Source organism: Panthera tigris, chromosome X (genome assembly GCF_018350195.1).
Source record: "Panthera tigris isolate Pti1 chromosome X, P.tigris_Pti1_mat1.1, whole genome shotgun sequence".
Taxonomy (NCBI): domain Eukaryota; kingdom Metazoa; phylum Chordata; class Mammalia; order Carnivora; family Felidae; genus Panthera; species Panthera tigris.
This window is the reverse complement of record NC_056677.1, coordinates 47,575,215-47,719,393: the sequence shown is the minus strand read 5'-3', so window position 1 is coordinate 47,719,393 and position 144,179 is coordinate 47,575,215. Positions and strand designations below refer to the sequence as shown.

The 144,179-nt window shown below is 38.9% G+C and overlaps 1 protein-coding gene and 2 pseudogenes across 1 annotated transcript; all 3 read right to left on the bottom strand.

Annotated features, from left to right (window-relative positions):
- Positions 1–59,384: 59,384 nt before the first annotated feature.
- On the bottom strand, positions 59,385–88,650 carry LOC107179792 (annotated as a pseudogene).
- Positions 88,651–103,464: 14,814 nt separating this feature from the next.
- LOC102963761 lies at positions 103,465–104,532 on the bottom strand (annotated as a pseudogene).
- An 11,329-nt stretch (positions 104,533–115,861) lies between these two features.
- Positions 115,862–119,601, bottom strand: LOC122235403 (the record flags this gene model as incomplete). Its single annotated transcript, XM_042974696.1, is given in 7 exon segments — positions 115,862–115,890; positions 115,893–116,186; positions 116,189–116,705; positions 116,708–118,293; positions 118,296–118,761; positions 118,764–119,111; positions 119,113–119,601. Coding segments are annotated over 7 exon segments (3,729 nt in total), but the record flags the coding sequence as incomplete, so codon positions are not given.
- Positions 119,602–144,179: the final 24,578 nt, after the last annotated feature.

Here is a 144,179-nt window from a genome sequence, read left to right as displayed (position 1 = left end):
TGCAAAAGAGATCCTCTCTCTCTGCATCCTCACCAACAACATCTGTTGTTGCCTGAGTTGTTAATGTTAGCCATTCTGACAGGTATGAGGTGGTGCCTTAGTGTGGTTTTGATTTGTAGTTCCCTGATGATGAGTGATGAGCATTTTGTCATGTGTTGGTTGACCATCTGGATGTCCTCTTTGGAGAAGTGTCTATTCATGTCTTTTGCCCATTTCTTCACTGGATTATTTCTTTTTTGGGTGTTGAGTTTGATATGTTCTTTATAGATTTTTTATACTAACCCTTTATCTGTTATGTCATTTGCAGATATCTTCTCCCATTCCGTTGGTTGCCTTTCAGTTTTTCTGATTGTTTCCTTCGCTGTACAGAAGCTTTTTATTTTGTTGAGGGCCCGATAGTAAATCTTAAATTGTGCTCTTTTGCCTTAGTCTCCCTCTTTTTTTTTTTCTGCTTCATTATTCTCCATAAGTTGGTCCTCTATATCGCTTATTCTCTTCTCTGTCTCATCCATCCTTGCTGGCTTGGCATCCATGCAACTTTGCAGCTCAGTTATAGCATTTTTTATTTCATCCTGATTAGCTTTTACTTCTCTTATCTCCGCAGAAAGGGATTCTAATCTATTTTCGACCCCAGCTAGTATTCTTATTATCCTGATTCTAAATTCTGGTTCAGACATCTTGCTTGTATCTGTATTGGTTAAGTTCCTGGCTGTCGTTTCTTTCTGCTCTTTCATTTGGGGTGAATTCCTTCATTTCATCATTTTGAAGGAATAAAAGGAATTAGTGAGGTAAAAAAAATTAAAATTAAAAAAATTAAAATTAAAAAAATTAAAGCACACATAAAATCAAATAAATGATGCTAGATCATAGGTGTGTTTTGGTCTGGGTGTTGAAAGGGGCTTGATAGAGAAAAAAGGGGAAGAGGGGAAAAAAAGAAAAAAATGTTTGAAAATTTGAAAAAATGAATACAATGGAATAGAATAAAATGTAATGATGGAAGTAAATAGAATTTGCCGAATTTACAAAAAAATCCCCATCGAGGATGATATTAGGTGTAAGTCTTTTGTATATGATCTTTATGATGTTGAGGTGTGTTCCTTCTATCCTTACTTTCTTGAGGGTTTTTTCAACAAAGGATGCTGTATTTTGTCAAATGTTTTTTCTGCATCTGTTGATAGGATCATATGATTGTTATTCTTTCTTTTATCAATGCAGTGTATCACATTGATTGATTTACAAATATTAAACCACCCCTGAAGCCCAGGAATAAATCTCACTTGATCATGGTGAATAATTCTTCTAATGTAGTATTGAATTTGATATGCTAGTGTCTTGTTGAGAATGTTTACATTCAGGTTCATCAGGGATACTGGCCTGTGGTTTTCCTTTTCAGTTTGGTCTTTGTCTGGTTTTGGAATCAATGTAATGCCAGCTTCACAGAATGAGTTTGGAAGCTTTCCTTCCATATTTATTTGTTTGGAATAGTTTGAGAAGATTTAGTTATTAACTTTTCTTTTAATGTCTGGTAGAATTCCCCTGGGAAGCCATTTGGCCCACATCTCTTGCTTTTTGGGAGAATTTTTATAACTAATTCAATTTATTTGCTGATTGTGGGTTCATTCAAATTTTCTTTCTTCCTGATTCAGTTTTTGTACTGCATGAGTTTCTAGGAATTTATCCATTTTTCCAGATATCCCAGTTTATTGGCATATACTTTTCCATAGTATTCTCTTAGTAAAATATTTTTATATATACCAAAAATCATGTGAAGAGTTAAAAAAAAGGGGGGGGGGGGAAATGTATGCCAAAACCTTAATGATATTTGCCTTTGTGTGATTCCCTCAGAATGCCTGGCATGTAGTATTGCTATATCTGTGGACTTTTTCCTTGTTATTCTATTTCTTTATATTTTTATCTTCTCTATAATATTTTACTTTTATGATAAATAAAAAGTATAATGAAATAATAACATAAAATCATGGAAACAAACCAGCAGTTCATAAAACAAACTTTATAACTATGTTCTATACATCATCATTAATGTCTATTAAGAAGAAAGGGACAAAGTTGAACTCATCTTCTGAGCCACAGATATCTATTATATGAAATAAATTCCATTTTCACTCATGTTTTTCCGGGTATAAATAATATATTGGTACATTAAAGATTATAAACATGAACTTCCATCATATGTACTCCAATAAACTTTCCTATTATATATTGGTATATTTTCATGATGAACATGAAACTGCCTAATTTCCATACCTATCTGTTACTTCCATCAACACGTGGACTCCAGTTATGCTAAAGATGCTTTTAGAACTATCAATCTGTGATTTGAAAGGTGTGATGGATAAGATCCAATCCATGAAGATGCACATACTCTTATATCAGTCTCTACTCTTTCACTAAACGCTTTCACTCACTTTAACTTTGAACCTGTTTCTTTTCTTTTCTGAATCTCACTTTTCTTATCTGAAAAATTGAGCTAAAAATTCTTATTACAGGTTTGATGTGTCCCATGTGTAGTAGTTCTCAATTATCATTATTGTTATTATCCTCACTTAAACTTTAACTTAAGGAAAAGAATATATGTTACCCTAAATATTTTTTATTCAAGTATATTTAACATACAGTGTTATATTAGTTTTAGTTATACAAATATAATAATTCAACAATTCTATACATTTCTCAGTGATCCTCCAAATATTGATATCTGAGAGGGAAGGGTTTCAATATTTAAAATTGAGCTTGGTGATGTTTGAAAATTTTAAAAAGTCATTAAAGTTAACCCAATATATTATTATATGACATAGCTAAAGCCATAAACAAATCCAACTTCTACTTTTGCCTCATGGTTCCATTATTTAGCTGATGCTACTAAATTGCCTATTAAATATACCTACTAAGGATGACACCTTCCCTGGGGAGAGAGTGAGAGGCAAGTAAATGATGTGTAATTGTTTTCACCACCACCTTTCCCAATTTCTGAGAAAAGAGAAAAGGGGAATCCATTCACTCAGCAAATATGTACATGTATGACCTGCATTTATCAGATTCTCAGCATGCAGGCATTAGGAACACTCTGGGATAGTTACTGAAATGAATGTATGGACAAATGCATGTTCCCCTACTAATATTTAAAATTCCATGTGCCTAACACAGTGCCTAGAACATGACATGCTCACTCAGTAAATGTTGTCACCATAAACTGAACTGAAATTTAAGGGATGATATGGAGTATTCCATATGGAGTGTGATTGGCATTTTAGGCAAGATTAACAGCACAGAGGCAGAGATTTGGAATCTGAGAGGAAATGTATACACCCATAAAAAATAATCAAATCTTGCCATTTTCAATGACATGGATGGAGCGAGAGAGTATAATGCTAAGTGAAATAAGTGGGTCTGAGAAAGACAAATACTATATGATTTCATTCATAAGCAGAATTTAAGAACAAAACAAATGAGTAAGGGGGAAAAAGAGAGAGAGAGACAGACCAAGAAACAGACACTAACTATATAGAAGAAAGTGACAGCTCACAGAAGGGAGGTGGGTGGAGAGATGGGCTAGATAGATGATGGGGTTTAAGGGGTGCCTTTGTTGTAATGACTACTGGGCGATGTATGTAAGTATTGAATCACTATATGGTATGCCTGTAACTAGTATTAAACTGTATGTTAACTAACTGGAATATAAATTAAAAAAAAAAACCTTTTAAGTATGTGTAACTTAAAAAAATTAAAAACTGCCTTCTGTTCTTGGTTAATAAAAATGAAATAGAATGAGCAATCCTAAAATTTGCATGGAGCCACAAAAGAACCTTGGTAGTCAAAGCAATACCGAGAAAGAACAAAGCTGGAGACATCACATTTCATTATTTCAAACTATATTACAAAGCTATAATAAAACAATGTGGCATTGGCAAAACAAAAACAAAACAGCCACATATATCAATGAAACAGTATAGAGATCCCAGAAAGAAACCCACACATATATGGTCAATTGATTTACAATAAAGGAGCCAAGAATATACAATAGGGGAAGGAAAGTCTTTTCAATAAATAATCCTGGGATAACTGGAAAGTCACATGCAAAAGAATGAAACTGGATCACTATTTTATTCTATATACAAAAATAAACTCAAAATGAAATAACAACTTTAGTATAAGACCTGAAACCCTAAATGTCCTAGAAGAAAATATAGGGAGTTAGCTCCTTGACAGCAGTTTTGGTGGTGGTTTTTTGATTTGACAATAAAAGCAAAACTATCCAAGTAGGACTACATCAAACTAAAAAGCTTATATACAGCAAAGGAAACCATTAACAAAATGAAAAAAGCAGCCTCAGAGAATATTTTAAGATCACATATTTGGTAAGGGATTTATCCAAAATATATAAAGATCTCCTGAAACTCAATAGAAAAAAGCAATCACATTAAAAAGTGGGGGAAGGATCTGAAAAGACAATTTTCCAACTAAGACCTACAAATGGCCAATGGGTACATGAAAAGATGCTCAACATCACTAGTCATCAAGGAAATGAAAATTAAGTCCATGCTGAGATATCATCTCACACCTATTCGAATAACAATTATTAAAAAGACAAGAAATTAGTGAGGATATGGAGAAAAAGGAACCACTGTGTACTGTTGCTAGGGAATGTAAATTGGTACAGTTGATATCGAAAACAGTATAGAAGTTTTTCAAAAAAATTAAAATAGAACTACCATATGATCCAGCAATTTTACCTATGGGTATTTATCTGAAGGCAACAAAATCACTATATATAAAAAGATATCTGCACCCCCATGTACATTGCACCATTTTACACAATAGCCAAGACATGGAAACTACCTCAGTGTCCACTGGCACATTAGTTAATTAATTAAATGTGGTATGTAGATACAATAGAATATTATTCACCCATAAAAAATAAGGATCGGTATTAAGTCAGACAGAGAAAGACAAATACTGTGTGACCTCACTTATATGTGGACTTGATAGGAGGAGAAAGAGGGAGGGCAGGAAGAAGGAAAAAAAAAAGGAAGAAGAAAATATGAATGAATGAATGAATGAATGATACAGAGAATGGATTGTTGTTGCCAAAGTTGGGGAAGTTGGGGGAGAGGCAAATGGTAAGTGTGGTTAAAAGGTATAAACTTCCAGTTATAAGAAATAATTTCTATAGTTGTAGTATACAACATGGTGTATACCAGAAGAAGAAAAATTTGTGTATTAGTTTTTTATCCTGCAACGTTACTAAATTCATTGATTAGTTATAACAGTTTTTATTCTTTTGGTGGAATCTTTAGGATTTTTTGTATATAATACATCATCTGCAAATACAGTGTTTTATTTCTTCCTTTCTAACTTGGATGCCTTTCATATCTTCTCCTTGCCTGTTTGCTTTGGCTAGGACTTCTAGTATTATGTTGAATGAAAGTAATGAAAGTGGACTCCACATCTAATTCCTGATCTTGGAGGAAAAGCTTTCAGTTTTTCACCATTGAGTATAATGTTAGCAGTGGGCTTGTCATATATGGGCTTTATTTTGTTTAATGATGTTCTCTCTATAACCATGTTGTCAAAAAATGTTTATCATGAAGGGGTGTTATATTTTGTTAAATGTTTTTTATGCAACTATTGAAATGATTACATAATTTTAGTCCTTCATTTTGTTAATGTGGTGTATCACATTGATTGGTTTGAGAATGTTGAAACATCCTTGCATTCCTGGAATAAATCCCATATGATAATGGGCTATGATCCTCTTGAGGTATTGTTAAATTTAGTTTGCTAAAATTTTCTGAATGTTTTGTCACACTATAGTTTTGTAAGAGTAAATCGAGGGAATTATGTATAGATAAGATATACATGATAGACAAGATATATTATGTATACATAAGATACTTTTGAATTATTTCTTAGCATTGTATACTAATTTACAATTATTGCAAAATAAAAACTTAAAACTATGTATCTTTTATAATGTTGGACAATGAAGAGAGACAAGAGTGTTTCCAGTGTGCTAAGACGTGCTTAAAATAGTTTCTATTACCCTTTGTAGTCCTCTGCATCTTAGTTTTCATGCTATTAAACATACACAGGGAAATAATATCTAATATGTGTAACAAGCTATTATTTTAACACACTGAAAGTAAACTATTTTAATATACTGAGAACCTGACAAAATACAAAGATAAACATATAATAAACATTATAAATAGTAAGCTTTCTGGTATGTTAGTAATGACTCATGGTATGGGGGAAAAAAAAGAAAATATAAAATGACTACTGGGAATATGGGATGCTGTGGATGGATGAAAGGATCCAGAATTAAGTAGGACAATCAGAGTAGACATCACTGAGAAAGTGAAATTAAAGCAAAAACTTGGTGAGTTGTGGAACCTATCTTAAATAGTGGCATTCTAAGCAGGAGGGGGGAACTAGAATAAATAAGTATAGGTACTGGGGTGCCAAAGCGGCTCAGTCGGTTAAGTGGCCAACATCTGATTTCAGCTCAGGTCATGATCTCATGGTTCTTGAGATGGAGCCCTGCATGGGGCTCTGCACTGGGCATGGACTTGCTTAAGATTCTCTCTCTTTTCCTCTTCCTCTGCCCCTTCCCCACTCATGCTCTCCTTTAAAAAAAAAAAAAAAAAAAAAAAAAAAAAAAAAAAAAAGGCCCTATGGCAGGAATATGCCTGGGATGTTGGGACATTCCAGGGAGAAAAGAAGGAAACTGGTATGAAAGGAGCAGAAGGAAACAATAGATGTGGGTCAAGTGGTATGAGGAACACATCATGTAGGATTTCTTTCACCACGCATAAATTTTAGGATTTACTTTGAGTGAAATGGAGAGCTACCACATGGTTTTGCACAGAGATGAGTGACATAATTTCATTTTCTAAACATATTACTTTAGCTAAGTCACAATAATTCTGTGAAGGAGGTATCATATTTCCCATTTCACGTGCCATGAAACTGTTTTTTAGTTTTCTCAGGGTAACTGACAATTTTAGGAGTCCTACACTGGTCTTACAAGGATAATGAACATTTTATCACTTTATCATTTCACAGGTATCATTGAGACTTTGCCCAAAGCAATAGTTCTCTATGGAGAAAACACATTAGTCTACTAGGGTTGCTATAAAAAATACCACAGAAAATGTAACTGCAAATGCCTACTTTCTTACTATGTCCTCACATAGCCTTATACTCTGTGCAACTATACCCCTGTTATCTTTTCCTCTTGTAAAGATACCAGTACTATTGTATTAAGGCCCCATATTTATGATCTCATATAACATTAATTACCTATCTTATATTCAAATATAGTCACATTGGAAGTTAGGGATTCTACATATGAATTTTGGGGGACACAATTCAGCCCATATACAATATATACCTATTTTGTATACAAATATATACAATATTTTGCATATGATTTAGGGAAGCCCAAATCCACCTTGACATTTCAAGACCCAGCAAATGCAGAATTTCTTTAAGTTCTTTTTTTTAATCAAGGTAAATTTGGTATATTGCATTACATCAGTTTTAGGTGTAGAACATAATAATTTGTTATTTGTATACACTACAAAATGATCACTACACTAAGTCTAGTTACCATTCATCACCATGAAGTTAACCTCCTGTACACATTTTGTCTACCCACAACCCACCAACATTCTGGTAACTACCAATCTGTTCTCTGTATCTGAGAGTTTTGTTTTGTTTGTTCATTTGTTTTATTTTTTAGATTACACATATAAGTGTATTCATACAGTATTTGTCTTTCTCTGACTTATTTCACCTAGCATAACACTCTCTAGGTCCATCCATGTTGTCAAAAATGGCAAGATCTCACCCTTTATATGGCTGTGTAATATTGTATATATAGTATACACCAACCATACCCTCTTTATCTATCTATCGGTGGACTCTTAGGTTGCTTCTATATCTTGGCTATGGTAATTAATGCTGCAATAAACTTAAGGATGTATATATCTTTTCAAATAAATGTTTCATTTATTTTGGGTAAATATCTAGTAGTGGAATTATTGGAACATATGGTATTTCTAATTTTAATTTTTGAGGAATCTCCATATTGTTGTTCATAGTGGCTGTACAAATTTACATTCCCACCAACAGTGTATAAGGGTTCCTTTTTTTCCCCACATCCTCACCAGCACTTGTTATTTCCTGCCTTTTTTAGCTTAGCTTTTACGACAGGTGTAAGATGACATCTCATTGTGGTTTTGTTTTGCATTTCCCTGATCATTAGTGATGCTGAGCATCTTTTCATCTGTCTGTTGGCCATCTGCATGTCCTTTCTTGGGAAAATGTCTGCTCAGGTCCTTTGCCTATTTTTTAATTGCACTGTTTTTCTTTTTTATTTTTTTGGTATTGAGTTGTATAACTTTTTAAATATATTTTGTATTCCAACCCCTTATTGAATATATCACTTGCAAATATCTTCTCCCATTCTGTAGGTTGCATTTTCATTTTGTTTCTTGTTTCCTTTGCTATGCAAAAACTTCTTATTTTGGTGTACTCTGAATAGTTTATTTTTTTTAATTTTTATTTTTTTATCCCTTGCCTTGAGACATATCTAAAAAAATATTACTATGGCCAATGTCAAAGACATTACTGCCTATGTTTTCTTCTAGGATTTTTATGGTTTCAGGTCTCACATTTAGATCTTTAATCTAGTCTAAGTTTATATTTGTGTATGGTGTTAGAAGTATTGACTTTCCTTATCACAGAGGTAATCCTAAGGTTGGTAACAATTTCTACTCTCTGACCTTTGCCCAAATTGTCTACTTCTAGCTGTGCAAGACTATCACATTTCAGATTCCAAGTTTGAAAAATAGCCCAGCACCTGTTGATTGAGACTTTGATCAATGCACCTGGAGGAACTAAGGGAAATTGAAATTCAGCTCACACTAGATGATGTGCACATTGTTAATTTGGTTATTCCATTTTAAAATGCTTACTTGCCTATGGGTATCCTGTGCAAGGATCACTCTGCCTTCAGAAGTTCCCTAGCCTAGAAATTGTGTATTCAGCCTTAGTTGGAAGTAACTGAGGTGTGAACAGAAACAATTTGATTCATACACTTGGTTGTGCTCAACTGAGACATTAATCACAGTTATGGCTCCCAAAGTAGCATAGAGAAGTGAGGCTATTTTTACATAATAGGCCAACTATGTGCAATAGGCAAGGGAGGCTAGCACAGAGTCCCTTAATTTTTCCAATGACAATGATCCCTGTATGTTTTATGTAACCAATTCAAAATTTTATGCAGGGAAACCTTAAGCTGAAAACCTGAATCATGCATGCAACGAAACTGATACTGGCACCCAGGAGATTCTATGCCTGATGCCTGGTAAAAAAAAAAAAAAAAAAAAAAAAAAACAAACAAAAAAAACCCAGAACATTCAGGAGTCCTGTCTCCTGCTGAATTGCATCCCATCCCAGAATACATGACTGAATGAAATTGGAACATGACACACAGTCCCTAGTTAGAGACCACAGAGAAATTGGTAGACATGGCAGTTTACATTTGGTCCTTCCTTGGTTTCTATAAGGTAGCCTTGTAAGACAAAGACACATTCACTATTCTAGAAACTGGTAAAGGTGAGCTATACACACTAAAGTTTGTTTTCAGCAAATGCCTCAGGCCATTCTCACTTTTGACTGATCTGCTCTTACTCACACTACCCTCTCTCACTGATTCCAAACTCTTGGATCTCTCTGCATTAGAGACTTTGGGATTGCTCTAGCTCTTTGGATTTTACTCTGTTCAACAGGCTTTCTTGGTGTTTGCATATATAACTACTGTGGAACTACAATGTAGCTAACCACTCTGGCCCTCAGAACTTTTACTGCCTTGAGTAAGGGCTCCTGTTCTAGTTATTGTCCCCACCAAAACCAATAAAACTACCTACAAACATATACCTTAAATAATTTCAAATATATATTCTCACATGATTTACATTTATGTCTACTATATTATAAAAATGTCTTTAAATTATATAATGAATGTGTTCTTTCTTTCACATTACATTATTCAATTGTATATACATACTACTGTGCATGTTTTCATTAATTTTAAGTTTTTCTTTTGACCCCAGCTAGTTAACATATGGTGTTATATTGATTTCAGGTGTACAATATACTGATTCAACAACTCCATCATCACTCAGTATTCATCAGGACAAGTGCAATCCTTAATCCCCATCACCTATTTACCCCCCCACACCCACTGACCTCTCCACTGATAACCATCCATTTTTTCTATATAAATAAGAGTCTGTTTCTTGGTTTCTCTCCCTTTCTCTCTCTTTCATTTTCCCTTTGCTCATTTGATTATTAAATTCCACATATGAGTGAAATCATATGGCATCTGTATTTCTTTGACTGACATATTTCACATAGCATTATACACTCTAACTCCATCCATGTCCTTGCAAATGGCAAGACTCCATTATTTTCTATGGCTTAGTAATATTACATTGTGTATATATACCACTTCTTTTGTATCTATTCATTGATTGATGGATACTTAGACTGCCATCATAATTTGGCTATTGTAAATAATGCTGCTATAAAGATAGGGCTCATGTATCCCTTTGAATTAGTGTCTTTGTATTCTATAGGTATATACCCAGTAGTGCGATTCCAGAATCATAGGATAGTTTTATTTTTACTGTTTGAGGAACCCCCATACTGTTTCCATAGTGGCTGCACCAATTTGCATTCCCACTAACAGTGCATGAGTGTTCCTTTTCTATTCGAACCCTGGGGTCATCACCTGTGGTTACTTTTGTTGACTTCAGCCATTTTGACAACTGCGAGGTGATATCCTACTGTAGGAAAATTTTTTTTTTTTGCTCTGTGAAAAGTGATGTTGATATTTTGATAAGGATTGCATTAAATGTGTAAATTCCTTTGGATGGTATACACATTTTAATAACATTTGTTCTTTTGATCCATGAGCATGGAATGCCTTTCCATTTCTTTGTGTCATTTTCAATTTCTTTCATAAGTGTTTTATAGTTTTCAGAATAGAGAGACCCAAATAAAAAAATCATGAGCAGCAAAGAAATTGAATCAGCAATCAAAAATCTCCCCACAGACAAAAGTCCATGGCCAGAATGTTTCACAATCTAATTCTACAACACATTTAAAGAAGACTTAATACCTGTTTTTCTCAAGCTCTTCCAAAAACAGAAAGAAAGGAAAACTTTCACATTTATTCTAGCATGCCATGATTGCCCTGATACCAAAACAAGATAAAGACTGCATTAAAAAGAGAACTACAGGCCAATATCCCTCGTGAACATGTATGCAAAAATTCTCAATAAAATACTAGCAAACTACATCCAACAGCACATTAAAAGAATCATTCACCACAATCAAGTGGGATTGATTCTTGGGTTGCAAAGGTGGGTGAATATGCCACTAATAAAAGAAAGGATAAGAACCATATGACCCCTTTCAATAGATGCAGGGAAAGTAGTCATCAAAGTACAACATCCATTCATGATAAAAACCCTCAACAAAGTAGAGTTAGAGGGAACATATCTCAACATGGTAAAGGCCACCTATAAAAAACCCACAGCTAATATCCTCAGTGGAGAACAACTGAAAGCTTTTCTTCCATGATCAGGAACAAGACAGGAATGTCTGCTCTCGCCACTGTTATTTAGCACGCACTGGAAGTCCTAGCCACAGCAGTCAGACAACACAAAGAAATAAAATGGTATCCAAATTGTCAAGGAAGAAGTCAAACTTTCACTATTTGCAGACATGATACTCCATGTAGAAAACCCAAAAGACCCCACCAAAAAATTGTTAGAACTGATACACAAATTCAGAAAAGTTGTAGGATACAAAATGAACATACAGAAATCTGTTTCACTTCTGTACACCAATAATGAAACACCAGAAAGAGAAAGTAAGGAATCACTCCCATTTATAATTGCATAAAAACCCATAAGATACCTAGGCATAATCTTAACCAAAGAGGTGAAAGAACTGTATTTTGAAATCTATAAAACACTGATGAAAGAAATAGAGAATGACACAAAGAAATGGAAAGACATTCCATGCTCATGGATCAAAATAACAAATGTTGTTAAAATGTGTATGCTACCTAAAGCTATTTACACATTTAATGCAATCCTTATCAAAATATCAACATCATTTTTCACAGAGCTGGAACCAACAATCCTGAAGTATGTATGGAACCACAAAGATCCCAAAGAGTCAAAGCACCCTTGAAAATAGAAAGAAAACCTGGAGGTATCACAATTCTGAAATTCAAGGTATATTACAAAGATATAGTGACAAAACAGTATGTTACTGGAACAAAAATAGACACATAGTTAATGGAACAGCATAGAGAACACAGAAATGACCCCAGAAATGATAACTATTTGGTCAATTTTTGATAAACCATAAAACAATATCCAATGGGAGAAAAGTCAGTGTCTTCAACAAATGGTTTTGGGAAAACTGGACAGCAAAACGGAAAAAAAAAAACTTGGACCACTTTCTTACACTATACACAAAAATAAATTCAAAATGGTTGAAAGACCTAAATGTGAGACAGAAAACCATTAAAATCCTGGAGAATAACACAGGTAGTTAACGTTTTTTACATTGGCCATAGCAACTTCTTTCCAGAATATGTTTTCTGAGGCAAGAAAAGTAAAAGCAAAAATAAAGTATTGAGACTTCATCAAAATGAGAAACTTATGCACAGTGAAGGAAACAATCAACAGAACTAAAAGTCAACATGAAATGGGAGAAGGAAAATGACATATCTTATAAGGGGTTAGTATCCAAAATATATAAAAAACTTATACAACTCAACACCCAAAAAATGAATAATCCAATTAAAACTTGGAAAGAAGATATGAATAAACATATCTCCAAAGAAGACATACCGATGACCAAGAGAAACATGAAAAGATGCTCAACATCACTGATTGTTGGGGAAATACAAATAAAAAGTACAATGAAATATCACCTCACACCTGTCAGAATGGCTAAAATCAACAACAGAAGAAACAGCAGATGTTGGCAAGGATGTGGAGAAAGGAGTACCCTCTTGCACTGTTAGTGAGAATGCAACCTGGTGCAGCCACTTTGTAACAGAGTATGGAGGTTCCTCAAAAATTGAAAAATAGAACTAACTTACAATCCAGGAATTGCACTTCTAGATATTTACACAACGGATACAAAACACTAATTCAAAGGGGTAAATGCACCCTGATGTTTATAGCAGCCTTATAGGCAATCTATGGAAACAGCCCAAGTGTCCACTGACTGATGAATGGATAAAGAAGAAGTAATTATCAGCCATCATTTGCAAAGGTCTGGATGGAACTAGAAAGTATCATGATAAGCAAAGTAAGTCAGTCAGTGATAGACAAATACCACATGATTTCATTCATATGTTGAATTTAAGAAACAAACAAAGGGAAAAAGAGAGAGAGGCAATCCAAAACACAAGTCTTAACTGTAGACAACAAATTGATGGTTACCAGAGGGGAGGTGGGTGGGGGGATGGGTTAAATAAGTGATGGAGATTAAGGAGTGCACTTTTGGTGAACACTGGGTGTTGTATGGAAGTGCCGAATCACTATACTATACACCTGAAATTAATATTACACTGATTGTTAACTAGCTGGAATTTAAATAAAAACTTTTAAAAAGAGAGATAACACTCACATTGTTAAAATCAGAAATGAGAGAACTTTACTACTGTGTTTATAGAAGTAAAGGACTATAAATGGGTACTATGAACAATTTCATGCCAAAAAAATGAATGACCTAGATGAAATAGGCAAATATATAAAAACACACAACCTAGCAAGGCTGGATCAAGAAGAAATAGAAAATATCAATATACCTATAATAAATAGTAAGGAGATTGAATCATTAATTTAAAAATCACTCTAGTAAGACTAGACCTGGACCAGATGGCTTCACTGGAGAATTTCTACTAAACAGTTAAAGAAAAATTAACACCAATAATTCTCAAACTCTTCCAAAAAACTGAATGGAAAGGCACACTCCCTAACTCATTCTATGAGACCAGCATTAATCTGATATCAAACTCTTTCTAGTACACCTGAAGAAAATTCCCCAACCAGATCTTGGGTTTAACCACTCCAGAGCTGCTTTTTCCATAGAACCAGATTCAGACTGCCACTCCATTATTAACACCCAGTCCCCAGAGAAGCATACAACTCTCGTCATGCCCATCTTTTATCCTCTTTATTGCTGTAGTCAGGTTTCTTTTTTATTCCAACCCAATCTGTTTTTCAAACGGGCCCCTAATACTTCAGCCACTTTAGAATTCTGGTCATCAACATAATCAAACACCTCTGCCAGCTCCAACCACAACAATGTCCTTCTCATTATCATTACAGGCATGTCCTTGGACAGCCCCACCTACATTGAGTCTTTCTTATTCCCTTAGGCAACCTCTAGTTAGTCTCACCCACACCAAGGTTTCTTCTATTCTCTACTGGAAGGCTTCCAGTTATACCGTCTCAAACTAGGGTCCCTTTCTTCTGTATAAGCAGGCATCTGGGCAGTTCCACCTACACAAATGTTCTCCTCTATTGGTATACCTATACCAGGATCCTTTTCTACCAGCAGTTCTCTATTCATCTCAGTACTTTACCAGGGCCTTCCTTATTATGCAGACAGTCCTATGCTCGCTCTTTCTGACACCAGGGTCTTATTTTTCCACTGGGGGGCCTCTTGTCAGGCCTGCCCACAACAACGATGTTTCTCCTTTTTTATAGGCAGTGTATGGACAGCCTTCCCTACATAAGGGTCCTCTTCATCATGCAGGCAGGCTGCTGGGTAGTCTGTCTACCCTAGAGTCTGTCTTATTTCTATTGGCAGGCTTCCAGTTAGCCCTTCCCACATCATGATGTCTCTCTTTTCCATGGGTCAGTTTGCTCACGTCACATTCTTCATTGTACAGGAAAATGTATGGAGAGCTCCGCCTTAAGAATGTGTTTATTTTTTGCACTGGCAGATTTTCGAGTTAGTGCCGCCATAGTAAGTACTTCTTTTGTCAGTCTGATGATGAGCTTTGCCACATCAGGGTCCTCCTCATCACTACAGTTAGGCTTTTAGTCATCACTACCTACACTTGAGTTCTCTCCTCAATAAAGTCAGCCTTCTGTTTAAGAGTAGCTTACCATAACCTTACACAACTTAATTTCTTTCACCAAACAATTCTCGGTTGCATCTAGTTTTCTTAAAGATAACTTATTATTTGTAAAAGCTGCATGGTATTCCTTTTTTCCCCTACTGTGTTTAGTTCACTTATTTTCATATTGATAGACATTTAGCTATTTTTCAGCATTCCAAGCAGTATTATGAAGAGCACCCTTTTTACGTGTTTCCATAAGCACACTTACAACATTTTCTAGGATACACACGTAGAAGTAAAACTTGCTGAATCTTAACATAGATTCTACCTTTTAATAAACACTGACAAATTGCCTTTCAAAACAGCTGCACCAATTTACACTCCCAATAGTAATTGCTAGGCTTGAAAAAAGTATAGCGGACAACAGACAATCTATTGCTACAGAGATCAAGGGACTAAGAAACAAGAGGAGCTAAAAAATCCTTTAAATTAGCTGCAAAATAAAATGGAGGTGACCACAGCACAGAATGAAGAGGCAGAGGAGAGAATAGGTGACTTATAAGATAAAATTATGAAAAAAGAGGAAGCTGAGAAAGAGAGAGAAAAAAAATCCAGGAGTATGAGGGGAGAATTAGAGAATGAAGTGATATGATAAAACGCTATAACATATGCATAATTGGGAATACAGAGGAGGAAGAGAGAGAAAGGTGCAGAAGGTGTACTTGAAGAAATCATACCTGAAAACTTCCCTTATCTGGAGAAGGAAAAAGACATTGAAATCCAAGAGGCACAGAGAACTCCCTTCAGACGTCACTTGAATAGCTCTTCTGCATGTCATATCATAGTGAAACTGGAAAAATACAAGGATAAAGAGAAAATTCTGAAAGCAGCTAGGGAAAAACAGGCTCTAACATATAAAGGGAGACCGATAAGACTAGCAACGGATCTATCTACTGAAACTTGGCAGGCCAGAAAGGAATGACAGGAAATCTTCAATGTGATGAAAAGAAAAAATATGCACCCAAGAATCCTTTATCCAGTAAGTCTGTCTTTTAGAATAGAAGGAGAGATAAAGGTCTTCCCAAACAAACACAAACTGAAGGAATCCATCACCACTAAATGAGCCCTACAAGAGATCCTAAGGGGGATCCTGTGAGACAAAGTACCAGAGACATCACTACAAGCGTGAAACCTACAGATATCACAATGACTCTAAACCCATCTCTTTCTATAATAACACTGAATGTAAATGGACTAAATGTGCCAACCAAAAGACATAGGGTATCAGAATGGATAAAAACACAAGACCATCTATTTGCTGTCTACAAGGGACTCATTTTAGACCTGAGGACACCTTCAGATTGAAAGTGAGGGAATGGAGAACTATCTATCATGCTACTGGAAGTCAAAAGAAAGCTGGAGTATCCATACTAATATCAGAAAAACTAGAATTATTTTTTTTACATTTATTTATTTTTGATAGAGAGAGACAGAGCACAATGGGGGAGGGGCAGAGAGAGAAGGAGACACAGAATCCAAAGCAGGCTCCAGGCTCTGAGCTGTCGGCACACAGTCCAATGCAGGGCTTGAACTCACAAACTGGGAGATCATGACCTAAGATGAAGTCGGATGGTTAATCGACTGAGCCACCCAGGTGCTCCTGGACAAATCAGACTTTAAATTAAAGGCTGTAACAAGAGATGAAGAAGGGCATTATATAATAATTGCAGGGTGTATCCATCAGGAAGAGCTAAACAATTATAAATGTCTATGTGCTGAATACAGAAGCCCCAAATATAGAAAACAATTAATCACAAACATAAGCAACCTTATTGATAAGAATGTGGCAATTGCAGGGGACTTTAATACTCCACTTACAATAATGGATAGATCATTTAGACACAGGATCAATAAAGAAACATGGGCCCTGATTGATACATTGGATCAGATGGACTTGACAGATATATTTAGAATTCTGCATCCCAAAGCAAAAGAATATACTTTCTACTAAAGTGCACATGGAAAATTCTGCAAGATCGATCACATACTGGGTCACAAAATAGCCCTTCATAAGTATGAAAGAATTGAGATTATACCATGCACACTGTCAGACCACAATGATTTGAAATTTGAAATCAACCACAGGAAAAAGTCTGGAAAACCTCCAAAAGCATGGAGGTTAAAGAACACCCTGCTAAAGAATGAATGGGTCAACCAGCCAATTCGAGAAGAAATTTAAAAATATATGGAAACAAATGAAAATGAAAATACAACAATCCAAACACTTTGGAATGCAGCAAAGGCAGTCCTGAGAGGAAAATACATTGCAATCCAGGCCTATCTCAAGAAACAAGAAAAATCCCAAATACAAAATCTACCAGCACATATAAAGGAAATAGAAGCAGAAGAACAAAGACACCCCAAACCCAGCAGAAGAAGAGAAATAATAAAGAGCAGAGCAGAAATAAACAATATAGAATATAAAGAAACTGTAGAGCAGATCAATGAAACCTAGAGTTGGTTTTTTTGAAAAAGTAAACAAAATTGATAAACCTCTAGCCTGGCTTCTCAAAAAGGAAAGGGAGATGACCCACATAGATAAAATCATGAATGAAAATGGAATTATTACAAGCAATCCCTCAGAAATACAAGCAATTATCAGGGAATACTATGAAAAATTATCTGCCAAAAAACTGGACAACCTGGAAGAAATGGACAAATTCCTCAGCACCCACACACTCACCAAACTCAAACAGGAAGAAATAGAAAGCTTGAACAGACCCATAACCAGTGAAGAAATTGAATCAGTTATCAAAAATCTCCCAACAAATAAGAGTCCAGGACCAGATGGCTTCCCAGGGGAGTTCTACCAGACATTTAAAGCAGAGATAATACCTATCCTTCTCAAGCTATTCCAAAAAATAGAAAGGGAAGGAAAACTTCCAGACTCATTCTATGAAGCCAGCATTACTTTGATTCCCAAACCAGACAGAGACCCAGTAAAAAAAAGAGAACTACAGGCCAATATCCCTGATGAATATGGATGCAAAAATTCTCAATAAGATACTAGCAAATCAAATTCAGCAGCATAAAAAGAATTATCCCCCATGATCACGTGGGATTCATTCTTGGGATGCAGGGCTGGTTTAACACTTGCAAATCAATCAATGTGATACATCACATTAATAAAGGAAAAGATAAGAACCATATGATCCTGTCAATCAATGCAGAAAAAGCAGTTGACAAAACCCAGCATCCTTTCTTAATAAAATCCCTTGAGAAAGTCAGGATAGAAGGAACATGCTTAAACATCATAAAATCCATTTATGGAAGCCCACAGCTAATATCATCCTCAATGGGGAAAAACTGAGAGCTTTCTCCCTGAGATCAGGAACATGACAGCTATATCCACTCTCACCACTGTTGTTTAGCATACTGTTGGAAGTTCTAGCATCAGCAATCAGACGACAAAAGGAAATCAAAGGCATCAAAATTGGCAAAGATGAAGTCAAGCTTTCGCTTTTTGCAGATTACATGATATTATACATGGAAAATCCGATAGACTCCACCAAAAGTCTGCTAGAACTGATACATGAATTCAGCAAAGTAGCAGGATAAAAATCAAGGTACAGAAATCAGTTGCATTCTTATACACTAATAACGTAGCAACAGAAAGACAAATAAAGAAACTGATCCCATTCACAATTGCACCAAGAAGCATAAAAACCTAGGAATAAACCTAACCAAAGATGTAAAACGTCTGTGTACTGTAAACTCCAGAAAGCTTATGAAGGAAATTGAAGAAGATATAAAGAAATGGAAAAACATTCCATGCTCATGGATTGGAAAAATAAATATTGTTAAAATGTCAATACTACCCAGAGCTATCTACACATTCAATGCAATTCCTATCAAAATTGCACCAGCCTTCTTCTCGAAGCTAGAACTAGAAATCCTAAAATTTCTATGGAACCACAAAAGGCCCCGAATAGCCAAAGTAATTTTGAAGAAGAAGACCAAAGTGGGAAGCATCACAGTCCCAGACTTTAGCCTATACTACAAAGCTGTAATCAGCAAGACAGCATGGTATTGGCACAAAAACAGACACATAGACCAATGGAATAGAATAGAAACCCCAGAACTAGACCCACTAAAGTATGGCCAACTAATGTTTGACAAAGCAGGAAAGAATATCCAATGGAAAAAAGACAGTCTCTTTAACAAATGGTGCTGGGACAACTGGACAGCAACATGCAGAAGGATGAAACTAGACCACTTTCTTACACCATTCACAAAAATAAACTCAAAATGGTTAAAGGACCTGAATGTGAGACAGGAAACCATCAAAACCCTAGAGGAGAAAGCAGGAAAAGACCTCTCTGACCACAGCGGCAGCGATTTCTTACTTGACACATCCCCAAAGGCAAGGGAATTAAAAGCAAAAATGAACTATTGGGACCTCATGAAGATAAAAGCTTCTGCACAGCAAAGAAACAATCAACAAAACTAAAAGGCAACCAACGGAATGGGCAAAGATATTTGCAAATGACATATCAGACAAAGGGCTAGTATCCAAAATCTATAAAGAGCTCACCAAACTCCACACCCAAAAATCAAATAACCCAGTGAAGAAATGGGCAGAAAACATGAATAGACACTTCTCTAAAGAAGACATCCATGGGCACCTGGGTGGCTCAGTCGGTTAAGCGTCCGACTTCAGCTCAGGTCATGATCTTGCAGTTTGTGAGTTCGAGCCCCCCATCAGGCTCTTTGCTGACAGCTCAGAGCCTGGAGCCTGCTTCGGATTCTGTGTCTTCTTCTCTCTCTGCCCCTCCCCAACTTGTGCTCTGTCTCTCTATGTGTCTCAAAAAATAAATGAGTGTAATAAAAAATTTAAAAAAAAGAAGACATCCAGACGGCCAACAGGCACATGAAAAGATGCTCAATGTCGCTCTTCATCAGGGAAATACAAATCAAAACCACTCTCAGATATCACCTCACGCCAATCAGAGTAGCTAAAAAGAACAAATCAGGAGACCATAGATGCTGGCAAGGATGTGGAGAAATGGGAACCATCTTGCACTGTTGGTAGGAATGCAAACTGGTGCAGCCACTCTGGAAAACAGTGTGGAGGTTCCTCAAAAAATTAAAAATAGACCTACCCTATGACCCAGCAATAGCACTGCTAGGAATTTACCCAAGGGATACAGGAGTACTGATGCATAGGCGCACTTGTACCCCAATGTTTATAACAGCACTCTCAACAATAGGCAAATTATGGAAAGAGCCTAAATGTCCATCAACTGACGAATGGATAAAGCAATTGTGGTTTATATACCCAATGTAATACTACATGGCAATGAGAAAGAATGAAATATTGCCTTTTTTAGCAACGTGGATGGAACAGGCGAGTGTTATGCTAAGTGAAATAAGTCATACAGAGAAAGATAGATACCATATGTTTTCACTCTTATGTGGATTCTGAGAAACTTAACAAAGCCCATGGGGGAGGGGAAGAAAAAAAAAGAGGTTAGAGAGGGAGAGAGCCAAAGCATAAGAGTCTCTTAAAAACCTGAGAACAAACTGAGGGTTGATGGGGGGTGGGAGGGGGGGAGGTTGGGTGATGGGTATTGAGGAGGGCACATTTTGGGATGAGCACTGGGTGTTGTATGAAAACCAATTTGACAATAAATATCATATTCAAAAAACAACATAAACAAATAAATATATCTGTCAATTCCATCTGATCCAATGTATCATTCAGGGCCTTTGTTTCTTTATTGATCCTGTGTCCAATGATCTATCCATTGTTGCAACTGGAGAATTAAAGTCCCCTGCAATTACCACATTCTTATCAATAAGGTTGCTTATGTTTGTGATTAATTGTTTTATATATTTGGGGGCTCCAATACTTGGTGCATAGACATTTATATTTGTTAGCTCTTCTTGATGGATAGACCCTGTAATTATTATATAATGCCCTTCTTCATCTCTTGTTACAGCCTTTAATTGAAAGTCTGGTTTGTCTGATATAAGTATGGCTACTCCAGCTTTCTTTTGTCTTCCAGTAGCATGATAGATAGTTCTCCATCCCCTCACTTTCAATCTGAAGGTTTCCTCAGGTCTAAAATGAGTCTCTTATAGACAGCAAATAGATGGGTCTTGTTTTTTATTCATTCTGATACCTTATGTCTTTTGGTTGGAGTATTTAGTCCATTTATATTGAATGTTATTATAGGAACATACGGGTTTAGAGTCATTGTGATGTCTGTAGGTTTCCTGCTTGTAATGATGTCTCTGGTACTCGGTGGTCCTTGCGACATTTCACTCACAGAATCCCCCTTAAGATCTCTTGTAGGGCTGGTTTAGTGGTGATGAATTTGTATATTTTTTGTTTTTTTGGAAAACGTTTATCTCTCCTATTCTTTATTGCAGACTTGCTGGATAAAGGATTCTCGGCTGCATATTTTTTTTTTTGTTCATCACATTGAAGATTTCCTGCCATTCATTTCTGGCCTGCCAAGTTTCAGTAGATAGTTCTGCTACTATTCTTATGTGTCTACCTTTGTAAATTAGAGCCTGTTTATCCCTAGCTGCTTTCAGAATTTTCTCTTTATCCTTTTGTTTTGCCAGTTTCACTATGATATATTATGCCGAAGAGCAATTCAAGTGATGTCTGAAGGGAGTTCTCTGCGCCTCTTGGATTTCAATGCCTTTTTCCTTTCCCAGATAAGGGAAGTTCTCAGCTATGAGTTATTGAAATACCCCTTCAACCCCTTTCTCTCTCTTCTTCTGGAATTCCTATGATATGGATATTGTTCTGTTTGATTGCATCACTTCATTCTCTAATTCTCCCCTCATACTCCTGGATTTTTTTTCTCTCTTTTTCTCAGCTTCTTCTTTTTCCATAATTTTATCTTATAATTCACCTATTCTCTCCTCTGCCTTTTCAATCTGTGCTATGGCCACCTCCAGTATATTTTGCACCTCATTTATGGCATTGTTTATCTCCTCATGACTATTTCTTAGTCCCTTGATCTCTGTAGCAATAGATTCTCTGCTGTCCTCTATGCTTTTTTCAAGCCCTCGATTAATTTTATGACTATTATTCTAAATTGTTGTTCTGTTTTATTGCTTAAATCATTTTTGAACTGTTTGTTAGCTGTCACTATTTCCTGGAGTTTCTTTTGAGGAGAATTCTTCCGTTTCATCATTTTGGATAGCCCCTGTGGTATCTACAAACTGCAGGGCACTTCCCCTGTCCTCTCCGGAGTTAATTGTGTTGGTGGGCGTCGCCGCAGTCAGACCCAATGTCTACCCCCAGCCTAGCGCTTGGGCCACAGTCAGTCTGGTGTTTACCTTATATTCCCCTCTTGAGGGGCAGGACTCACTGTGGTTTGTTGTGGCTGCTGTCTGGGCTAGTTGCACAGTGCCATGCTTGTGGTGCTGCTTTGATGAGATCTGGCTAAGGGTGTATTAGCAGGGGTGGACCCACAAGGTGCCCAGGGGTTGGAGGGCCAGGCTTAGCTCGTTTTGCCATTGGGGGTTCCATGCAGTAGGGGCCCTGCATCCCCAGGAGGGAGGAAGGCCCATCAGAGAGATGGATCCACAGAAGCACAGCATTGGGCATTTGCGTGGTGCAAACAAGTTCAGTGACTGGAACTGGTTCCCTTTGGAATTTCGGCTGGGGGATGGGAGAGGGAGATGGGGCTTGCCAGCACCTTTGCTCCCCCACCAAGGTGAGCTCTGTCTTCCGGGGCTCAACAACTCTCTCTCCCAGTGTCCTCTCACACTCCCCGCTCCCCGAGAGCAGAGCTGTTGACTTTTAACATTCCAGATGTTAAGTCCCACTTGCTGTCAGAACTCATGGAGTCCAGCCCCTCCATTTTTTCAGGCCAGACTTTGGGGGCTCCACCTTGCTGGGTGGGCTGCCCGTCCACCACCCTGGCTCCCTCCCACCATTCCATGTAGCATGCACCGGCTCTCCGCCCTTCCTACCCTGTTCCGTGGGCCTCTTGTCTATGCTTGGCTCTGGAGAGTCCATTCTGCTAGTCTTCTGTAGGTTTTCTGGGTTATTTATGCAGATGTGAATCTAAGTGATCAGCAGGACGACGTGAGCCCAGTGTCCTCCTACACCGCCATCTTCTGTACCAGGCTGTATTCTAGGAGCTTGGAGTGCACCAGTGAACTAAGCAGAGTAAAGTGCTTTCCCTTGCTAAGTTTATATTCTAGTGGAGGAGATAGCAATAAAGAACTAATGTAAATAATTCAAATAATGCAGTGTAGTGAATGGCAATACATCCTATTGGAAAAACAGAGCAGGAAAGGGAGATTGGCAGATATGATTGGTGAGTACAGTTTTAAATGGTGTGTTGAGGGTCAGCCCCACTGCAAAAGTGACATAAAGCAGGTACTTGAAGATGGTTCAGTCATCTGGAGAAATAGTAAGAACAGGCAGCATAAACACGTGAGGTCTAAGTGTGCCTGGAGTCTGTGCCAGGACATGCAAACACTGCTTTAGACATGGAGAATAGTAACCTATTGGGGAAGACAGGTAAGTATGCAAGCAAATTCAACCAAGTGATAAATATTTTATATGATACAGGGAATGACCTTTGGCAGGATCAGGGAAACCTGGCCAGAGTAAGTGCCATGTGAGTTGAGACCTGAAGCATGAATAAGGTTTTACCAGATGTGTGTGTTAGAGGGTAGTGGTGATGGGGAGTCTTCAAAAAGGATGAGACAACATGTGTGATATCCTGGGATTCAAAGATAACGCAGATGGTTATTTTAAAACGTTTTTCTACAGGAGCCAGATGTCACTTCCCGGGTTTGGCCTGATAATTTGAAAGCACACTCAGTTTTAAAACCATACTATTCCATTGCTAATATGAAGCCTAATTTATCCAACCAAACCCTTTCTTGTAGCCTTTGTTTCCAGTTGTCCACTATTACCAGAACAAATGAATGAATGAATGTGCTAGGATAAATATCTTCGATCATAAATTGTTTTGTGCTTGCCCAGTTATTTCCTTATCATCAATTTTAGAAGCGAATTGCTACCACTCTTTAAAAAGCTATAGTGGGAGCACCTTGGTGGCTCAGTTGGCTAAGTGCTGACTTTTGATTTCAGCCCAGGTCATGGTCTCTGGGTAATGGGATCAAGCCCCACATCGGGCTCTGTTATGAGCGTGGAGCCTGCTTGGTCTCTCTCCCTCTCTCTACCACTTCCCTTCTCACTCTGTAAATAAGTAAACATTTTTTTAAAAGCTTTAATGGACAGGCCCTGTCCTAATCACTCATACACAACATACCTGGGAATGGTGGGTCTTATTATTCTTAATTTACACAGAGTAAACAGGTTCAGAGAAGCAGAGGGTATGGTGTGGTCCAGAGCCTCTTCTTCCTATGTTACAGTGTTCTCATCTTTTCTTCCATGCATTAATCTCTTCACCTGGATGCCAAGCTCCAACCTCCACCCCCACTATGTATCCATATCTAGGAATTATAAATATGTAAACCCTTATATTGTATGGATCAGTTAAGTTCATGCTCAGCTCCATTTCCAGAGAAATTGCAGCTACTTGCTGGACAGGGAATGTTCTAGGCCATGTAAAATGGTCTGTGCCTTTGTTGCTGCTCTTACCATGACATTTGATGTCTCCCATGACTTGACCCCCTCTATTCTCAGTCTAATTCCTCTCCCACATTTACAGTTTTCATTGACATTGGGTTTGGTGTAATATAGAAGAACCCACATGAATTCCAGTCCTGGCCCTGACACATAAGTCATCCTGCTATTAAGCCTCAGTTTTCTTATCTGCAAAACGACAATAACTTTACCCAATTGAAAGTTTTTAGATAGGACTAATCAGGAAATAAATGTTAAACATCTAACTCGCTGTGCCTGGCCCAGAGGTGACACTAATTAAATAAATGGTGATTGTTATCCGTCACATATCTCTGTATCTGCATCACCTGGTATGAAGGAGGTCATGTGATGGGCACTCAGTAAATATGCTTAGATTGGATTAGAGAGAAGTGCTACCAAATGTTGGAAGAGGAAAACATGAGGAATCACCTACCAAACTGAATCTGTGGCCAATTCTTTTCCCCTTAGGCTCCTTTCTCTCCTGTAAAGTTTTTTTTTTACATGTTTTAAAATGGGGCACGAGGGGGCACCTGGGTGGCTCAGTCGGTTAAGTGTCAGACTTCACCAAAGGTCATGATCTTGTGGTTCACAAGTTCAAGCCCCACATCAAAGCTCTCTGCTGCCAGTGCAGAGCTCGCTTCAAATCCTCTGCCCCTCCCCTGCTTGTGTGCACTCTCCCTCTCTTAAAAATAAATAAACATTTTAAAATAAATAAAAAAGATAAAATAGGGCGTGATTTGATGAAGGAAACCTGAGGTAGCAGGCAACTTAAACATATATTTATTGCTAGGAATCACAGGTGTTTTTCCATTGGGGTGAATGGCTGTAGCTGAGGAAAAGGGGTCATGAGGAGTTTAGAGGGGGAAATCACTCTTATTGTCTCTGTTCGTCCCATCCAAACAAGAGGCAATATAAACATGTCATTGTCCTTAATACCTTACCTTCTAGGACTGGGAGTAAACTTATTTGTGAGGCCTGAGAATCTCAAGGTGTCCATCAAGATAGGACTGCCTCATATTACATTACATGTAATTGAAGGGGTAAGAGTTAAAAACATTAAAGAGAAAGCTTTTTGTGAAGAAGTGCTTCAAAAGATATCAGTATTTGTACATTAAGAAAATGTGTTTATAGATAACAATACTGTACCATATACCTAAACATATGCTAATAGGGCTGGTGAGCACCAGGTGTTGTATGGAAGTGTTGAATCATATATTGCACACCTGAAATTAATATTGCACTCTGTTAAATGACTGAAATTTAAATAAACATCTTAAAGAATAAACAAGTGTTGGTGAGGATGCGGACAAAAAGGAACCCTCTTGCACTGTTGGTGGACTGCAAACTGGTGCAGCCACTGTGGAAAGCAGTATGGAGAACTAACCTATGATCCCCTAATTACACTACTGGCTATTCACCCAAAGAATACAACACTAATTTGAAGGGATATATACACCCATATGTTTATTGCAGCATTATTTACAATAGCAAAATTATAGAAATAACCCAATTGTCCATAAAGAAATAAATGGAAAGAAAAGATATCTATCTATCTATCTATCTATATATATATATGAAATCTTGCTATTTGCAACAACATGAATGAAGCTAGAAAGTATAATGCTAAGCAAAATAAGTCAGAGAAAGACAAATACCATATGTTTTCACCCATATGTGGAATTTAAGAAACAAAACAAATGAACAAAGGAAAAAAAAGTGACAAACCCGAAAATATACCCTTAACTATAGTGAACAAACAGATGGTTACAAGAGGGGAAATGGGTTGTGAAATGGGTGAAATCGGTGAGAAGGATTAAATGCACACTTGATGAGCACAAAGTCATATATACAATTGTTGAATCACTGTACTGTACACCTGAAACTAATACTGTATGTTGACTATACTGGAATTAAAATTTTAAAAATTAACTTAAATTCGCTAATCAGGTAGATCTTATTAAGTGTTCTTATCACAAGAGAAAATCAATGTAATTTACTAAATTAACAGAATAAAGGGGTAGAACCAAATGATCATCTCAAGAGGAAAAAACAATAATAAGAAAAAGAAAGAACCTATGATCTGTACTCTCCATTTGAATAAATGTGATCCTTGTGACATGTGTAATCCTGTAGGGAGAAAATAAAAACAATATTCTAGACTAAATATTTTCAGACTACATTGTTTGTTTATGTTGGTGGCCATCAAAAGAAATGACCAGACAAATAAATGAGAAATATAGATTTCAGTTGCTGAAGTTATCAGGAACTCTTTCCAAAGTGTGTGTATATGTGTTAGTAAGTGTTCTGGGAATGATATATAATGAGACATGTTTTAAATATACTCTGTGTGTTACTAATATATGTTGTTTGTTTGTTTGTTTTCCTTTGAGAGGATGGAAGAGCAGCAGTGGGAAAGTTTGAGGCTACCACAGGAAAAAAAAAAGTTAGTAGAACACAGCAGACAGAGATATGTCAAACCCATGGCACCTTATCAGGCTGATGGAAAAGTGAAAAACTCTTCATGTGATATAGATCAGAAGAGATTCAAATGTGAATGCCGCTACTGCCAAAGCTATATGAGGAACACTTCTGGGATCTCAATGGGGAGGAAAGCCACCTATCATTCTTCTTCCTGGGATAAACTAATACAAGAACTCAATAACTTGACACTCAACCCTGGTACCATCCAACCCCCTCTTCCACATGAAAGGGTGCAGGAAAGGAAGAAGTTCCAAAAACAGAGGCAGCAGAAAAGCAAAAGGAATTTTTAGAGACTTCTAACAGAATGGGCAGAATAAATTTAAGACTTTCATCCTCAGGTGAAGGAAGATCAAAATAGATGGGGTCATAAGAATCAACATTGACAACCCCTTGGGTGGAATCCTTTCGGGAACATGGCCAGGAGGAGTAACAACATCCTTATGCCTTATGACAAAGAATCTTATCAGCTGTCAATTCAATCCAGCTCAGAAACATAACGATCTTTACTCCAATAACTTTAGGGCCATCTTGAGGCACGCTGGGAGGCATTCCTCCATGACAAGGACAACTAAGTAACAGTGGAACCATGGAATTCTCCATAATACTGTTCCCATGGTGCAAGCCATCATTTTCCCTCCTTGGGTTTCAGCCTTCCCTTTCTTACCTTATAGCCAATAAGGCATAAAGCATCTATGTAGTGTTTCTGGCTTGTTTTTGAAATACTTTCATTTTATCTTATTGATTGAATCCCAGAAAAAGCACTATATCTTTGGAGTGTGTGCATGCCTGTGTGTGTGTGCATGTGAGTGCACGTGTGTGTATGTTGCCTCTTTGTTTTTGCTTTTTTGTATTTTTAGAATCATTATATATGCACAAAAAGTTGCAAAGATAGTACAAGAAAATCCCATGCACACTTCAGCCAGTCTCTCAAGAAAGTTACAATTCATATATCCCCAAAGATAGTAATATCTCAGATAACCTATAATACCATATCAGGACCAAAAAAATTGACATTAGTACACAGTGTGTGTACAGGTTTTTATGTGGATATATTTTCATTTCTCTGGGATAAGGATTCACGAGTGTGTTGGGTCATATGGTAAGTGTAGGTTTGTGTTTTGTTTTTAATGAAACTGCCAAACTAATTTTCAGAGTGGCTGTTCCATTTCACATACCCACCATCAATATATGAGGCATCACATTTCTCCACATCCTCTCCAGCATTTGGTTTTGTCATTTTTTGTTTTCAATTTATCTGTTCTTTTGGCTGAATATAATTTATTGTCAAACTGGCTAACATACAGTGTATAAAAGTGTACTCTTGGTTTTTGGGGTAGATTCTCATGGTTCATTGTATACATACAATACTCAGCTGTTATTTTCTAAAAATTTAATTATTTATTTTGAGAGAGAGAGAGAGAGAGAGAGAGAGAGAGTGCATGCAAGCAGGGGAGGAGCAGAAAGGGAGGGAGAGAAAGACTCCCAAGCAGTCTCATGCTGTCAACACAGAGCCCAATGCAGGGCTCTATCTCATGAACTGTGAGATCGTAACTTGAGCCAAAATCAAGAGATGCTTAACTGACTGAGCCACCCAAGTGCCCCTCAATTTAGCTGTTCTAATAGTTGTGTAATGATATAGCATCATGATCTTAATCTGCATTTCCCTAGACGCTAATGATGCTGAGTATCTTTTTATGTGTTTCTTAGCCATCTGTATGTGCTATTCTGTGAAATGTCTCTCTGTGGCTTTTTCCCATTTTCTAATGGGTATGTTTGTGTTTTTACATTTGAGTTTTGAGCCTTCTTTATATATTCTAGATATGGGTTCTTTGTCTGATACATGCTTTGCAAATGTTTTCTTCCAGCCTATTGTTGGTCTTTTCACCATCTTTACAGAGACTTTATCATGTTTTTTTTTTAAATAGATTGTTCTTTTGTTGTTGTATCTCATAAAAATTCAAGAGTGTCTTAATTTTGTGTTTTGCATTTACATCAATGATACACCTCCATTTAATTTTTTGTATAATGTATGTAATTTAGATGAAGGTTTTTTTCCTGGTTTTTGGGTTTTGCTTGATATGGTTTTCCAAATGGTTATCCAGTTACTCCAGCAACACTTGTTTGAAAGACTGTTTTCCTTCCACTGAATTCCTTTTGCACATTTTATTTCATTTTTTAAATTTCTTATTTAAATTCCAGTTAGTTAACATACAGTGTAATATTAGTTTCAGGTGTACAATTTAGTGATTCAATACTTCCATACAACACCCTGTGCTTGTCACAAGTGCACTCCTTAATCCCCATCACCTGCTTAACCCATCCCTTCACCCACCTCCATTCTGGAAATAATCAGTTTGTTCTCTAGAGTTAGGAGTCTGCTTCTTGATTTCCCTTCCCCTTTTCCCCCTTTTCTCATTTGTTTCTTAAATTCCACATATGAATGAGATCATATGGTATTTATCTTTCTTTGACTGACTTATTTTTGCTTAGCCTAACTCTCTAGCTATATCCATGTCCTTGCAAATGGCAAGATTTTATTCTTTTTCATGGCTGAGCAATATTTCATTGTGTACACACACACACACACACACACACACACACACTCACACACACCACATCTTCTTTACCTATTCATTAGTCGATGGACAGATGGGCTGTTTCCATGATTTGGCAATTGTAGATAATGCTGCTATAAAATACTTTGAACTAGTATTTTTGTATTCTTTGGATAAATACCTAGTAGTGCAATTGCTGGATCAGAGGGTAGTTCTATTTTTACTTTTTGAGGAAACTCCACACTGTTCTCCAGAGTGGTGGCACCAGTTTGCATTCCCTCCAATGGTACAGGAGGGCTCCCCTTTCTCCACATCCTCAACAACACCTGTTGTTTCTTCTGTTGTTGATTTTAGCCATTCTGACAGGTACAAGATGATATTGCATTGTATTTTTGATTTGTATTTCCCTGATGATCAGTTATGTTGAGCATCGTTTCATGTATCTGTTGGCTGTCTGTATGTCTTCTTTGGAACAATGTCTATTCATGTCTTCTGCCCATTTGTTAATTGGATTATTTGTTTTTTGGCTGTTGAGTTGCATAAGTTCTTTATAGATTTTGGATACTAGTCCTTTATCAGATATGTCATTTGGAAATATCTTCTCTCATTCTGTAGGTTTCCATTACTTTTGCTGATTGTTTTCTTTGCTGAGCAGAAGCTTTTTATTTTGATGAAGTCCTGATACTCTATTTTTGCTTTTGTTTCCCTTGCCTTGGGAGACATCTAGATAGATGGCCAATGTCAAAGAAGTTATTGCCTGTGTTCACTTCTAGTATTTTTATGGTTTCATGTCTCACATGTATATCTTTAATCCACCTTGAATTTATTTTTGTGTGTAGTGTAAGAAAGTGGTCCTGTCTCACTCTTTTGCATGTTGCTGTCCAGTTTTCCCAATACAGTTGTTGAAGAGACTGTCTTTTTTCCATTGTCTTTCCTGTTTTGTTGAATATTAATTGACCATACACTTGTGCGTTCATTTCAGGGTTTTTTTATTCCATTCCGTTGATATATATGTCTGTTTTTATGCCAATACAATACTGTCGTCATCACTAAAGCTTTGCATTATAACTTGAAACCTGGAATTGTGATGCCTCCAGGTTTGCTTTGCTTTTTCAAGATTGCTTGGCTATTTGACGTCTTTTGTAATTCCATACAAATTTTAGGATTGTTTTTTCTAGCTCTGTGAAAAATGCTGTTGGTATTCTGATAAGGATTACATTAAATGTGTAGATTTCTTTGGGTAATACAGACATTTTAACAATATTTGTTCTTCCAGTTGATGAGAATGGAATGTCTTTCCATTCTTTGTGTCCTCTTCAATTTCTTTCATCAGGGTTTTGTAGTTTTCAGAGTACTGGTCTTTCACCTCTTTGGTTAGCTTCACTCCTACATATCTTATGATTTTTGGTTCAATTATAAATGTGATTGATTCCTTAATTTCTCTTTCTGCTGCTTCATAATTGGTGTGTAGAAACGTAAGTGTTCTGTACATTGATTTTTTATCCTGTGACTTTATTGAATTCCTTTAGTTCTAGCATTTTTTTTGTGTGGAGTCTTTCAGGTTTTCTATATACAGAATCATGTCATCTACGAATCATGACAGCTTTACTTCTTCTTTGCCAACTTGGATGACTTTTATTTATTTTGTTGTCCAATTGCTATGGCTAGGACTTCCATTACTATGTTAAATAATAGTAGTGAGAATGGACATCACTGTCTTGTTCTTGACCATAGGGGAAAAACTCTGAGTTTTTCCTCCCATTGAGGATGATATTAGCTGTGAGTTTTTCATATATGGCTTTTATTATGTTAGTTATATTCCCTCTAAACCTACTTTGTTGAGGGGGTTTTAACATGAATGGATGTTGTACTTTGTCAAATGCTTTTTCTGCATCTGTTGAAGCAATCATATGGTTCTTATCCATTCTATTATTAATGGGTGTATCAGGTTGATTGATTTTTGGATACTGAAACACCCTTGCAAGCCAAGAATAAATCCCACTTGATCATGGTGAATGCTTTTTAATATAGTGTTGTATTAGGTTTGCTTGTGTTTTATTGAGAATTTTTGCATCCATATTCATCAAGAATATTGGCCTGTAATTCTCTCTCTCTCTCTCTCTCTCTGCAGAGTCTTTATCTAGTTTTGGTATCAGGGTAATGCTGAACGTATAGATTGAATTTGGAAGTTTTTCCTTCATTTTCTATTTTTTGTAATAGCTTGAGAAGAACAAGTGTCAACTCTTCTTTGAATGTTTGGTAGAACTCACCTGTGATGTCATCTGGTCCTGTATTTTTCTTTGTTGGGAGCTTTTTTTTAATGTTTATTTTTGAGAGAGAGCGAGAGCATGAGTGGGAAAGGGGCAGCGACTGAGGGAGACACAGAATCTGAAGCAGGCTCCAGGCTCTGAGCTGTAAGCACAGAGCCTGACGCAGGGCTTGAACTCACCAACTGTGAGATCATGACCTGAGCTGAAGTCAGACACTCGACCAACTGAGCCACCAAAGTGCCCCCCCTTTTTTTTAATTTGGGAGTTTTTTGATTATTGATGCAATTTCTTTGCTGGTTATTGGTCTGCTCAAGTTTTCTATTTCTTCCTGTGTCAGATTTAGTAGTTGATATGTTTCCAGGAATTTATCTATTTCTTCCATATTGTCGAATTTTTTGGCATATAGTTTTTCATAATATTCTCTTATAATTGTATTTCTGTGGTGTTAGTTATTTGTCCTCTCTCACTTGTCATTTTTATTTATTTGGGTCCATTCTCTTTTCTTTTTGATAACTCTGGCTAGAAGTCTATCAATTTTTTTTTTCAAAGAAGCACCTCTTGGTTTCATTGATGTTTTATTTTTTTAATTTTCTATATCATTTATTTATGTTCTAATCTTTATTATTTCCTGTCTTCTGTGGCTTTTGCATTCAACTTCATTTGTTGTTCTGTTCCTAGCTCCTTCAGGTGTAATGTTAGATTGTTTATTTGATGTTTTTCTTGCTTCTTGAGATAGCCCTGTATTGGTATATACTTCTGTCTTAAGACCACTTTTGCAGCATCCCAATGTTTTCAGAACACTATGTTTTCAATTTCCTTTGTTTCCATGTATTATTTTTATTTCTTCCTTGGTTTCCTGGTTGACTCATTCATTGTTTAGTAGCATAGTGTGTAACTTCTAAGTTATCTGTTTTTTCCAGATTTTTTTCTTGTGACTGACTTCTAGCTTCATAGCCTTGTGGTAAGTAAAGGTGCATGGCATGATTTCAGCTTTTTTGTACTTGTTGAGGTTTGTTTTGGGGGCTAATATGTGATCTATTCTGTAAAATGTTCCATGTGCATGTGGAAAGATTGTGTATTCTACTGTTTTAGGATGGAATGTTCTGAATTTATCTGTTAAATCCATCTGATCCAGTGTGTCATTCAAAGCCACATTTTCTTTTTTTTTTCTTGTTAAATAATCTGTCCATTGATGTTAGTGGGGTGTTAAAGTCCCCTACTATTATTGTGTTATTATAAATTAGTTCCTTTTTGTTTGTAATTAATTGTTTTATATATTTGGGTGCTTTCCTGTTGGGCGCATAAATATTTACAATTGTTAAATCTTTTTGTTGGATTGTGCTATTTATGATTATTATAGTGCCTTTCTTTGTCTCTTGTTACATTGTTTGCTTCAAAGTGTAGTTTGTCTGATAAATAATTGTTACCCCAGCTTTTTTTGACATCCATTTCCATGACAAATGTTTCTCCATCCCCTCATTTTCCATCTGCAGGTGTATTTAGGTCGAAAACGAGTCTCCTGTAGGCAGCATATAGATGTGACTTGTTTTCTATTTATTTACTTATTTATAATATTTTGATTATTTATTTTGAGAGAGAGAGAGAGAGAGAGAGAGCATGCCCACGAGTGGGGGAGGGGCAGACAGAGAGGGAGAAAGAGAATCCCAAGCAGGCTCTGTGTTGTCAGCACAGAGCCCAATGCAGGGCTCAAACCCACAAGCGTGAGATCATGACCTGAGCTTAACTGACTGAGCCACCCAAGTGCTGGGTCTTATTTTCTTTTATCCATTCTGACACATGTGTCTTTCACTGAAACAGTCAACTTACATTCAAATAAATACCTAAGTGAGAGGGTCAACATGGGGGAGAAGTAGGGGGATCTGTACTTCCCGTGTCTCTCAAACAAAGAAGTGCTGAAACCAAAGGACTTTGGTCCCCAAGAATCTGGGAAGAAAAGAGGCTGAGTCTAAAAGGGAGAAACTGGAACATCCTTGATGGGCTATAGGTGGGTGATTGTGAACGGGAGGAGATGAAACAGGCCACATGGGCATGGAGGGGAGGGAATCCCTTTTTGAGAAGAGACAAAGGGAAGAAAAAGAGCAGCTGGGAAAGTGTAGGAGTGTATCTGAACAAGATATAAACCTCAGACTTGGACTGAGAAAGATCCCATCTCTAACTGCAGGGCTTTCTTTGGACTGGGGCCAGCTGCCCCATTCGTGCACCTAGGGAGGAGGGGGGCCAGGCCAGGTTTGGTGGTAGGTCAGGGGTGCAGTCTTATGTAGCAGAAACTGGCACACTCCCTGGAGGGCTGTGCAATTGAACAAAGCCTGCTTGCATCTACAAACCCAGGGCTCAGTGGCTGGGTCAAGGGCGCAGTCTGCAGTAGAAGAAAATGGCATACTACCTGGAGTGCTATGGGAAAGGACAAAGCCTGACTGTGTCTGCCACCCCCACCCCCGGACTCGGCAGCGAGGTCAGCAGCACAGTCCACAGCAGGAAAACGCAGTCCTCCCTGAAGTGCTGCATCACAAAGTCAGCTGGGACCACATATTGGGCCACACAGGTGCTTCCCCAGTTCCAGAGTGCATGGAGTGGGACATTGAATCCTAGCCAAGCATAGGGTCAGAGGAGTTGGTGGAGGGAGACGGACCACTCCATCTGTGCCCACTGCACAGTGAGGACAACTTGAAAGGAGTCCGTTGGGTTGCAGAGAAGAGACTGGGGGATCGCCATTCCCCAACACCCCCACCACCAAGGTGGGGCCTCAGTGATTGGTACCAGGGCCCATAGTGGAGGTGGAACTAGCCTACACCAAACCATGGCCCTCCACACTTGGTAACTGCATATCTGCTGGAGCAGGATAGATGCTGTGCAACCAGATGGCTCCATCATCCAGACTAGTGCTGATGCATAGCCGGGATTAATTCCAGGACAATTCTTGTTATTTACATATATTTTCCCTTCTTATTTCTTCCCTCCTTTAGGCTGGTTACTCTGGTTGTTGGTTTGTTTAACCAGACATACTTAATCCATTCCCTTGATAGATGTTCTACACCTCCTCCTGTACTTTCTTTTCTCTCTGTCTGGAATAATCAAGTCTTATACCTTCTCTGTCTGGGTAACTTTATCTTCATTTTTTTTTTAATCCCCATCTCTTTATTTTACTTTCTCACTCTCTGCATTAAGCCATTTAGTCTCTCTTCCTGGTCAATGTTTATTTTCTCTTTGTCCCCGCCCCTGTCATTTCTCTCTTTGTATGTGCTATTCCATCAACACTGCCTCTACCTTGTTCTTTACTTGTAGCTGGTGTTTCTGGTTTTTTGATTTTGGGTTGTTTTTGTTTGTTTCTGTGTGTGTGTGTGTGTGTGTGTGTGTGTGTGTTTTGTCTGATTGTTTGTTTGTTTTATTTGTCTGTCTCCGTGTCTTTGTTTTCTGTTTGTTTGTTTTCCTTTCCAGGGCTACTTCATGGAACAAATCAAAGCACACCTCATGGAGGGTCCAAAACATCACTATGAGTAGGGAAATGAAATAACCAAAGTCACAACAACAGAGAGAAAGTAACACTCTCCAAAAAACATCTCCTGAAAGGCCAGGCCCTAGACAGTGTATAACCTCCTGTTAATATAGCAGTGCTCATAGGTTCAGAGCACATAACAAACTTTTAAAACTCATAAGGGACAGAAAACTAGCCAAAATGATGAAACAGAAGAATTCCCCTCAAAAGAAATTCCAGGAAGAAGTGACAGCTAAAGAACTGATGAAAACAGATGTAAGCAATAAAACTGGACAAGAATTTAAAATAATAGTCATAATATTAATGACTGAACTTGAAAACAACATAAAGGACAGCAGAGAATCTATTACTGCAGAGATCAAGGAACTAAAAAATAGTCATGATGCATTTAAAACTGCTATAAATGAGGTGCAAATTAAAATGGAGGCAGCCACAGCGCTGATTGTAGAGGCAGAGGGGAGAATAAGTGAATTAGAAGACAAATTTATGGAAAAAGAGGAAGCCGAGAAAAAGAGAGATAAAAAAAAAAAAAAATCCAGAATCGAGAGAGGAGAATTAGAGAACTAAGTGATGCAATCAAACGGAACAATATCCATACCATAGGAATTCTAGAAGAAGAGACAGAGAAAGGGGCTAAAGGTGTACTTGAACAAATCATAGCTGAGAACTTCCCCAATCTGAGGAAGGAAACACACATTGAAATCCAAGAGGCACAGAGACCTCCCTTCAGACATAACTTGAATCAATCATCTGCACAGCATATCATAGTGAAACTGGCAAAATACAAGGCTAAAGAGAGAAATCTGAAAGCATCTAGGGATAAACGGGCCTTAACATACAAGGGTAGAAACATAAGGGTAGTAGCAGACCTATCTACTACAACTTGGCAGGCCAGAAAAGAATGGCAGGAAATCTTCAATGTGATGAACAGGAAAAATATGCAGCCAAGAATCCTTTATCCGCAAGCCTGTCATTCAGAATAGAAGGAGAGATAAAGGTTTTCCCAAATAAATAAAAACTGAAGGAATTCATCAACACTAAACCAGCCCTACAAGAGATACTAAGGGGGACTCTGTGAGTGAAATTTGCAAGGACCACAAAGTACAAAGGACATCACTACAAGCATAAACCCTACAGATAACACAATTCATCTAAATCTATATCTTTCAATAATAAGATCAAATGTAAATAGACTAAATGCTCCAATCGAAAGACACAGGATATCAGAATGGATAAGAAAAAAAAACCATTTATTTGCTGTCTACACGAGACTCATTTCAGACCTGAGGACACTTTCTGATTGAAAGTGAGGGGATGGAGAAATATCTGTCATGCCACTGGAAGTCAAAATAAAGCTGGAGCAGACAACCTAGACTTTAAATTAAAGGTGTCACAAGAGATAAAAAAAAAAGGGTATTATATAATAATTACAGGAATAATTACATAATTACATAATTACATAATAATAATTACATCAGGAAGAGCTAACAATTATAAATGTCTATGCATCGAATTTGGGAGCACCCAAATATTAAAAACAATCAATCACAACATAAGCAATCTTATTGAAAAGAATGTGGTAATTGCAGGGGACTTTAATACTCCACTTACAACAATGGACAGATCATCTAGACACAGAATCAGTAAAGAAACAATGGCCCTGAATGATACATAGGACCAGATGGCCTTGACAAATACATTTAGAACTCGACATCCCAGAGCAGCAGAATACACGTCCTTCTTGAGTGCACATGGAACATTCTCCAAGATAGATCACATACTGGGTCACAGAACTGCCCTCAATAAATATAACAGAACTGAGATCATACCATGCAGACTTTCAGATCACAATGTTATGGAATTTAAATCAACCAAAGTAAAAAGTCTGGAAAATCTCCAAAAGCATGGAGGTTAAAGAACATCCTACTAAGGAATAAACGGGTCAACCAGGCAACTAGTGAAGAGATTAAAAGATATAGGGGCACCTGGGTGGCTCAGTCGGTTGAGCATCCGACTTTGGCTCAGGTCATGATCTCATGGTTCATGAGCTTTAGCCATGTGTTTGGCTCTATCATGACATTTCAGAGCCTGGAGACTGCTTCGGATTTGGTGTCTCCCACTCTCTCTGCCCCTCTCCCACTCATGCTCTGTCTCTATCTCTCAAAAATGAATAAATGTTATTTTTTTAAAAGATACATGGAAACAAATGAAAATGAAAATACAACAATCCAAACCATTTGGGATGCAGCAAAGGCACTACTAAGAAGAAAATACATTGCAACCCAGGCCTATTTCAAGAAACAAGAAAAATCCCAAATATAAAATCTAACAGCACACCTAAAGGAAATAGAAACAGAACAGCAAAGACACCCCAAACCCAGCAGAAGAAGAGAAATATTGAAGACCAAGGCAGAAATAAACTCTATAGAATCCACAAAACAGTAGAACAGATGAATGAAGCCAAGAGTTGGTTTTTTGAAAAAATAAAATTTATAAACCTCTAGCCAGGCTTCTCAAAAGGAAAAGAGAGAGGACCCAAATAGATACAATCACACATAAAAATGGATTTATTACAACAAATCCGTCAGAAATACAAGCAATTATCAGAAAAAACTATGAAAAATTATATGCCAACAAACTGGACAACCTGGAAGAAATGGACAAATTCCTAAGCACCCACACACTTCCAAAACTCAAACAGGAAGATAGAAAACTTGAACAGACTCATAACCAGTGAATAAATTGAATCAGATATCAAAAATCTCCAAACAAATAAGAGTCCAGGACAAGATGGCTTCCCAGGGGAATTCTACCAGATATTTAAAGCAGAATTAATACCTATCCTTCTCAAGCTGTTCCAAAAAATAGAAAGGGAAGGAAAACTTCCGAATTCATTCTATGAAGCCAGCATTAATTACTTTGATTCCTAAACCAGACAGAGACCCAGCAAGAAAAGAGAACTACACGCCAATATCCCTGATGAATATGGATGAAAAAATTCTCAATAAGATATTAGCAAATCGAATTCAACAGCTTATAAAAAGAATTTTCCAGAGTTCCGGAAGATGGCGGCGTAGGAGGACGCGGGGCTCACAGCGCGTCCTGCCGATCACTTAGATTCCACCTACACCTGCCTAAAGAACCCAGAAAACCGCCAGAGGATTAGCAGAAGGGAGTCTCCGGAGTCAAGCGCAGACTAGAGGCCCACGGAAGAGGGTAGGAAGGGCGGCGAGGCGGTGCGCGCTCCACGGACTGGCGGGAGGGAGACGGGGCGGAGGGGCGGCTCGCCGGCCAAGCAGAGCCCCCGAGTCTGGCTGGCAAAAGCGGAGGGGCCGGACAGACTGTGTTCCGACAGCAAGCGCGACTTAGCGTCTGGGAGGTCATAAGTTAACAGCTCTGCTCGGAAAGCGGGAAGGCTGGAGGACAAAGGGAGGGAGAGCTGCTGAGCCCCCGGACGGCAGAGCTCAGCTTGGCGGGGAACAAAGGCGCCAGCGCCATCTCCCCCGTCCATCCCCCAGCCAAAATCCCAAAGGGAACCAGTTCCTGCCAGGGAACTTGCTCGCTCCGCGCAAACACCCAACTCTGTGCTTCTGCGGAGCCAAACCTCCGGCAGCGGATCTGACTCCCTCCCGCTGCCACAGGGCTCCTCCTGAAGTGGATCACCTAAGGAGAAGCGAGCTAAGCCTGCCCCTCCAGCCCCCGTGCACCTTGCCTACCCACCCCAGCTAATACGCCAGATCCCCAGCAACACAAGCCTGGCAGTGTGCAAGTAGCCCAGACGGGACATGCCACCCCACAGTGAATCCCGCCCCTAGGAGAGGGGAAGAGAAGGCACACACCAGTCTGACTGTGGCCCCAGCAGTGGGCTGGGGGCAGACATCGGGTCGGACTGCGGCCCCGCCCACTAACTCCAGTTATACACCACAGCACAGGGGAAGTGCACTGCAGGTCCTCACCACACAAGGGACTCTCCAAAATGACGAAACGGAAGAATTCCCCTCAGAAGAATCTCCAGGAAATAACAACAGCTAATGAACTGATCAAAAAGGATTTAAATAATATAACAGAAAGTGAATTTAGAATAATAGTCATAAAATTAATCGCTGGGCTTGAAAACAGTATACAGGACAGCAGAGAATCTCTTGCCACAAAGATCAAGGGACTAAGGAACAGTCACGAGGAGTTGAAAAACGCTTTAAACGAAATGCAAAACAAAATGGAAACCACAATGGCTCGGCTTGAAGAGGCAGAGGAGAGAATAGGTGAACTAGAAGATAAAGTTATGGAGAAAGAGGAAGCTGAAAGAAAGAGAGATAAAAAAATCCAGGAGTATGAGGGGAAAATTAGAGAACTAAGTGATACACTAAAAAAAAATAATATACGCATAATTGGTATCCCAGAGGAGGAAGAGAGAGGGAAAGGTGCTGAAGGGGTACTTGAACAAATTATAGCTGAGAACTTCCCTGAACTGGGGAAGGAAAAAGGCATTGAAATCCAAGAGGCACAGAGAACTCCCTTCAGACGTAACTTGAATCGATCTTCTGCACGACATATCATAGTGAAACTGGCAAAATACAAGGATAAAGAGAAAATTCTGAAAGCAGCAAGGGATAAACGTGCCCTCACATATAAAGGGAGACCTATAAGACTCGTGACTGATCTCTCTTTTGAAACTTGGCAGGCCAGAAAGGCTTGGCACGATATCTACAGTGTGCTAAACAGAAAAAATATGCAGCCGAGAATCCTTTATCCAGCAAGTCTGTCATTTAGAATAGAAGGAGAGATAAAGGTCTTCCCAAACAAACAAAAACTGAAGGAATTTGTCACCAATAAACCAGCCCTACAAGAGATCCTAAGGGGGATCCTGTGAGACAAAGTACCAGAGACATCACTACAAGCATAAAACATACAGACATCACAATGACTCTAAACCCATACCTTTCTATAATAACACTGAATGTAAATGGATTAAATGCGCCAACTAAAAGACATAGGGTATCAGAATGGATCAAAAAACAAGACCCATCTATTTGCTGTCTACAAGAGACTCATCTTAGATCTGAGGACACCTTTAGATTGAGAGTGAGGGGATGGAGAACTATTTATCATGCTCCTGGAAGCCAAAAGAAAGCTGGAGTAGCCATACTTCTATCAGACAAACTAGACTTTAAATTAAAGGCTGTAACAAGAGATGAAGAAGGGCATTATATAATAATCACAGGGTCTATCCACCAGGAAGAGCTAACTATTATAAATGTCTATGCGCCGAATACCCGAGCCCCCAGATATATAAAACAATTACTCATAAACATAAGCAACCTTATTGATAAGAATGTGGTCATTGCAGGGGACTTTAACACCCCACTTACAGAAATGGATAGATCATCTAGACACACGGTCAATAAAGAAACAAGGGCCCTGAATGATACATTGGATCAGATGGACTTGACAGATATATTTAGAACTCTGCATCCCCAAGCAACAGAATATACTTTCTTCTCGAGTGCACATGGAACATTCTCCAAGATAGATCATATACTGGGTCACAAAACAGCCCTTCATAAGTTTACAAGAATTGAAATTATACCATGCATACTTTCAGACCACAATGCTATGAAGCTTGAAATCAACCACAGGAAAAAGTCTGGAAAACCTCCAAAAGCATGGAGGTTAAAGAACACCCTACTAACGAATGAGTGGGTCAACCAGGCAATTAGAGAAGAAATTAAAAAATATATGGAAACAAACGAAAATGAAAAGACAACAATCCAAACGCTTTGGGACGCAGCGAAGGCAGTCCTGAGAGGAAAATACATTGCAATCCAGGCCTATCTCAAGGAACAAGAAAAATCCCAAATACAAAATCTAACAGCACACCTAAAGGAAATAGAAGCAGAACAGCAAAGGCAGCCTAAACCCAGCAGAAGAAGAGAAATAATAAAGATCAGAGCAGAAATAAACAATATAGAATCTAAAAAAACGGTAGAGCAGATCAACGAAACCAAGAGTTGGTTTTTTGAAAAAATAAACAAAATTGACAAACCTCTAGCCAGGCTTCTCAAAAAGAAAAGGGAGATGACCCAAATAGATAAAATCATGAATGAAAATGGAATGATTACAACCAATCCCTCAGAGATACAAACAATTATCAGGGAATACTATGAAAAATTATATGCCAGCAAATTGGACAACCTGGAAGAAATGGACAAATTTCTAAACACCCACACTCTTCCAAAACTCAATCAGGAGGAAATAGAAAGCTTGAACAGACCCATAACCAGCGAAGAAATTGAATCGGTTATCAAAAATCTCCCAACAAATAAGAGTCCAGGACCAGATGGCTTCCCAGGGGAGTTCTACCAGACGTTTAAAGCAGAGATAATACCTATCCTTCTCAAGCTATTCCAAGAAATAGAAAGGGAAGGAAAACTTCCAGACTCATTCTATGAAGCCAGTATTACTTTGATTCCTAAACCAGACAGAGACCCAGTAAAAAAAGAGAACTACAGGCCAATATCCCTGATGAATATGGATGCAAAAATTCTTAATAAGATACTAGCAAATCGAATTCAACAGCATATAAAAAGAATGATTCACCATGATCAAGTGGGATTCATTCCTGGGATGCAGGGCTGGTTCAACATTCACAAATCGATCAACGTGATACATCACATTAACAAAAAAAAAGAGAAGAACCATATGATCCTGTCAATCGATGCAGAAAAGGCCTTTGACAAAATCCAGCACCCTTTCTTAATAAAAACCCTTGAGAAAGTCGGGATAGAAGGAACATACTTACACATCATAAAAGCCATTTATGAAAAGCCCACAGCTAACATCATCCTCAACGGGGAAAAACTGAGAGCTTTTCCCCTGAGATCAGGAACACGACAGGGATGCCCACTGTCACCGCTGTTGTTTAACATAGTGCTGGAAGTTCTAGCATCAACAATCAGACAACAAAAGGAAATCAAAGGCATCAAAATTGGCAAAGATGAAGTCAAGCTTTCGCTTTTTGCAGATGACATGATATTATACATGGAAAATCCAATAGACTCCACCAAAAGTCTGCTAGAACTGATACATGAATTCAGCAAAGTTGCAGGATACAAAATCAATGTGCAGAAATCAGTTGCATTCTTATACACTAACAATGAAGCAACAGAAAGACAAATGAAGAAACTGATCCCATTCACAATTGCACCAAGAAGCATAAAATATCTAGGAATAAATCTAACCAAAGATGTAAAAGATCTGTATGCTGAAAACTATAGAAACCTTATGCAGGTAATTGAAGAAGATATAAAGAAATGAAAAGACATTCCCTGCTCATGGATTGGAAGAATAAATATTGTCAAAATGTCAATACTACCCAAAGCTATCTACACATTCAATGCAATCCCAATCAAAATTGCACCAGCATTCTTCTCGAAGCTAGAACTAGAAATCCTAAAATTCATATGGAACCACAAAAGGCCCCGAATAGCCAAAGTAATTTTGAAGAAGAAGACCAAAGCAGGAGGCATCACAATCCCAGACTTTAGCTTCTTCTACAAAGCTGTCATCATCAAGACAGCATGGTATTGGCACAAAAACAGACACATAGACCAATGGAATAGAATAGAAACCCCAGAACTAGACCCACAAATGTATGGCCAGCTCATCTTTGACAAAGCAGGAAAGAACATCCGATGGAAAAAAGACATTCTCTTTAACAAATGGTGCTGGGAGAACTGGACAGCAACACGCAGAAGGTTGAAACTAGACCACTTTCTCACACCATTCACAAAAATAAACTCAAAATGGATAAAGGACCTGAATGTGAGACAGGAAACCTTCAAAACCCTAGGGGAGAAAGCAGGAAAAGACCTCTCTGACCTCAGCCATAGCAGTCTCTTACTCGACACATCCCCAAAGGCAAGGGAATTAAAAGCAAAAGTGAATTACTGGGACCTTATGAAGATAAAAAGCTTCTGCACAGCAAAGGAAACAACCAACAAAACTAAAAGGCAACCAACGGAATGGGAAAAGATATTTGCAAATGACACATCGGACAAAGGGCTAGTATCCAAAATCTATAAAGAGCTCATCAAACTCCACACCCGAAAAACAAATAACCCAGTGAAGAAATGGGCAGAAAACATGAATAGACACTTCTCTGAAGAAGACATCCGGATGGCCAACAGGCACATGAAAAGATGTTCAACGTCGCTCCTTATCAGGGAAATACAAATCAAAACCACACTCAGATACCACCTCACGCCAGTCAGAGTGGCCAAAATGAACAAATCAGGAGACTATAGATGCTGGAGAGGATGTGGAGAAACAGGAACCCTCTTGCACTGTTGGTGGGAATGCAAATTGGTGCAGCCGCTCTGGAAAACAGTGTGGAGGTTCCTCAGAAAATTAAAAATAGACCTACCCTATGACCCAGCAATAGCACTGCTAGGAATTTATCCAAGGGATACAGGAGTATTGATGCATAGGGGCACCTGTACCCCAATGTTTATAGCGGCACTCTCAACAATAGCCAAATTATGGAAAGAGCCTAAATGTCCATCAACTGATGAATGAATAAAGAAATTGTGGTTTATATACACAATGGAATACTACGTGGCAATGAGAAAAAATGAAATATGGCCTTTTGTAGCAACATGGATGGAACTGGAGAGTGTGATGCTAAGTGAAATAAGCCATACAGAGAAAGACAGATACCATATGGTTTCACTCTTATGTGGATCCTGAGAAACATAACAGAAACCCATGGGGGAGGGGAAGGGAAAAAAAAAAAAAAAAGAGGTTAGAGTGGGAGAGAGCCAAAGCATAAGAGACTGTTAAAAACTGAGAACAAACTGAGGGTTGATGGGGGGTGGGAGGGAGGGCAGGGTGGGTGATGGGTATTGAGGAGGGCACCTTTTGGGATGAGCACTGGGTGTTGTATGGAAACCAATTTGACAGTAAATTTCATATATTAAAAAATAAAAAATAAAAAAATAAATAAAATAAAAAATAAATAAAAAGAATTTTCCATCATGATCAAGTATGATTCATTCCTGGGCTGCAGGGCTGGTTCAACATTTGCAAATCAATCAATGTTATACATCACACTAATGAAAGAAAGGATAAGAACCATATGATCCTGTGAATCGATGCAAAAAGAGCATTTGACCAAATTCAGCATCCTCTCTTAATAAAATCCCTCTAGGATTTCGGGATAGAAGGAATATACTTAAACATCATAAAAGCCACTTATGAAAAGCCTGCAGCTAATATCCTCCATTGGGAAAAATTGAGAGCTTTTCCCCTGAGATCAGGAACATGACAGGGATGTCCATGCTCACCACTATTGTTTAACATAGTGTTGGAAGTTCTAGCATCAGCAATCAGACAACAAAAGAAAATCAAAGGCATCAAAATTGGCAAAGATGAAGTCAAGCTTTCACTTTTTGCAAATGACATGATATTATATATGGAAAACCCGATAGACCCCACCAAAAGTCTGCTAGAAATGATACATGAATTCAGCAAAGGCACAGCATACAAAATGAATGTACAGAAATCAGTTGGTTTTATACACCAAGAATGAAGCAACAGAAAGACAAATAAAGACACTGATCCCATTCACAATTGCACGAAGAATCATAAAATACCTAGAAATAAATCTAACCAAAGATGTGAAAGATCCATATGCTGAAAACTAGAGAAAGATTATGAAGGAAATTGAAGAAGATATAAAGAAATGGAAAAACATTCCGTGCTCATGGATTAGAAGAATAAATATTGTTAAAATGTCATTACTACCCAAAGCTATCTACACATTCAATGCAAAGCTATGAACACATTCAATGCAATCCCAATCAAACTTGCACTAGCATTCTTCTCGAAGCTAGAACAAACAATCCTAAAATTTGTATGGAACCACAAAAGGCCCCGAATAGCCAAAGTAATTTTGAAGACCAAAGCAGGAGGCATCACAATCCCAGACTTTAGCCTCTACTATAAAGCTGTAATCATCAAGACAGCATAGTATTGGCGCACAGACACATAGACCAGTGGAATAGAACAGAGACTCCAGAATTGGACCCACAAAGTACGGCCAACTAATCTTTGACAAAGCATGAAAGAATAGCCAATGGAAAAAAGACAGTCTCTTTAACAAGTGGTGCTGGGAGAACTGGACAGCAACATGCAGAAGACTGAAACTAGACCACTTTCTTACACCATTAACAAAAATAAACTCATAATGGATAAAGGACCTGAATGTGAGACAGGAAACCATCAAAACCCTAGAGGAGAAAGCAGGAAAATACTTCTCTGCTCTCAGCCACAGAAATTTCTTACTTGACACATCCCCAAAGGCAAGGGAATTAAAAGCAGAAATGAACAATTGGGACCTCATGAAGATCAAAAGCTTCTGCACTGCAGAGGAAACAATCAACAAAACTAAAAGGCAACCAACGGAATGGGCAAAGATATTTGCAAATGACATATCAGACAAAGGGCTAGTATCCAAAATCTATAAAGAGCTCACCAAGCTCCACACCTGAAAAGCAAATAATCCAGTGAAGAAATTGGCAGAAGACATTAATACACACTTCTCTAAAGAAGACATCCAGATGGCCAACAGGCACATGAAAAGATGCTCAACGTCACTCTTCATCAGGGAAATACAAATCAAAACCACACTGAGACACCACCTCACACCAGTCAGAGTGGCTCAAGTGAACAAATTAGGAGACCCTAGATGCTGGAGAGGATGTGCAGAAATGGGAACCGTCTTGCACTGTTGGTGGGAATGCAAACTGGTGCAGCTGCTGTGGAAAACAGTGTGGAGGTTCCTCAAAAAATTAAAAATAGATCTACCCTATGACCCAGCAATAGCACTGCTAGGAATTTACCCAAGGGATCCAGGAGTGCTGATGCATCGGGGCACTTGTACCCCAAAGTTTATAGCAGCACTTTCAACAATAACCCAATTATGGAAAGAGCCTAAATGTCCATCAACTGATGAATGGATAAAGAAATTGTGGTTATATACACAATGGAATACTACGTGGCAATGAGAAAGAATGAAATATGGCCTTTTGTAGCAACATGGATGGAACTGGAGAGTGTGATGCTAAGTGAAATAAACCATACAGAGAAAGACAGATACCATATGGTTTCACTCTTATGTGGATCCTGAGAAACATAACAGAAACCCATGGGGGAGGGGAAGGAAAAAAAAAAAAAAGAGGTTAGAGTGGGAGAGAGCCAAAGCATTAGAGACTGTTAAAAACTGAGAACAAACTGAGGGTTGATGGGGGGTGGGAGGGAGGGCAGGGTGGGAGGGAGGGCAGGGTGGGTGATGGGTATTGAGGAGGGCACCTTTTGGGATGAGCACTGGGTGTTGTATGGAAACCAATTTGACAGTAAATTTCATATATTAAAAAATAAAAAAAATAAAAAATAAATAAATAAATAAATAAAAGAAATTGTGGCTTATATATACAATGGAATACTACTTGGCAATGAAAAATAATGAAATCTGGCCATTTGTAGCAACGTAGATGGAAATGGAGTGTTATGCTAAGTGAAATAAGTCATACAGAGAAAGACAGATACCATATGTTTTCATTCATATGTGGATCCTGAGAAACTTGATAGAAGACCAGGGGGTAGGGGAAGGGGAAAAAAAGTTATAGAGAGGGAAGGAGGCAAACCATAAGAGACTCTACATACTGAGAACAAACTGAGGGTTGATGTGGGGGTGTGGGAGAGGGGAAAGTGGGTGATGGGCATTGAGGAGGTCACCTGTTGGGGTGAGCACTAGGTATTGTATGGAAACCAATTTAACAATAAATTATATATATAAAACAAGAGAAGTAGACAAATTGGGCCAGTGACATATTGTCTTTATTGAATTAAAATTATCCTATGTATTAAAAAAAGCATAAGATACCTAGGAATAGGGGCGCCTGGTTGGCTCAGTCAGTTGAGCATCCGACTTCTGCTCAAGTCATGATCTCACAGTTCGTGGGTTCGAGCCCTGGATCTGGATTTGTGTTGACAGCTCAGAGCCTGGAGCCTGTTTCAGATTCTGTGTCTCCCTCTCTCTCTCTGCCCCTCCCCTGCTCACATTCTATCTTTCTCTGCCTCAAAAATAAACATTTAAAAAAATTGTTTTAAAAAGATACCTAGGAATAAACCTAACTAAAGAGGGAAAAGATCTGTACTCCAAAAACTATAGAACAGTTATGAAATAAATTGAAGAGGACACAAAGAAATGGAGAAGTTTTCCATGTTTATGGATTGAAAGAACAAGCATTGTTAAAATTCCTATACTACCCACAGGAATCTACACATTTAATGCAATCCCTATAAAAATACTACCAGAATTTTTTGAAAAGCTAGAACAAACAATCCTAAAATATTTATGGAACCACAAAAGACCCAGAAGGTACAAAGCAAACTTGAAAAATAAAAGCAACTGGAGACATCACGATTCTGGATTTCAAGCTATATCACAAAGCTGTAGTCATTATGACAGTATGGTCCTGGCACAAAAACAGACACATAGATCAACAGAACATAATAGAAAACCCAGAAATGGACCCACAATTATATGGTCAACTCATCTTCAACAAAGCAAGAAAGAATATCCAATTGAAAGAAAGTCTCTTCAACAAATGGTGGAAAACTGGACAGTGACATCCACAAGAATGAAACTGGGCCATTTTCTTACACCACACACAAAAATAAATTCAAAATGGAGAAAAGACTTAAATTTGAGACAGGAAACCATCAAAATCCTAGAGAACACAGGCAGCAGCCTCTTTGACCTTGGCTGGAGTAACTTCATATACACGTCACCAAAGGCAAGGGAAACAAAAGCAAACATGAACTATTCAGACTTTGTCAAGATCAAAACTTCTGCACAGTGAAGGAAATAATCAACAAAACTAAAAGCAACTGAGGCAATGAGAGAAGATATTTGCAAATGACATATCGGATAAAAGGGTAGTATTCAAAATTTATGAAGAACTAATCAAACTCACACCCAAAAAACAAATAATACAGTCAAGAAATGGGCAGAAGACATGACTAGACACTTTTCCAAAGAAGACATCCAGATGGCTAACACGCACATGAAAAGATGCTCCACATCACTCATCATCAGGGAAATACAAATCAAAACTACGATGAGATATCACCTCACACCTGTCAGAATGGCTGAAATTAACAACATAAGAAACCTCAGGAGTTTGCAAAGATGTTGGGAAAGAATCCCTCTTGCACTGTTGGTGGGAATGCAAAGAGAGTAGTGTGCAGCCATTTTGGAGAACAGTATGGAGGTTACCCAAAGGATACAAAAATACAGATTTGCAAGGTTACATGCACCCCAATGTTTATAGCAGCATTATCAACAATAGGCAAACTATGGAGATAGCCCAACTATCCATCAACTAATGAATGGATAAAGAAGATGTGGTATACATGTAGAAAGTAATATTACTCAGCCATCAAAAAGGATGAAATCTTGCCATTTGCAATGACGTGGATGGAGCTAGACTGTATTATGCTAAGTGAGATAAGTCAATAAGAGAAGGACAAATGCCCTATGATTTCACTCATGTGGAATTTAAGAAACAAAACATGAACGAACATATGGGAAGGGGAGGGGAAGATGAGAGAGGGAAACAAACCACAAGGGACTCTTAGTGATAGAAATGTGCATGTTTTTGGATGAATCTTTCTCTTTCTGTCTTTTCTGTCTTGCTGTCTTTAAAAAAAAATAAGTTTATTTATTTATTTTGAGAGAGAAAGCACAAGCAGGAGAGGGGCAGAAAGAAGGAGACACAGAATCCCAAGCAGGCTCCTTGTCATCAGCGGAGAGCGCAAAGTGGGGCTCAAACTCACAAATTGTGAGATCATGACCTGAGTTGAGAGCAAGACTCACTTAACCGACTGGGCCACCCAGGCGTCCCTGTCTTACTGTCTTTCTATATTTCCGTGTTTCCTTCCTTCCTTCCTCCCTCCCTCCCTTCATCCCTTTTTTCCTTTTTATTTTTATCCCTTTCCTTCCTCCCTCCTTCTTTCCTTTCCTTTTCTTTCTTCTTTCTTCTTTCTTCTTTCTTTCTTTCTTTCTTTCTTTCTTTCTTCTTTCTTTCCTTTCATCTGTATCAATGTTCCTATAATTAAATATATTTTAAAAACCCTAATCTCTGAAGTCTAATGGCAAAATAATAGAGTGAATATATGGCAAATCTCCTCAGCGAGTTTAGTAAACTCCCATGCCCATTGGATAGAATCAAGGGAGCAATCGGTTTTCTCCATGGGCACAATGAAGTACGATTGCTGGAGGACAGACAAAACACGTGGATTTCATGCAAGTCTTCTGTGCAAACCTTAAATGACCTTTAGTGTGGAAATGGTAGAACAATTCTGTTAAGTGGAAGCTACCACTCTAATATAAGCCTCCAAGAATTTCTTCATTTGACAGTAAAATTATCTTTTACCTGCTCCAAACCTTCCAACTCTTAGCCCCTGCCATCTGTTCTGAAGTAGAGTTCTGTTTCTACAGCTGCCCATCTCTGCTTTTATAATGGAGTTTAAAACAATGTTCACATCTGGATAACATTCCAGAACTACTTAATCATAATCTCCAGTGATAGGTCCCCAGGGATTTCTCTCTTAGAATGCTCAATGGTTGAGGGAAAGGGATTATTAGAGCCCACTCCCAAGGACCTCTCAGCTACTCTAGGAAGAACCAGGTATCAGTAAAGGACCTAGTGAACATACAGAACACCTAAGGGGCCATGGTTGAGGCATATAGAACACCATAAATCCTGGTTTTTGAAAGTGAGCAATGAGGCTGTGATGAGTACTAAGTAAAGTAATTCACATAGAGCATTTAGCACAAGGCCCAGCCACTAGAACATGTCCACAGAATATCACCTATTATTTAATTAGCCATGGTTCCTCTCCCTTAAGGAACCAGCTAGTATAGAAGCCTGCACACAAATCAGACCCCAATTGGACTTGTAAGGAGTGACCTACAATGGTGGTATTTACAGAGCACTAACCAGACCCCAATGCCTCAAAATCTCCTCTCCAATCCCAGATGTTTCACCTCACAGGATGGGTGGCAATACATACCACTTGTTCTGAGGAAGACTGCTCCTACATGCAGGGCTGATATCACAAGTGAGGCACTCTGTCAAATTGAGTTTAGATAGGATCTTAGATAACTTCTAAGATAACTTAGCTTCTTTACATAGCACTCTGAGCAAAAATTGCCAAAACCCCTGAGGTGGCCTGGGAGTTCTACCACTTACCTCACCAAGTGACAGGTTCTTTCCCATTTCTTTCTCTTTTTTTAATTTTCTGATTTTGTCTCACAAATAAGTTTATAAGTCACTGCTTCTAATATATTTCCACTGGAATCTTTTTTGAGATAATTGTAGATTATCTCATACTCTATTATACATGCAGAGAAAATAGATTATGCAGAGATATCTCATGTACACTATATCCAGGCTCCACAAGGGCAACATTTTGAAAAGTTTAATACAACTAAGATACTAACATTAGTACCATCCACCAATCTTATTTACATTTCCCCAGTTTTACTTGTACTTGTCTGTGCATGTGTGTGGGGATGGGGTAGGCTATGTAATTTGATCATATATAGGTTCATGTATCCACCACCATGGTTAAGATACTGAACTGTTCCATCACCAGAAGGATTCATCCTGCTACCCTTTTACAATCACAACCATTTCCACCAACCACCCATTCCTAATACCTGGCAACCACTAATGTGTTTATCATTTTTATAATTTTCATTGTGAGACAGTTATATAAATGAAACCATAAAGTATGTAACCTTTTGGAATTGGCTGTTTTCACTCATCATCATTCCCTGGTAAGGCATCTAGATTGTTGTATCAATAAGCCATTCATTTTCACGACTGGGTCATGTTCCATGGTGGATGTTCCACAGTTTGTTTAATCATTCGCCCATTAAAGGGCATCAGAGATGTTTTTTTTTCTTTTTGCTATTACAAATAAAAGCACTATGAAAATTAGTGTAAAAAAAATCCATACATCCAAATAAATAAAATGTTCAATGGGAGGTTGTGATGTATAGCTGAAGTTGATAACCACAATAAGGTATCCCATGTTACCTCTCTTGATTGTATGTCACAATATTTCCTGTTTTATTTTTATTTATTTTTTAATATTTCCTATTGTAAATCAAGTTTATTATTATCTGCCTGCCTGGATGATCGCAGTATCTCAGTCTGCTTGATGTAAGAGGTAGATATGGAGGAACAAGGAAAGGATAAGTTGAGAATGTTAAGGTAGGTACCACACAACAAAAGTGATATTTATATATGGAGGATGGGGCAAATTCCATATCTTTTAACATTATGACACACCTTTTCTTTTTCATGAATTATTTTGATATTTACATTAAGTTTCAGCCCTAATTTTTAACAACCTTTATAGGAATGAACCCGGGCTGTATTAGCCTCACCTGAAAAAAAAAAACCCTATAGATGCTCTTTTAAAAATAACTGCAATATGACATCTCTGAGTCTTTGAGTCTTTGATGGTTTGAGGCAGGTCAGGTATTCAAAGCATGCTGAAACACAGCTTCTGCAATCCAGAAGAAGTTATTTCACAAGGTTGATTTTCCATTTAGCATACTTAAGGAAAAAGAAGGCATGGACAGCTCTCCTATTAGATAGATCATGCTGTAGAGACTTAAAATTTTTCAATCAGAGTAAACTGAACTCAAATGGCACCAACACTCCACCAAAGGTCTCAGCCTCCCTTCTTGGCTTGCTATAATATTGCTGCGTGGCCCCTGGAATTTCTTTAACCATTGTGTTAGGGTGTGACATTATGAACATCTCCAAACATCATTTAATCTGATCTATTATAATTTTTGGTCAATATACACTCTCAGAAATTAGCCCCAGTTCCCCTCATGAGGCTCAGAATTCTTCTCTCCAAATCTCCCTACAAGTCTCTCTGTCTCTCCCTCTCTCTCTGTCTCTCTCTGTCTCTCTCTCTCTCTCTCTCTCTCTCACACACACACACACACACACACACACACACACCATACACACACACCACAATGAAGCCATCTATTATAGGCCTGGATCTCTGGTCTATTTTCCCAATATCCTTGATCCATCAGTACCTGAGATTGGTTCCACAGTTCACCAGAGATGTTAACCTAAGTATAGGTGGGAATGAGGCCACTCAACAAGGGAGAGAACATGTCTAGTAAGAACTTCTTTCACAGGGATCCTGCAGCAATTCTGGGGCACTGATGAGCATAGTGATGGCAAATAAGATAATATTCCTACAGTGCCACAGCTTGGTGTTCTTGCTCTTTTGACATAGCTTTCCAGATTCAAGCCTAAGCATTTGATTGGAAAACTCCATTTGGAGAGAGAAGAGGTATCTCATGCAAGAAGTCCATTCCATATGGGAAGATTTGCCTTAGAACAAGGATGTAGAGTTGGAAATTACACCAGCAATCACACATCTTCCTAAGGACCCTACCTGTCAGGTCATCTTGCCAAAAACCTGCATGGAGGGCTCTAATAGGAGATCCCACTGGCCTTGATTGGCTCCTATACAGAAAAGTATCTTGGTGGGGCTTTTCATGTCTATCTCAGATGGAAAGAGTCCAAGGCATGGAACGTATATTCAGATACACCTAAGCATCAGCCACATGCCCAAGACTTCCACAGAACAGAAACAGGCCATCTTTCCTTCCAAAGAGGAAACACAGACCAAGATAGCCATGTTCCCTGTAACACTGGAACCTCGGGCTCCTTTGCATCAGATCCAGTGGGCTCTGCTTGTGAGCTACAGCTATATTACAGAACTTCCTAAGCTCCAGTCCCCAGTGGGTACTCAGCACAATCTTCATGAAAGGAAAATGGAGAGCCTCATTTTTGTAATGAAATTCATGACCTTGTGGATTAACTACACCCAACTGTATCAAACTGATGTGCTATGGGTCTATAACATGATCCAGACAAATGAGAAGGTAAGTGAGTGGGTACTGAGTAAATACCTACAAGTAAGTCATATAAAAGCATGGATGGAGATATGGTTTTACAACACAGGGGGAGAGTTAACTAATATATGAACATTTGACCTCAAAATAATGTACATCTTCAAATTGAACTGAACCACTCTGGGATGTATATGAGTTGGAAAGTACAACTGAAGATCCACTTATGAAGCGCTTTTAGGTCATTTGGGTATTTTTTAGTGTTTTGCTATTGGCCTTAAAAATACTTTCAGTGATTTAGCAGCTAGAAGGATACATATAAAAGCATGACTATGTCCAAATGTTTTTTTCCTATGAGCTGCTGCTAAACATGTCACAGAATTCCCAAAGGAGACAATCAGACCCAGAAAAGACAACAGGAAACCAGAGTTTTGAAATTGAGAAGATCCTTTCAGAGGATGCCTTTCCCTGCCTCACAGGATGATGCTGAAGCTTTTTGATGGGGTATGAGGTGTGATTCCATGTTTTTGCCTATAAAGGTTCTCAAAGCATTTCTTGGATACATAGAGGGATGGAATCATGATTTCATCCATGGATGGATGATGGATGGATGGGATGGATGGTGGACAGACGGACAGGCATGCACATGGACAGACAGATATATGGATGGACTGAGACAAGGTTGTGGAGTATCTATGAGGTCACAAATGCCTTTGCTGTACAAAAGTCTTTATGAAATTTTCACAATATAGAGAATCCTGAGATCTTTCAGTGCATGCTTTTTGATGGAGACAACCATTTCAGGGACCATAGATTCAGCTAGGATTCAGAGTCCTACATTCTGTCAGTGCTGATAGTGTTCTAGAGGCATCTACAACATGGTGGACATGCAGTACAGTTAAGTGGTCATACCTTTAGGCTTTGGAGTCAGTCAAACCTGGGTTTCACCATCTCTATTCCTCGGAATCACTGCTGTAAAGCAAAGATTATATTAGACCTACCACATTGTTTTGAGATTAAATGAATCAAGGTATTAGGGTTCCCAGCACATAGTAAGTACCCAGTAATGTTAGGTTTTCATTACTATTGGCTATGTTAATATTTATGTTGCCTTAGAAGACCAAGGGTTTGTATCTAGTAAAATGGGTAGGGGTTGCAGTGGTCACATTACCATATCCACTACATCTACAGAGATTAGCATTGTAGCATGGGGAAATGGCTGTTGGGAGACTCAGCTACAGGCTTAGGTCACCTTAAATGCTGGAGTTCTGTGTTGTTGAATGTGGTGCGCACTCTGGGAAAGTAACCAGGAGATGGAGCTGTCTCTCCCTTGGCAAATGTAGCCTTTCCCTCAGGAGAACACGCAGGTATACCAACAAAGAAGTGGAGGACTAGGAGTGGTGTGAGGAAGGGCAATCCCTTCAGTTACACTTGATGAATGTCACACTTACCGTCTCCATGTCCCACTCTCCACCCCACCCTGAGACCATGGTAAACTCTTCCACCTCCTTCTGCAATTCCTTCATGTCCACTTCATTCAACTCTAGTCCTTCTCACTCCTCTGAGCTCCTGGCAACCTGAGCCACTCAGGAGATCCATTGAGAGTCTTCTAACACATCCATGGGCATCAGATTTCTCCTTTGATTAAATGCCTATTTCCAAAGACACAGGCTGTCTCTGCCATTTCTCCTCATAGCTGACCACAAGATCCAGAGAAGCACAGTGTGGAAGGTGACAAAGGGGTGAGTATTAAGAGCTTTGTGATTGGCAAAATGATCAAGAGATGGTTGGACTCGTCTTCAGAGAACAACCCAGAGAGCCATTAGCTTTGGTGGAAACAGTCAGCTTAGAGATTTGAGTCTAATGTCCCCTATATTATTAACTGTATGGCCCTCTAGGGTTTTTAACCTCTCTGAAGCTCAGGTTTTATAATAAGAAGTGGGCATAATTATTTTTCCCCCGTAGCATCGAGAAGATTTGGGGGATAATGAAGGTGAAATATCACAGAATAAAGATTTTCATTGAATGTGATTTCTAGCAGCTGTCACACCCACAAATTGGACTCATTGTGATCACTTCACTCTCATCCACTCCATACACACAGATCCATGCAGATGTACATGTGTCTGTGCATACACACGTGTGTTAATAAAACCTAAGCCTTTGACTTCCTAAGGAAACCTTTCCGTCACACCTCTTGAATTAGGGGACAGTGCTTGCAAAGCCATTTCAAGTCTGGTTCTCTGATGAGGTCACAATGGCAAAACTCTAGTCACCTAAACTTATGTGTTCTGAATTCCTTTCAGGCCTCACAAGACTTAGCTGACTTTTGCTATAACATACACCTGCAGATATCATTGTACACAAACTGTCACAGAGCTGAACAAGTTTTCCCATCCAAAAAATGCTATCATCTGTGGTGGTAATCATTATAATTGACAATCTTAATAACTTTTTGCCCCATGACATATGAAGAAACCATGCCCACTCTAGGACAAATATTAAAATAATACAATGGCGCTCTGGTTTCCACAAAGCAAGAGTGAAGGAGCTCTTCACATGCACCACAATAAGGTCACCACAAAACAAGGAGAAGCACTTGGAACACTTAAGCCAGTGGTACCAGCACCAATACACAGGCTTTTCCCATTGCTTCCCTCATGGGGAAGAGGGCTCACTCTACCTGGACACTCTGACTGCTAGTCCCAGCAGCACCCCAGCTAGTGATCTGAGTCTGTATCCTCAATCTCATTCTTTTCTGCCTTGTTCCATATAAACAAAGTAAGGTACCTTTCAGAAATTACTAACTTTGACAGGACTCTAATACTGAGAAGTCTTCCTCCAACACTCTTTCCCCAGGGCTAGATTCTGTCTTCTCCAGAATCAGGTTGGCCATGTGGAAATTTTCTCCTGGACTTATCTATCGACAGGTACCTCTGGTAATCCCTGCATTCATTTATGTTGTGAAAATGTGCTTTTCTCTGGTTCATTGACTCTCATCTGGGTCCAGTAGTGCCAGAACAATATTATCAAATTATTAACATTATCCCCATTGAAAATCATTATGATGCAATGGGAAAATGTATAGCATCTACTTCAAAGGGATGTGAGAGGTACACATGAATGATTAAATCACAAAGGAAATACATTTAAATAGTATTTAAATACTATCTTTGCTACATAATAACATTTAAGAGATATAACATTTAAGAGATTTAACATTTAAGAGATAATTTGAGAACCTTGGGGAGTAATGGCTGTTAAAATGTAACAATAACAGTACTGTAGACATAAGATGATGAAATGTTCTTGTGAAGACTCACATTTGATGAGTTGGGGAAACACATTCTGGTGTCCACAGGACACAAAATGCAAAGAAGTTTGGAATACATTGTTATAAGGTCCTTTCACTACACATGAAGATGTATAATATTATTTGAATGTAGATTCCAATTAAAGTTGTGTATTGTAAACCCAAAGGCAATAACTAAGAGAAGGAACTAAAAGAGGTAAAAATGGTAAGTCAAATAGCTGTGACAAAATTAAAACATATAAAGTACTGAATTAATTTAGATAAAATTACACGTGGCTGCCTCTACCACAGACAGGACAACCAGATAAGAGAAGCAGGAGGTAAATGTGGGAGATTGGTGGAACCACTCAAGACATTTCATTCCAATCCCCATGACAGTGGACTCTACTGAGCTGTATGTCTTACTACCTAAGGGATGAAGGTTTTCACCAGATGATGTGGTAATGGGTCCACAGAACTGAAAGCTGAGCCTGTGCCACCTGGTCATTTTGGATTTCTCTAACCACTTAGGATAGCAGGCACAGAAGAGGTTCATGCTGGCAGTGCACAAGGCTCATCTGATTATCCAAGGATATAGAACTGCTGCCACATAGATTGGTGTTACTTGATGTTCCTCCTCCTAGTCAGTCTTTTTCTTTCCCATTAAAAAACTTTTCATTGTGCATTCAGAAAATAACAAAACATAATGAAGTGTACAAAGAGAAAAAAATCAGCGTTACAACCACCCGGGTAAAGAAATGAAGAGGAAGATCGGGCAGGTAGAGGAACAAAGTTTGTCACTGCAATTATAAAAGCAATGCATAGCTCTTATTTTTAAAAAAAATGAGGAATGATCCTAAAAGCACAGTGAAGGACAAAAGAAACATTGTAATCACTTGTGATAGAATTATGGTTAAAGATGGTGCACTCATCTCTTAATGGTAATTCTTTATATAGTGGATTTCATGGCTTACGTAAAAGTAATGCAAACTCAAGTGTTCAACAAACAAGTTATCTTTGGATTTGGTTGGAAATCATGGTGTGGCTATTTTACCTCTTAAACTCTCTGATGAGATCACAAGATAAAATCCCAGCCAGTATTAACTACATCAGAAAGCAGATAGACCCAGAAGGGAATGCATTTTCACATTTGAAGAGGGTTACTTTACATGGTCTGGTAAAATTAGAGGATTCAAGAGAGAAAACATGGAAATATTAAATCAGTTAAATGTCATAAAAAATAAAATCTGTATCTGAACCCCTGAAACAGTTTTCTAATCACACAAAGATGTTGGTCCCCTGTACAATAACCACATGAAGGGCATATGAGTATGGGGAGTAACATTGAAAAACCAGTCAGTGGCACCAGCACCAACACACAGGTACTCATATAGGTCTTCCATAGGCGACTCCCAAAGTCTTCCATAGGAGACTGTTTCCCATTGCCAAGCAGTAAGAGAGGATATTTATCCTGCTTGACTGCTTCAACAGCTTCTCCAATTATGACACCCCAGCAGTGACCCAAATGTGTTCCCAGGTCTCCTCCCTCCTCTCTTATTCAGAGTCTATACCTTTAGAATCCCTCTTGAGATATTTGATGAGCTGCTCTAGATTTAAATTCAATCAATTCATAACTGGAAGGACAAATAGAAGTAGACAATACCAGTAGACAAACCTGCGTTTTAATAATATGTTCCTTTGAAATGCACATATATTTGGTATTCGTGATTGAGGCAACACATGAGAAATTTCTTCAGGAGAATGTGATACTCCCTTGTTAAGAGTGAAACTTATTTACTTACATGTAGGTTATCTCAACTGAATGTTTAACCCAAAACAGTGCAATGTGTGGTTACTTCTCCCGTGCATCCTCTTGCTTCAAATTCTTGAAATTGGATCTCATCATTGACTTCCTTTCAATAATTCAACTCTACTACACACATACATTCTATCAAACCTAGCACTTCTTTGTGGAGGCAGTCAACAAAATGGGACAAAAGCACATAGAAATCAGAAAGTGATTCACAGGACATACACATTTTGTGTATTTTTGACACCAAGATATAGGGTAAAAACAAAGTGTCAAGGGAGGAAAGCAACAACTGGCATCATTTGAACCATATCATGGAGATTTAGGAATAATTGTTACCCAGCCATCCTTTCTATTGACTAGCACCACCAACTGTGCCCCAAAGGGATGTTAAAATTATAAGCAGGAAAGATTGGGACCTTCCTGGAATTGAATCAATTTTCATTATGATAAGATTTCCAATCATAACTCTGGTCTTGTTATTTCTCCGACCACTGCTTACTCTTTGGTCCCTAATAGGAATCTGTGCCCAGGGTCTGGCAACACCAGCATTTGTTCTTGAATCCATTCAAATCTCTGTCACGTGAGGATGAGAATTTCAGTTTACTTTTAACCACTGTTTTAGAAGCCTCTGAAACATTCTTTTGCTTTCCTGCTACATCTCTAGTTGGAGCTTCTCTCTCCCTTCTGCTGTTGAAGCACTCTTTCTGGCCGAAATCTAGGAAGATTGGTACCTGGGCTAAGTGCCAAGCCACTGAGGCCCTGCACAAACATTTCCCAGAAGGAAGGATGTAGGGTCACTTTCCTCTTTGCTGGCATCCTAGAGACATTCAGCCTATGTCCCTGGCAATATTGACATTGACATGCACATCTGAATCTATTCTGATCTCTATCACCTGAGGAAGAGATTCTGGTTTCCCTTTGAACCTGATAAGGTGCCATGTGATCTAAGTGTCCTCATTTCATATGCTCCAGAAACATTTTCTTCCTCTAAGGACACTCTGATATTTCCTACCGCCTCTCCTGGAGGGTTTTCTCATCTCTGTACCACTGCTGGAGCAGCCCTTCTCGTAGAAGGGCAAGGTATTTGGTGCCAGAATTGGGGCTCACATCAGTAGCAATTCTGAGAGGGAAGGAGAACAGGCTACTGTGACTTCCTAGCAAGTCTCTTTAGAAATCATTGAATAAGATTCAGAAATCAATGTTGAGCTTCCAGTTAAGGAATGACTAAGTCACAGGGATGAAAGGTACAGCATGGAGAATATAGTCAGTGGTACTCTAATAGCATTGTATGGTGACAGATGGTAGCCACACTTGTGAACACAACATAATGTATAGACTTGTTGAATCACTATGTCACACACCAGAAACTAATGTTACATTGTGTACTAACTCTACTTCAATTATAATCTATCAATCAATCAATAAATAAATACATTTTTATATGAAATTTATTGTCAAGTTGGTTTCCATACAACACCCAGTTCTCATCCCAACAGGTGCCCTCCTCAATGCCTATCACCCACTTTCCCCTCCCTCCCATCCCCCATCAACCCTCACTTTATACTCAGTTTTCAAGAGTCTCCTATGGTTTGCCTCCTTCCACCTCTGTAACTTTTATTCCCCTTCCCCTGCCCCATGGTCTTCTGTTAAGTTTCTCAGGATACACATAAGAGTGAAAACATATGGTATCTTTCTCTGTATGACTTATTTCACTTAGCATAACACTCTCCAGTTCCATCCACGTTTCTACAAAGGGCCATATTTCATTCTTTCTCATTGCCACGTAGTATTCCATTGTATATATAAACCACATCTTCTTTATCCATTCATCACTTCTTTAAAGAAGACATCCAGATGGCCAACAGGCACATGAAAAGATGCACAACATCACTCATAATCAGGGAAATACAAATAAAAACCACACAGAGATATCACTTCACGCCAGTCAGAGTGGCTAAAATGAACAAATCAGGAGACTCTAGATGCTGGAGAGGATGTGGAGAAAAGGGAACCCTCTTGAACTGTTGGTAGGAATGCAAACTGGTGCAGCCACTCTGGAAAACAGTGTTGGGGTTCCTTCAAAAAATTAAAAATAGATCCACCCTATGGCTCAGCAATAGCACTGTTAGGAATTTACTCAAGGGATACAGGAGTGCTGATGCATAGGGGCACTTGTACCCCAATGTTTATAGTAGTACTTTCAACAACAGCCAAATTATGAAAGAGCCTAAATGTCCACATAATCATTTTAGAAGATAGGTGTGGTAGCATAGTTTAATCTCAGCCTTTCTTTACCTTTAAACCAGGGCTACCATTTCCTGATGTCTCAATTTCCTCTATTACCCTTACAATACCTTTAAAATACCCTCCATCCCCTCTGCTGAAAGCTGGGTATTGGCAAAGTTATCATAATGTTACATAACAGAAGTACCAGGGAACTTGGAAGGGTTTCTGTGTTAAATAACTCCAGAGGTCACTTTTCACATAGAATCCTATGTGATTGGGACTTCCAAGAGCTATACAGCCCAGTGCAGCATCATTCTTGAGACATCATTTGTTCGCAGCAAATTTGTGTACACTAAGAGTGGTCTTCTGGATAAAGGAGACTTAGAAATTAATATCGATCCAGATCCTTGAGCTAAAAAAGAAAATAAGCCTCAGTCAGTTGTTACAGAATAATTCCACATCCACTACTAAAGAGTGGTTCCTCTGTTGTCTGCCAAAATCATGCCATCATTCTCAATGTGGGACAGTGGCATTCTGGTTGCTAGGATAAAATGCCACCAGGTACTCTTGACTTGATATTTCCTTGAAACAACTGACTGAGAATTCTTCTTTCTTTCAGGCTCTGGCCCAGAGAAGTTTAGGCTCCTTCTCCAGTAGCTCCACAGAGTTCCTGGTTTTACCCTTGAAGGTATTTGACACCAACGTCAGCAATTCCACTCCAAACAAACAGATTCAAATAAACAGATCAAGCATGTCTCTCTTCCTCTGGTTTGAGAGTATTGAAGCCTCTCAGAAGGCAAACCTTTTGATTTTTCCTGGGTCAGTGTGGCAAGCTTAGGTCCATTTGCCAGTTGTGGCTTCTCCATTGGCACTCAGCCTTCATTCTTATCAGCAGAGCTTCTCTTCAACCTTGTATTTTAATTTACCCAGTTACACTGGGTAACTTCCTGGCTTTCCTACCCTCTGATGATCCCTCTTGGTCCAAGGAGGTCCTTACCATGCATGCCAAAAACTCTGCCTTTCAATAGATTATAGGTCCTGGGACTGTGCTGGCGATGCTCTGGAATCACTCCTTGGCATGCATCAAGCACATTGTGTGTACTTAAGCAGAGCATCAGGGCATTGGAGAGCTTATGCAAGGGCAACAGGATGTCCACAGAAATATTGAATAGGACATAGGCCTTTTCATGTCCAGATACTGTTGCACACTGAGAGAACAGTGTTGTCATTAAGAAATATATTTGGGGTTTCTGGGGAAGCTCAGAAAACAACTGAAGATAAGAAAAAGGGAAAAACAGGGCCATTGGGAAACAGATGAAATTGTTTCTACTCAGGCTAAGTTACAGGAAGTTAAAAGACCTACTCCTAGGCCTAATGGGATACTGAGTCTGGATCATGGGGCTTGTTAAAGTGAGTGACATGTAAATTTATACCTTCCATGTTCGTCACATAGTCATTATTTTATCTTACTTTATTATATTGAAGTTCTTATTTGATACAGTTACTTGCATTTGTCAGGTAACACAGATATAAAATCATTTTTGTACATTTTAGATTTTAGAGACCAGTAGTTAAGATGGAAAAGCAGCATGGAGACTCTAAGATTATCTCATCCCTGAAGTGCAGCCAGATCAGCACCAAACAATTTTGGATACCTTGGAAATTGATCTAAGGATTAACACAAAAATCTGCATAACTTGATCCACATAACTTGGCAAGTACATAGTGCAGAGACGTGAACTGGGGAAGAGAAAAGCTACAGAGAGTAGGGAGCTGTTTTTGCAGAGAGAGCACAGAGAAAGGAAAAGGGGAGAGTGCAGTGCACCAGTCATGCAAGAAAAGCACTCCCCCAAAAGTAGCTGGAGAGAAAGAGAGAGAAAGAGTGGAAACACTCACAAGGGACTGGACAAGAAATCTGTTCCCCAAAACCATTGACAGGAGGAAAGGAGTGGGTTTAAATACAACCAGAATTCTATAAACAGTGGAGCACAGAGTCTGAAGTTTTGGAGCTCAGTGCCTGGTGGTGCACTGGTGAGGAAGTAGGATGAATCTCCAGTAGCAGGCAGCAGGATCTGAGGGGTCTGTGTGCCACACGGGGAGAAACCATTCCCCTGCTTGGAGTGCATTTGGTAGAGGCCATACAGCCTCCCCACAGGCAAAGGTCCCAGTGGACCCCCAGAGAGCAGCCATGCTTGCTGATACTGGGACAAAGACACCAGAGTTTGGTGAAACCTGGTGTTGGTATGTTGTGGATTGCCATAATCTCTGAACCTCTGCCACTGACCAATACCACAAATGTTTCCTGGGGCAAGTGGCACCTGGCCGTTACTCAGAGAAACCCTCCCTTAGAGAGTCAGCTTGGGTCCAAGCTGCAGGGGTCTCTGAAGCATGGGGCTTTGAAACACAGCCCCATCTGAGATAAAACTCTGAAGGGAGGTGCCACCTGGCAGGCAGACAACTTGGACATGGACAGGGTAGAGGTGGGGAGTGGACAGAGACCTGAGAAAAAGGAGGGGGGATTGGTCACGGATCGGTGAGAGTGTGAAATTCCTGTGCCAGAGACTAAGGAGCTGGGTGAAGACATTTCCACCACCCCAGAGCATGCACCCAGACATGCAAGCACACCAAACCGATCCACCTGAGTAAGCTAAGCAGTGCCACTTAGTGGAGAATGGAGCTGTTATAACAAGTCTGGCCGAACTGTGACCTCCAAGCACATCCTCTAGAAAACCAGCACAAGTCACTCCACCTGCTTAGTGTACGGACTATAGAAGGCTTCATTGTTTCAGTTCTAGGGGAAACTGGATGTAACTCCATTCGGGTTTCATTCTGTTCGCTTCTTCATTTATTTGCTCATTTTATTTGCTACTATTTTGCTTAAATTGTTTTCTTTTTTTTCATTTTCTTCCACATTCTTGGTATGAAAAGAGAAAATTTTATTTATTTGTAGTTCTTACTTTATTTTATTAATTTTTATTCTATTTCATTTTCTTTATTTCATTTTATTCTACTTTATTATATAATTTTTAAATTCTTTCATACTTTTGTTTCTTTATTTTCTTTCCCTTTTTTCTCTATTCTATCAAACTTCTTTCAACAAGCAGACCAAAATACACCTAGAGTCTAACTTCCTTTATTTGATTTTATGTTTGGTTTTTAATTTTTTAATTTTAATATTTGACTTTATTATTTTTTTTCTTCCTCCAAAATGACAAAACAAAAGAATTCACCCCAGAAGACAGACGAGGAATAAATGAAGCCAGGGGCTTAATCAACACATATATAAGCAAGATGTCTGAACTAAAATTTAGAACCATGACAGTAAGAATACTACTTGGGGGTGAAAAAAGTATAGAATCGCTTTTGTGGAAATAAAAGAAATAAAATCTAGTCATGGCAAAATTAAAAATGTTATAACCAAGATGCAATTTTGAATGGATGCCACAATGGCAAGAATGGAAGAAGGAGAGAAGCAAATCAGCAGTTTAGAAGACAAAACCATTAAGAATAATGTGGCAGTAAAAAAGAGGGAAACAAAGGCAAAAGAGCATGATATAAGAGTTAAAGAAGTTGGTGAATTATTAAAAAGGAATTACATCCTAATCATAGGAGTCCCAGAAGATAAAGAAAGAAAACTGGCAGAAGCTTTATGTGAGCAAATTGCAGTGGAAAGCTTTCCTAATCTGGAGAAAGACACAGATATCAAAATCCAAGAATCACAGAGAACTCCCATTGGATCCAACAAAAACCAACCATCAACAAAGCATATCATAGTCAAATTCACAAAATACATAGACAAGGAAAGAATTATGAAAGCATCAAGGGAAATAAAAGTTTTTAAACTATAAGGGAAGACAGATCAGATTCACAGCAGACCTATCTACAGAAACTTGGCAGGCCAGAAAGGAGTGGAAAGATATATTCAACATGCTAAATTGGAAAAATATGCAGCCAAGAATTCTTTATGCACCAAGGCTGTAATTCAAAATAGAAGGAGAGATAAAAAGTTTCCCAAACAAAAACTAAAGGAGTTTGTAACCACTAAACCAGCCCTGCAAGAAATTTTAACAGGGATGCTTTGAGTGGAGAAAAGACGAAACAAAACAAAAAAGACCAAAATATACAAAGACTAGAAAGGACCAGAAAGCATCATCAGAAACACCGACTCTACAGGCAACACAGTGGTGCTAAATTCATATATTTCAGTACTCACTCTGAATGTCAACAGACTAAATGCTCTGATCAAAAGACATAGAGTATCAGAATGAATAAGAAAACAAGACCCATGTAAATGCTGCTTATAAGAGACTCATTTTAGACCTAAAGACACCTGTAGATTGAAAGTAAGGGGAGGGAGAACCATCTATCCTGCTAATGGTCATCAAAAGAAAGCTGGTATAGCCATACCTATATCAGGCAAACTAGATTTTAAAATAAATACTGTAATAAGAGATGAAGAAGGGCATTGTATCATAAATAAGAGGTCTATCCACAAAGAAGACCTAACAGTTGTGAATATTTACACCCCCAACGTGGAAACACCCAAATTTTAAATCAATTAATCACAAACATAAAGAAACTCATTGATAATAATAGCATGATAGTAGGGGACATCAACAACCCACTTACAACAATGGACAGATCATCTAAGCAGAAAATCAACAAAGAAACAGTGGCTCTGAATGAAACACTGGACCAGATGGACTTAACAGATATATTCAGAACATTTCATCCTAAAGCAGTGGAATATACATTCTTCTCCAGTGCACATGGAACATTCTCCAGAGTAGATCACATACTGGGACACAAATCATCCCTCAGCAAGTACAAAAAGATCGAGATAATACCGTGCATATTTTCAGACTACAGCACTATGAAACTTGAAATCAACCACAAGAAAAAATGTGGAAAGATAACAAATACCTGGAGACTAAAGAACATCCTACTAAATAATGAACAGGCTAACCAGGAAGTTAACAAGGCAATTAAAAAGTACATGGAAGCCAATGAAAATGTTAACACCACAGCCCAAAACCTCTGGGATGCAGCAAAGGCGGTCATAAGAGGGAAATATATAAAATCCAGGCCATCCTAAAGAAGGAAGAGAGGTTTCAAATACACAACCTAACCTTTCACCTTAAAGAGCTGGAAGAAGAACAGCAAATAAAGCCCAAGAAGAAGAAGGGAAATAATAAAGATTAGAGCAGAAATCAATGATATAAAAAAACCCACAGTAGAACAGATCAATGAAACCAAGAGCTGGCTCTTTAACAAAATTAACAAAACTGATAAATCCCTAGTCAGACTGATCAAAATGAAAAAGAAAGGATCCAAATAAATAAAATCATGAATGAAAAATGAGAGATCACAACTAACACTGCAGAAATACACACAATAACATAATATTATGAGCAATTATAGGCCAAAAAATTGGGCAATCAGAAAGAAATGGACAGATTCTTGAAACATATACACTACCAAAACTGAAACAGGAAGAAATAGAAAATTTGAACAGACACATAACCAGTAAAGAAATTGAATCAAAAATCTCCCTACAAATAAGAGTCCAGGGCTGGAAGGCCTTCCAGAGGAATTCTGAACATTTAAGGAGGAGTTAACACCTATTTTCTTGAAGCTGCTCCCAAAAAAATAGAAATGGAAAGAAAACTTCCAAACTCATCTCATGAGGTCAGCATTACCTTGATTAAAAAACCAGATGAAGACCCAAGTAAAAAGGAGAACTACAGGCCAATTTCCCTGATGAATATGGATGCAAAAATTCTCAACAAGATATGAACCAACAAGATCAAAAAATACATTAAAAGAATTATTCACCATAATCAAGTGGGATTTATACCTGGGATACAGCTGTAAATGCTGAAAAAAAATCATTTGACAAAATACAGCATCCTTTCTTGATAAAAACCCTCAAGAATGTAGGGATAGAAGTATCATACCTCAAGATCATAAAGGCAATATATGAAGACCCACTGCTAATAACATCCTCAATTGAGAAAAACTGAGAGTTTTCCCCCTAAGGTCAGGAACACAACAACAATGTCCACTCTCACCACTGTTATTCAACATAGTGTTGGAAGTCTTAGCCTCAGCAATCAGACAACACAAAGAAATAAAAGGCATCCAAATTGGCAAGCAGGAAGTAAAACTTTCTGATTCTCTATGTGGAAAACCCAAAAACTTCACCAAAAAACTGCTAGAACTGATCCATGAATTCAACAAAGTCACAGGATATAAAATCAATGTACAGAAATTGGTTGAATTTCTATACACCAACAATGAAGCAATGGAAAGAGAAATCAAGGAATCAATCCCATTCTCAATTGCACCAAAAAACAAAATACCTAGGAATAAACCTAACCAAAGAGGTGAAAAATTCTATGCACTGAAAACTATAGAAAACTTATGAAAGAAATTGAAGACATACACACACACACACACACACACACACACACACACACACAAATGGAAAAACATTCCATGCTCCTGGATAGGAAGAACAAATATTGTTAAAATATCAATACTACCCAAAGCAAACTACATATTCAATGCAATCCCTATCAAAATAACACCAACATTCTTCATAGAGCTAGAACAAATAATCATAAAATTTGTATGGAACCAGAAAAGACAAATAATAGCCAAAGCAATCCTGAAAAAGAAAACCAAAATGGAAGGCATCACAATCGCAGACTTCAAGATGTATTACAAAGCTGTAATCATCAAGACTGTATGGTACCAGCACAAAAACAGACACATAGATCAATGGAGCAGAATAAAGAACCCAAAAATGGTCCCACAAATATATGGCCAATTAATCTTTGACAAAGCAGGAAATAATATCCAATGGAAAAAAGACAGTCTCTTCAGCAAATGGTGTTGGGAAAACTGGACAGTAACATGTAGAAGAATGGACCTGGACTGCTTTCTTACACAATATACAAAAACCCAAAATGGATGAAAGACATAAATGTAAGACTGGAAGCCATCAAAATCCCAGAGGGGAAAACAGGCAACAACCTCTTTGACCTAAGCTGTAGCAACTTCTTATTTGGCATGTCTCCAGAGGCAAGGAAAACAAAAGCAAATATGAACTATTAGGATATCATCAAGATAAAAAGCTTCTGCACGGTGAAGGAAACGATCAGAAAAACTAAAAGGCAACCAATGGAATGGGAGAAGATATTTGCAAATGACATATCAAATAAAGGGTTAGTATCCAAAATCTATAAAGAACTTACTAATCTTAACACCCAAAAAACCAATAATAGAGTCAAAAAATGGGCAGAGGACATGAATAAACACTTTTCCAAAGGAGACATCCAGATGGCTGACAGACACATGAAAAAATGCTCAACATCACTCATCATCAGGGAAATATAAATCAAAACTACTATGAGATACCACCTCACACCTGTCCGAATGGCTAAAATTAACAACTCAGGCAACAATAGATCTTGGTGAGGATACAGAGACATGGGAACAATTAAGTAATGCTGGTGGGAATGGAAACTGTGGCAGCCACTCTAGAAAACAGTATGGAAAAGAGTATGGAGTCTTTCTGGAAAGCCGTATGGAGGTTCCTCAATAGTACTACCCTATGACCTAGCAATTGCAGTACTATGTATTTATCCAAAAGATACAGAATGCTGATTTTAAGGGGCACATGAACCCCAATGTTTATAGCAGCACTATCTACAGTAGCCAAAGTATGCAAACAGCCCAAATGTCCGTTGATTGATGAATGGATAAAGAAGTGGTATATATATTCAATGGAATATTACTCAGCAATTAAAAAGAATGAAATCTTGCCATTTGTAACAATGTGGATGGAACTAGATTGTATTGTGCTAAGTCAGAGAAAGACAAATATATGACTTCACTCATATGTGGGATTTAAGATACAAAGCAGATAAACATAAGGGAAGGGAAGCAAAAATAATATAAATACAAAAAGGGAGGGAAACCATAAGAGACTTCTAAATACAGAGGACTGAGGGTCGCTGGTAAGGTGTTTCGGTGGGCAGAAGCAGTAAAGGAGTGAGGTGCACTAAGGAGGACACTGGGTGGGATAAGCACTGGGTGTTATATGTAAGTGATGAATCAGTAAATTCTATTTCTGAAAGAATATATTTTTTTTATTAAAAAAGATTTTAGAGACCAAAATCTTGGGTTCTATTAGATGAGAATAAATGAAAGACTTTCTCCCTGGAGAAGACTATGCATTTTCTGCTCTTCAACCTAAACATCATTTCCCCAATAGTTCCAATTAGTGTATTAAGAAGTGGCAGCTGAATATGTAGTGTTGTCAATAACAGAAACGTTCCCATTGCCTATAACAATACTGCAGTCAAAAGAATCATGAAAATTTCCGGTCAAAGGTGCACCAGTGTAGGATCCTACACATGATTTAAGCAGCTAGACCACTTTTGTATAGCTGGTTTCAAGATAATTCTCTTAGTTTAAACTAAACGAGACTAAACCAAGCTAAAATCTATCAGAATGGCTTCTTGATGAAAATATTTGCCTTTATTGCCTGGTCTTGATTCATATATGCAACTAATCTTCTCTTTTAGATAATATGTACCCTAGCCACAGCCACCATCAAGGATGAACAAGAAATTCAGGAAGAGACAGAGTCTTGTATCAGGATCAGCTCCAAGATTCACTCACCCTATAACAAGTAACAGATACAGAACCTTCATTTGAAAATGGGAGAAAAATGCTGCTATGTAGAAAGGAATAAGAGTTTAGAAAATCATTTAACATGATTAAGCTCTGGTGAATAGCTTAAAGTAAACTTTGCCCCTGTCTAATGTGTGATTAAATAAATAGCAAACTGCCCCCTGGAGAAGATTACTTAATGATTATTTAATTCTACAGCAATAACCAGGTGTTCTTTAGGCGAAAGAAGGGCTCTATGTTAATTGGAGAATCACACAGGTAGTTGTCACTCCTCTAAATTGAAAACCCAATGACACCTGCCAGAGACCAAGGGGAGATTGAGAAAAACCTTCACTTAACCAAGGGGTTGGCTTTTGTTAATTGAAGAGAGTCACACTTTGTTATTACCCATGGGAGACTGAGTTGGTAAGTCAACACCCAGGCATATAAGCCTCATAAACTTAAACTCATCCAGATTTATCAAATGCCATTTAATGCTGTCAACTCACCAGTTCATTGTTCTTTCAGCCATCCTGATGTGTACATTCTTTCCTGTTTAATTTATGCCAGGAAATCAATCAGACTGGAGGCCATGAACTGGCAAAGCTGTCATTGCAGGAGATGCTGAAGGTCTACATGTTTCATGTATTAGCTGCATATGAAAAACTTTCATAAGAAAAATAGATTAAGTTTGGTGTTGGAACTTTTCTCATCAACACACACACACACACACACACACACGGACTGACTGACTCTTTCCTGAGTTTCCATGGTCCACTTCAAGAGTTTAAAGTGTTTGGTATTAGCCCAGATGCAATATGTCAGGTCCTGTATAAATGTCCAATTAGTAGTTATCTCCAGCCCCTGCTCTAAGGGTCAACCTGGTCTTCACTATAAAAGTAGCTCAAAAGAAGAGGAAAGGTGTCCTGTTTAAAAGTGGGAAATTTCTGGTTTTCAACCCCAGCATCACTGCTTTCTCACTGGGTGCCTTTCAGCAAATCATTAGCATCTTTCAGATGTGGATCAGGATCAGATGTGGATCAGATGTGGTTGTCATGTGGGTAACTTGCTACCTCTCCTTCCCCATGAAATGGATAACACATATCAAACCTACCCTCAGGGGTTATTGTGAGGAAATCACAGTATGTGGCTCATAGTGGGTTCCCATTTCAGGGATGTTCCTCTCTCCTCAAGCTCCATTCCAACCTTATCTCCTATGAAGCATTGTACTCTTGCTTTGTGTTCCCATTTATTTACTGGCATTTATAAGACAGAGTCCAATATCACCTCTTTAGTTAGCCTGGATCCCCTACTTCAAACACCTAATTTTGAATAAAATCCAAAACAGTCCCATCTTATTTTCTTCTGATATTCTTTGAACATTCTTCTCCTTCAGAGCAGAGATACCTAGTTATGAAGAGCTTATTTCCTTTCCTGCTGTTAGGTTTTGAGTTTTAAGACCAAAGGACAAAAACTGACCTTTTGACAAGCAGTTAAACTGGCCATATGATTCTACAAACACATTGCTTCTGAAACATTAACTTCTAACTTATCGAGAACATGAAAATGTTCATTATATCCATTTAACAAGACACCCCTCATAATTTTTGGGGACAGGGAACTAAGTTCAGAAAGAAGGTATATTTCCCATTATGCACCACATCAACTTTACTCTGACAATCTAGGGCAAAGCGTAGAAAAGTCGGTGAAGCAAACAGGACTCAACTGTCATGGACTCATGTCCTACACTTTTCACCCAATGCATACACTTCCAAATGCAAGGAGTCCTCTGGTCCAGTGAGCCTCAAAACAGTGAGCTCTGTTAGTTGGACAATAACACCATGGCCATTTTAGTTTACTCTGTTTTTTCTCTCTCAGTTCTGTTTGGATTGGTGACTGGTCCAATGAACCAGTTCACCTCCTGAAGCAGTGTTTTACTTCCAAAAGCTGCATGATGTACTACTCTAGATGTGGAGTCAGTTCATGTAAATGAATTAAAGAATGCTTTGGCTCGGCCCTGAAACTTCCTCTTCATGTTACTGATATTCCTTCACCCTTCTTCTACTGAGTATGATAAGCACTCAAAAGTCTAGGTCAACTAGAAGTAGCTCCCCCCCCCCCAAAAAAAAACAAAGCCCAAGTCAGTGCATATATCAAGGGTTTCATCTCTACTCAACTTCCCCTATCTGCCACCAAACAAATTGGTTAGCTACCCTTTAAATATCTGATTGAGTTCTGGGGCGCCTGGGTGGCTCAGTCAGTTGAGCATCCGACTTCGGCTCAGGTCACGATCTCACGGTTCGTGAGTTCGAGACCCGCGTCGGGCTCTGGGCTGATGGCTCAGAGCCTGGAGCCTGCTTCCGATTCTGTGTCTCCCTCTCTCTCTGCCCCTCCCCCGTTCATGCTCTGTCTCTCTCTGTCCCAAAAATAAATAAAAGTTAAAAAAAATATCTGATTGAGTTCTGAATGACAAAGTGTCCTAATATAGTTTTAAAAGGCAGGGTCATATATAAATACAGCATCTTACTAATTTTAAATAACTTGTTGTAAAAGGGTCTCGTATTCTGACACTGTTAAGCAGCCTCATAATGGAAATATATTTTAGGCTACAAATATTTAGACAATCTGCAGAATGAATAAAAGACTTTATCCCTAGGGATGACTATACATTTCCTGCTCTTCAACCTAAACATCATGGTCTCTATGCAGAAGACAGGGTGGAGATTACATATTACCTTTACTGAGCTAAGAGATTTACACTGGAGACCTTGGACCAAAATTATACTTACTTTGAAAAAAATAATGTTTTGTCATGGTCATAGCTTCATCACTCATATCACTAAATGGGTGGAGAATGAAAAAAATTTTGTTTCTTGGGTATTTAATGATACTTCGTTTTTAATGCATGGATTTTTAATATGATTCCATGTGTTTAAGCCTGTAGAATTATTCCTGGGTATTTCTGAATCATGTGTGACATGGAAAACCACGTATTTTTGACAAGAAGAATTTTGCCTTTGGGTTGCCATTTTCTCTGTAACAATAAAGCAAACAACCAAATACTAAAGATGGCAACCAGTTTGAACTCCCAAACCACAGGTACACACGTGATTCAGAAATACCCAGGAATAATTCTGCAGGCTTAAACACATGGCATAATATTAAAAATCCATGCATTAAAAATGAAGTATCAGGGCACCTGGGTGGTTCAGTCGGTTGAACATACGACTTCGGCTCAGGTCATGATTTCACAGTTTGTGGGTTCGAGCCCCGCATCAGGTTCTGTGCTGACTGCTTGCTCAGATCCTGGAGCCTGCTTCAGATTCTGTGTCTCCTTCTCTCTCTGCTCCTCCCCCACTCATGCTTTGTCTCACTCTGTTTCTCAAAAATAAATAAATGTAAAAAAAAAACAACAACGAAGTATCATTAAAAACCCAAGAAAGGAAACTTTTTTTCTTGTCCTTTGAGTACAGCAGTCATAAAAAAAAAATTCTTATGCCAACTGTATTATTGACAAAAAATAATGACCCATGCCTACCCTATAAGTTTGGAGTCAATAGTGCTATAACTTTTCCCCCACAACACTGAAATTTCACCATGAGCATCTGACCTTAAAATCCTATCAATACTAAAGGAAACAACTGTAAATATAGGTGTGTGTGTGTGTGTGTGTGTGTTTCTTCTTTCTATAAGTTTTTCTTTTTTCTATTTTTAATGAAGTTATTTATTTATTTATTTAAATATAATTTATTGTCATATTCGTTTCCATACAACACCCAGTGCTTATCCCAACAGGTGCCCTCCTCAATGTCTATAATAGTTTTTCAACAAAGTAGGAACATACCTCAACATAATAAATGCCCACAGCTAATATGAAAAGCCCACAGCAAATATCAACCTCAATTGGGAAAACCTGAGAGCTTTTCCACTATGGTTAGGAACAAGACAGTGATGTCAACTCTCACCACTATTATTTAACATCGTACTGAAAGTCCTAGCCACTGCAATCAGACAACAAAAAGAAATAAAAGGCATTCACATCAACAAGGAAGAAGTCAAACTTTCACTATTTGCAGACGACATGATACTCTAAACAACACAAAAGACTACACAAAAAAAATTGCTAGAACTGATACATGAATTCAGTAAAGTTGCAGGACACAAAATCTGTATACAGAAATCTGTTGCATTTCTATATGCCAATAATGACGCAGTAGAGAGAGAAATTAAGGAATCAGTCTCATTTATAATTGCACCAAAAATAATCAGATACCTTGTAAGAAACCTAACAAAAAAGGTAGTTTTCATTTTCAAACTTTAGTTAGTTCTGTGACTTTATAAAATCTTGTTCTTTTAGTTGATCTATTTTTATATCTTTTCCAAATCTTGACAAATGGCAAAAAACTCTTTCTAGAGCTATCTATAATTCTCATATCTGCTTGTTTGGCTGTGTCAACTACCAAGTATAGTGAAAAAAGAAAGATGTGAACATGCGAGAAATTACTATTACTATTACTAGGGCACTTTTCTTTAAATCTAGTGGCAGGTTGGACCTCTGGCACTCTGCAGGGCAGATAACTGGATACATTCTGATTCTTGTCCACAGGGCTAATCACTGAAGAATTAAGCACATATGAGATCACTATTCAAATTTGGTTGGCTATTTAGTATGACTAAAGAACACAAGAACATATCCGTCCTCTCTAAATGAATGCTATTGTCTATTTATTATAATACTGCCTCAGTAATCACTTCTAAACCACACTGATCTTTGCAGTTTCAATGGCAGAAGCTGGCTACTTAGTCTCTGTGAAGAGTTCCTTGAATATAAAGAGACAGTAGTCAAAACCACGTTTATAATTCTTGTCACTTTAGGCATCAGATTAGGTAGCTTACACTTTGTTAGCATCACCTATAGACATAATAGGTCGAATTGTAAATGAGATCACATAAACTACTAACATCACAAGTTCATGTTCAAGACAGAAAGTTATTATATACTTATTTTCTGGCAGAGCTGTGCAATGTTTTCTACTAAGTCTGAAATATTCATGCTGGAGTATTAATGATACAGAAGTTATCTGAGTATACAAGAACTATAGAAAAATCTATAAAGAACTCCCCAAACTCCACACCCGAAAAACAAATAATACAGTGAAGAAATGGGCAGAAAACATGAATAGACACTTCTCTAAAGAAGACATCCAGATGGCCAACAGGCACATGAAAAGATGCTCAGCTTCACTCTTCATCAGGGAAATACAAATCAAAACCACACTGAGATACCACCTCATGCCAGTCAGAGTGGCTAAAATGAACAAATTAGGAGACCCTAGATGCTGGAGAGGATGTGGAGAAATGGGAACCCTCTTGCACTATTGGTGGGAATGCAAATTGGTGCAGCCACTCTGGAAAACAGTGTGGAGGTTCCTCAAAAAATTAAAAATAGATCTACCCTATGGCTCAGCAATAGCACTGCTAGGAATTTACCCAAGGGATCCAGGAGTGCTGATGCATCGGGGCACTTGTACCCCAATGTTTATAGCAGCACTTTCAACAATAGCCAAATTATGAAAGAGCCTAAATGTCCATCAACTGATGAATGGATAAGGAAATTGTGGTTTATATACCCAATGGAATACTACGTGGCAATGAGAAAGAATGGAATATGGCCTTTTGTAGCAACGTGGATGGAAATGGAAAGTGTTATGCTAAGTGAAATAAGTTATACAGAGAAAGACAGATACCATATGTTTTCACTCTTATATGGATCCTGAGAAACTTACCAGAAGACCATGGGGGAGGGGAAGGAAAAAAAAAGTTGGAGAGGGAGGGAGCCAAACCATAAGAGACTCTTAAAAAACTGAGAATAAACTGAGGGTTGATGTGGGGTGGAAGGGAGGGGAAAGTGGGTGATGGGCATTAAGGACGGCACCTGTTGGGATGAGCACTGGGTGTTGTATGGAAACCAATTTGACTATAAATTTCATATTAAAATAAATAAATAAATAAATACGGAGAAAGGACCCTTACTCAGGGCCCTTGTCTCCTCCTCGTTAGCCTCTCTTGTTTTCATTACTGTGTCTGCTCTCTTGCTGGACAAGAGAGAACTCCAGACTTAAAGTCTGCGACATAGTAGGAAGCATTGAGGAAATGACAGAGACATGTAAGTTGACCCCAAGCACCTAGGACAATTCTTGGCAACTGACAGATGCTCAGTAAATATTTGAATAAATAATTGAGCTGAATAAATTGAGCAAAGTTTTAGGTGATTCCCAACATATGTTATAGCAGAGGAGTAGGTGTGGTTTAGCAAGCCAAGTTTAGTGAGTAGTTGCATGAAGGGGATGAGAAATAACAGTCAGTGAAAGCAGATTACATCTGGAAGGTAAGGGGAAGAAAAACGATCCATTAACTTGAGAGAAAAATAAGGTAGACACAAAATTAGTTAGGAACAGAAAAGAGCACCTCAATGGGCTGATGAAAGGACCAGTGGATAAACAGAACCGGAAAAGATGAATAGTATTAATTACAGAGCATTTTCATAAAAACAGAATGAGAATGCAGGGGTTCATTTACAATGCAGAACTATGTACCTTTTAATCATAAAAACAGATTAAGCCAATATTTTATTTAAGCCTTGACTTTCTTCTCAACTCCATTCCTCTATGCCTCAGAATTTTTCATTTCTGTGAACCTCAACAAACAAAATGTTCTTCACCCCTAGTACATATTCCATCCCTAGAATCATAATATGATGTTTATTTTAAGACAGCTGCAGAAACCAAATTAAGCAAAACAAATGATCCTAACCAAGTCCATCCAGGCACTTGAAATATGTGCTCCCAAAGTTCCAATGTATTTAAAATGAAAGGCCCATGTTTGCTAATACCAATGAAACACTGTGGAATTTTATGAACTGTAAGATACTAAAGAAATTTGGCTGTTGAATTACCACCGCTTTCCAAATTAGCAAGTCAATGGCATTCAAGTATTAACTTCTCTGTGTCAATGGAATAATTTATGTTTTCTGCAGTTCAGTTTCCCTCATAAGATGACTAGGTTTTGAGTTCTAAGTTCTTTCCCAACTCATAAATATTCATAATAGAATCTATATAACTATGTAACCATAAAAAGACTTATACGACTTCACCTTGTTTCAACTCTGTAAAGGGGTTTTCAACAAACAAAATTGACAGGTAATCATCACCTCTAGAAAAATGTATGTGTGCGCGCGTGTGTGTGTGTGCATCTTCAATTCTTTAAAACAACTAAGATTTGAAGATTCGGTTGTAATATGAAATCACTTGAGATTGCTTGGTATATACCATGAACAAAGTTTCTTAAAATTTATGCAACAGATTAGGCAATCTTTGGAAAGCATTGTCCCTCCATTTGAATGTATTTTTTAAATACAAGCTAATTTCAGAAGTTTCCATTTTGCCATAGGGTTTGAAAACAGTACTAACAACCATTATTTTGTTCAGCAACAGTTTTGTCTGAAATAAAATCTTCCAACGCAGTTCTGTATCTCAGAATGTATATGATCAAAAGTGATAATAATGACCCCAAATCTACAAAGAACCTAAGAGAAAATATTTTTCCAACATTATGCCAAATGTTCCAGTTGTCCCATGAATTGACACTACTTTAAACAATGTCCTGAAATAGAGACAGCTTTTACTACTTTACAAAAGAAGAAGGAGGAGAAGGAGGAAGAGTTCACAGAATTCTAATTTTAAACATTTGTGGAGCCCCCGGTTCTGCTTTTCTCTCAGTTGTCTTGCTTTTGCTGATCCCTTGGAATCCTAGCATTAGGATATCAAATCTTGGGTCACCTAGGTGGTTCAGTTGGTTAAGCGTCGGACTCTTGATTTTGGCTCACGTCATGGTTTGTGAGTTTGAGTCCCATGTCATGAACTGACAGTGCAGAGTCTGCTTGGGATTCTCTCTCCGTTTCTCTGTCCTTCCTTCACTAGTTCTCTCTCTCTCTCTTTCTCTTTCAAAATAATTAAATAAACATTAGAAAAAGCATATCAAATCTTTTCCGATTCTGGTAGGGAAGAGAAAAAGGCAGAGATCTGTTCCAGACCAGCCATTTCCATTTATATCTACACATTTTTCTACTGTTGATTTCTTGCTACTACTTGGCAATCTGAAAAGTAAAAATATTAATGGTTTTGGCAAGTAAAACAGACTTGTATAGGAACATTAGTGTCTTGCACTTTTTATAAGGCTTATATCTATGTATAAGGGGACAGATTTACAGGAAGAGTGGTGGTATAATTGGTAAAGATGTAAGGTTGACAGAAAAGAGTAATACTCCTATACATGCAAAGGTATTTAATGAAAAATACCAGCTTATAAAAAGCAAGTACATGAGTTATATCTATCTACAATTTACCCATCCAAGTAGCTGCCCAGGATCTGGGACTATCACTACATGTGTACAGGTTCCAGGAGGAGGATGGGGACTGATTTCCTTTTCTCTTCTTGTTCACAAGAGACAAGTGAGTAGTCCTTAGCCATTAACTAAATAGGATTTATCTAGAAAGACTTAACAAGTTTCCTTCAACACTCTCCTAGTAAGTTATTCCTCAATTAAAACAATACTATGTTAAGGGTGCCTGGGGGCTCAGTCCATTAAGTGTCCGACTTCGGCTCAGGTCGTGATCTCACGGTTTGTGAGTTAGAACCCCATGTCAGGGTCTGTGCTGAAAGCTTAGAGATGAGCCTGCTTCGGATTCTGTGTCTCCCTCTCTCTCTCTGTCCCTCCCTGGCTTGTGCTCTCTCTCTCACTCAAAAGTAAATAAACATTAAAATTAAAAAAAAATACTATGCTAATAACTGCAAGTCATTAAAATGACTGACTTTCAATTCAAGCACCATTAAAACTTTGCAAAATCACTAGACTCCCACAGCCCTAATTTTATTCTCATTTTCCCCAGCTAGAAATCAAGAATCTGCTGCTAGCCAATAACATATGATTATGTATTTGAAAGTTCATTTTCCTTCTAAAAATAAGAGCAGTAAGACTATTATTCATTGCTCCTATGATTGGAGAGAAATCTAAGAACTAGCTCCTCCTGATTATGTTTTAGCCGAGTCTTTTCTGTGTGTCCTTTATACCTTCTGTGAGATTCTATAAACCATGGCTAAGGGATCCAGCTCAAAAGCCACTGAAATCAAATTAGAATAATTTTATTGAGGTTTCTTGGGTTATTCCATTTCTTTTAATTGCAGGGCACAAACTGAATAATTTAACTTAGGTAATGGATAAAATAGAAAGAGGCCATCTGGCCATAATCCCTACCTATGCATCCAGAGAATCCTGAAAGACAAGGTTTCTTTTACTTCTTTTGAACTGAGGAGGATGGTGGTTGTCTTCTTTATTGTCATTCTTCTTTTCCTAAAAATAAATCGCAACAGAGAGGAAAATCTATTATCAAACAATTGATCTTTTGGACACTTAAACTGCAACATATATATTTGAGATCTTGCCTGAGAAAATACAAGTCACCATCGGCTACCCCCATGATTTAAATTCAGACGCATATATCACCAGGCACGAAGAGGAAAAATAAAAAGTAGGAACTCTAAGAAAAGTCAAGCTGTAAATTTCACTTCAAAACATTAGCTTCATAATTTGAAATGACTCCTGGAAATAAAATAAGAACAGGGAGAATTCATTTAGTACTATTTCAAAATCTACCTAATTAGGTTCATTGTCTTCATTCCCTCAAATCATAATTACAGGTTAAGTGATTTTAACACTTTCCATGTGATAACACTTAAGATAGGTGTGGCTGCCAGTGTCTACTATTAACTTTTTTTTAAGGAATTTTTTTTCTTATTTGCACTCTCTACTTTTATTTTTTTTAATTTTTATTTATTTTTTTTTAAATTTTCATCCAAGTTAGCATATAGTGCAACAATGATTTCAGGATATTCCTTAATGCCCCTTACTCATTTAGCCCATCCCCCCTCCCACAACCCCTCCAGGAACCCTCTGTTTGTTCTCCATATTTAAGAGTCTCTTATGTTTTTGTCCCCCTCCCTGATTTTATATTATTTTTGCTTCCCTTCCCTTATGGTCATCTGTTTTGTCTCTTAAAATCTTCATGAGTGAAGTTATATGATATTTGTCTTTCTCTGACCCATTTCGCTTAGGATAATACCCCCTAGTTCAATCCAGGTTGTTGCAAATGGCAAGATGTCATTCTCTTTGATTATCGACTAATACTCCATTGTGTATATATGACACATCGTCTTTATCCATTCATCTGTTGATGGACATTTGGACTATTAATACTTTGGCTATTATTTTCCATAGTGCTGCTATAAACATTGGGGTACAAGTGCCCCTTCAAAACAGCATACCTGTATCCCTTGGATAAATACCTAGTAGTTCAATTGCTGGGTCGTAGGGTAGTTCTATTTTTATTTTTGAGGAAATTTTATACTGTTTTACAGAGTGGCTGCAGCAGTTTGCATTCCCACCAGCAGTGCAAAAGAGATCCTCTTTCTCTGCATCCTCATCAACATCTATTCTTCCCTGAGTTGTTAATGCTAGCCATTCTGACAGGTGTGAGGTTAGTATCTCATTGTGGTTTTGATTGGTATTTCCCTGATGATGAGTGATGTTGAGCATTTTGTCATGTGTCGATTGGCCATATGGATGTATTCTTTGGAGAAGTGCCTATTCATGTCTTTTGCCCATGTCTTAGGTGAATTACTTGTTTTTTGGGTGTTGAGTTTGATAAGTTATTTATAGATTTTGGACACTAACCCTTTATCTGATATGTTGTTTGCAAATATCTTCTCCCATTCTGTCGGTTGCCTTTTAGTTTTGCTGATTGTCTCCTTAGTTGTGCAGAAGATCTTTATTTTGATGAAGTCCCAATAGTTCATGTTTGTTTTTATTTCCCATGCTGCTGGAGATGTGTTGAATAAGACGTTGCTGTGGCCAAGGTCAGAGAGATTTTTGCCTGCTTTCTCCTTTCTCCATGAGGATTTTGATGGCTTCCTGTCTTACATTTAGGTCTTTCCTCCATTTTCAGTTTTTTTTTTTTTTTTTTTTTTGTGAATGGTGCAAGAAAGTGGTTCAGGTTCATTCTTTTACATGTTGCTCTCCAGTTTCCTCAACACATTTGCTGAGGAGAGTGTCTTTATTCCATTGGATATTCTTTCCTGCTTTGTCAACGATTAGTTGGCCATAGGTTTGTGGGTCCATTTCTGGGTTCTCTATTCTGTTCCATTGATCTGAGTGTCTGCTTTTGTGTCTGTACCATACTGGTTTGATGATTACAGCTTTGTAATACATCTTGAAGTCCACGATTGTGATTACTCCAGCTTTGGTTTTCTTTTTCAAGATTGATTTGGCTATTCGGGGTCTTTTATGGTTCTGTACAATAGAAGAATTGTTTCTTCTAGTTCTGTCAAGATTTCTTGTGTTATTTTGATAGGGATTGGATTGGATATGTAGATTACTTTGGGTAGTATTGACATATTAACAATATTTTTTCTTCCAATCCATGAGCATGGAATATTTTTCCATTTTTTGTGTCTTCTTCAATTTCTTTCATAAGCTTTCTATAGTTTTCAGTGTATAGATTTTTCACCTCTTTGGTTAGATTTATTCCTAGGGATTTTGGTGCAACTGTATGGTGCACCTATTGTTTTTGGTGCAACTGTAAATGGGATCGATTATTTGATTTCTCTTTTTGTTGCTTCATTATTGGTATAAAGAAATGCAACCAATTTCTGTGCTTTGATTTTATATCCTGCCACTTTGCTGAATTCATGAGGCAGTTCTAGCAGTTTTTTTGTGGAATATTTTGGGTTTTCTACCTAAAGTATCATGTCATCTGCGAAGAATGAAAGTTTGACCTCCTCTTGGAAGATTTGGATGCCTTTTATTTTTTATTGTTGTCTGATTGCTGAGGGTAAGACTTCCAATACTATGTTCAATAACAGGGGCAAGAGTGGACATCCCTGTCTCGCTTCTAACCTTAGGGGAAAAGTTCTCACGTTCTCCCTATTGAGGATTATATTAGCATTGGGTCTTTTATGATCTTGAGGTATGATCCTTCTATCCCTACTTTCTTAAGGGTTTTTACCAAGCAAGGATGCAATATTTTCTCAAATGCTTTCTCTGCATCTATTGAGAGCATCATGTGGTTCTTGTCCTTTCTTTTATTGATGTGATGAATCACATTTATTGTTTTGTAGATATTGAGCCAGCCCTGTATCTAAGGAATAAATCCCATTTGGGCGTGGTGAATAATTTTTTAATGTATTGTTGTATCTAGTTGTCTAATATCTTATTGAGGATTTTCACATCCATGTTCATCAGGGAAATTGGTCTATAGTTCTCATTTTTAGTGGGGTCTCTGTCTGGTTTTGGAGCCAAGGTAATGCTGGCTTCATAGGAAGTTTTCCTTCCATTTCTGTTTTTTGGAATAGCTTCAAGAGAATAGGTGTTAACTCTACCTTAAATGTTTGGTAGAATTACCCTGGAAAGCACCTGGCCCTGGACTCTTGTTTTTTTGGGGGGAGAGTTTTGATTACTAATTTGATTTCTTTACTGGTTATGGGTCTGCTAAAATTTTCTATGTCTTTCTGTTTCAGTTTCTGCAGTTTATTTGTTTCTAGGAATTTGTCCATTTCTTCCAGATTGCCCATTTTATTGGCATATAATTGCTCATAATGTTCTCTTATTATTGCTTTCATTTCTGCTGTGTTGGTTGTGATCTCTCCTCTTTCATTCTTGATTTTATTTATTTGGGTCCTTTCCTTTTTCTTCTTGATCAAACTGCCTAGTGGTTTATCAATTTTGTTAATTTTTTCAAAGAACCAGCTTCTGGTTTCATTGACCTGTTCTACTGGGTTTTTTGTTTGGTTGGTTGGTTGTTTCAATAGCATTGATTTCTGCTCTAATCCTTATTACTTCCTCTCTCCTGCTAATTTTGGATTTTATTTGCTACTATTTTTCCAGCTCTTTAAGGTGGAAGTTTAGGTTCTGTATCTGAGATCTTTCTTCCTTTTTAGGAAGGCCTGCGATTACTATATACTTCCCTCTTATGACAACCTTTGCTGCACCCCAGCGGTTTTGGGTTGTGGTGTTATCATTTTCATTGGCTTCCATGTCATTTTTAATTTCCTCTTTAACTTCTTGGTTAGTCCATTCTTTCTTTAGTAGGATGTTCTTTAGTCTCCAAGTATTTGTTACCTTTACAAATTTTTACTTCTGGTTGATTTCAAGTTTCATAGCATTGTGGTCTGAAAATGTGCATGGTATGATCTCAATCTTTTTGTACTTGTTGAGGGCTGATTTGTGTCGCAGTATGTGGTCTATTCTGGAGAACGTTCCACGTGCACTGGAGAAGAATGTATATTCCACTGCTTTAGGATGAAATGTTCTGAATATATCTGTTAAGTCCATCTGGTCCAGTGTGTCATTCAAAGCCATTGTTTCCTTCTTGATTTTCTGCTTAGATGATCTGTCCATTGATGCAAATGGGGTGTTAATGTCCCCTACTATTATTTTATTATTATCAATGAGTTTCTTTATGTTTGTGATTAATTGGTTTATGTATTTGACTATTCCCAGTTGGAGGCATAAATATTTGCAATTATTAGATATTCTTGTTGGATAGGCTATATTATGATATAGTGTCCTTCTTCATCTCTGATTTTCTGATTACATGATCTGTCCATTGTTGTAAGTTGAAGTCACCTACTATTATGGCATTATTATCAAGAGTTCTCTATGTTTGTGATTAATTGATTTATATATTTATGTTCTCTCACATTTGGAGCATAAATGTTTGCAATTTCTTCTTGGTGGATAGATGGATCTTCTTGGTGGATAGACCCCTTCATTATGATATAATGCCCTTCTTCACCTCTTGTTACAGTCTTTATTTTAAAGTCTAGATTGTCTGATACAAGTATGGCTACTCCAGCTTTTTTCATTGACCATTAACATGATAGATGGTTCTCCATCCCCTCATTTTCAATCTGAAGGTGACTTTAGGTCTAAAGTGGGTCTCTTGTAAACTATAGATAGATCTTGTTTTCTTATCAATTCTGTTACCCTATGTCTTTTGATTGGAGCATTTAGTCCATTGACATTTAGAGTGAGTAATGAAAGATATGAACTTTTTGCCATTATGATGCTTGTAGAGTTGGAGTTTCTGGTGGTGTTCTCTGGTACTTTCTAGTCTTTGTTGCTTTTGGTATTTTTTTTTCATCCTTTCTCCCCTCAGAGAGTCCCCCTTAAAATTTCTTGCAGGGCTGGTTTAGTGGTCACAAACTCCTTTAATTTTTTTTTTTCTTTGGGAAACTTTTAATTTCTCCTTCTATTTTGAATCACAGCCTTGCTGGATAAAGAATTCTTGCCTGCATATTTTTCTGATTCAGCACATTGAATATATCCTGCCACTTCTTTCTGGCCTGCCAAGTTTCTGTGAACAGGCCTGCTGCAAACTTGATCTGTCTTCCCTTGGAGGTTAAGGATTTTTTTTCCCTTGCTGCTTTCATGATTCTCTCCTTGCCTGAGTATTTTGTGAATTTGACTATGATATGCCTTGTTGATGATCAGTTTTTTTTGAATCTTATGGGAGTCCTCTGTGCTTCCTGGATTTTGATGTCTGTGTCTTGCCCAAGTTAGGAAAGTTTTCCACTATGATTTGCTTAATTAACCCTTCTACCCCTTTTTCTCCCTCTTCATCTTCTGGGACTCCTGATTCTGATGTTGTTCCTTTTTAATGAGTCACTGAGTTCTCTAATTCTTAAATCGTGCTCTTTTGCTTTAGTCTCCCTCTTTTTTTCTGCTTCATTATTCTCCATAAGTTTGTCCTCTATACCACTGATTCACTGCTCTGCCTCATCCATCTTTGCTGCTGTGGCATCCATTCGATATTGCAGCTCATTTGTAGCATTTTTTATTGCATCCTGACTAGCTTTTATTTCTTTTCTCTCCACAGAAAGGGATTCTAATCTATTTTCAACCCAGCTAGTATTCTTATTATCATGATTCTAAATTCTGGTTCAGACATCTTGCTTATATCTGTGTTGATTATGTGCCTGGCTGTCATTTCTTCCTGCTCTTTCTTTTGGGGTGAATTCCTTTGTTTCATCATATTAAAGGAAGAAAAGGAATTAGTAAGGTAAAACATTAAAAAACACCCACAGACACACAAAATCAAATAAATGATGCTAGATCCTAGGTGTCTTTGGTCTGGTTATTGAAAGGAGCTTGACAGATTCAAGGAAAAAAGGGGGGGGGGAAGAAATAAAAAGAAAATCAAGAAAAAAAGGAAAATGTTTGAAAATTTGAGAAAATGAATACAGTGAAATAGAAAAAAAAGGAATGATGGAAGTAAAATAGAATATGAAAAATTTACAAAAAAGTAAAAAAAAAAGGGTAGAAAAAATAAAGAAAATATTTTTAATAAAAATTGAAAATAAAAATATTTTTTTCTTTTTCTGTATTCAAGAAAAAGAAAAGAAAAAAAAAGAAAGAAAAAAATTGAATAGATGGCCAGCAAACAGACTGAAATATGATTGAAATTACATCGGTTTCCCCTAGAAGTCAAACTATGAAGCACTTTATAGTTCATAAACTAAGCAGGCAGAGAGATTTGTGGTCGTCCTGAAGAGTGAGGTTGGCCCAGTTTGGCGGGGCTTAGTGTAATGGCTCCAGTCTCTATTAGATGGCGCTGCTTAGCTTAGTGGGGTGGATTGTTGTGGAGCTCGTAGGTGTTAATGTGCATGCGCGGGATGGGTGAAAATGGTGTCACCCACCTACCCAGTCTCTAGTATCACACTCTGTGCTCTCTTCTACTGGCAATTGTGCACCCATCCTTTGTCTCCCACTTCCATCTCCTCCCCACTTCTACACTGTCTGTGACCAAGTCATGAGGTTGCCAGCCAGCACCTCCCTCCTAAGTTTTATCTCAGATGCGGCTATGTTTCCCGACCCCTCACTTCTAAGGGATTTGTGGCTTTGACCCGCTCAGATCCTCTGGGGGAAGGTCTCACAGAGCAATGGCTGGGTGCCGGTCACACCCAGGAATGTTCACAGGACCATGCTGCTGCCAATTCCCAGAGACCACAGCTGGGTGCCAGCCCACCCTAGAAAAAGTTTACACAATCGTGTGGCAGCAGTGTTTCATGGATTATGGGAAATCAAGATACACATCTGGCACCAGCCTTCACCCCTAATGACCTTGTTCCAGCACCAGCAAATGTGGTTGTTCTCTGGGGTCTGCTGGGACCAGGTGGCAGCACAGCCTGTACCAAATGTCCTTCCAGCAGTGTAACTGCTTTTCCTTTTTTGGCCCGAGGACCTCCCAGACCCCATTCTGCTCCTGGGGATTTGCCTTTCCCACCAGAGCACCACCAGGTCACTGAGCTGCAGAGTTTCAGACTCTGCACTCCCCCTGTTTATAGTCTTAATGGAATTTAAGCCCTTTCCTTTCTCCTTTCCCCCTTTTTAGTTCAGTCCCTGTGACTGATTCCACTTTTCCACTTTCTCTCCAGCTGCTTTTGAGGGGGTGCTTTTCCTGTATTCTCCTCCCATCTCCATCCTCTCTGCAAGCAGAAACAGCTCCCTGACCTCCGCAGCTTCTCTCTTCCCCAGTTCACCTCTCTGTGTCATGTACCTGCTGAGTTCTGTGGTGCAGGTTGTGCAGATTGTTGCGTTAATCATTAAATCAGTTTTCTAGGTGTGCAGGATGGTTTAGTGTTGATCTGGCTGTATTTCATGGATGAGAGATGCAAAAAAAAAACAAAAAAAAAAAACAAAAAAAAAACTTCCATGCTTTTCCTCCATCTTGGCTCCTGCCTCTTTGCTGTTAATGTTCTTATGAAAGTGTGGTAGAGACAAACACTGAAGAGACTTTCTATATGTGCTATCATCTAATTATTGTTGCTATACCAGCTATTATTATTACATAATTGTTACTTCCCTAGATTGTCATCATGAGGCTGTGGTTGATTACTAACTTGAAATATTATCTCTAAAAATGATTTTAATGGTTGGTAAGGTGACACCTTTAGCCCCAAGTCCCCTCTCAGTGAGTAATCAGATTGCAGCCTTTGACATTGCAATTGTTGCAGACACCCTACATTTGAGCAGGCATTCTCCCACACCATCTGCTTATAGAGTTGTAGATGTTTTGTTTATGGTACTCCTAAGAATGGCTGAGTCTATTCATTTTTATAATTCCATTTCTCTTCAACTTTCTTCTCATCCTTGGGAGACTGAACACTGATCCCATAGACCATTTATTTCAAACTTTTTTTAAAGTGAAAGAAACTCCTTTCTTATACACAAAAATTGTGATAAATAAGAGAAAAAAAGGAGTTACTGTACTGAGAACACAACTTCTTTAACCAAACCCTTCCCTGGATCCCCCTCACTATGCCACCCATGAACTAAGCCTGACTCTTCTTAAAATTGAGGAAGCAGCAGTCCCAGAGAAACAAAGTGAGTCAGAGAGTAAAATGAGTAAGGCTGGTAGAGCTGGAACTAGAAGGGAAATTCTCTTGAGCAGTGCCTCAAGGACTTGCACCAGAACGCTACAGAAAGAAAAAAATAGTGAAGAACTGCATGCCCAATCAAACAACATCTTTATAGTAAGAAGCTGTCAGTATAAATTAATTCAGACAATTTGTGCACAGTGCTGCTAAAAGGAAACATGTTTTTTTAAGAAAATATGTGGGGTTTTTTTTCAGACATATGAGCATGCCAAAGAAAGAGTATTAGCTGGACTAAGGAAGACAAAGACAAATACAATCATATCAGACTTCCCCTCATACACACTTACTGTCCAATTGTCACCAGCTAGACCCCAAGATCTGACTGACACTGCCCTCCTGCTTGTACTTACTAACCTTTGTCTTACCTTTTCATTAAACTTTTCTTTCTGGTTTACCAACTTACCTCTTAAATGAAACCTGAAACCACCCCTCAGGTGATGGCAACTGCCCTGACAAGACCTTCTGAGCTAACCTGCTGCCACTCCCTCTCCCCACACAGATACTCACACCTGTGCAGATGGACAATGGAGTGACCTCTGGAATGACCTGCCATTACCTTTACCTCAATTTACCCTAAAATCTCCACCCAAAGAAGACCCTCAGCCTCATCTATGTAACATACAATGTAGATCTAGGCACGTTTCCTTAAGTGGCATGTGCAAACTTATGCCTGCCTCTACATGCAATGACAAGTCTTTTCCATCTAAATATTCATACTAACCTTAAGCATAAGGAACCCATTCATCCTCTCTCAGGGAGTCACAGCCTCAAAAGCCATTTCTCATGATTTCCTTATTTGCTGCAAATAAGTTTTCTTCGTGCAACAACTCAACCTGGTGCAGTTGCTGACTCACCAAGGAGCGAACTCAGGTTAGTTCAGCTACAGAATAGCTGTTCCTAATTCCAATAGCTGTTGGTAAATGGGCCCCTACATTCATATTTAGAACCAGGGAATACACTACTACTGGCCAAAGTCTCCCTGACGCTACTGGCAGAAGAAATCAAAGGGAGATGACCATAAGGACTAGAGATGGAAGGGTACAGGCCAATTGTCCCTGAAGAACCATCCCGGCCATGTCAGCCTTCCCTAATCCTGTTCCAGGAGCCAGGAAAAAAACTCAAACAGCAGCAGGATGTCCAGGTGCCTAGGAAAAAAATGCAAACCTTGGGGACGTGGGTAAATTCTGATTGGTGGGTTCTGGGCCAGCTAGTGGGAGCTGGGTGAGGTCTGTGCTAGTCCCCTTTGCCCGGTCCGTTGGAGGTTTCCAGACATGTCCAAGAACCTGGACCTGTGATATCCAGGTCCTGTCACTTGACTGCCCAGCCGCCCCTATTGCCCCACGTGCTGCACCTGTACAGATCTCCTGCCCACCCCAGCCTGTGAACACACATTCGAATCCCATAGCACTCTTGCTGTCCTCCTCTCAGCTCTCCCTCCTCTGCTTCCTCCCAACCACCTCACTGCTCAGGAAGATGACCCGGCTACCCCTGGCCCTCTCCATCCTCAAGGACATTCTCTTTCTCCCCAACCCAAGCATCCCAGTGCCACAGACATGACCTGGGTATCCTGAAACCCACGCTCCTCCATGATGTCCATTTCTATCATTCCTCATTCGTCTCTCTCATCACCCTCAACACCATGCCCTGGTCATAGAGAGTTCCCCCTCTCTAATTCCTCTGTACTGACAGCCTTTCTAACCTTTCATTAAGCCCCTCCTCACACAGCTTACCCAGGGCTATAAACTCTACCTCAAACACACCTCTTATGCTACTTTCTCCTTCCTCTCTACTCTCCTGGAAATACCACCAAATGGACACACTCTTTGCACCCTCCACACTTCTTTTTTCTCTCTCTCTTCTTCCTACAGTAGCCTTCCACAAGGACCATCACCCACTCTCCTCATGATATCCAATGATAATTCATTGAGAAAAGACCAGTAATCTCACCACTTTCCAACCCTGGATCTGTATTCTTGTATATTTGTATTCCTTGCTGCCCCTCTGGAGTAGGTGACCAGATCCCATTTGAGGTCAGGACCTTCATTTGAATCCCATATCCTTCCCCTTTCTCAAACAGTAAGCTTTTGCAATGATCATTCCTTTTTCCAGAATCATCACATTTCTCATTTCTTTTGGATCATCCCATCATCTACAAAGTGGGCAGGAGAATGACTGGAGTTTAGGAATTTGGCTTTTTGGTTCCTGCTGTGCTATAGGTGAGATACCAGGGAACTTCATTCCCTGAAGGTGAAATGTGGAAATTGGCTGAGTCTAGAGCCAGGGGTTCTACCCTGAAGGAGACTTAACCTGGATAGGGGCTTAGATGACTCTGCAGCTGAGGTTGTGTAGTGCACAGCTCTGCCCAAGGGTGGGGTGGAGGATGATAACCAGATTCAGAGAGGTCTACAGATGCCAACAGAGGTGAGCTGAAGCTGAGTCAACCAGGGAGCACCAGCTCCCAATCACGAGGAGAAAGACAAAAGTGCAAGTATCACCCACCACACACATGGGTGGTGCAGGTCAGCATCACCAACTGGATCTTGGAGACAAAAGTTATCCTCTCCTCAGAGGATACTGTGAGCAGCATAAGAATTTCATAGACCCCTCCTCCTTCCCACATCACCCAGGAGACTTAAAAAACCATACATACCCCTTCCCCATCTTGGAAAGAAGTAGGGAGGCAGGGTGGAATCTGAGCATTTTCACCAAAAAAAAAAATGCATATTTACTCAAATGAACCATTCATATTATAGTGAGAACAAAAGACCCCGATAATTAGAAAGCAAGATGGAAGAGAAGCTAAAATTTTAACCCAGACAAATGACCATGAGGAGCAAAATCAGCACAACCTGAGGTGACAAGCCTGCACGAAATTCAGCAAAATTCCCAAAAGACCCCTGCAACACATCCTGCCATGCTCTTCAGCAGCTGTTACATCCTGAACTGCTACAGGAAATAGTGAATTGTACCCTGCTTGTCACTCTGCTCCCAAAGTTTGCAATTTGGGACCTGAGTCTGACCAAACTTGATAAAGGGCACAGAACTTGTGTGGTTTTTTTGCCTATGTAACCTTCCCCTTTGGAGCATACTGTCCATTTGTAACTGAAGCCTGCCTCTCCCCAGTTTGCAAACTGCATGGCAATAAAGCTTTTCCTTGCTTCTGACTAAATCGTTGCATTGCAAGATTTTTTGTTGTTGACAATAGCATCTATCTACATATGTAAGACTAGACATAAACTCAGTGGGGTTTTTTTTTTGGTTTTGTTGTTGTTGTTGTTGTTGTTGTTGTTGTTTTCCTCTTAGTGTCAAGTCCAGAGCATGGGCACTCATGATAAAGATCGCATCAACCAGACAGAATAAATTAACCAACATTACCTTGTGGTCTGAGGAGCACTAGTGAATCTGTGATCTCAGCTCACCATCCCCACTAGCTTCTCTTCTGTCCACCCTCCAATCAATCCATATTAGAGGAGATTGGGGCATCCTTGCCTTGCCCTCTCCCTTAACTAATGCAATGTTTCACATCCAATAAATGGACCTCCAAAGCAGAGCACAGAAGGAAGATCAGGCCAGACAGACCCACAGAGTAGAGTAACTCATGAGATCTGTCACTGAAGTGAGCAGGTCCTTCTCAAGTCTGTCATTGCCCCCCACAAGTGATGCCAGGCTCTATTCTCCTTTAATAGCACAGACCCATTTTCCAGGGCATGAACCATAGAGCTTGGCTTCAGAAAATGGTGTGGCATCCTGTACTTCTGGAGAAAATCACAGAAACACATTACAGCTAGTCTGCTTTCATAGCCTTCATAACCTCCTGGGACTTCAGTGCTTTACAGGATGCTTTCTTTGGGTTGTAGTCCCTTCTGAGGACATCCCAAGATCACGCTTCTCTCCTTGCATCCTCTACCATACATATAGCCAAACACTTTCCCATTCTCAGGTGAGATCCTAGAAGGCAGGGAGAGGGAGAGAGAAGAGCCTATGTGCTGGGAGGGGGTAGGGGATTATGTTGTCTTGACAACATTCTTCTGTCCGTCCTCACTGGATCACTCAGCCTCAGGCATCAGCCCAGCTGAAGGTCCAGGATAGATGAGAAAGCACTTCTCTCCATGTTGCTCTCTTTCTGTGACCAGAGGTTGAGATAACAAAAAAATTGGTTACTAGGGAAACTGAAGCTTCATCCATCTGACCCAAGCATAAAAGAAACAAAGGAGTGGAAACTAAGACACTAAATGTATGGTGGGAGGCCACCCACAGACATGGAATCGTCACTCAATAAAGGTGCTTGTCCCAAGGGTCCTGTGCATGCACAGATATTTGCACAGGTGGGTACTCAGGAGCACACCTTTCAGCCCAGAGCAACACAGTTACTGTAGCATAAAGTACTTAAGTGGGAGACAGAAGATGAGGCAATGAGGCAGAAATGTAGGCAGAAGCCAGATCATGAAAGACAGGGAGGCACCATTTATCTTTTGAAATTACTACCTACCATTTATCACAAGGCTTTTAAAAAAATAGACTGTATTTCATTCAGTGGTTTTAGGTTTACAGGAAAAAAAAAATAAGTGGGAAATACAGATGGTTCCATATCTCCCCTCCCCCACATCCAGTTTCCCCGATTAGTAGCATCTTGCATTAGTGTGGCACATGTGTTACAATTGATGAACCAATATTGATACCTTATTAGCTAAGGTGTACAGTTTACATTTAGTTTCACTCTGAGTTGTACACTCTGAGTTTTGACAAGTATATAATGACACATATCCACCATTAAAGTATCATACAGAACAGTTTCACTGCCCTAAAAATCCACTGGGGTCCTCCTATTCATCCTGCCCTCTTTCTTCCTGAAACCCTGGCAACCACTGATTTTGTCATAGTCTCCATAAGTTTGCCTTTTGAGAATGTCATATAGTTGGATTAATATGGTATATAATCTCTTCAGATTAGTGTCTTTTACATAGCAATATGCACTTATAGTTCGACTATGTATTTGTGTGTCTTGATGGCTCATTTCTGTTTATCACAGAATAATATATCATTGTATGAATGTACCACAGTTTATTTATTTATTCACCTAATGAAGGACATCTTGGTTGCCTTCAAGTTTTTGAAATTATGGCTACCACAAGATAAATATTAATGGGCATGTTTTTGTGTAGGCAAAATTTTCAGCTCATTTGGGTAAATACAGAGGAGCACAATTTCTGGATTGTATGGCAAGAGTATGTTTAATTTTGTATGAAACTGCCAAACTGTCTTCCAAAGTGGCTTTAACCATTTTGCATTGCCACTAGCAATGGATGAGAGTTCATTTGCCCATTTTCAACCAGCTTTGATACATTCAGTGTTTCAGAGTTTCACCATTCTAATAAGGTGTGCAGTAGTATCTCATTGTTTCTTAATTGCAATTCCCTAGTGACACATGATATTGAGCACCACTTCACAGGCTTATTTGCCATGTGTACATTCCCTTTGGTGAGGTGTCTACTTAGACCTTTTGCCCATTTTTAAATTGGATTGTTTATTTTGCCATTGCTGAGGTTTAAGTGTTGTTTCCATATTTCAGATAACAGTCTTTTATCACATTTTTAAAATAAATATTTTCTCCCAGTCTGTGGCTTGTCATTTCATTCTCTGAATAGTGTCTTTCACAGAGAAGAAGTTTTTAATTTTCAGTGAAGTCCAATTTATCAATTTTTTTTCTTTCATGGATCATGCTTTTGGTATTGTTTTTAGAACATCATTGCCTAAATTTGCCTAAAATAGGTTACCTAAATTTTCTCCTATGTTGTCTTCTAAGAGTTTCATAGATTTTCATTTTTCATTTAAGTTGGTGATCTATTTAGAGTTAATTCTTGTGAAAGGTGTAAAGCCTGTGTCTAGATTTTTTTTCTTTTTGCATGTGGATGTCCACCAAGGCTTATGTTGACATTTGTATTATGTTTAGTGTCTTATGTACATTTATTTAGGGGAAACTCTACATTAAACTAACTTCATCTAAAAGAAGGTACAGCCATATTCCTAGCAACTTATGGGGGGGAAAGCAGACATATTCTCTCTTCAGATAAAGCAGGCTGGGAATTTACCTAGTGTAAATCAAATAGATGGGGAGATGGTTGTATAATACAGTGAAAGACTTAACTTACACACTGAAAAAAAAATATGATTCCCAAATTGTACTTTTTTAACAGCTTTAGACGTTGCACTTCCTGCTCCAGGATGCATTTGAGTTCAACAGCACTACTCGTGTGGATATGTGCCTATTAGGTCATTTGGTTCTAGGTCCTTTATAGTTATTTGCTTCTGGTAAGTGGGAGGAACCCCAGTGATTTATCATCTGAAAAGATGTGGAAAAAAGCCTGGTTCCATCTGAGATCTTTTGTTTATAAGTTAAAGATAAGTATGTCTCACACACACACACACACACACACACACACTCAAACGAGGCCATTGGGCTTAGAAGAGACATAGAAGATTGGAATTTCAAATTTGGGGAAAAGGTCCTTTGACCTGCATCATAGGATGATGCTGAAGCTTTTTAATGGGACGTGGACTGTAGTTTAGTTCTCAGCCTCTGTAGGATCTCAAAGCATATTTAGGGGGGGGGGGTGGATATATGGTTGGAGCCATGATATCATGCATGCATAGGTAAATAGCCAGACATTTTAGTTCCTAGTTTCTCTGATGAGGTCACAAGGGGGCTTTCCAGCCCAAGTTAACTTACATGTTTTATAATTGCTTTTAGAATGAAAATAATAATCATTATTAGAAAATGAATAGAAGATAGATCTGAAGATTAAATCAGAAAAGATAATGACTCCTTGCCAAACTGTCCATGAGAAGAATATTATGAATGGGGCTGAGTGCCCATCTGAGGAATCTACAGATACAAGTGAGTCAATATAATCCATTATGCATCATGAAAAGTATAGATATACAACTATAAGCCAACGTACATGCACATGCTCTAATTCTTATGCAGCCAGTGTGAGAATGCTCTTTATATAATCCCACAAGAAGGCATCCAGGCACAAGGACTGGAATTTGAAGTATCTCAACTAAGGGCAGGAGCAACAATATGCCTGTCTTTACCACTGTGTGGAGAAACCTCTGGATCCCACTGCAGGGACAATGTGCCACCTGACTACCTCTGAAAGCCCTTCTGCCCTATGACTGGTTTTAGGTGTGGTTTAGCTACTCATTCAGATTAAATCTTTTTTCCATGTTTCAGTCATTGCTCATAAATTTTGACCTTCAGGGAAATCCTCCTTATGTTTTAGGACACACTAATTTAAAATAATCCATTAACCATTTTAGTATAACTTCACATAGAACGAAGAATCCGACTATGGATTCAGACCACTAACTTGATGTAACTTACAACTGAATTTATCGTCCATAAAATTCATTGAGGAAGTTCTGCTTCTGGCCACCATGGAGTGAACCCACTACTGCCTATCTCTTCCACTGATTACAGCTAAAGACCCTAGAAAACATACACAGAGCATGTACCTGAGGAATCAGAAAATTGGTCAAAAATAGATGGATTGTAGTAAAGGATCAAAACATGGAACCCATCCAAATTTATATCTGAGGACCATTCTCTTTTTTGAAACCCAGACTTGTCTAACCTATGTGACTTCCCTGTTTGAACTCTTGGGTTTGTTGTATTTTTTCCCTGAGTGTCCATCAGCAAGTTCTCTTGATTGTATCTTGAAAGTATATCCTGAGTAAAACTGCCCGATCTATTGCTACCATGTTAATATCCAATGTCACTCATCGTCTCTTGCCTTAATTACTGTAATATCTTAGTTTTCCTTCTTTATTCAACTCTCATCCTCCTAAAATATATTGTCCACAAGCTAGCTATCATGATTTTTAAGCATGTTGAACAAATTATATCAGGACCTATTAAATTAAAATGGGACTTTGCATTTTAATTTGAATGAAATCCACTCTCCTTTGCATGGCCTGTAAACCCCTACACTATCTATCTGCCTTCTGCCTACCTCTACACCTTCTCCCCTCATTTAGCACAATCTATCCACACTCATCTTTTTCTGTTCCTTGATTATTCTGGGTTTGGTTCCTTCATGGGGATTTTTTATGTTTTGTTTTCTCTGATGTTCTATTTTTTATATTGTTGCTTTCAAAATTTCCATTTGTCTTTAGTTTTCAAGTTGTACTTCTCTTTATGTTTCTCCTGCTTGGAGTTTATTTAGTTTCTTTCATCTGTAAGTTAATCCTTTTACCATAATTTATAATTTTTTGCCTTTTTTTCAAAAACTTTGCCCCTTCTTTTTCTCCCGTCCTTCTTTTATTACAATTACACATAAATTGGGATGCTTGATGCACAAACCTCTGAAGCTTCATTCACATACATTCACTCTTATCTCTGCTCTTTCTTTCTTTCTTTCTTTCTTTAATTTCTTTAAACTTTAGTTGGTGCTAAACATACAGTGCACTATTGGTTTTAGGAGTAGAATTCAGTGATTCATCATTTACATACAACACCCAGTGCTGATCACAACAAATGTCTTCCTTAATAACCATCATCAATCTAGCCCATCTCCCACCCACCTCCTTCCATCAACCTTTAGTTTGTTCTCTGTCCTTAAGAGTTTCTGGTGGTTTGTTTTCCTCTCCTCTCCCCCGCTTTCCCATATGTTCATCTGTTTTGTCAGTACACCCTGTGCCACAGCTCTTCTGCATTTTTTCTTTTAGCATGCAGCTGGGATTCAAAATTTGAAATCTTAAAGGACCTAGTGCCATACAGATTCGCCATCCTCCTCCAGAGTAGAGCCTCTCTCTGCTGTGTCTGATGTCCTTTTTCCCATAAAAACAGTTCCACATCTGCACAGTGCACAGTAGCTATGATGTAGCACCGCAAAAAGCAGCAAGCAGGTTATCTGCTCTCTGCTTGCACCTCTGTCCCCTGCCAATGAAAGACTTTTTTCTGGTGTTGGCGGGGCTTTTTGTCCTTGGAGAGTCAATATACCCTCTTCCAAATGTACTCCAGGAAGGGTAGTGTGACCCAGGAGATCTCTACACCATGACAAGCAGTCTGGGTCAACACCATCTTTTACCCCAGGAGTGCATGTCACAGCTCTGCTCTGGAGAAAGTTGCACACTTCCAAAATCTCAGTTTGAGCTCCATATGCTGTTTGCAAAAAAAAAAAAACAAAACAAAAAAACAAAAAAACAAAAAACAAAAAACCCTGCAACACTCAGTACCTCTTGCTCCCCAGTCCATGGTACTGAGAGGTTTCCTCTTGTGTGATCCCATTGCTGCACTCTGTCAACCCCTCTCACTTTCTCTCCGTCTCCCCATGGAAAGGGTTTTGTCCCCCCCTTGGCCCTGCCATTTTTCTCTCCTTCAATTCACTTCCATGCACCTTGTACCAACCATGCGGTCTCCCTCTAACCATAGAGATCCTTCTGTCAGTCCTCAGATTGATTTCCTGGGAGTTCCAAGTGATCTGACCTCAATACAGCTGTGATTGAGGAACAAGGAAAGCCCAGGGTCCCCCTACTTCTCTTCCATCTTAACTCCTATATCTGTTCTTTAGATTGAATAATTTCTGTTGTTCTGTCTTCATGTTTTCCAAATTGTTTCTTTTGCTATCTCAGTTATGCTCTTGAGTAAATTTAGTGATTTTTTTTCTATATTTTGGTTGTTACACTATTCAGCTCTAGAATTTCCATTTTTTTTTTCCTTTCAGAGTTCTTATTTCTTGGCTAATATTCCCTACTTTTGACCTAAATCCACTCTATTTTTCCTTTAACTTTTAAATATTTATTTCTTAAATTCTTTTGACTTATCTATAATAGTTGCATTAAAGTCTATCTGCTAAATTAATATCTAGTTTCACATAGGTGCAGATTCTACTGACTCATTTATTTTCTTGAGAATGGGTTATGCTTTCCATTTTTCCCCCTATGTAGTAAATTGGGATTGAAAGATGAATCTTATAGATGACACATTGTAGTGATTTTAATTTTGTTTGGTTTTTTCTTGATGTTGCTAACTTCATCTTTTTTTAAATTATTAGTTGATAATTATTGTGACCTCAATTAGACTCAGCTGCTAAAACTGTCTCCCACATGGTGTGTAGGCAATAGTATCTCTGCTCAGCACTTTTCCCTTTCCTCCCGCCCCCCCCCTTTTTTTCTTTTGCTGGGAACCCTGGCAGTCTTCCTTTCACTTGTATAGTTGCTTTGTATTCAGACAATGATTTGGGTAGAGTTTTTGTTCAGACACCTCAATTCTAAGGTTGCCAGATAAACTACAAGATGCCTTTTGAATTTCAGGTAAATGATGAATACTATTTTTAGTATATTTAAAATTCAAATGTAACTGAGCATTTTCTGTTTTTATTTGCTAAATCTTGCAACTTTACTCAAGCCAGTAAGGCCACCTCTTTCTGCCACCCAAGGTGCATGTGGGTTGAGGAATGCATTCAAAGGTACAGCAACATCCATCAACATCCATCATAAGTAATCCCACACTTCCAACTTTTGCCTGACTCCCTGTGTCTTCCCCATGCATGCATAGTTTAGCAGTCAGACCATGAGCAGTGGAGAATATAATATCTCAACCCTTTTATGACTCCTCACTTCCAAACTCTCCGTACAAAGTCCCTAATTGGTCTGTCAACATTACCAGATTAAGTCCACCACCTCCACACAGTAAAGGAGTTGATTTTTACTGTCTGAGCTGGAGAGTGGAGATGGGTACACCCCCAGGTAGAAAGGCCACAAACTTTTCTTCTTCCCAACATAGCAGGAGTTTTTCATAAAGAAAAACTTTTCAGGGTTTCTATTGTTTGTCAGTGTCATAAAATAGTTGTTTTTCAACATTTTTGTCCAGGTTTTTACTTGTGTTCTGTGAAAAGTGAATTGCCCAAACTCTTCATACCACTGTTACTGGAAAGAGAATCCCCACGGGGTCAATTTTTAAAGACAAATAGCCCAAATAAGTGAGTCAAGAGGTGCTATTTAAGTACCTACAATGAGCTTTCCACTTAATTAGATGTCAGAAGTACGCATGAGTGATGCAGTGTGGTCACTGACTTTAATAATTCTATGGTTGAGCTGGGAAGTCAGTTTGCAATGACACTATGCATTGCTGAAAGGAAGCACAGTTTGAGCAGAAAAATTTTGTGGATTGCTTATGAGTGAAAGTGGTTCTAAAGCCTGATATATGCAGCCTTAAGCCATTCTGGGTACTGAAAACTGATTTTCTTAGTGTGAGGTGGTAAAGGAAATAAGTCCAAGTTATACACATGTAACATATTAACCACTCAATACAATAGCCTATTTACCACCTGGTACCTACACATATAATATCTACATTAAATTTTACAGAACAAAGGGAGTGTATCTTCTGTCAGTGTCATTACAAAGATAAATGAATTAATGCAGTTAGCAAACAGCAATGCCCACTGTGTTTCAAGGATATCCTGGATGTGGGAAATGAAAGAAGAATGGATTATAGCCTTTGATATCTGGGATATCACAATTACTTGGGGTAGATAGACATACAAACAGAAAAGCTGTGTAAGTACAAAGAAAAGACACAGGGGGAAGGAAGCCTATGAGAAAAACACAGAATAAGTTCTGGCCAAAACATCAGGAGAAAGGCAGGGAGAGAATGTGAAAGAGCTCACTGTGACTCATCCAAGCCACTGATCACTGAGGTCATGTTCTTGATTATGCTAGTGTAAGCTTGCATACATAAGAATGACAGCTACAGTAACTGGCTGAAAAACTAAAGTACCTCATGGCAGTGTTGTATTCAACCAACAAATATTTATTGAAACCCGACTCTGTTAATCAGTTCTTTTGTATTTAGGTTTATGAAAGGGAAAAAGTGGAGAATACAATGGTACCAGAATATTCTGAACAAGATATGGGGATACAAACCACCACCACCAGCACTGCCCCCCAGCCCTGTTCTTATGAAAATAAATGTAAGCAGAGATTTTCTATGTTCACTCATCTTCAATATATTATATTATAGTCAATATATTATATTATGAGCAAGATCATATAATAATAGAGTGTTTGAGTAAGCAGCATGTGTCATCATTACTCCTTTGCTGAGTACCAGGGTCCAGGTGCTGGGTGAGGCAGACTATGGAGACACAGGGATGATTCTTGCAGGACAACAGTGCTTGAGCAACTATAGTCTAATAAGCAGATGACCACAGTGAAAATAATTAAAAGGCAAATGTGATAAGAATCATAGCAGGAGTGAGCTAAGGAAATTGGAACACAGAGAAGAACGTGTAATCCAGATATTTAGGAGCAGCCTCGCAGAAGGAGTAATATTATTCACATTTATGCATGAGGTAATGGAGGATCAGAGAGGCTGAATCATTCATTCATCCTGCCAGTGATGAAGCCAGTTATCAACCTAAGTCTGTTTAAATGCAAAGTCCTGAGAAAATGTACTGTGCATTACAAGAATCCTTCCTTCTTACTAGTATCCTCTTTTTGATTCCAATTCACCACCTCTACATGAATTTGGTTCTGTTTTGCCTTCAAAACCTGCCTTTCTATTTCTAATTTTAAAGTTTTATTGTGATAATTGTAGATTCACATGTAGTTGTAAGAAATAACACAGATATGGGGCACCTGGGTGGCCCACTCAGTTAAGTGTCTGACTCTTGATTTTGGCTCAGGTCATGATCTCATGATTCTTGGGTTCAAGCCCTGCATTGGGCCCCATGCTGGCAGTGCAGAGCCTCTATCTCCCTCTCTTTCTCTCTCTTTCTCTCTCTGTCTCTCTGCCCCCCTCTTCAACTTGCTCTCTCACTCTCTCAAAAAATAAACTAAAAAAAGAGAAAAAAGAAATAATGCAGATGAGATTTTGCAAAACTATAGTATATCACTATTAAGATATTGGCATGGATGCAGTCCACTGATCTTATTCAGATTTCCCAGTCGTATTTGTGGGTGGGAGTGGGTGTGGGTGTATACTTAGTGTTATACAGTTTTACCACATGTTTGGGTTTGGGTATCCAGCACCATAGTAAAACCAGTATGGTTCACCATACTGAACCATAGTTCAGTAAACACTGAAGTGTTTTTTCATCACAAGGATCACACATACAGTCTTTTTATAATGACACACATTTTCCCACCCTACAGTCCCTGACTCCCCTAATCTGGCAACCACTAATGCATTCTACATTTCTAAAATTCTCTCATTTCAACAATGAAATCATACAGCATATAACTCTTTGGTTTTATTTACTTTTTCCCCAGTGTAATTCTCTGAAGTTTCATTCAAGTTGTTGAGTGTATCAAGAGTTTGTTCCTTTTATTGCTGATTAGTACCTTGTGCAATGGATGTATTGCAGGTTGTTTAACCATTCACTTGTTGAAGGACATCTGGGCTGTTTCTAGTTTTTGGCTATTAGAAACAATGCTGCTATGAGCATTTGTATACCGATTTTTGTGCAAATATTAATGTTTATTTATAAGGGATAAATGCCAGAGTAAAATATCTAGGACTTAAAGTTACTGTATATTTAGTTTTTTAAGAAACTGCCAAACTGTATTGCAGAGTGGCAATGTCATTTTACACTTCCATTAAATATGCATGAGTATGAGTACTCCAGATTTCCCACACTTTCACCAGTACTTGGTATTGTTTGGTCTTGTGAGAATTCTTTATGTGGTCAAAATACTAATCCTTTGTCAAATACATAGTTTGCAAATTTTTCTCCCAGTCTGTAGCTTGTCTTTTTTCACAGAACAAAAGTGTTTAATTTTGATGAGGTTCAACTTATCAGTTTTTCCTTTTGTGGATCATGCTTTTGGTTTCAAGCCTAAGAACTTGTTTCCTAGCCCTAAATATCAAAGAATTTTCTATGTATTTAAATTTTTTGTTATTGTCTTATGTTTTACTTTTATGTCTGTAATTTATTTTGTTTTTGTTTTTTTTTGTTTTTTTAATATATGAAATTTATTGTCAAATTGGTTTCCATACAACACCCAGTGCTCATCCCAAAAGATGCCCTCTTCAATGCCCATCACCTACCCTCCCCTCCCTCCCACTCCCCATCAACCCTCAGTTTGTTCTCAGTTTTTGAGTCTCTTATGCTTTGGCTCTCTCCCACTCTAACCTCTTTTTTTTCCCCTTCCCCTCCCCCATGGATTTCTGTAATTTATTTTGAATTAACTTTTATATAGTGTGTGAAGTTTAAGTCAAGATTCATTTTTTGGACCTAATGAAGTCTAATTACTCTTATACCATTTGTTGAAAGGTTATCCTTCCTCCATTGAATTAGTTTTGCACCCTTGTCAAAATTTAATTCAGCATATTTGTGTGGGTCTATTTCTGGATTCTCAACCCTAGTACACTTATGTACATGTCTATCCCTCAGCCAACACCACACTGTCTTGATTAGTGTAGCTAAATAATAGGTCTTAATATTGGGTAGAATAATTCTTCCCATTTTATTCTTTTGGGGGGATTGCTGTCATTTTTAACAGTTGTACCATATTTTATTATATGGTAACTTTTTCAATTAAGTTTTTTTTTGAGATCATTGTTGAATCACATACAGTTGAGAGAAAATAATACAGAGAGAACCCAGTTAACATTTACCCAATTTCCCCCAGTGGTAATATCTTACAAAACTATAGTGTAATGACAACCAGGATATTGACATTGATATAGGCAAGCTACAAAACATTTCCATCACAAGGATCCCTCATGTTACCCCCCCTTTTTTTACAACCAGATCCACTTCATTCCCACTCTTAGCACTCTTCAACCTGGCAACCAACAATCTTTCTCACATATATTATTTTTGTGGTCTTAAGAATGGAATAATCCTGTGTGTAACCTTTTAATATTGGCTTTTTTTCACTTAGCATAATTCTCTGGCAATTCATGAATAGGGTTGCGTATGTAAATAGTTCATTCCTTTTTAGCAGTGAGTAGTATTCCATGGCATGGACGCACCATATTCTGTGTAGCCATTCACCCACTGAAGGACATTTGGGTCCTTCCCAGATTTTGGCTATTTCAGATAAAGCCACTATAAACATTCATGCACAGATTTCTGTGTGAACATAGTCTTCATTACTCAGGGATAAATGCCCAGGACTGTAATGGTACCACTTTATTCTCAATCAAAATTGTTTTAGCTAACTTTGGGCCTCTGAATTTCCATATAAATTTTTAAAGTTTATTTATTTATTTTGAGAGAGGGAGAGAGAAAGAAAGGGGCTGAGAGAGGAGACAGAGAGAATCTCAAGAGAGAGACAATCTCAGGCTTGAGATTCTCTGCTTGAGACAGTGTGCAGAGCTTCATGTAAGGCCCGAACCCAGGAATGGTGAGATCATGACCTGAGCCAAAATCAAGAGTGTCAACTTACTGACTTAGCTAAGTCAGTCTGAGCTGATTGAGAATTAAGAGTCAATCAAAAGTCTCAACTTAGCTTAACTGACTGAGCCACCCAGGCACCCCAAATTTCCATATAAATTTTTCAATAGGCTCATCTACAAAAAAAACCTTCTTGGGATTTTGATAACCACTGCATCAAATCTATTAAGCAATTTGGAAAGTGTTGACATGTTCTCTAGTTTAATCTTTCAATCCATGACTATGGTAGGTCTCTCCATTTGTTTGAGTTTTCTTTAGTTTTTTTTTTCATCAATATGTTATAATATTCATTATATGGATCATGTATATGTTTTAAGTGCACATGCAAGTGTTTCATTTTTCTGGAGTGATTTTAAATGGTAATGTGATTTTACTTTTGGTCTCCACTGTTTCTAGTTTACAGAATGCAATTTACTTTTCTTAATTTGATAAAAAATGTCTATTTCAGGTCATATTTTAAAGTTGGCAGTAAATCTCAGATTTACATAGTAGTTTGCATCGAGATTTTTTTGTTTGTTGTTTGTTTTTGTAACAGAAACATTAACATGACCAAAATATTAACTCATTTCATGCTTGTGTTAGTAACAAATTAATATTTGTAATATACAGTGTTCCTCATAAGGTATAAAGACTTGGAATTGTTTTGTTTTAAAAAAACATACAGTTTAATAAATAATAGCATAGTTCCAAAAGACACATAGTGATAATTTATGAAAACTAGAAGGAGAGACTTCAATTCAGTTTTTTATTTGTCCTGAGCCATCGTGCCTACCTGTTTGTAAATGATGATTCTTATTGTAGTTATAAGTTTTAATTAGTTTCAACATGACAGCATACTAACAAAATTGTCCAGCCTTTTTGAGATATAATTCGCATGTAACAAATTATTAATGGTATAAGCTTTTAAATTTGCTCCAGATTATAAATTGTGAGTGAAATTAGGCATCATTTCCAGTTGACACATTAATCCACAGGTAATGTGATGTCTCTTAAATTATGCTTGTGGCAATTAAACCAATAAACAATAGCAGTGAGAAAACTATTGATAAAATACAGGGAATGTTCATTTCTATATACTCTGGCTTATATGTATTTTAAGTAAAAGGACAATTTGAAGTAGGACAAATGGTAACCAGCTACCAAGAAAACAGGTAATGAGCTCAGTCAGGAGTACTTTTTTAAAGCTCACTATATAACTAGATGGATGAAAAGAAAAATATAGGAGACTCTCATTCCTATAGAAAGATATCCTAATAACCTGTACTAAGGTAGTAACTTCTGACCAAGATGTTATTAAAGCTATAAATAAAATCAGCCGTGGGAAATGACAGACAGTAACTCTGAATACTCAAGTAGAAAGGACATTGATAAGAATAAACATTCTGTGCCTTCACATTTTGGTGGATAGTTGGATCTCCCAAAACATAAGCAAGGACTGAAATCCAAATGAAAATTACTGTGAAGAAATAAAATAACTTTTGATTCTTAAATGGAAGTTTGGTGGTTTTAGAGAAAATCAGAAAGTAATTTATACATTTTATCAAGAAACCTGGATGATACAAAAAGCCATGATTAAAGGAAACAATTTCAGTAAATAGGCAGATGTTGTATTCAGTAAACTTAATGCCTAAAAATATGTCATAAAATAGGTCATAATGGGCATATTTGCCAAAAGTAAAAGAGCAATGAATGCTAGTGAGATGCAAAAATATTCCATAAAACTTGATAGGTATTTTTCCTTCTCATTCCTAGCATGAGTATCTTCAATAACATGTCCCCAAGTATAATCAATCATAGCAAAGAGTTAACACCTAGGGTCTGGTTGGTTTGATGTAACTGCCACTGAAAAGCACAGTTCTTTGAAGAAAAAGTAGCCATATTTTTTTAAATTAAATTTCACAAAGACTGATGAAATACATTGAATAAAACACTGTTTCATTTTCTTTTTCATCCTCTGCTTTCTCCAATAGATCTTTCTTGGATGATGATATTTATGTTTTATTTAGGTTTTACTGCCTTCAGACATCTTAGTTTTCGTTCCCTGCCTATCATTTTGCTATAGCAAAATGCCAGGTGAGTAAGCTCTGAGTCATTTGCACAAGTGTGGATGAAAGAAGTGCCTTTCCTCCTAAGTGAACCTTCCCCAGCAGGCTAGCTGAGCGTAGTCACTTCTGATGCAGAGGATGGTCCTTGCAGCAGAGACCACGCAAGGTGTGGCAGTTCACGCTGTCACTTAGTTTCCCAGACTCTGGGCTAGACCAGTCGTGTTTGAGGTCACCACCAGGGCAATTTCAGCCAAAGGGACCAACTGACTGTCAGAAAGAGGGACAGGAACCCCACGCGCTCCCTTGGTTCCGCCCTGCCTTGTGCGGAAGGAGGAGGAGCCAGACGACTGCGTGGCTGAACCCCCAAGACCTGCCAGGGGTGTCCACAGGCTTGTGACTAGGAGGTGCAGACATAGGCGCCACGCTGCGTGCAGCTTTTGTATCCTCAGACCTGATTTAAACTCATTTTTTTTAGTTTTTGTTTGGTGTGTGTGTGTGTGTGTGTGTGTGTGTGTGTGTATGCGTGCGCAAGTGTGTGTGCATTTTGTAAATTTCTTTGTATTTTCTATATAGACAACGTTATCATTGAGTCAGGGCAGTTCTATTTTTTCCTTTCCCATTAATTTGCTTTTATTTAGTTTTCTTATCTTACTTGTTTTAGGGGCTAGTTTACTGTTTGTTTGTTTTTTAAGTAAGAGTGGAGAGACTAAGAATAATTTCTTTGTTTTCAGTCTTAGTGGTAAACACTCTGTCTTAGCCGTAGGCTTTTTTTTGTAGATGTTCTTTATCAAGTTTAGGAAATTCAGCCCTATCCTAACTTTCTGAAAGTTTGTACCATGAATTTGTGTTGGATTTTGTCAGGAGTCTTGTGTGTTCTTTCACATAATCATGTTATTTTCTTCTTTAGCTTATTCAGATAACATTAATTGAATTTGGAATGTTGCAACACTGAATACCTGGAGAAGCTCCCACTTGACCATGATATATAGTTTGTTTTTATACGGTGTTGGATTTAATTTGGTCATATTTCACTAACAGTTTTTGTGCCTGTATTCATAAGAGATTTGATAATGTGGCTTTTTGGTATTGTCTTCATCTGGTTTAGCTAACAGATTAATATTGGCCTCCTCCAATGAGTTGGGAAGTTTTTCCTCCTCTTAACTTTTGAAAGAGATTGTGTAGATTGGTGTTACTTCTTATTTAAAGAAGATTCTATGATTCATAGAATTTTCCAATTAAATCATCTGGTCCTGGGTCTTTCTTTTTGGAAGATTTTTCAATTAAAATTTAATTTCCTTAGTAGTTTTGTGCTATTCAAATATCTAATCTGATAATGGAGCATAAGACAAGCTGATAGGCTGCAAACAACCCCCACCCCAAGGTGGAATATGTGTGATATTCCTCCAGCACTCCTGGCTGCCCAAGAAGAAAGGAAAGGGAAGAAAACAAATGGTTAACTGATAGAGATCACAGTCCTCCAGGACATGAGTTTCCATCATTTTAAAATATCTTAGTAAATTACCAGAAAAAGGCAAACCTCTCAATAGGCTAATCTCCAGAAACCTATAGACTCTGTTTCCTATAGACCCTCCCCTCCATAGTGATGTGGGGAACAAAGGCAAGAAGGAAATAGCAGATAAAATTAAATTTCCTTATAACCTGCAGCCAATTGACAACTATTTGAGGCAGACAAAGTAAAACATTTCTCCAGGAACTCTTTACTGTCTTAATGTTAATGCTTTCCTAGAGGGAAAAACAACCTTAGCTTGGCAATAGCTAGGTCTCCAGTATCCTGTGAGTCTTCCTCAGCATATGAAAATCTCATTGGAAGCTTCCCCTGGGCTTTACCTCCCCCAACTCCCAAATATATGCAGTCTCTCCACAGAGTCCTGGGCAGCTCTTCCTGCCCATGGGTCCTTCCCCCGCTTTAATAAAATCATTTTTGTACCAAAGATGTCTCAAGAATTCTTTCTTGGCCATTGGCTCTGGACCCCACCCTTACCTCAAAACCTCATCATAATGTTTTATGAGTTTTGACAGTTTTTGAGGAATTGCTCTATTTCTTCTAAATTGTTGAGTTTATCAGCATACAGTTGTTCATGGTATTCCTATATTATGGTCTGGATCACCCAGCAGAAGAACCAAGCAGTACTCGGAGACCTTGGAAGGCAGGAGGTTTATTTTACACCAGTGGGCTCAGAGGAGATCATTCTCCAGAGGTCTGAGTCCTGAGCATAAGCAGCAGGGACAATTTATACTCTGTTTGTTATGCCCAGAATTCGTGATCCCCAAAGACCACCAGGGAGCCGAGTCTGATGCAAAAGCAAAAGAGCCTTTATTCGAGCTAGCTCAAGCTCAATCCCCTACCTGCACTGACGCAGCGGTGAGATACCGGAGAGAGAGAGTTTCAAAAGCACAAAGGTTTTATAGGGGTCTAGGGGCAGTTGGTGAGGTAATGGCTGTGGCCTCAGCCGATTGGCTGGGGAAGGGTCGTGGCCTCAGCTGATTGGCTGGGGAAGGGTCGGAGTCCTGTTACAAAGGTTGCTGGGCGTGTTTTGATCGGGAAGTTTGAATGGGTGAGTGGGAGGTTACTCAAGGGGAGGAGGCGTGGTCTGAGGTTTCTGCGATTTTCCCGGAAAGGGGGCATGTCAGGGACTTAGTCACTCAAGGTGGAGGACACAGAACAAGATAGAGTCCGCTGGCGTAGGTCTGCCCTTTCAGGTTCAAGCCTGGCAAGCGGGGTGGGAAGAAAAACCCGGAAGGGGAGTCTTTGGGCAGGGACTAGAATTCCCCTATCAGTCCTTTCAGCCACTTATAACAGATTTTTCCCTATCAATGGAATATCATTCCAGAATCTGCAGCTATTAAAAAGCATAATATAGGAATAGCAGACCAGTTTCCATAACATTTGGTTCCCTGACGAGGAAATCCAACCGCACTGGCCCATTGTTGCCACCTGTTTGTGAAAATGGCAAGGCAGTGATGGAATGAGGAATCCCAATGGAGAATGCATGCCCTGCTGAAATTTCAGCAGTCTCCCACTCAGTTGCTTCAGGCCAGCCCTGCCTTTCTCACCAGACTCAGGAGACTTGGCAGGTGAGAACCTGCATCAAATGTTGGATCCTGGTAAGGCTTGGGGTCCCAATTCTGTCCTGTCCAGCCCACCCATAGTGGTGGAAGGGGGACCTGATCACTCCCCAGAGACTTCAGAGGTCTCACAGTTACAGGGCCCCAATTCAGTCTGATCCACCCATAGTGGTGGAAGGGGACCTTATCACTACTCAGAGACCTCAGTGGTCTCACAGGTAGAAATTCTGAGGGAGGGAATGTAATAACCTCTGGTGTGTGAGTGTGAATGTGCAACTTGGTCTGGCTTGCCTGCCAAGTTCAAGTCTGTGGCTCTTGGGCGGGCACTCTTAAGGTCCCCAAAACCCCATGGAGTCTGAGTCTTCCAGTCTGAGTGGGCCCGTCTGTGAGTCTGTGGTGAACGGCATACAGTCTATGGCAGCATCAGAATAGTTTCCGATTGTAAGTCACAAATCTGAGACTGCTATGGCTAAGCATCACCTAAGTTCCTTTGGAACACGGCCAGATGTACATGTGACTGGTCTTCTCATTAGAGGGGGCATCCCTACCCCTCTGTCTGTCTTTGTGACTCTGTCTCATGGGAACGTTACAGAGTCCGGACAGAGCAAAGAAGGGGTTTTCAGGAGACTATGGAATTAAGATAACTGCTGGCAAGTTAAGGACCCTATGTGTGTTAGAATGGCCCATTTTTGGTGTAAGATGTCCCTCAGAGGGAACTTTAGATGTCCCGATAGTCTGCTGCATCTGGCATGTTGTCTCCAGAGATACAAGTTACCCTGATCAGTTCCCATATATGGACTCCTGGCTAGATATTGCCCAAACACTTCCCCCTTGGGTGTGATTTACCTGCAACAAACAGGGACAGGCTAGGGTCTTAGTCACCTCGACAAAATGGCCCCAGGAAGGTCAACAGGAAGTCCTGACTTCCACAAATTCTCGCTGGTGATCCAGAGGAAGAACCAATCTTGCACCCCCCCATATGAACCTCCTGGTTCCCAATACTCCACCACCTTCGGTCTCCCCACTCCCTCCAGACTCAGCATATCCTCTCTCCCTTGGATCAGAGGCCATATTGGACCCTCAGCCAGGTGTAAGTGCCCTCCAGATGCTGGTCCACAGCCGCCGGTACCAAGAGGCTCTCCTCTGGGGGATCCTAGTAGGGGCTAAGAAGGCCATGAATATGCACAGCACAAAGGAATCACTCGGGGATTATTATGAGAGGCTATGCGAGGCTTACACCCCATTTGACACCCTCCTCAGCCAGATCCCAGGCTCTGCCAGATGTATTACCTGCCTAGACTCAAAGAATGCCTTCTTCTGCCTCCTCTTGACTCCCCCAAGCCAACCCTTGTTTGCCTTCAAATGGACCGAACCAGACACAGGGTGTCAGATGCAACTGACTTGAATGTGCCTCCCACAAGGGTTTAAAAAACTTGCCTGCCATCTTTGGAGAGGCACTGGCCAAAGACCTTTCTGGCTTTCCAAGGGAGGCCTCATGCTGCATCCTTCTCTAGTATGTGGATGACCACCTTTTTGCCAGCAATACCTGAGAGAATTGTACAGAGGGCACAAGGACCTTCTTACAGCTCTTGTCGGACTCAGGGTATTGGTTCTTATGGAAAGAGAGCAGTATAGCTGGAGTAAAAGAAGGTCATCACCTCCCTACCCCAGCCCTAAACTAAGAGGGGGCTAGGAGAATTCCTGGGGGCTGTGGGATTCTGCCATATCTGGATTCCCAGATTCTCACCAATAGAAAGACCCCTCTATAATCTCTTGTTGGGGCTGGATCGAGAACACTCTGTCTGGACAGAGGAGGCTGAAGCTGCCTTCCTAGAGATAAAGGCTGCCTTGGGGCAGGCACCAAAACTTGGCCTGCCAATTATAAAAAAGCCTTTTATTCTCTTTGCGCATGAGAAGGAAAAGGTCACCTTCGGGGCTCACACCGACAGTTGACCCTTGGCAATGGCCAGTAGCATACCTGTCAAAGAGGCTGGACCCAGTAGCATGGCTGGACCCAGTAGCAGGATGGCCACCATGCCTTAGGGCACAAGCGGCCACAGTTCTGCTCATTAAGGGGGCAGATAAACTCACCCTGGGAGAAGAATTAAATGTCAAGGTTCCCCATGCTGTCTCATCTCTCGTGCTCCTCCAATTCTCGGTTAGCACAATACCAGGGGCTCCTCTGTGAGAATCCACAGGTCACTCTTAAAACAGTGTGGATGCCAGAAGGGAGACAACCCTATAGCATGAGGAAATTGTCTAGCAGACAAAGCAGCCAAGATAGCAGCTAATAAGGAGGTAGATATAGCTCCCTGCTTTATCCACAGTGACCCTCACCAGGAGTTCAAAGAAGAAATTACCCCCCCCCCCCCGGTTTGGCCTGCTGGCCACAATCCACAGTGATAATGGACCTGCGGACACCAGCCTCAAAGCTCAGGAAAAGTAGAGTGAATGAATTGCACCCTCAAGGGAAACTTAGCCAAATTCTGTCAGGAAGCAGACCTCCCATGGCTGGACCTTTTGCCCCTGGCCCTCCTGCATGCCCGTTGCACACCAGGAACTCAAGGTTTCTCCCCTTTTGGGAGACCTCCTCCATGTCTAGGGGGCCTCCCAGAAAGTAAATAAGAGAACAACTTCAAGCTTTAGGGGCCACTCTAAATGAGTTACAATGATACCATAGACAGGGCACCAATCTCTTTAGAATCCCCTGTACACCACTTCTCACCAGGGGACTCAGTCTAAGTCAAAGACTGGAAAAAAGACCCTCTCAAACTACAGTGGACTGGGCTTCATATCCGTACTATATACCATGATTCTTGCCACCCCTACTGCCCTCAAGATCACAGGTATCACTCCATGGGTCCACCACTACAGAGTCAAGAGGGCCAATCCTGAGGAGCCCCAGACTTGGAAGACTGACCCAAATCCGATCTTAGCCTTTCAGCCCGATATCACCCCAGAAGCTGGGTGGTCTACATACAGCAGAAGCTTGAGAAATTGCTGGTCTGATAAAATAAATAAACTATCCTTACTCCTTGTCATCGGATTGGCAGAGGTTGCCCCTAGAAAGCTGGGGAAACAGCGAAAGGTTCCTGTTCATGCTCACCTTCCTCTTATGGATAGGATGTTTTGTTGGTATTGATTGCCTCCAATCTGGGCTGCATTTGTAAGAGCAGGGCACTTTCAGTGGAAGAATCTGGGGGGTTTAAAAGCTTAAATGTGGTGTAACCTCTTTCAGTCTGCTGGTTTGCCTGCCAGTAAGGAGGTTGTCAATGCCATTTTGGGGAAGTGTTTGCACTAATGTATGTACCTAAAGCTTCAGGAAAAAAGAGATTAAATGATTCTCAGGATAAAAGTTGGTGCTTAGGTTAACCTTCAGCCTTATGCCCAGGCTAAATGAGCAGTGTTACTACCCATCCTCCTAGGGGCAGGAATAGCCATGGGGATAGGGACTTGGCATAGGAGGCATAGGCTCTTTTGTGGGACTAATGAGTGACCGGCTCCCTAGTGTCCCTGCAGAGCCAAAAAAAAGTTCCCTGGAAGGAGTTGTCCTCCAGAACAGATGGGCACTTGACTTCCTCACTGCCGAGAAAAGGGGCACCTGCATCTTCCTCGGAGAAGAATGCTGTTACTTTATAAACCAGTCAGGAATAGTCAGAACCAAAGTCAGGGAACTGAGAGAAAGGACCAACCCAAAATAAATAAAGATGATGCCCTCTAATACAGCCTAGATCTGTTTAAGGGGGGATCATAGTGGGGGATGATAGGGAAAAATCTGTTATAAAATGGACGATAGGACTAATGGAATTCCAGTCCCTTGCCCGAAGATTCCCCTTCTCGGTTTTTCTTCCCACCCAGCTTGCCGCTCCAACAGACTATAAATTGTCCCCACTGCTTATGCTAGGGGCTCAGATCTCTGGAGAATGAGCTCCTCTGAGCCCACCTGTGTAAAATAAACCTCCTGCCTTCCAAGATCTCCAAGGGCCACTTGGTTCTTCTGTCAGGTGATCCAGACCAGTTTCTGTAACACCCTATCTGGTTTTGGTGATTTGTGTCCACTTTTGTATTTTTATTAGAATTGCTAGAAGCTTATCAATTTCAGTAATAGTTTTGAAAAAAGAAACTAGCATTTAATTTATTTGATTTTTCTCTGCTGATTTCCTATTTTCAGTTTGGTTTCTATTCTGGTGTTTTATTATTTCCTTTTCTGTAATTTCATTTATTTTTCTCTTCTTTTCCAAGTTTCTTGGGATAGAAACTTAGATTACTTAATTTTTTCTAATGTAAGCTTTCAGTGTTGTAAATTTCCCTGTCAGCACTGCTTCAGCAGCTTCATTTTAATTCTGCTTCATGTATATTTTATTTCCTTTGTGGTCTCCTCCTCCCATGGATTATTCATAAACACATTGTCTCATTTCGATTTGTTTAGAGATTTTCCTATTGCCTTCCTGTTATTGATTTCTTGTTGCATTCCATTATGTTCAAAGAACACATTGTATGATATCAATTACTTTCAAATTGTTGATGGTTGTTTCGTGGTCAAGGAAAAGGGTCTATTTTGATCAGTGTTCCATGATTGCTTGAAAAAAAATATGTATCCTGCTGTTATTGACTGGAATATACTCTATATATACTGACTATATACTCTATATATAGTCTCTCTCTCTCTCTCTCTCTCTATATATATATATATATAGTCTCTTAAATTTCACTATGGCAATTAAACCAATCAATAATAGCAACGAGAAAACTATTGATAAAATACAGACAGGGAATGTACATTTCAATATACACTGGCATATATGTACCCACCAGAGCGCAGGTTTGTGGGAGTTGGTGTAAGCAAGTTAGGTGGCCAGTTGGAGCTGCTTCCCTCAGGTGGCTCTGTGTTTATGCTTAGGGGCAGGGAATAGAAATGTGGGCTGCCAGCTCCTTTGTTCCAGGAGAGGGGATGTATTCTAAGAACAATCCACCCACTGTGTGCCCCAAGAACTCTTCAGATTGTTGTTTTCATGCCCTCTGCCCCATGTTTTTACCCTGCTTTCTCTCCAGAAGTAAGACACCCAAGCATCGCTGACCTTTAAAACTCCACTCTTTAAGCCCCACCGGTTGCAAGAACTCCAGAAAAATCAGCCCCTCTCTTTTTCCCAGCCAATGGCTTTGGGGAAGTATTCTCTTTGTGTGTTCCCCTGTGTGCTCCTCTCCCTCTGTCCTTTCTCCAAGACCATAGCTTCCTCTCCTCCACAGCATCCATGGTCTGTTTCTTCCTCAATCCGTATCTCTGCACTTCCTACCTTCTTTGATGTGGCCTTAGTTTTAGAATTTGTTCTGTCAGTCTTCAGGTTTATTTCTGGGGTTTTTAGAATGATTTGATAGTTATCTGGTTATGTTCAGGGGACTAGATGAGCCTAGCGTCTTCCTATTATGCCACCATCTTAGCTACTCTACAAGGATAAAACATTTGAGCTTCAGTTACTACCTCCTACTTTGCAAGGTCATTGCAAAAATAAAGTGAATTATAGAAGAAATCATAGCAAAGATGGTACTAATGATGATGATGATGATGATAGACTGATACTTTACAGTAGGTTTTGAAGTTGAGAAGTGTGATATTGCTAACTTTGTTCATTTTCAAGATTGTTTTGGCTTTTCTGGGATCTTTTTGTTTTCTTATTAAGGGTCAGCTTGACAATTTCTGCAAAACAACAACAAAAAAAGCCAGCTGGGGTTTTGATAAGGATTGCATTGAATCTGTAGATCTGTTTGGGGAGTATTGCCATAGTAACAATATTAAGTTTTTCAGTCTGTGAACATAGGATGTTTTTCTTTTTATTTAGATCTTTTAAAATTGTTTTCAATAAAACTTTTAAATTTCAGTGCACAAGTCTCATAATTATTTATTAAGTTTTATCCTATGTATTCTCTTCTTAATGCTATTATAAATAAAAATTTTAATTTTATTTTCAGGTTGTTCATTGAAAGTATACAACTGATTTGTGTATATTTATCTACTATCTTGCATTTTATTAACTTATTTATCAGCACTAATAGTTATTTTGTGTATCCCTAAGATTTTCTATATGCAAGATCATGTCATTTGCAAAGAGAGATAGCTCTATTTTTATTTTTTTCTTTATTTCATTCTATTACCTGACTGCTCTATGTCCTCATGTATAGTGTTGAATTGAAGTGTAGAGAGCAGACATCTTTGAGTTGTTTCCGACTTTAAAGGGAAAGCTTACTATCTTTCACCATCAAGAGTCATTTTTTCCCATAAGTGCCCTCCAACAGGTTGGGGAAATTTCCTTCTAGTCCTACTTTGAGTGCTTTTTTAAAATCATTGAGTCATCTTATATTTTGCAAAATACTTTTTCTGCACATATTGATATTATCATATGGTTTTTGTCCTTTATTATGTTAGTATGCTTTATTACTTTGTTTGATTTTCATATGTTGAACCAACCATCCATTCCTGGGATAAATCCAACTTGGTCATGTTGTATAATCATTTTTATATGTTGCTAGATTCAGTATTAGTATTTTGTTTGGAATTTTCTTTTCTATTCAAAAAGTGTTGTTCTATGGTTGTCTTGTATATCTTTGTTTGGCTTTTGTATCAGGGTAATAATGTCCTCATGGAATTAATTGGGAAGTACTCCATTCTCTTCTATATTTTGTAAGAGTTTGTGATGAACTGATTATAATTCTTTAAATGTTTGATCGAATTCACCAGTGAAACCATCTTGTCCTGAGCTTTCCTTTGTGGAAAGTTTTTGGATTACTAATTGGTATGTCCAGAATTCGTGATCTTCAAATACCGCCAGGGAGCCAAGTCCAATGCAAAAGCAAAAGAGCCTTTATTCGAGCTAGCTCGAGCTCAATCCCCTACCTGCACCGACGCAGTGGTGAGATACCTGGGAGAGAGAGCAAGTTTCAAAAGGACAAAGGTTTTATTGGGGCCTAGGGGCAGTTGGTGAGGTAATAGCTGTGGCCTCAGCCGATTGGCTGGGGAAGGGTCCAAGTCCTGTTAGGCAGGTGAGGGGGGGGGGTTACTCAAGGGGAGGAGGTATGGTCAAGGTGAAGGACACAGAACAAGATGGAGTTGGCCGGCGTAGGTCCGCCCTTTCATTCCCCCCTTGTCATGTAGCTTACGGACCCAGTCATGGGACGGGCTGCATTTATGGTGACAAGGGGAACAGAGTTTGGAGGTTTACACAAAGTTCTGGGAACCAAGTGTCCCTGGGGTGGCTCTGGGAGGTCTGATTAAGTATTGTCCCTGAGCTGGTGTCTATGATCTGCCAAGTGATGTTTTGGGGGGCGTGGGGACTCCCGGCAGCATGAGCAATGACAAGCAGAGTTAACAGAGTTACCAATATTAAGTGGGTCGAATGCGCTGTAGCTTGAGCTTGAGTGGGTTGTGTTGGTCTCGACTGACAGCCCATCGCGTGACGAAGTCCTTCCAGATCGAGGAGGGGTCCGCTGGCCGAACGTGGGTGTGATGGACCCAGGTCGCGATGCCATCTACTTTGAGAGCGGTGGGGGTTGTCAGCACCACGATGTAGGGTCCCTTCCAGCGCAGCTCGAGGGTCTCTCGGTGGTGCCTCTTGATGTAGACCCAGTCTCCCAGCCTGTACTGATGAGGTGTCGGGGTCGGGCCAGCCTCGTAGAGGGCACGTAGGCGTGGCCAAATGTCCTCCTGCACCCTCTGGAGCCTTCTCAAGGAAATAAAAAGTTATTGATCTTTAAACTCAGCAAGAAGTTCAGCTCGAAGGTTGGGAATAACAGGGGGTGGCCTGCCAAACATGATCTCATAAGGAGTAAAACCCAGAGTGTAAGGAGTGTTTTTAACCCGGTAAAGGGCGTATGGTAGGAGAGTCACCCAGTCCCCGCCAGTCTCCATGGTTAATTTGGTAAGGGTCTCTTTTAGGGTTCTATTCATTCTTTCTACCTGTCCTGAGCTCTGGGGCCTATAAGCACAATGTAATTTCCAGTTTGCCCCCACCGCCTTGGCTACTGCCTGTGTTACCTGCGAGATAAAAGCTGGTCCATTGTCTGATCCTACCATGGCAGGAAAACCATACCTGGGTAAGATGTCTTCTAGTAGCTTCTTAGCCACCGTCTGAGCCATTTCATGCTTGGTTGGGTATGCCTCCACCCAGCCAGAGAAGGTGTCTGTAAATACTAAAAGATATTTATAACCATACTTTCCTGGTTTGACTTCAGTGAAGTCGACTTCCCATTGGGCTCCTGGTCTGGTGCCTCTGAGCCTGGTTCCTTTTTTATTTGATGGGGCCCTCACGTTGGTGAGTTGGCAGGTCTTGCAGACAGATACAACTTGCTCTATTTTGGTGTCCTGTTGGTGAATCTTGATTCTGGCATGTCGGATTAAGTCTTTTAATTTTCAGGCCCCATGTGAGTAGACTGATGCATGTGCTCTAATATTGAAACTCCGAGCCGGTCTGGCAGCATGAGCTCCTTGTTAGGTGTATACCACCATCCCTTTATCTTCTGGGCCATGGGGAGTTTCTTGATCCGCTGTAACTCCTCCTGGGAGTATTTGGGCTGGTCTGGTAAAACTGGGTCTCCTGGGTCCGGTAGTTGTATGGTCATGGTGGGGACTGAAGTAAGGGCTACTGCTTTGGCTGTCTGGTCAGCCTTTTGATTACCTCTAGCTACTGGGTTATCAGCTTTTTGGTGCCCTTGGCAGTGGATAATGGTTAGCTTGGCAGGAAGCCATAAGGCCGTAAGCAGGTTAAGTATCTCCTGCTTATTTTTTATAGTCCGTCCTTCTGCTGTCAGTAACCCCTTCTCCTGATAAATTACCCCATGAATATGAGCTGTGGCAAATGCATAACGGCTGTCTGTGTAGATGTTAAGCCGCTTTCCGGCTCCCAGCATCAGCGCCTTGGTGAGGGCTATATGAGCTCTGCTTGCTGGGCTGACGTTCCGGAGGGTAGAGCCTCTGCCCATACGGTGTCCGTTTCGGTGACCACCGCTGCACCCGCATACCTGTGTCCATCTCGCACAAAGCTGCTGCCATCAGTGAACCAAGTAGCCTTGGCATCGGGGAGAGGCCGGTCGGTCAAGTCCATCCAGAATCCCTGTACTTGTTCCAGGATTCCCTCACAGTCATGTATTGGAGCACCTAGGTCAGGGTCGGGCAGCAGGGTTGCAGGATTGAGGGCTGCACTGGGGTGGAACTGCACTCATGGAGGGTTGAGTAGGAGGCTCTGGTAATGAGTCATACATGTGTTGCTCATCCATCTATCAGGAGGCTGTTTCAGGACCGCTTCAATGGCGTATGGGGTTGTGATCCAGATCTCCTGTCCTAGGGTCAGTTTGTCTGCATCCTTGACTAGGAGTGCTGTCGCAGCAACAATTCTTAGGCATGGCGGCCAGCCGGCAGCCACTGGGTCTAGTTTCTTGGACAGGTAAGCCACTGGGCGGTTCCAGGGGCCTAAGGCTTGAGTTAGAACCCCTTTTGCTATTGCCTTATGTTCGTCTACAAAGAGGTGGAAGGGCTTCGTAATGTCTGGTAGGCCCAGGGCTGGGGCACTTAGGAAGGCCTTTTTTAACTGATTAAAGGCAGTTTCTTCTTTTTCAGCCCATTTAAATGTTTCCCCCTCTTTGGTAGCTTCATATAGGGGCCTGGCGATCTCAGCAAAACCTGGAACCCAGAGGCGGCAGTAGCCGGCTGATCCTAAGAATTCCCTTACTTCTCTTCGGGAGGTGGGAGTAGGGATCTTTAGGACAGTTTCTTTTCTGGCATCTGATAACCACCGCTGTCCACCCTCCAGGATATATCCCAGGTAACTTACCCTCTCCCTGCATATCTGAGCCTTCTTCATGGATGCCTGGTACCCTAAGGCCCCCAGGGTAGCCAGCAGGTCCTGGGTCCCTCGCTCACAGTCTTTGGCCATGTCAGCAGCAATCAGGATGTCATCTACATACTGTAGGAGGGTGAGGCCAGGGTGCTCCTTTCTGTACTCACCCAGGTCCTCCTGTAGTGCCTCGTCGAAGATGGTGGGCGAATTTTTGAATCCCTGAGGTAGCCGTGTCCAGGTGAGTTGCCCACTGTAGCCCTCCTCCGGATCATGCCACTTGAAGGCAAACAAGGGTTGGCTCTGGGGTGCCAGCGGCAGACTGAAGAAGGCGTCCTTTAAACCTAGTACAGTATACCAGACCCTGAAGGGAGCCAAGGAGCTCAAGAGAGTATATGGGTTGGGAACAGTTGGGTGTATGTCCATGACCCTCTTATTTACTTCCCGGAGGTCTTGTACTGGTCGGTAGTCATTTGTGTGAGGCTTCCTGACCGGCAGTAGGGGGGTGTTCCAGGGAGACTGGGAAGGAACTAGTACCCCTAGGCTTCGTAGTCTCCGGATGTGTGGCTGGATCCCCTTCCGGGCCTCCTGAGACATGGGGTATTGTTTGATACTTACCGGACTCTCTCCTGGCTTGAGCTCTACCAGGACCGGGGTCCTGTGAGCGGCTAGTCCTATCCCCCCATCTCTGCCCAAACCAAGGGGAATTCTTGTAGCCATCTGTCTATATTATCCTCTCTTGGGAGCGCCTCCTGGTGGAGGTGGTATTCATCCTCCAGTTTCATGGTCAGGACCTGGATGGGGTGGCCCTTGCCATCGGTGACCTGAGGCCCCCCTTGTCTGAAAGTTATATAAGCTCCAATCTTGGTCAGTAAGTCCCATCCTAACAGCGGGTAGGGGCATTCTGGTATTACCATAAAGGAGTGGGATACCCGTCCCGTCCCCAAATCTACCATTCTTCAGGTAGTCCATGAATACTGGCTCATACCAGTTGCCCCTTGTACCCAGGACTTCTTGCTGGCTAGTTTTCCTTGTGGGGTGCGGAGGACTGAATGTTCTGCTCCAGTGTCGACAAGGAAGTCAACAGGGGTCCCCTCCACTTTAAGAGTTACCCTGGGTTTGGGGAGAGGGTCCGAACTCCGACTCCCCTAATCAGTTCATCTAGCTCTAGGACTTTTACTCGATCAGTCTTGCTTCCCTTCCCGCCGGCCTTTTTCGGACAATCTCGGGCCCAATGCCCTATCTCCTTGCAGTATGCACACTGATCTTTCTGCAGCCTCTGCTTCCCCCCCTTGGTGGTTCCTTTACCTTTCCTTGCATCGTCTGCCAGCTGCCGGAGACAGCAGTCTTGTTCTTCAGGGGAGTCAGCAGTGGTAGCTAGTAGTATTCTGGCCAGGTCTCGAGTCTGCTTACTGCTGGCAGCTGCCATGGCACTAGCCTGCTTGTCCTCAGGAGGCTCCCGGTTATTATATACCTTTTCGGCTACCACCAGTAAGTCCTGCAGACTTTTTTTCTCCTAGGCTATCTATTTTCTGTAATTTTCTCCTAATGTCTATGGCCGATTGGTTTACAAAGGCCATGATAACAGAAGCTTTGCTTTCCAGAGCCTTTGGATCCATGGGGGTATAGGTACGGAATGCCTCCATGATCTGTTCTAAAAAGGCAGCCGGAGATTCATCTTTTCCCTGTTGTACATTTCCTACCTTGGCCAAATTGGTTGGCTTTCTAGCAGCCATTTGGAGACCCCCCATTAGAGTCTGGCGGTAGACCTGGAGCCTCTCCTTACCTTCTGCTGTGTTGAAATCCCACTGGGGCCGAGTTAAAGGGAAGGAGGCATCTATCTGAGCCTGGTTGGTGGTGGGATTCCTGTCTGCACCCGGAACTAGTTTTCGGGCCCCATTGAGGATTCTTTCTCTTTCTTCAGTCATGAACAGGACCTGCAAAAGCTGCTGGCAATCGTCCCACGTGGGCTGATGGGTAAAAAGAACAGAGTCTAATAAATCAATAAGCCCTGCTGGTTTCTCAGAAAACTTAGGATTCTGAGCTTTCCAATTGTAGAGGTCACTAGTGGCAGAAGGCCAATAGTGATGGGGCTGATTCCCCTCCGCGTCTGGGGGTCCGGTGGCTTGCAGGGGCAGAATAGTGGAGTCAGCAGCAGAGGCGGATTGCTCCCTCTGAGCCCTTTGTCTGGTAAAGGGCGGGTTTCCCACTGGAGCATTTCTGCCTCCCACTCTTGGAACAGTGTTTGCCTCCCCCAGAGGGGGAGAATGGTGTTCTTCCGGCATCCTAGAGGGGTTATATGGGGGAGGAAAAATTAATTCTTCTTCAGTCCCCCCTTGTAGGACAGGGTGGAGGGGTACTGAAGGCTGGGTAAGACTTTTCTTCTTCTTTGTCCCCTGCAAAGCAAGAATGGGTTTTGGCTCCGGAGGGAGCAGGACTAGGAAGGGCTTAAGCCAAGAGGGTGGGTCTTCTACAAGGTCCTGCCAAGTGATAATGTAAGGGAGCTGATCAAGATGGCCCGTCTTAGGCAGAGAGATGATACTCCTGACTCGGTAGATGGTAGGGAGGTCGAAGGTCCCCTCTGGTGGCCATCCGACATTGAAAGTTGGCCACTCACTAGAACAAAAAAACTGCCACTGACCCTTTTGGACTTCCACACTGAGGTTGTTAGCTCTTCCCCTCACATCCTTAAAGTGATCAATCATAATACTTAGAGGAGTAGTCTGAGTCTGTCCCATAACATCCGTCCAGTAAGTCCAGTAAGTCCACAGAACAAAACAGAGAAACACAAAAGCAGACAAACAGAGGGCCCCTAGAAAGTCTTCCAACTCCATGGAAGCAAAACTGAAAGCTAGCTTAGACCTTTGAGGGGATTCCATGTCCCTCCAAAACCGATGAGGGGATTCCACATCCCTCCAAAACCGAAAGCTAAACGACGGCCTCACGCCGACCGGCAGGAGCGACCCACCTCGTCTCAGACCTTTGAGGGGATTCCATGTCCCTCCAAAACCGATGAGGGGATTCCATGTCCCTCCAAAAGGGAGGATCAGAACGTCTTCCAAAACTCCCGGCCCGTGGTCCTCCAGTGCGTCCACTTAGACTGCGTCGGGCACTACCAGAATTTCAGAAATGAGCTCACACAGAAAAGACAGAACGAACAGACACTAACCTTGGCCAGTCAGGCTCTCCGGGTTGGGGGTCCCTCAGGGGTCTTGGGGATCCTGGACGAGCCCCCAAATGTTATGCCCAGAATTCGTGATCCCCAAATACTGCCAGGGAGCTGAGTCCAATGCAAAAGCAAAAGAGCCTTTATTCGAGCTAGCTCAAGCTCAATCCCCTACCTGCACCGATGCAGCAGTGAGATACCGGGGAGAAAGAGCAAGTTTCAAAAGGACAAAGGTTTTATTGGGGCCTAGGGGCAGTTGGTGAGGTAATAGCTGTGGCCTCAGCCGATTGTCTAAGGGAGGGTCCGAGTCCTGTTAGGCAGGTGAGTGGGGGGGGAGGGTTACTCAAGGGGAGGAGGTATAGTCAAGGTGAAGGACACAGAACAAGATGGAGTCAGCCGGCATAGGCCCGCCCTTTCACTAATTTAATGTCATTTCTTCTAACACTTTACTATGGTCTAAATGTTTGTGTCCCCGCCATGAAAATTTATATGCTGAAATTCGAATCCTAAATTATTGGGAATTATGACCTTTGGGAAATGATGAATTCATAAGGACAGAGCTTCACAAGTGGGTTTAGTGCCCTTATAAAAGAGGCTCCACATAGCAATATAACCCTTTCTATCATGTGGGGACACAGTGAGAAGATAATGGCTATGAAGCAGGAAGACAGCTGTCACTAGTATATGTGCAGCTGAAGCTAGCACAAGAGCTCTTACTAGAAAATATGACGAAGCCGGCACCTTGATCTTGTCCTTTCCATCCTTCACAGCTGAAAAAATAAATTTCTGTTGTTTATAAGCTATCCTGTTTATGTTCTTTTTGTCATAGCAACCTTAATGGACTAACATAAAATTGGTACTGGGAGTGAGGTTGGTACTATAAGAAATAACTAAAAATGTGCAAGCATCTTTGGAACTAGATGATGGGCAGAGGCTGGAAGAGCATGTAAGTGAGTTCTAGAAAAAGTTTACATGCCATGAACAGATAGATCTTTAAAGGCAATTCTGGTGAGGATCCAGAAAGAAGAGGCTTTCTATCTTCTTAGAGAATATCTAAGTTGTTGTGAATGGAATGTTGGTAGAAATACCAATGGTAAAGGTCATTCTGATGAGGTCTCAGGTATAAGAAATGTATTGAAAACTGGAGGGAAGGCAATTCTTGTTATAAAGTAGGACTTGGCTGAATTGAGTCCTAGTGTTTTGTAGAAGGTAGAACTTGTGAGCAATGAAATTGGATGTTTGGCTGAGGAAATTTCTAAGCAAAGCTTTGAAGGAGTAGCCTGGTTTCTCTTGAATGATTATTTAAAAAATGTGAGAAGAGAGAAATGACTTTAACGTGAAATTATTAATATAAGAAGAGCAGGACTTCAAAATTTGGGAAGTTTTTACTCTGCCAACATAGAACAGAATGAAAAAAAAAACTTGCTTGGGAGAGAATCTAGAGGGTGTGACTAAATTTGATTAAGTATACTAGTATGGATAGGCCATCTTAAAAGAAAGTAGGAGCTATTCATCATGACAATGGAATGATTAGCAAGCCGTATAATATAAGCTAGGACCTATTGTCCAAACCATGGGAGAATGATCCCAACTGTGTTGTGGAGATCATCAGGGCTGCTTCTCCTATCACAGGCTTTTCTGCCTGTGGTGGGCAGAAAAGTTTCAAGATGATAGTCCTTGTATTCTACCACCAGGCTCCTAGGACTCAACAAGTTCAGCTCTGGAGGGCCCAGGTGCAGTTAGGTTCAGGGCAGCCACTTCTCCAGAGGGCACAAGCAGTAAACCTTGAATACACATGGTGCATAGGGTCCACAAGGCATTGGAACATTGTTCTATTCACCTAGATTTCTAGAATGGAGCCTCTGGGAAATGTAAGCATGCAATCCAGGAAGAGGGCTGCTGCTATGGAGGGACCATTGACTGATAGGGCCATGGTGATGAGGTTTTGGGGGTGATGGTGGGGACTCCATAGGCAATGGCCAAGAAGGAATTATTTAAGACATCTTAGGTGCAAAAGGGTGATTTTATTAAATCACAGGACAGGACTTCTGGGCAGGAAGAGGTGCACTGGGGTTGTGAAGAGTGGCTCCTTATATATTATGATGTTGGGGGAAGTAAAGTCAAAAGGGAGGCCTCCAGAGGGACTTTGATATGCTAAAGAGGACTCCTAAGACACCTGAGGCCTTGCTATTGTCAAGCTAAGGTTGTTTTTCCTCTAGTAAGGCATTAACATTAGGATGGTAAGGGGTTACTGGAGAAATGTTATCCTCTGTTTTTGCCTCAGGTATTTGTCAATGGGCTGCAGGTATAAGGAAATTTAATTTTACCTGCCATTTCCTTCTTGCCTTTGTTCCCCATATCACTATGTTGGGGCTCCAGGAAACTGAGTCTATAGGTTCCTAGATATTAGGCTTGTGATAAGATTACCTTTATTCTTGTAATTTACTACAATATCTACAAACAGATGGAGACTCATGTCTCCATGACTCATGTCTCCATGATCTCTATCAGTTAACCACTTGTTTTCTTTGTTTTCCTTTGTTCTTGGGCAACCAAGAGTGTCTAAGGAATATCACACATATCCCACCTGGGCCTAGGATGGGGGTTAGCTTGTATTTTGCCCTCAGTCTGCTTTATGCTCCCTCATCAATGGGAATGAATTTCCAGCCTGAGAGAGATATGGGCACTCCATTCCAACCCCTGAGAACTGCTGCATGGATATTACCATGCAGAGCCATAGAGGCAAAGCTACCTAGATCCTTGGAGATCCAAATCCAACCCCAATGTATCCAGAAGGTGTGATGACAACCCCAGTGGGCCTGAAAGGCTAGGCTTTGAGGCCTTGGGGTTTAGGGTTGTTTGCTCTGTTACAGAACCAGGCTGCAACGCTGGCGGAAAAACCAAGCAGCACTCGGAGATCTTGGTGGATTGGAGATTTATTTAACACTGGCAGGCTCAGAGGAGACTGTTTCTCCAAAGGTCTGAGCCCACAATGCAAGTGGGGAGGGTAATTTATAGCTGACAGCCTCCATATCTGTGGGGGTTTTCACCGCACAGCAAACAAAGGAAGAAAAACCTGGAGAAGGTCTCTAGAGACCAGAGTTTGTTTTAGCCCCATCGGCCATCTTTGATGTATTTTATTTACTTCTCCAACAGCTCCACTAGAGTTTAGACTTTCCTGGGACAAGTTAATCCTTTTTTAATCTTCTATCCTTTCCTTTTGGAATGGGAATGTCTATCCTATGCCTGTCCCACCACTGTATTTGGAAGCACATAACTGTTGAATTCACAATTTCATAACTTAAGACCAATTTGTTCAAGGATGAAACATCTCACCCATATTAAATTAAGATGATATTTAAGATAAACCTTTGAAGTTAAACTTTTGAGTAAATACTGGAACAAATGAAGACTCTGGGGCTAGTGGGATGGAATGAATGCATTTTGGATGCAAGAAGGACATGAATTTTGGGTAGCCATAGACGGAACTCAATGGTCTGAACGTTTTTTTCTCCCACTGCCCCCCCCCCCCAATTTTTTTGTTGAAATTCTAATCCTCAAGGTAATGGTACTAAAAAAATGAGGTCATAAAGGCAAAGTCTTCATCGACATGACTAAGTTATAAAGATAGAGCCCTTATAAACGTACTTTATAAAGGATGACTTGCATATCTCCCTAGCCTTCTCCACCATGTGAGGACATTGAAAAGATACCAACTGTATACAAACAAACAAACAAAAGGATTCTCATGAGAACACAACCATGCTGGCATCTTGATCTTAGACTTCTATGTTCAAGAACTGTGGGCAATAAATTTCTGTTATTTTTAATCATCCATTTATGATACTTTTGTTATAGCAGTCTGAATGGACTAAGACACATGTCCATTCAGATTATTTGTTTCTTCTTGAGTCAGGTTTGGTACAAAACAAAACAAAACAAAACAAAACAGGTCAAAATGGTGTCACTTGTACTAAGCCCCATGCCAGCCAACCAAGACTTAATACCTAGCTTGTTGGACTTTTGGTCTCTCCCAGAAATGGAATTTTAAACTAATAAGTCTGGAATTTTTTGACCAACACTAATGAGGTAATCTGCATGATAGATGTCCACCCTTCCCCCAAAGAAAGATGACCTAGCCTAAAATAATATTTTCTTTTATTACTTCTTCATTCCCATACCTTCTGATTATACAAAATGCTTTCATTTTGTACACCTTATTGGAGCTCCTTTTTATTTCCTAAATGGAATGCTGCCTGATTTATGAATCATTGAATAAACCCAATTAGATCTTCAAATTTACTATTTGAATGATTTTTTTTTAACATATTTATCAGCAGTATTGAGATCTGAAGTAAACTTATGACAACACTCAGGGACAGTGAGAAACACAGGTATGGTGTTTGCAAACCTCCTTTCAGTTACCCTTTTTACTGTTTCTGAAAGCTATGAGTAAGTACCTCTCAGTTCTCAGCTCTTCTTTCTTTGTGTCAAGTTCTCAATAGAATTGGCTTTCCAATACAGGGCAGGTCAGCTTTAGCTGGTAGATGACTGTACCAAGAGTCAAGTCCTTAGTGTTTCAGACTGGAAATCCCTAGTTTTTGAGTGAAAAACTCTCAGCTTTTAAATCTGCCAGAAGATCCATGTGGGAACTGTTAGTAGCAGTGTGGAGCCCCCAGTCTTTAGCTTGAATTTCTTGAGTTCTGCTGGATAAATTCATTCCCCAGTTAAAGATTCTAAAAGAATTGTTGGTGTGCACAGGGCCTTAATCTGTGGCCAGGAAGTAGTAAAAATCTCTTGATTACTGCTGATATATTAAGGTACACATGTTTATTTCTCTTATTTTTTGGAAATAAAAAATAATTGTTAATGGGAATATCAGAAGTAAAAAGAGAGGTGCCTGGATGGCTCAGTCGGTTAGGTGTCTGACTCTTGATTTCAGTTCAGACCATGATCTCACAATTCATGGTTTTGAGCCCCGTGTCAAGATCCATGCTGACAACATGAAGCCTGCTTGGGATCCTTTCTCCCTTTCTTTCTGCCCCTTCCCTGCACACACACTCTCTCTCTCTAAATAAATAAAACTAAAAAAAAAGGAGTAAAAAGAAAAACTTGAAAAAATTGGTGGCATTGATCAAGCATTTAAGAGCTGTTAGTGTGTATACCACTTAACAAAAAGACCCTTATATTAGGATAAGTTGATCATGGAATGAGTTAGGTTGACACAGCCTAACCTCAAGAAAATGCCCATGCAAATAGGTACACTGTAAAACACCACACAGTCTCCAGCCTGGTGGCACATCACTTTTATGTAATAGTTCAACTGTCAGAGACTCAAAGCCTTAGCAATAAATAAATAAGTAAATGAATAAAATCTTAAAATCCAGAGTTGAGAGTGCCACCTTTAGGCAAAACTGTTTATTTTATGTCTAAAAACTGTGGTCCTAGAAGCTGTAAATATCTACAAAAACAGCAAAGTCTTACTGAAAACAACCTAGAATTAAATTGCCACAATTAGGAACAATCCAATTAGATAAGATCACTTATTTAAGAAGGACACTTGAGAGAGAGAGAAGGAAATAGTGGAGTAGGAAGGTCCTGAGCTCACCTCCTCCCATGGGCACACCAAGGCAACAACTACATGTACTGCAACTAACTCTGAAAATAACCGAAAGACTAGAAAATATATGTCTCACAGCTAGTCATGGAAAAAAGGCCATATGAAAAAGGGTAAGAGGTGAGGAGATGCACTCAGGAACCAAACACCCAATGCAACTACCCACAAATGAAGGGATATAGTAAGAATGGAGTAGTGAGGAATTCACACACCATACTGAGCAACCTGGCCCTGGGTACCTGCCCTGAGAAAGCAAGACCCCATAATGTATCGCATTGCATACACTGATTTAGTGGGACTTAACTTTGTGAGCTTTAAAACTCAGCCAGTTTTGGTACTTACATCAGACAAAATAGACATTTTTTTCTAGCTTTCCAAACATTTTTTTTAATATGACATTTATAGTCAATTGATTTCCATACAACACCGAGTGCTCTTCCCAACAGGTGCCCTCATCAATGCCCATCACCCACTTTCCCCTCCCTCCCACACCCCCCCCCCCCATCAACCCTTAGTTTCTTCTCAGTTTTTTAAGAGTCTCTTATGGTTTGGCTCCCTCTGTCTCTGACTTTTTTTTCCCTCCCCCTCCCCCATGGCCTTCTGCTAAGTTTCTCAGGATCCACACAAGAGTGAAAACAGATGGTATCTGTCTTTCTCTGTATGACTTATTTCACTTAGCATAACACTCTCCAGTTCCATCCACGTTGCTACAGAAGACCATATTTCATTCTTTCTCATTGCCATGTAGTACTCCACTGTGTATATAAACCACAATTTCTTTATTCATTCATCAGTTGATGGACATTTAGGCTCTTTCCATAATTTGGCTATTGTTGAAAGTGCTGCTATAAACATTAGGGTACAAGTGCCCCTATGCATCAGCACTCCTGTATCCCTCGGGTAAATTCCTAGCAGTGCTATTGCTGGGTCATAGGGTAGATCTATTTTTATTTTTTGAGGAGCCTCCACACTGTTTTCCAGAGTGGCTGCACCAATTTGCATTCCCACCAACAGTGCAAGAGGGTACCCATTTCTCCACATCCTCTCCAGCATCTAGGGTCTCCTAATTTGTTCATTTCAGCCACTCTGACTGGCATGAGGTGGTATCTCAGTGTGGTTTTGATTTGTATTTCCCTGATGAAGAGTGACGTTGAGCATCCTTTTAAGTGCCTGTTGGCCATCAGGATGTCTTCTTTAAAGAAGTATCTATTCATGTCTTCTGCCCATTTCTTCACTGGATTGTTTTTCAGGTGTGGAGTTTGGTGAGTTCTTTCTAGATTTTGGATACTATCCCTTTGTCCGACATGTCATTTGCAAATATCTTTTCCCACTCCATTGGTTGCCTTTTAGTTTTGTTGATTGTTTCCTTTGCAGTGCAGAAGCTTTTTATCTTCATGAGGTCCCAACAGTCCATTTTTGCTTTTAATTCCCTTGCCTTTGGGGATGTGTCAAGTAAGAAATTGCTGCGGCTGAGGTCAGAGAGATGTTTTCCTGCTTTCTCCTCTAGGGTTTTGATGGTCTCCTGTCTCACATTCAGTTGCTTTATCCATTTTGAGTTTATTTTTGTGAATGGTATAAGAAAGTGGTCTAGTTTCATCCTTCTGCATGTTGCTCTCTAGCCCTCCCAGCACCATTTGTTAAAGAGACTGTCTTTTTTCCATTGTATATTGTTTCCTGCTTTGTCAAAAATTAGTTGGCCATACTTTTGTTGGTCTAATTCTGGGGTTTCTATTATATTCCATTGGTCTATGTGTTTGTTTTTGTGCCAATAACATGCTGTCTTGATGATTACAGCTTTGTAGTAGAGGCTAAAGTCTGGGATTGTGATGCCTCCTGCTTTGGTCTTCTTCTTCAAAATTACTTTGGCTGATTAGGGTCTTTTGTGGTTCCGTACAATTTTTAGGATTGATTGTTCTAGCTTCGAGAAGAATGCTGGTGCAATTTTGATTGGGATTGCATTGAATGTGTAGATAGCTTTGGGTAGCATTGACATTTTAACAAAATTTATTCTTCCAATCCAGGAGCATGGAATGTTTTTCCATTCCTTTATATCTTCTTCAATTTCCTTAATAAGCTTTCTATACCTTTCAGCATACAGATCTTTTATATCTTTGGATAGATTTATTCCTAAGTATTTTATGATTCTAGGTGCAATTGTGAATGGGATCAGTTTCTTTATTTGTCTTTCTGTTGCTTTATTATTAGTGTATAAGAATGCAACTGATTTCTTTACATTAATTTTGTATCCTGTGACTTTGCTGAATTCATGTATCAGTCTAGCAGACTTTTGGTGGAGTCTATCGAGTTTTCCATATATAATATGATGTCATATGCAAAAAGTGAAAGCTTGATTTCATCTTTGCCAATTTTGATGCCTTTGATTTCCTTTTGTTGTCTGATTGCTGATGCTAGAACTTCCAACACTATGTTAAACAATAGCGGTGAGAGTGGACATTCCTGTCGTGTTCCTGATCTCAGGGGGAAAGCTCTCAGTTTTTCCCCATTGAGGATAATATTATCTGTGTGCTTTTCATAAATGGCTTTTATGATGTTTAAGTATGGTCCCTCTATCCCAACTTTCGCGAGGGTTTTTATTAAGAAAGGATGCTGAATTTTGTCAAATGCATTTTCTGCATTGATCGACAGGATCATATGGTTCTTATCTTTATTTTATTAATGTAATGTATCACCTTGATTTATTTGCAAATGTTGAACCAGGCCTGCAGCCCAGGAATGAATCCCAAATGATCATGATGAATAATGCTTTTTGTATGCTGTTGAATTCGATTTGCTAGTATCTTATTGAGATTTTTTGCATCCATATTCATCAGGGATATTGGCCTGTAGTTCTCTTTTTTTACTGGGTCTCTGTCTGGTTTAGGAATCAAAGTAATGCTGGCTTCATAGAATGAGTCTGGAAGTTTTCCTTCCCTTTCTATTTTGTGGAATAGCTTGAGAAGGATAGGTATTATCTCTGCTTTAAATGTCTGGTAGAATTCCCCAGGGAAGCCATCTGGTCCTGGAATCTTATTTATTGGGAGATTTTTGATAACTGATTCAATTTCTTTGCTGTTTATGGGTCTGTTCAAGTTTCCTGTTTCTTCCTGTTTGAGTTTTGGAAGTAGGTGGGTGCTTAGGAATTTGTCCATTTCTTTCAGGTTGTCCAGTTTGTTGGCAGATAATTTTTCATAGTATTCCCTGAGAATTGCCTGTATTTCTGAAAGATTGGTTGTAATGATTCCATTTCATTCATGATTTTATCTATTTGGGTCATCTCCCTTTTCTTTTTGAGAAGCCTGGCTAGAGGTTCATCAATTTTGTTTATTTTTCAAAAAAACAACTCTTGGTTTCATTGATATGCTCTACAGTTTTTTTAGATTCTATATTGTTTATTTCTGCTCTGATCTTTATTATTTCTCTTCTTCTGCTGGGTTTGGGTTGTGTTTGCTGTTCTGCTTCTAGTTTCCTTATGTGTGCTGTTGGATTTTGTATTTGGGATTTTTCTTGTTTCTTGAGATAGGCCTGGATTGCAATGTATTTTCCTCTCAAGACTGCCTTCGCGGCATCCCAAAGCATTTGGATTGTTGTATTTTCATTTTCATTTGTTTCCATATATTTTTAAATTTCTTCTCAAATTGCCTGGCTGACCCATTCATTCTTTAGTAGGGTGTTTTTTAACCTCCATGCTTTTGGAGGTTTTCCAGACTTTTTCCTGTGGTTGATTTCAAGATTCATAGCATTGTGGTCTGACAGTGTGAATGGTATGATCTCAATTCTTGTATACTTATGAAGGGTTGTATTATGACCCAGTACGTGATCTATCTTGGAGAATGTTCTATGTGCACTCGAGAAGAAAGTATACTCTGTTGCTTTGGGATGCAGAGTTCTAGATATATCTGTCAAGTCCATCTGATCCAATGTATCATTCAGGGCCCTTGTTTCTTTATTGATCCTGTGTCTAGATGAGGACATGGAGGATAAATAACATGTTACTAAATAAAAAATGGGTCAATGAAGAAATCAGTGAAGAAAAAATATCTGAAGACAAATGAAAACAGAAAAAAAACGCAGTTCAAAATGTTTGGGACACAACAAAAGCAAATCTAAGAGAGAAGTTTATAGCAATTGGAGTCTACCTTAAGAAGCATGAAAAATCTCAAATAAACGATATAACTTCACATGATATAAACTAGAAAAAGGACAGTCAAAGCCAAAAGTTAGTACAGGTAAGGAAACAATAAATGTAAGAACAGAAATAAATCAAATAGAGAATAAAAAATCAATACAAAAGATCATTGAGACTAAGAGATCATTATTTGAAAAGATAAAATTGAGAATGTTTAGCCATACTCTAAGCAAGAAAAAAGGAGAGAATACTCAAATAAATAAAATCAGAAGTGAAAGGTGAGGAGTTATTAACACCACAGAAATACAAAGAATTATGAGATTACTATAGAAAATTATATGCCAGCAAATTGCAAAACCTAGTAGAAATGGATAAATTCTTAGAAACATAAAACTGAATCAAAAAGAATCAAAAAGAAAAAATCTGAACAGAAAAATTACTAGTAACAAAATCGAATTGGTACTCTTAAAATCCCCAACATAAAGTCCAGGACCAGATGGTTTCACAAGTGCATTCCAACAAACATTAAAAGAAAAGTGAATACTTGCCCTTCTCAAATCATTCAAAAAAAAATAGAAAAGAAAACTTCCAAATTTATTCTATGAGGCCAGCATTACTCTAATAGCAAAGCCAGTCAGAAAGTACAAGAAAAAAAAATTACAGGTTAATATCTCCAATAAACAGAGATGGAAAAATACCCAACAAAATATTAGCAATGTGAATTTAAAAATGCATTGAAATGGTCATTTAACACAATCAAGTATGATTTATTTAGCGATGAACTGATGCCTTAGTATATGCAAATCATTCAATGTGATACACTACAAAAACAAAATGAAGGGAAAAATATGACGATCTAATAGATGCAGAAAAAGCAGGTGACAAAATTCAACCTCCATGCATGATAAAAACTCTCAACAAAGTAGATATATAAAGGGAATATACCTCAACATAATAATGGCCTTATATGAAAATCTCACAGCCAACGTCTTACTCAATGGTGAAAAACTGAGGGTATTTCCTCTAAGATCAGGGACAAGACAAGGATGTTCACTCTCACCACTTTTATCGAACATAGTACTGGAAGTCCTAGCCATAGACATTAGACAACATAAAGAAATAAAAGGCATCTAAACTGGTAAGGCAGAAGAAAAATTCTATTTGCAGATGACATGATACTATATATAGAAAACTTGAAAGACTCTACCAAAAACGTATTAAAACTGAAAAATGGATTTAATAAAGTTGCAGGACATAAAGTCAATGTACAGAAATCTGTTGCATTCGTATACTCTAATAATCAAGCATCAGAAAGTGAAATTAAGAAAACAATCACATTTACATAAGGAATTTATAAAACTCAATACCCAACTCCCTCAAAAAAAAAAATGGGCAGAAGACATAAATAGAGATTTTTCCAAAGAAGACATACAGATGGCCAACAGACACATGAAAAGATGTTCAACATCAGTCATCATCAGGGAAATATAAATCAAAACTACAATGAGATATCACCTCACATCTGTCAGAATGGCTGAAATCAACAACACAAGAAACAACAGTTGTTGGCAAGGATTTAGAGAAAGGAGAAACCTCTTTAACTGTTGGTGGGAATGCAAACTGATGCAGCCACTGTGAAAAACAGTATGGAGGTTCCTTGAAAAGTTAAAAAAAAATAACTACCCTATGATTCAGCAATTGCACTACTAGGTATTTGCCCAAAGGATAAAAAATACTAATTCAAAGGGATACATGCTTCCCAATGTTTATAGCAACATTATCTCCAACAGCCAAATTTTGTAAATAGCCCAAGTGTCCATTGACTGATGAGTGGATAAAGAAGAGGTGGCACTATATATATATATATATATATATATATATATATATAATGTAATATTACTCAGCCATAAAAAAGAATGAAATCTTGCCATTTGCAACTATGTGGGTGGAGTCAGAGAGTAATACGCTAAGGGAAATAAGTCAGAGAAAAATACCATATGATTTCATTCATATGTGGAATTTAAGAAACTACAAATAATCATAGGGGGAAAAAAAGAGGAAAACCAAGAAACAGACTCTTAATTACAGAGAACAAATTGATGGCTACCAGAGGGGAGGTAGGTAGGGGGATATGTTAAATAGGTGATGGGAGTTAAGAAGTGCACTTGGTTGTGATACACACTGGATGTTGTATGTAAGTGTCACATCACTAAATTTGTTACCTGAAACTAATATTACACTGTATGTTAACTAACAGGAATGTAAATAGAAACTTAAACTTTATTTATCTTTTTAATTTTTTTTTCAAAATTTTATTTACATTGTAGTTAACTTATAGTGCAATATTGGTTTCAGGAGTAGAATTCAGTCATTCATGACTTACAACACCCAGTGCTCATCATTAATAAGTACGCTTCTTAATACCATTACCCATCTAGTTCATCCCCCACCCACCTTCTTCATCAACCCTCAGTTTGTTCTCTATCATAAAGAAAACAATAACATGTACAATTGCACCAAAAACAATGAAATATCTAGGGATAAACTTAACTGAAGAGGTGAAAGATCTGCACTGTGAAAACTGTAAAACATTGATTAAAGAAATTCAGGATGACCCAAAGAAATGGAAAGACATTTTATGCTCATGGTTTGGAAGAATAAATATTGTTAAAATGTGTGTACTATTCAGAGTGATCTACACATTGAATGCAATCTGTATCAGAAAACCAACAGCATTTTTCACAGAACTAGAACAAACAATCCTAAAATTTATATGAAACCACAAAAGACTTCGAATAGTCACAGCAATTATGAAAAAGAAAAACAAAACGGGAAGTATCACAATTACAGATTTCAAATTTTATTGCAAAGTGGTAGTAATTAAAACAGTATGCTACTGGCATAAAAGTAGACACATAGATCAATGAAACAGAATAGAAAACCCGTAAATAAATCCACAATTATATAGTCAATTTACTTTTGACAAGGGAGGAATGAATATCCAATGCAAAATTACAGTTTCTTCAACAAATGGTGTTGGGAAAACTGGACAGCCACATGCAAAAGAATGAAACTATATCCCTTTCTTTCACCAATCACAAAAATAAACTCAACATGGATTAAAGACCTAAACGTGAGACCTGAAACCATAAAAATCTTTGAAGAAAGCACAGGCAGTGATTTCTCTGACACCAGCCATAACAACATTTTTCTAGATATGTCTCCTGAGGCAAGGAAAACAAAAGCAAAAAATAAACTATTGGGTCTACATTGAAATTAAAAGCTTCTGCACAGTGAAGGAAACAAACAAAAAAAAAACTAAAAGGCAACCTACTGAATGAGAGAAGATATTTGCAAATGACATATCTGATAAAGGGTTAGTACCCAAAATATATAAAGAACTGATACAATTCAATAACCAAAAAACAAATAATCCAATTTAATAATGGGCAGAAGATATGAACAGACATTTATCCAAAGAAGACCTATTCATGGCCAACAGACACATGAAAAGATGCTCAACTTCACTTGTCATCTGGCAAATGCAAATCAAAACTATAATGAGGTATTACTTCATACTTGTCAGAATGACTAATATCAACACCACAAGCAACAAGTCTTGGTGAGGATGTGGAGAAAAAGGAATTCTCTTGCAATATTAATAGGAATGCATATTCATGCAGCCTCTGCAGAAAACAGTATGGAGGTACCTCAAAATTAAAAATAGAACTAACTACCTAATGGTCCAGGAATCGCACTACTGGGCATTTACCCAAAAAATGCAAAAACATTAATTCAAAGACATACGCATGTACCTATGTTTATTGCAGCATTATTTGTGGTAGCCAAGGTATGAAAGCAGCCCAAGTGTCCATTGATTGATGAATGGATAAAGAAGATGTGGTGTGCGTGTGTGTGTATAATGCTAAGTGAAATAAGTCATTGAAAGGCATACCATACGATCTCACTTGTATGTGGAATTTAAGAAACAAAATGAAAGAGGAAAGGGAAAAAGAGAGAAAGAGACAAACCAAGAATCAGCCTCCTAGCTATAAAGAACAAACTGATGGTTACCAAAGGAGAGATGAGTGGGGATTGGGGGAAATAGGGGATGGGGATTAAAGAGTACACATGTCATGATGAAATAAAATAAAGTGATAAAAAGTGAATAAATAAAAAAATAAGCCAAAATAAACTCAAAATTGATTAAATCCTTAAATGTGAGACCCCAAACCATAAAAATCCTAAAGAAAACATGGGCAGTAATCTTTTGAACATCAACTTTAGCAATGTGTTTCTGGATATAACTCCTCAGGCAAGGGAAACAAAAGCAAAAATATATAAAGAACTCACAACTCAACACCAAAAAAGCAATATTAAGATTAGGAAATGGACAGAGTGACTGAATAGACAGTGTTCCAAAGAAATATAGATAGCCAGGAGACACATGAAAAGATTCTTAACATCAGTAATCATTAGGGGAATACAAATCAAAACCACAATGAGATATAACCTCATGCTAATCAAAATGGATAATATCAAAATAAGAACAAATATTGATTAGGATGTGGAGAAAAGGGAACCCTTGTGCACTGTTGATGGGAATGTAAAATAATACAGCCACTATGGAAAACAATATGAAGGTTTTTCAAAAACTGAAAATAGAAGTGCCATACGATCCTATAATTCCATTTCCAGGTGTTGTGCTAGGTAAAATATATCAGACAAATAAAGGGAAATACCATATTATTTCACTTATGTGTAGAATTTAAAACCAAAATGAACAAACAAAAGAAATAGACTCATAAATACAAATAATAAACTAGTAGTTGCCAGAAGGGAGGAGAGTTGGGTGACAGGCAAGATAGGTGAAAGAGATTAAGAGGTACAAACTTCCAGTTATAAAATAAATAAGTCATGAAGATAAAAAGTACAGCATAGGAAATATAGTCAATAACATTGTAATAATGTTGTGTGGTGAAACATAACTACATTTGTCATAGTGAGCATTTTGTAACATCTATAATTGTCAAATCACAAGGTTGTCTAACTGAAACTAATGTAATAGTATATATCAACGATACTTAAAATAAATACATAAAATGAAAACTTCAAGACAATCAGAGAAAAATAACACAAACTCTGGATTATAGTCATTTAATTCTTGTTTTTTTCTGATTCCATTTCCCTCTGGAACTCTCCACACTTTCCACACAACCTATACTATGAATGCCTCCCCTCATGGACATAACTGGAAAACATTTAAAAAGGTATCTCAAATTGAAGGGAAGATAAAGAACCACAGAAATTAGAAGTTTGTCATTTCGATGGACATGTTACAGATAAGGAAACAAACCCAGGAAGGTGAATCTGACTTGCTCAAGTTTAGAGGTTAATGACAGAATCAGAACAAGAGTGCAAGTCCTTTTTTTTATGGCTTGTCTTTTAACTTTTTATTACAGAAAACTTCAAATGTACAAAAGTTGATAGAGAAGTTTAATAAACTCATATATACTCTTCACTCAGTTACAATTATTAACATTTTGCCAGTGTTGTTTTATCTATCCCCTCTTCTATTTGTACTGAATTGTTTTAAAGCAAATTCAAGATATTTTGTCATTTCTTCTGTAAACAGTTTAACATGCTTTTCTAACTGATGAGAATATTTTTAAATATTTAAAAAAAGAAAAATCTATGCCATTAAACATCCAATAAAGTTGACAATAATTCCTTTAATTTCATCAAAAAAAGAGGAAGTTCACTTAAAAGTAAAGTTTCCCAAATTGAACAAACATAATGGGATACCTATTTAATTTTCATGCAGGAGCCTCCAAGAGGTTTCAAAATTCCAAAATAACTTCATTAAAATCTTCATTGCAAAAGGCTAATTCAATATTAAAATACCTAAAATGAAAGATGATAAGACTGAGGTAACTTCTACTGCTCCCTGCATCCTCATTTATTTGAGCACACATTCTAGTAATCCTCTGTATAATTTGCCTTCTCACTCTGAAAACATTAGTAAAGTTACCTTTTGAAAAAGGACCACCCCAAGACTATAGATGATTCTCCTTATCCTTCACTTCTAGATCAAAGGCTAATCTAAGGCACATTGCACCTCCCTTTCCAAATTCAGGTCATTGGTTATTGATCTTTGGGAGTGCCTCTAGATCTGGTGAAGATAATATCTTTTGCACCTTCTTTGAAAGATGCTTCTTGGGTCCATGGGGTTAACAGTGCCAGTTTTTTTCTGTTTCATCTCAGTTGAAAACTGACTTAAAAGAATTTTTAAGTAGCTCTGTTTGTGGAGGTTAGCAAACATGGATGCTGAAATTCAGATCCCGATAAGAACTTTTAATTTTTTTTTAATGTTTAGTTATGTTTGAGAGAGAGCGAGACAGAGCATAAGCAGCGTGGGAGCAGAGAGAGAAGAAGATGCAGAATCTGAAGCAGACTCCAGGCTGCAGCTGTCACAGAGCCCAATGTGGGTCTCAGACCCATGAACCATGAAATCATGACCTGAACCAAAGTCTGAAGCTTAACCAACAGAGCCACCCAGGTGCCCCTGATAAGAACTTTTCAAAGGCTTTCTCCACTAAGCCAAATGTACTCAGAGGTGGGGAATAGACATTCCAACATATATGGATGTGTGTGTTACTCCTTTGATATCCTTCAGATAGCAATCCAATTTTTGAATAACTAAAAACAGCTGTTCTTGATTTACAAATCTACTCTTTATAGGACCAGAGATGTGGTTCCAGAAACAATTCAAAGTCCAATCCTTTTTACCAATCACAAAACCACAAAAGCCTCCCCTATTTTTCTCAAGAGGCTTGTCCCAGTGCCTTTGACATGTAAATACCTCACCTGGTCCTTTCCAGGAATTCTTATCTAGGTGATCTCTAAAATATCAACTTCAGGAAGGTAATTCTTAGGAGAAAAAAAAGGGAAAGATTATTTGAAACTTAAGCAAATTAAAAAAAAAAAACTTGTGTCTTCTCCGCAAATAACTGTTTCATAACAAAAATCTTACAGTGGAAGATTCAAGGACTCTGTCTGTCTGTTCATATGTGTTTATATATGTGTGTACAGATGTGTGATATTTTCTATGTCCAGGTAGCATTGCCAACATTAATTATAAAAGAGCTCTATTTAATTGAATTTTTTTTCAATATATGAAATTTATTGTCAAATTGGTTTCCATACAACACCCAGTGCTCATCCCAAAATATTTAATTGAATTTTAAAAATTAAGTGTTTAGGGGCTCCTGGGTGGCTCAGTGCATTAAGCATCTGACTTTTGATTTCAGCTCAAGTCATGATCTCATGGTTTCATGGGTCTGGGTCCCATGTGGGGCTCTGCGCTAACAGTGTAGAGCCTGCTTGGGACTCTCTTTCTCTCTCTCTTTGCCCCTCCCCTGCTCATGCTGTCTCTGTCTCTCTCAAAAATAAATAAATAGACTTAATTTTTTAAATTAAAAAATAAATAAAAATGAAATGTTTGTATAAATTAAATTCCCAGAAATATAACAAAAACTTAATTCAAATGAATTTCAGTTTTACATAATCTGGAAAATATTTAATATTAAAGCTAGTTTAAGTTTGATTTTTTAAAGCATGGCTTTAGGGTTATCAGCATTAAATATAATAATGTTAATATATGTATCAGCATTATATAATAATATAAAAACCTTGTATTCTACCTAGGATTACTAAAGGTCAAATAAGTTAGGGGCACCCGGGTGGCTCAGTCGGTTAAGCGTCTGACTTTGGCTCAGGTCATGATCTTGTGGTTTGTGAGTTTGAGCCCCACGTCGGGCTCTGTGCTGACAGTTCAGAGCCTGGAGCCTGCTTTGGATTCTGTGTCTCTCTCTCTTTCTCTGCCTTTCCCCCACTTGTGCTCTGTCTCTGTCTCTCTCTCTCTCAAAAATAAGTAAAATGTAAAAAATAAATAAATAAATAGATAAATAAATAAAGGTCAAATAAGTGTTATCTCTTACAAAATTTGTCAGTAAGAAAAATATCTTGAGACGATGGTTGACTTTTTCTAATGTATAAATGTATTCATAAACTTGCCAATCTATAGAATGATAGAATAACAGATATTTCACAATTGTTTGCTTCTTTATTTTCACATTAAATTAAGGCATTTAAGGGTTAAATTTTGTAATACATACATAAGCTACTAGAAATTATAAGGAAAACTTATCTAAATGCAAGGAAAGTAAGATGGTTGTTTTGAATAAGAGAAGGTATGAGGAATGTGATGCATTTTTTTCATGAGGAAAAGGAAAGTAATTTTGTCTAAAAATGAAGTTCATTGTTTAAAGAGGAAAAACAGGACAAGATCTGAATGCATAAAGAAAGTAGGGGAAGGTTTGTGAAAATGAAACTTGGGAAAGGACTTTTATGCTGGACAAGTTAAATAAATTTAAAAGTTTCTTTTTTAAAAAAATAAGTTTAATATCTACAAGGTGCTTATGTAAATGTAAACCTTAAAATTTTTCAACTGCTGAAAGGACAAGATTTATTGGCTTGTTCTTCCACTCTTAATACGAAACTGTAAGCAAATTGTTTCATCTTTTATGTGATGTTTCTATCAAAACAATTTCCCGTGTTTGTTGTTTCTATTAAGTTTTGATTACTTAAACCTAGTCTTCTGGATACTGAAAGAGCTCTTTTGCTCATAACTATGAAATCTATATTTTACTATAAAGTCTTTAACTGTCACTTTGGTTAAATAGATAACTAAGTATTGTTTCACAGTAATCTATTATCCTATTTGGCCAAGTATTTTAAAACCTTTTGATATTTTTGATAAACTTCCCCCAAATCCAATTTTAAATAAAGTCTCTTTGAACTCCAACTAACTTTGGGATTTATCAGAAGTTCTCTGGAAATCTCAAGGGATTTGTTCTTTCTCTTTATAAAAAGGGAGATGCTAAATAAATTAGGCTAATTTGGTATATTAAGTTACATGGGAAGCACTGTCAAACAAGAAGTAATACTAAGCTTTCTTTGTCATATTTATATATAAGTGTTCTAGAAATTGTATGACATGCCTAAAGTCTGATATGTTCTGGTACAATATTACCATAATAATTTCAGTCATCATCTAAAAATATTGTGTCACTGAAATAGTCAAATTCCTCTGTCAATTCCATTATAATGAACTCTCATAAGATCTTTAACAATGGACACTTTTAAGTCTTTGTAATTAACAGAGAGTTATTGTTTTACTCTCATGGTTTTACAAAATTATTTCTGCAAGAGTGCTTCATTTTTAAGGAGACTGATGGAAAGTACTATAGAATATAGATTTCTGATAACTTTAGGATCATAAAAATGAACTGGGTAAGAATATACAGAACTAATGAAAAAATTGTATTCAAGGAGAACAAGAATTAATAACATGGGACTGAATGAATTGATGAGGGTGATTATAATTTTTTATAACTTTTTATTTGAAACATTGCTGGTTTATTCATGTTTTGTTTTTTTTTTCATATTTAAGGAAATATTTTTCTCTTACTATTGGCTTACAGCAGTTTGGTAAAGTAAACCTTTGTAAGCAAAGATAAAACATTTACTTCTCTCCCTACCTGATCCCTCCAGAATTCAAAAACACTTGAGTATTCTTTTCATTGCAATATAGTTAATTATTTGCATAAATTCAATAAGAATATTCCTCCTTGTCACAGTACACAATTGAAAACATTGGCTTTATTACCAAGGCTTTTGACTGGAATGTCATATTGCAGAGAGATATGCATAGATTCAGATATGGTCAGACAGATTTAATAAACTGGTTTAACCTTGGCTAAGCTTCCTGACTTCAGAGGCTTCTAAGAGTACAATCCAAGTTCCTTATTAAAAGTACCAGCAAAGCAGTCATAAAAATAACTCATATGGTCAATCACTATTCTTGCTAAACTTATGTTAATCAGTTCAAATTTAATGCAAACAAATTAGTTTTACTGTGATTATCTTTGGTTAAAAAACAGGTGTGATTGTAGGGAGAAAAATTTGTTAGCACCTTTGTGGCTATTGGATTCTAATCCTGTTGATGTCTTGAGGATTTTATTATGTACTTGTAAACTGGACTGGATCCTGAATTCTTCTAGTTTCCTCAAATATCTGGCTACAACTCTCTAATGTTTCCAAATTTCTCTCCTGTTTTGATTTTATTTTATTTTTTTATTTTTTTTAACGTTTATTTATTTTTGAGACAGAGAGAGACAGAGCATGAACAGGGAAGGGGCAGAGAGAGAGGGAGACACAGAATCTGAAACAGGCTCCAGGCTCTGAGCGGTCAGCACAGAGCCCGACGCGGGGCTCGAACTCACGGACCATGAGATCATGACCTGAGCCGAAGTCGGACGCTTAACCGACCAAGCCACCCAGGCGCCCCTCTCTTGTTTTGATTTTAAATCACTAAGAAGACTGCTCTTGAATCTTCTTGGAAAGGACTATACAAAGTCCTCCTCACTAAACTTAAGAGACGAACCTTGGATATACATCCTGCATGAAGAAGGCTTCACCTGGCATCTGGAGCTGTGCAATTGCTGGAGAACTTCAAATCAAAACGAGTAAAAATAAAAGTAGCTGACAGCAAGGTAGGCTGCTCCTGCCAAGACAATGAATAGAGCTTTTCTGCTTTAAACATTAAATCCTTTATTTCTTTTTTCCCTTTATTCTGGCATTGGCCTGGAAAGATAACACCATCATAGTAATCTCCCAGACTATTGATAAAGAGGTAACCTTTCAGACTGTTGAATTTGTCATTATAAACCCTGACCTGTGCATAATGCTAGAGACCCCTGGTTTATTTCCCTGTCTCTGGTTAACATTCCCAAACTTGGGGGAATGTTGTGTTCAGGCTGTATGCATAGAAAAGGACATAATGCAAGGGTTAACTAAAATAAAACTGCCTGAACAGCCTATGGACTCTCAACATTTTACTGGCCTCCATGGATGATCCTTTTAGTCTTGAGCCACAGATTCAAATAGGAATTACCAGAAGGCCACTGTGAATCCTTCCTGAATCCTTTCCCTTGTCAGGGCTCTACTTCCCTGGTTATGTAAATGTAAATGAGGCTGTAAATGTAAATGAGGCTGTAATCAGGAACCTCTAGATTCTTGAAAATATTTCAGAATCCCCTGGAAAGCAATGTCTGCCCAACAAATATCTTTAGATTCTCTGGAAAAAAGTTATTATTTATAATAGGATAGCCCTCTATTATCCTTTTGTTTTATTTTATTTTTATTCTCACGTCAGATAACATACAATGTAGTCTTGGCTTCAGGAGTAGAATCCTGTGATACATCAATTACATACAATTCCCAGTGTTCATCCCAACAAGTGCCCTCCTCTCTGCCCATCACCCACTTTCCCCTCTCCCCCACCCCCCATATACCCTTAGTTTGTTCTCAGTCCTTAACAGTTTATTAAGGTTTGCCTCCCTCTCAGTTTTTATTTCATTTTTCCTTCCCTTCCCCTATGTTCATATGTTAAGTTTTTCAAATTCCACATGAGTGAAATCATGTAATATCTGTTGTTCTCAGACTGCCTTATTTTGCTTAGCATAATACCCTCCAGTTCCATCCAAGTTGTTGCAAATGGCAAGATTTCATTCTTTTTCATCGCTGAGTAACATTCCAGTGTGTGTGTGTATCACATCCTAATTAATTCATCAGATCATAGACATTTGGGCTTTTTCCATAATTTTGCTATTGTTGATAGTGCTGCTATAAACATTGGGGTGCATGTGTCCCTTTGAATCAGCATCCTGTATCCTTTGGATAAATTCTAGTAATGCAGTTGCTGGGTCATAGGGTAATTCTATTTTTAATTTTTGAGGAAACTCTACACTGTTTTCCAAAGTCACTGTGCCAGTTTGCATTCCCAACCAACAGTGCAAGAGGGTTCCCCATTCTCCACATCCTCACCAATGTCTACTGTTGCCCAAATTGTTAATTTTAGCTACTCTGACCTGTGTGAGGTGGTATCTCATTGTGGTTTTGATTTGTATTTCCCTGATGATGAGTCATGTTGAGCATCTTTTCATGTGTCTGTTAGCCAACTTGATGTCTTCTTTGGAAAAGTGTCTATTCATGTCTTCTGCCAATTTCTTCACTGGATTATTTGATTTTTTGGGTGTTGAGTTTGATAAGTTCTTTATAAATTTTTTGTATTAACCCATTATCTGATCTGTCATTTGCAAATATCTTCTCCCATTCCATTATTTGCCTTTAGTTTTGTTGATTGTTTCCTTTGCTGTGCAGAAGCTTTTTATCTTGATAAGGTTCCAATAGTTCATTTTTGCTTTTAAGTAAGAAGTTGCTGTGGCTAAGGTCAAAGAGGTTGCTGCCTGTTTTCTCTTCTAGGATCCTGATGGTTTCCTGTCTCACATTTGGGTCTTTCATTCATTTTGAATTTATTTTTGTGTATGGTATAAGAAAGTTATCCAGGTTTATTCTTTGCATGTTCCTGTCCAGTTCTCCCAGCACCATTTGTTAAATAGACTGCCTTTTTTCCATTGGATATTCTTTCCTGCTTTGTCGAAGATCAGTTGGCCATATATTTGTGGGTCCATTTCTGGGTTCTCTATTCTGTTCCATTGATCTATGTTTCTATTTTTGTGCCAATACCATACTGTCTTGTAATACAGGCTAAAGTTGGGATTATGATGCCTCCAACTTTGGTTTTCTTTTTCAAAATTATTTTGTCTCTTTGGGGTCTTTTGTGGTTCCATACAAATTTTAGGATTGTTTGTTCTAGCTCTGTGAAGAATGCTGGTGATATTTTTTATTGGAATTTCATTGAATATGTAGATTCCTTTGGGTAGTATCAACATTTTAACAATATTTTTCTTCCAGTCCATGAGCATGGAATATTTTTCCCATTTCTTTGTGTTTTCTTCAATTTCTTTCATAAGCTTTCTATAGTTTTCAGCATACAGATCTTTTACTCACTTTCCCCTCTCCCCCACCCCCCATCTACCCTTAGTTTGTTTTCAGTCCTTAAGAGTTTCTTATGGTTTGCCTCCCCCTCAGTTTTTATTTCATTTTTGCTTCCCTCCCCCTATGTTCATATGTTAACTTTCTCAAATTCCACATATGAGTGAAATCATGTGATATCTGTCGTTCTCAGACTGCCAACCAAAAGGTTGGTTTATTCCCAGGTATTTCATGGTTTTTGATGCAATTGTAAAGGGGATTAATTCCCCGATATTTCTTTCTGTTGCTTCATTATTGGTATATAGAAATGCAACTGATTTCTGTACAATGATTTTATATTCTAAGACTTTGCTGAATTCATGTATCAGCTCCAGAAGTTTTTTGGTGGAGTCTTTTGGGTCTTCCGTGTGGACTATTGTCATCTGTGAAGAGTGAAAGTTTGACTTCTTCTTTGCCAATTTGGATACCTTTTATTTCGTTTTGGTGTCTGATTGCTGAGGCTAGGACTTCCAACACTATGTTAAACAACAGTGGTGACAGTGGACATCCCTCTCATGTTCCTGATCACAGGGGGCAACCTCAGTTTTTCCCCGTTGAAGATGATATTAACTATAGGCCTTTTCTATATGACTTCTATGATGTTAAGCTATATTCCTTCTATCCCGACTTTCTTGAGGGTTTTTATTAAGAAAGGATCCTGTAT